Source organism: Ruditapes philippinarum, unplaced genomic scaffold, assembly GCF_026571515.1.
Source record: "Ruditapes philippinarum isolate M1 unplaced genomic scaffold, ASM2657151v2 ctg5965_1_1_1_1, whole genome shotgun sequence".
Taxonomy (NCBI): Eukaryota; Metazoa; Mollusca; class Bivalvia; order Venerida; family Veneridae; genus Ruditapes; species Ruditapes philippinarum.
The window spans coordinates 1-104,052 of NW_026863834.1; the positions used below are offsets into that span (position 1 = coordinate 1).

The window sequence follows — 104,052 nt, forward strand, 5'->3', positions numbered from 1 at the left end:
ACAATACAGGATGTCACGTGATCAAGGTTAAGGGCAACTTGTTACTAAAATATGTTCCCATGGGCGTAACGACAAAATTGTAAACTTGAGTTTTACTCCCACCATGTTCTTTACCAGATATTTCGCCAATATATTATTCTTTTTAAATTGATAAATATTCAAGGTAAAGAAGAGAATCAAAGTTAGGCATAATAGAAACATTTTATTTCTTTGTAAGTTGTTGTGTAAACATCAAATGACACGCGTTTATGCTTCACATCATGAATTCCCATTTTCAGGAAGTTGGAAATCACCTATTTAGTGCCCAGTCTGAGTGAGAGACTGAGACATAGCACCTCGCTTAATATAGATTGGACAGCGGAATAAACTCTGCCTTTTTGAATACGTTTATTCTTGGGAAGTCTGGTGTCATCTTAATACATACGCACCTTTTATAATACATGTTTGTGAGTTCATGCTTAGTATAATGATTCATATTGTAGAAACCATAAGCCTGATTATAATACTTTGGGGGTATCCGTGATTTTCCGCTGCGTGACAAACAATATTTTTATCTCTAGAAGCCTGACGCCGTCTTTATTCATACCAAACTATAAATGTTAACGTAATTTTTCATATTGTAAAGACCATAAGTCTCGCAATAGTAATATGGGGGTACCTGTGTAATTCTGCTACGTGGCCGACGAGGTTTTTACGTCATTTTACATACGGCAATCATTTAATGTATTAAACTGGGCTAATGGGGATAGAAAAATGTCTATTATTATCACAAAGTTAAAAAGATATAGCTTATAGCAGTATGCTTATAGTTATGTACTGAGTCAGCTTTTAGTTTTAACTTCGGTTTGGGCTAATACTGCAACCTGATGAAAATAAGATGTCATCGTATAACATACCTGTCAATTATGCGCATCCGGGTCATAATGAACATGTATTTGAAAAAGCGAAGTTTTGAACAAAATATTAAGCAACGTATATCTTGGTTTATAAGTTAATTGTGCTTGTACAGTCTAATTACAATAAAATCTTAGTTCCTTAAGTGTTAAATGAATATGTACCTATCTTATATTTTGAAATGCGTAATGCGTACTTCGTTGTTTTTTACTCAAGTTTGTACTGTTTATTGTTTGGGTTTGAGTTTCCTTGATTACAAGTCATTAAGCGTTATTCTTAGGAACGTCGGTCAAACAATTATACGTGTATATTGGATCATCGGACATTTTAACGGGTTGTTATGTTTCACGGTTAAGATTTTATTTTTATTTTATTATTTTATGAATGTAAGAACAGCGGTTCATACATGTATTTCATCAGCAATTTTCGCGGAGGGTCAATTATATGGCATCTTTTTGTCTAAAGACGTAACATTTAATTTGAAGATGGATAACCCGTATCACTGTGCGGAACTGCATGTTGTTTGCAAGGAAAACGCGTGCTCATATGTTTCCGGCTGATTACAATATTAGAGTTTTTATCGCCCGCGAATGAATGACCTTATTATAGTCTAAAGACATCATTTCCCTGAATAGACAAGATGCACTCTAAACAACCTGAATAGAGAGAAAGTGTCCACTCATTTCAAAATGCTTAACTTTGGCTTCTTAAAGAAATATAAATCTAATTTCTTGTTGAAATATCAGTATTTCTTCTTACTAATAGTTTGATATATATAAGAAACTCTTTGATAGAAAATATGTTTAACTATCAGTGACACATTTAATGTTTGTTTCAGTTGTTATTTATCTCACAGCGACCTGATTTGTATACTGAGTAAATTATAACATCTTAAAAAATAGAATTTCAGAGTTCCTTAAAATTTAATCCAGACATATATGCATGAATACATATACTCTGCAATAAGATAAAGGCTAATTATGCATCAGAAATGCTACCAATTTTATTGCCCTAAAACTGTTAGTTTTCGGTACACGTGATACACATAACAGCTCGTGATGACCAAGTCATAAATTCATCCTATTGTTACAGTTTTCATAGTAATATACATGTGCTATCTGCAACTATAGTTTTGTTGGCAATCGGTATAATCAGATTGAACTGGAATATAAAAGCCAGCAGATGGTGCTAGGGCAGGTTTCTTATTAATTTTATGCATGCTTCACTTCAGGGACCCTTTTTCAAAGATTTAAGATTAATTACCAAATGCATTAAAACAACACTTGGCATGTTTATAGGCATAGATATTTTTGATAAAGATTGACCAAAATTATTCAAAATATAACTTTGTATTTCTGGAAAAAAATACTGGCTGTCAAATTTGAAGTTTGAATTTCCCTGGGAGGAGCCATGTGATAATTACAGGTCATGAACCTTCATTAGTAAACAGAAGCACGTGGCAGTGTTTATTTCAGGGAGAGAGATTTGTAGCAGACGATGTATATTTCAGGGAGGCAGACGACACATTGGAATGCTGAATAAAACAATACTTTTTACTGACTTGCTTTATCAAATCCAACAAGTTTACAATAATCCATTAATTTATGATTTTTTTTTTAATTTCAAAGTACTGATTTAACTTGTATTTGAATGGTTTAAACTTCATGAAAAGTAAAAGTAACTTCCAGGTATATTTCGTTTACACTATAATTTGTTATAAATATCTTGTAGTCAAAATTACATTTCACAAATGTTAATCACACTAAATGTTGCATATGCATAAATATTTTATACATTAACAGTTTAAAAATATTTTAAATTCCTGTCAAGAACAATTTTAGCAGGTTGTTCAAAAGAAATGCCCCATGAAGGCACATCTTTTGGATTTTGATATAACTGTCTGACTTGATGAAGGACACATACAGCATTCCAGTGAAAAAAAGAAGAAAAACAACTGACTTCAAAAATAATATCTGGACAACATGACTTGATAATGTCTTTGTTATATAAAACATCCATTAGGTGCCGTCTACACCTATCCAAGTCTTGAATGCAAGTATCATATTCTCTTGTATTGGATAGTGTAGACACCCTACTTGAATGAGTTTTAAAGAGAATTTATGTGACATCCAAGAAGATAATTTCTTGCAAGAAAGTTAGAACACGTTCTATTTTTCTACAAGTTTTTGGCTGTCAAGACACTGATAACACCGGTTTGACACAAAACATGTGCCCGAAGGTTTGATAGTGCTGTTATTTTTATTATTTTCTGACTTTTTGTTGTTGATTCAGTGTACATGCCCTTTGAATTTCAGTAAATGATTACAATGTCTTGGTCAAAGGAACAAATCAATACGTTGATACACAAGAGCAAAAAAAAAATTAATAAATACATTGTAAAAAAATAAAAAAGAGCGCTTTTTTTAAGTAGAGTCAAAATGGATTTAAAATGATCTTGTTCACTTAGTGAATAACTTTCATCAAATAAAGAATTTGCATAAAAATAAATTTTTGTCACATTTTTTCAATGAACTCCATTCTGTTGTAGCTAATTGCATCATTTTCCCGCTTTTTTTCCCACATATTTTACAGAAACATGATAGTCTTGCAAAGACAAAGGTATAAATCCTGGGCTATCTTAATGAGACATTTCAGTAAAAATTGTGCCTGAAAAAATGTTGAAAGGGCCATTTATATAGCTTATCTAAATGTGACATGTAAGAAACTTGAATAGGTGTAGACACGGCCTAAAACCTCTCCTGTGTAAAATCAGCTGTTTTTGTTTACATTCTCTCTGCAGGTTATAACTGCATGCTATTTATAGTTCAGGGTTTATAACAGACAGTTTTACATCACTGATTAGTCACACCCACAAATACTCGCTGCCGCGGCAGCGAATGTTGCCCCTTTTATGACATAATCGCGGTAATCGTCTATGTCTGCAATTAACACTAAAGTGTTACATCTTATTTGCTACCGGAACATTCTGACGCGTAATTTAATATCTGGAACGAATTAAGCGGACACTTTAGCTATCTAATCGTAATGGAAAACATGATGTGCAGAAGTACCATGTATACAACATTTATTAGGATGTGGTAGCGTTTTATTGTTTTATACTCAAATGGACTACACTTAAATAGAGCGAAAGATTATGCGATCATCAAATGCAAATCGAAGGTATAAATTCAGTTTTTCTGTTCATGCGATAAGATATTTATCATTATCATGATTTAATAAGTTGACTTTTTATGCAATATATGTTCATTGTACATCATTATATGTCGATTATCGATTATATTAAGACCCAAAAGACGAAAAAGGTTACTTTCTTTTGAATGAGGAAATAAAAACTGAGAAGAAATCTCTGTTGTTTCTTTAAAAAAATATAAATGATTAAGTAACATTTTCTTTATCTTTGCACATTTAAGAATATTGATATAATATCTTTAGATACAAAAAAAAAGATAAAAACATAATAATGAAGCGATTAAATAAAAACGATATTATTAAAACATTTAGAATAAAATTATTTTAAATGCGTATTTTCTTGTATCTATTATAGGCCATGTGAAGAAAATAACAAATAAGTTCGCAGAAAGTCGTATCTTCATTAGCCATGTTGGAAATTGTTACAAATTGCAGACACTTGTAAACAATTTACACGAGGTCATGAACTTCGACTAGCCGATAAATTATTAATGAATTTTCAGTTGTGGTTACATCAGCTGTAATGGAACTTACTGGTTTATTAGCTAGAACGATTCAAGCGTTTGATTAAAAAATAGGCGGAGTTATTCCCTTACTGTTTTATATTTATGACACCTTTATACTATCCAAATGCAGCAAGTTGCAAGAATTTTCACTTATTGTTTTATTTTATTGTAGAATATTAAAATAATACTTTAAGCAAATGTCAGTGTACAGGCAAAGTGTAAGGAAGATATGTTTTATACAATCCTTGTATAATTATATGAATGAAATACATATGCTATGAAATCATCGTATGGGAGTTATTTTCTTATTTATCTTATTTACGTTAAAAATTTAAGCTTTTTATAAATTAATAAATACATATTCATATATATATATATATATATATATATATATATATATATATATATATAATCTGGTTTTACATTTTATAAATCCATACAAAAATGAAGTTACTTTATTCTTTTATTTCATTTAAATGTTTGTGATCAATAAAACAAATGATGAAGTTAAACTAGGTTGTTTTATACAACGATTAACCGTTGTTTCAATATTTGTTTTCAGATAAAGGATCTTTGATGTGAAGAAACTGATGTAATAGAAAAATACAACAAGATATCACACCACACCATACCTAGATTTCACCAAGTGCTGCTTCTCTATTTTAGTTGTTTTATTTTTCAGCAATTAACAAACATATCTTGGACTATGAATTACACATGTATCGTACTAAAAATAAAACAATAAATAAGTGACGACGAAATCATTTTCATTTGTTTTTTAATACGCTACCTATAGAAGATAAAAGATGATTCAATTTTAATAGGTGATGGTTAAGTTTCTTTCTATAAATACAGGAATTCTAGTATGAAAATAGATATTTCACGACGAGTGAAATATCAAAACTTTCATGCTACAATGTGAAAATTAATCATGTATTTAGAGAGAAAAAAATCATTTTATTATATACAATTTCTCATGTTCGACTTTTTAAAATTTGAAAGACAATGCTTTAATTTTGTGATGTGGCTGACTTCAGAAAAATGTTGTCTGGCAAGACACTAGTGAAAATACGGGAATAAGTTTCTCTGCTGTAAAAAATAAATTCTGAAAGTTTAAAAACAGGAAAAATAATTATCTACGCATTTTATGTATGCAATATTAAGGATATTTAAGAATATAATGAAAAGAGGATATTAAGGTGTTTTTTCCCTACTATTAACTTGATTGAGAGGTATGAAAATAAATATTTCACCAGTCGTTGAAGACACGGATAAGATATGATAAATTGATGATCATAATAACAATAAAATTGAGCCGTGTCACGACAAAACCAACATAATGGATTTGCGATCAGCATGGATCCAGACCAGCCTGCCCATCCTGCCTATCAGTTTCCGTACTTGTTATATATTTTGTAAGCGAACAGCATGGATCCTGATCAGACTGCGCGGATGCACAGGCTAGTCTGGATCCATGCTGGTCGCAAATCCATTATGCTGGTTTTGTCGTGACGCGGCTCAAATACCGTAATTATAGAAAATAGTAAATTTTCAGTCAATTATATTCTTCCCTCTGTTTTAAAATGAGTGCAGCTATTACAGCCCTCTTTTTTATTTATTTGTAATATGCATATTGACGAAAAATAGGCTATACTGCAGTAAAAGAAAGCTTATACAGACAAAATACGGAAAATGATAAAAACGCATTACATTTTGTCAATATTTCTGAATGATTTATTCATACGTGTAAAATAAATAAAAATATGTTTTACATTACATGTTTAATATAGTATAAACAATAGCATCAAGATAAACACGCTTATATTTTAAGTAAACGTGAAGTGTTATTTGTTTCACATATTTATGTCCTTAACAATTTGATGACATATTTAAATAGACTCCACTGAGGTTTTTTGACATGACGGGACTGTAAATAATATTTTGAGACTAAAATAAAGATCGGGTCTACGAAAATAAGATTTATTTTTGAATTTTATGTATTAAATTCGCATTTTTGTTGTTAAAAACTGATTTGTTTAAATGAAAAAGAAAAATAAGATATATATACGAAAATGACATGAGTTAAAAAATATATATACACCTGTATGAAAATACTATATAGACGTTTAAAAGATCCTATTGAAAATGTGATTTATACGAAAATAAGATCTTTATGGAAATATATGGTATATATATACGTTTAAAAGATCCTATTGAAAATGTGATTTATACGAAAATGAGATCTTTATGGAAATAATGGAAATAATATCTGTATGAATTCATATATCAGCATGAAAATAAGATCTGCTCGTATACGAAAATAAGATATCTGCGAAAATAAGATCTGTATGAAAATATTGTCTGTTTCGACTAAGAATTTTACAAAATATAAGATCTGTGAAAATTAAAGTTGCGTGAAAATAATATCCTTACGAAAACATGATATATATGAAAATAATACGAATGTATTTGTATGAAAATAATATCTGTTTCAAAATGATAAATTTCAAATTAAGATCATTAACGGAAATAAGATTTGTATAAAAATACGGTATCACAACTTACCGAAATACCGAAACAGTACTGAAATACCGGAATACCCGATAATATATATAAGAAATCCGAAATACCCATTAATGATAGATTAAAGGAGCAGAAATACTCCTGAAACTTTTTTCGGGCCGGAATACTGCAGGTTTTCACCAAAACATCATCTAATTACTGCTTTGAAATCGAAAATAAAAGCATATCTGTATCACAATAAAATCCATAAAAAATAAGATAACTATATGAAAATAAAATATCTAAATGGAAATGATGCATACCGAAATAAAAGAAAAATGAAAGTAAGTGTAATATGAAATTTAGTAAAAGATAAGGATATAACTTTATTGCTTTAAGTGCTTAAATTAGATAATGTATGGACAAGATTTTTTCTATTTGAGCTGAACAGAACAGAACATAAGTTTATTAATAAATCGTATGCGAACAGCATATTGATTAAACAATAATATTTTACATGCATGCATAAAAGTATGTAATGAGAGCATATACAATAATGAATCAATGTATCGAAGATAAATACAAAGCCTACATATTTTCGATAGATTTGAGATATTCGGCTTTGCTATTTCTGACTATTAATATACATTTATGATAACGAAAATGTCAAACTTGGTAATTGTTATTTCATATGACACAGTATTTAAGTTAAGTATTTTAATTAACTATTTGTATTTAAGAGAGTCTTTCTTTCTTCAAATGCTTTGATTAGATATTTTGCCAGTCTGTATAAAATTTGCACATCACTGGATGATAATAAATCAATGAATTTTATCATAATTGGCCTTGTTCTGTACCAATGTGGTATATATTGTCTTGTAATGTTATTATACACCGGACATTCTAATATGAAGTGGAATTCATCTTCTATTGTTCGTTGAAGACATAATTTACACAGACGCTCGTTCCTAGGAATGTTCCTATGCCTACCTTGTTCAATTTTAAGGCAATGAGAGGACAACCGTATTTTTGTTATTACATTTCTATATTTCTTATTTTCCATCAATGTTAAATAATCTGCCATTCCAAAGTTTTGTTTAATACTATTAAATAGCATGATACTTGGGCTACTTCGCGTACACACTCTCCATTCACTAACATATAATGTCATAATATCTTCGTTTGAATATTGGTATAAACGCGTTAATGTCTACCGAACGCGGATATAGCCATACTTCCCCAAAGCCACATACATCAAGTAGTTTCTTCACTTTGGAGGCCCAGTTTTGCAGTCCATTTTCAGCTGTTTTTAACATAGATTCGTACACATTCCATATTTTACAGTGCCGTTGTCCTTTGTGTAAAAGTTTCAACCAAAATTTAACAATTCGAACTTTTCTGTTAAGAACTAGTGGATATCTACCCGTTTCACCGTATATGCCATGGCTACTTGTCGATAGTTTCACATTTAGGACTCGCTGAATGAATTTTCGGTGTACACGTTCTATTACTTCTGCGGATGAAAAACCCCATATTTCAGCAATATAACAAAAAAATAGAAGTAACATATGCGACGAATAGGTTGAATTTTATCTCAACTGGCATTTATATGTCTTTTGTTATAGATAGTAAATTGTTCATGGATTTTATAGCCTTTGATGCAAGGGCATCAATGCCCCGTTTCGCCGAACCATTACTGCTTAGTACGTAGACCAGATAGTTGAAAGATTCGACGATATCTATCCCGTTGCCGTTATATGTCCATGTTTCGTTATCTCTCACACGCCCGTTACCTTTTTTGAATACTATATTTTTTGTTTTCGTTACATTGACGGTTAATCTCAATTTTACACAATAGTTATATAGCAAATCGAGATGTGATTGCATTCCTTCCGGGGTTTCGTTCAATAGTATGCAGCCATCCGCATAGAGCAGAAGGTAAAAGCTTAATTGGTCAAGAGTTAATCCAGACTGTGTATTTTCTTGTATGGTCATTTCAATATCATTTAGGAAGAGCGAGAATAATATGCTTGACGTTATTTCTCCTTGAAATACGCCTGAAGAAGTCGGATACTTTGTGTATTTGTTTCACATAAGATTTTACATTTGCGTACATTGATCGTAGTATATTAAAAGTTTGCCGTCGATTCCATGTTTTATTAGCTTATACCATAATGCACTTCTAGAAACAGAGTCAAAGGCCTTTTGATAGTCGATGAAAGCAGCGTATAGACGTTTCCCTTGACTTAAGTATCTGTCAATTAATGATTGTAATACAAATATCGCATCTGTAGTCTAAATCCAAATTGTGCGTCAGTTATTGTTTCGTGAATATCTGTCCAATTTTTAAGACGCGTATTTAACACTGAAGTGGATAATTTTGCCAAGCGACTAATGAGTGTGGTCCCGCGATAATTGTTGGGGTCATCACCAGGTTGTTTCTTTAAAAGAGGTATAATAATACCTTTTAACCAAGTTGTAGGAAAATGGCCCGATTCAAATATAATGTTAAATAACGTAGTTAATGGCTGTATTAATAGATCACAGGTTTCAATCAAATATTCATCTATAATTGAATCATCTTCAGGTGAGTTATTTCTGTTTAATGTTTTACATGCTTTTAACACTTCATCTGACGTAATAGGGAGATCGAGTTCATCATATGTACTGTTTCCGTCATGTTCATCAAAATCACGTAAAAATTCTTCGATATCATCATCCGGGGTATTATGGTCCTGCGCTAATGTTTTAAAATGCTCACACAATTGTTCGTTTGAAATCTCATTGACATAATTATTTTTTATTAGTTTTAAACATTCTCCAGAATTCGCGGGGGCTTTTCCTACTCATTGTGTTCATGTCACGACACCAATCACGATTGAATGTTTTCTTTGCTTTACAAAGTTCAATCAATAAATCACCAAATCGATTACTATTTAAATCCATTGAATGTCGTATTGGCGGTACATCGTTTAAGGTAATGTTCATGTCTAAATCCGTTAAGCGCTCATCCTTGATAAAATCACACTTTACCCCCACACGACTTTTCATGTCGCCTAATAGTAACGTCCGTCCGTACTGTTGAAAAATTGTAATATCTTGTTGTTAAATACTAAATATGTCACTTTAATAAAAGTCATGTTCGGGGAAATTTTCCGGGGCAACATATGTGCAACAAATATACCAGTCTGTATCTGTTTGAAAGAATATTTTATCAAGTTTTAACCATATCACACCGTCAATATCGTTTTTCACTAATTTGACACCTTTCTTTATAAAATCTTTAATATACACTCTAATCCCACCGCTTGCTCTTTTTGCACGTCTTTTCTGGAAACGTCTGTATGCGTGAAAGTTACTATATCCTTTTAAGCTTATCTTAGATGATTTAGAATGAATAGTTTATCATACCGCAGTACAACTTTCTTTTTGTCATTTTTTGCTTTCCTTAGTATCGGTCCGAGCGCTTTCCGTTTATCTGCATTTATCTTTGGGGAAATGTTGACTTACCCCAACAGGAATTGTACTTTGTGAGATTTTTGCACGATTTTCTCACAGTTTCACGCTCCTCAAAACTACTATATCGTACAACAATAGGGCGTATCTTATCCGATTTATATCTTCCCATTCTTTCTGTTTTGGTCATCATGATATTTTCTGCGTGTTTTATTTTTTTGTCTTCTTTCATTATTGTCAACATCTTTTCTTTACACTGTTCATTTGTTTCAGATTCTTCATCATTAACCCGGAAAAATAGAAGATTATTTTTGAGGTCAGCACATTTCATCTCATTAACGAGATCCTCACATTCAATACGCTGAGTTTCTATTTGGGACACTTTGGTTTTTAAGGAAACGATCTCGTCATGCTTTCTTTTGATTTCATCTTCGGTATTGCTTTCAAACTGTTGGCTACTGTCGAGGTCACTGATCCGTTTTTCAATGGTGTCGACCTTTTGACCTATATCATACATGGATACCGTTAATCCATTAACGGTAGTCTGATTTTTTTCAAGTTGTCCTAGTTTCATATCCATATTATCCAATCTGTTTAAGATCAATGTAAATGGATCAATGCTATTGGGTGAATTCGAATTCAAAGGTGTGCTGGTATTATATTGCGGTATATTATACGTTGCTACTGGCGTTGTAGGTACAATACCTTGACCATTGCTCAATGTTTGAAATGTTTGTGTATTGTTTACCGTATTTGGTGATGAATTTCCCGCATATGCATAACCGCCATTAACGTTAGTTCCCTGCATAACAAATGTTTGACTTGCCTGGCCAAAGCTGCCGTTCATACATCCTTGTCCCTGACCTGTCGTCTGTACTGATGAGTTGTTCATATCTGTCACTTTCCGGCGTGAAGTCTCCTGGTTCACTTGCTGGGGTGATCTATTACTGTTTTTACGTTTTTCCCCTGAGCTTGGATCCCTTTCCCACCTTTTCCACCCATTTACTTAACCACTCGAATGTTTACTTTAGTGCTCTGCTTTACGGTTAGATGTCACCTTGTTCTATTTAATATAATCCAGTTTCCGGAATAAAAATCAACTTTAGTCACTACTGTACGAGGTTACAAATATTTCTGTACTCAGAGGCGTCAAGTGTTATCTTTTTTTCTGGTGCTTATCACGTATATTTTATTGAAAAATCATTTTTTTATTTGCCACTTAAATTTGAACGTCCATACTTTCACGCATACGCACATCGTTAGAAAAACATGACATAACGTTTGACACGTGCACATGATTATTGGCAGCAATCAATGCGCTAATACGATGATTGGATTATTGGATTTTCGCACTTACCGTAATTGACAACCAATTCATTCATTTATTCATTCATTCATTCATTCATTTTTAAAATTTATTTTTAAGATTTAAAGCTTCAAACTACAAAAAGGTTATATAAAAAAGAAATATAGAAATTAATGTTTCTTTGAGATTCAAACCTTTAACCTTAAATGTGTAAGTGAAAATCTTAAATCCTTGTTACTGAGGCTAGTTAGGCGTATGTTGTGTTAGTAACTTTAAGTAAAAATTAACAGTAGATGTAATTACTTATAATGGGTTATATTTTAGAAGACTAATAAAATCAGTATAATGCAGACGCTTGAATCTGCCTCCTAACTGATTAAGAGTAATCTACTAAAAGCGTCTTCATAACCCCGAGTAAATATTGTTTTATGTCGGCATGCAGTCACTATTTTAACCGAAATAGTTTTATGACAGGAAACCAATGTATCCGGGACCCTTATTAACACACAAGGATTTAGTGACCTACAATTATTGTACTATTTGCCGGTCTCCTCCTTAATACAGAAAATACTAGCACGGATTTATATTACAGGGATCGGACACTTTTATTTTCAAAAGTGAAGTTTGAGCCGAAAATACCATCGTACGCGAATAGCTCAAATCGCCGTGTAAAGCGAAAACAAAGATCGGGTCTACGAAAATAAGATTTATTTCTGAATTTTATGTATTAAATTCGCATTTTTGTTGTTAAAAACTGATTTGTTTAAATGAAAAAGAAAAATAAGATATATATACGAAAATGACATAAGTTAAATATATATATATATATATATATATATAGGTTTGTGAAAAATATTTGCATCTACAGAGCAAAAGAACTGTCTGAACATCTTAGGAAGCGAGGATACAAGGAAGAAGACATTGCAAACGCGATCTTTAATGCAGACAACAAGCACAGGAAAGACTTACTAGAGTACAAACATCAATCTAGTGGTTCTACACAAAATAAAATTCCATTTGTGCTCACATATCACCCAGACTTACCTAACACTAGAGCCATCATTGACAAACATTGGCCAATTATTGAGTCTTCACAGAAACTTAACAAGATGTTCCCAACTAAACCAACCATTGCATATTGGAGACCTAAAAGCCTCAGGGACATACTTGTTCGAGCCCAACTGAGACCAATAATGACAGATAAAGAAGGTCAGTCCGGACCATGTGGCACACCAAGATGCCAAACCTGCGCTGTCATGCTCCTTACAAAAACATTCTCTTCAAAAAAAGGGGCCAAAACATCTCTCAAAGACATAATGAATTGTAAAACGGCTAACGTTATTTATCTTATTTCTTGCAAAGTGTGTAACAAACAATATGTCGGTGAAACCAAACTTCCATTAAATAAACGAATGAACTTACACCGCTCTGACTGGAAAACGCGAAAATTTAACAGATCTCCAGTTGCTGAACATTTTCACCTTGAGGGACACAGTTTTAAAGACGTGTCCCTCTGTTGTATTGAACATAACACAAAGTGGTCAGATATAACACGGAAATCACGCGAGACATACTGGATTCGCCGACTGAATACGCTAGAGCCATCAGGAATCAATAAAGGAGACTAATTGACACACTTATTCTCGCCCATTCTTGACAAACTTTAAAACCTAACTTTAGTCATCAGGCGGTGTCGGGGTGGGCTATTTTTCCCTTTCCTGAGCGCTTCGTTTTTACTTTCACCTTATCGTAAATTTCCACTTCATATAACATCATACTGTTTGTAACTTGCATTTTCTTACATCATACTTATAGTAATAAAAACACAAAACGCCCTTATATGTGAAGTTTTATTTTTTTAGTTTATATATATTTTTTTCTTTTAAACACAGTTTTATAGATATATTTAACCGAGTTTATGCCATATTGACCGCAGGCTATATTCTCTTTTGTAAAGTACTACACAATGACCATTCAATAACGGTCTATTCATAATCGATGTAATTTTATCACCTTTCTAGCGACTGTGTTTCAGTTCAATTTTTGATACTATACAGTACACACGTATTGAGATTTTGTGCTCGATTGTGTGCACATTATACATGTAATACACCCCTGATGAAGGCATAATACGCCGAAAGTACTTGGGTATTTATACTTTAGCACTGTATGAACGTTTATTTTCTCCAAATTTATATATATATATATATATATATATATATATATATATATATATATATATATATATATATATATATATATATATATATATATATATATATATATATATACCTGTATGAAAATACTATATATACGTTTAAAAGATCCTATTGAAAATGTGATTTATACGAAAATAAGATCTTTATGGAAATAATGGAAATAATATCTGTATGAATTCATATATCTGCATGAAAATAAGATCTGCTCGTATACGAAAATAAGATATCTGCGAAAATAAGATCTGTATGAAAATAATGTCTGTTTTCGACTAAGATTTTTACAAAATATAAGATCTGTGAAAATTAAAGTTGCATGAAAATAATATCCTTACGAAAACATGATCTTTATGAAAATAATACAAATGTATTTGTATGAAAATAATATCTGTTTCAGAATGATAAATTATAAAATAAGATCATTAACGGAAATAAGATTTGTATAAAAATACGGTATCACGACTTACCGAAATACCGAAACACTACTGAAATACCGGAATACCCGATAATAGATATAAGAAAGCCGAAATACCCATTAATGATAGATTAAAGGAGCCGAAATACTCCCGATACTTTTTTCGGGCCGGAATACTGCAGGTTTTCACCAAAATATCATCTAATTACTGCTTTGAAATCGAAAATAAAACTATATCTGTATCACAATAAAATCTATAAAAAATAAGATATCTATATGAAAATAAGATATCTATATGGAAATGATTCATACCGAAATAAAAGATAAATGAAAGTAAGTGTAATATGAAATTTAGTAAAAGATAAGGATATAACTTTATTGCTTTAAGTGCTTTAATTAGATAATGTATGGACAAGATCTTTCTATTTGAGAGAAGAAAAAAATGACATAACGTTTGACACGTGCACATGATTATCGGCAGCAATCAATGCGCTAATACGATGATTGGATTATTGGATTTTCGCACTTACCGTAATTGACAACCACTTATTAAAGCGTTTATTGGCGATTTATCACAGTCACCAATCATATATATATATTTTTCATATACTTATATCTTATCTTTTATGGATTTCGTTATGATACAGATCAGATTAATTTTTGCACAGATTTTATTTTCGTTATAGATCTTATTTTATAAAGACATTATATTCATATAGAGTTTTTTTTTTATATCATTCTGATACAGATTTTATTAACATACAAATAGTATTTTCAAATAAATTATTCTTATAAAGACATTATTTTCGTACAGGACTTATGTTCGTATAAATCTTATTTTTGTAAGGATGTATTGTTTCTGACCAGTGTCCATTTTCGCAGATCTTATTTTCGTAAACATATTAGACGAAAACAGGCTTCATTTTCATACAGTTCTTATTTTCGCACAGATCTTATATTTGTGTAGATATCAATATCATAAAAATCTTTGAAACATTTTACTTTCTTTTTTCAATTGCCGCTCATATTATGTAAAGACATCCTGAACATTAGAATATGTCGCAAATTAAAAATTTATGTTTTATATTTTATTAATTTGAAAATTGTATACACGATGAAACTGAATGGTTTTAGAATTATACATTATATATATTTGAAAATTAATTTTTATCGACATAAATTTAAGGACTCATGTTCAGTTAGTTTTAGAATTATAATCGTTGAAAAGAGTGGTACTTAAATTATAGATCATATTAATATTACTTTATGATATAAAATTAGAAGTAAACGTAATGATTTACATAAAGTTCAGTTAAAATTACACATATGATATACAAAATACGAAGGCTATTCTTAAACAAATAAAAAATGAATGATTAAAAAGATAACTAACTTAACAATAATATAGATAAGATAAGACAAGTTTATTTTTCAATTTCTTACGCTGAAAGTTCACGAGGACAATCAAAGCATTATATCATGACATACAATGATATGTAACCAAATACACTAAAACAAGGCATTTATGCATATATAAGTGAATGAGGAAGGTCGCATGAAATAATTATTAGTAAATGCATTGCATAGAAACAATCAACAATATTCTTATACATTAAATGATATTATCCACATGTATATCAACAGAAGTAATATTCTACAACGTCAAACATGCAAGAAATACACATATGACACCTACTTTGAAAAAAGTAAATTCGAATTTAGTTGCCCCATACGACTTACCTTTCACTTTATTAATAAATAATATCTATATAAAAAAACCGGCAAAATGCTCATTATGGTAATCTAATCAGTGTCATTTTTAACTAAGTGCGAACAGACATTTGAAGATAGTTCATACTAATAGCGATTACAGGACAGAACATATACTTTATTTCTTACTTGGGCTCAACACCCATCATCATAACATGCATATACATGTATAATTATTACAATGCATGCATCAAGAATCATATCATAATAAATTCAATCAGATATATTCAAATATTTATGACATAGTTAAACATGTTGATTGAGAATGCCAAAAATAAATTTCTACATTAATAATATCATATTCATACATCCATGTGAAACTATATCATAAATTCTCGCGCAATTTACTTCTATATTAGGTGGATAATGTTGACACGCGAGTGCCAACTTGACGAATTCCTCACTATAACACTAGAACATGCGAGGGATGGGCAGTTCACCCCACTTAGAGTTATGTATTTACTGTTTAAAGATGTCTTTAAATATAATCAGTAGTTTTATTTGTTTAAAATATTGCATTATAAATATGTGATTGAAAGAAACTGAATGTCATTCAATATAGGTAACACACGGGATTGACACAATTGTGTAGAGCTAATTATACAAATGTATATTGTATGAGTACAATGTATACTTTAATGACATAAGAAATTAAACAATCATATTGTTACGGCGTTTTACCTTCAATTTATGTATGTGCACACACGTATGAGTCGTCGTTATTGTTTATATGTTTGTTTGCTTGTTGCTTTTCCCCATTCCTGTTGCATAAGATTGTTCTATATTGTAAACTAACTCATAGCAATATGTATGTATACGTACTTAAGTTAATCATAATATTGTAAGCCAAACCTTTATATAAATAAATTATACTTCATATCACTACAATGAACAAAGATATTTCTGATCTTGTATTTCGAGTTTGTATGTTTTCGGCAAGATGAGTTTTGATATCAATACAATTAAATATTTAACTGTCTGAATAGTATTATACAACAATACAGAGCTGTCATTGTGATACGTCTCTATCTTTTATTCACTCAATCAATAATTATTTATGTGTCTGTTATTATAGCTTATATATTTATCTATTTACCTTAAATATGAGTATGCTTTTAGAAATATTGATTTCTGAATTGCTGTTTTCTGTAAATTGATATTGCTTTATGTTTACAGCTTTATATTTGACTACATGTTATTATTGTGTCTAGCTGTTAAACTGTTTTGTTAATTTTTGTATATATGTTCAGCTCTTCATGTACATTGAAGGAAATAAAGTATCTATCCACTAGAAAATACAATTCCTAAATAATTGAAGTTTTGAACAATTTCTATATCAATTAAAGGTTGTTCATCCCTAGAAGTTTAAGCAAAATCTGCCAGGAGTTGCGTTCACAAAATTTCTACATAATATATAGTGAAAAAATCAACAAAGGGTAATATTTCTGTTAAATTTGGTCGCAGTGAAAATTCCTTCCTTTAATACCATCTACACATTAAAGTTCATCCTTGGAAGTTTACGTAGAATCTGCCATCCGGTTTAAGAGGAGTTGCGTTCACAAGATTTTGGGACGTACGGACAGACGGAGGGACAAGTGCAACGCTATATGCTCCCAATTTATGGGGGGGGGGGCATAACAAATATTTGTAATATATTAAAGGAATATTAGTAATTTTCAAAAACATCAATTTTTTTCACCTTAAACGGTAAAATAATGATAGAAAAATAGAAATGTCATGTAACTGTGTTATGTACTTCAAAAGCTGTAACTCCCCACAGCTAAATCCGTAACGTACCGGAAAACGGTGTTTAGCTAGGTTTTCAAAAAGGTCAATTGAAAAAAGTTCACATGTATGCATACACAGGACCTTGAAATTATATCAATAATCGCCGTTCTTATAACTTATCACTGCTTACTTTATTATAAATCCAGACTTACATTAAAAGAAATGGTCTCTTATCAGTCCTATGCGCCTGCTGAATCTCAGTAAGGACTTATCAGTTAGTAAAACACTATTAATTGTATGTCTCCCATTAACACGTCCACCGAGTTGAGAGTTTTGTCATTATTAATTGGCTCTCTGTATCCTTATCTAATGGCCCCCAATGTTGAAGGATTAAATTTCTGTAGAAGATACACTCACTTTATTCATCAATGTTTTGTTTCTCCTTTCTTTAGCAAATGTAAATAAGTATATATCTTTATAACACACGATTAATTTTAAAATTCATAATAAATAATTAAGTTCAATAGGCCTAGTTAAGTGTCACTGTTACTCATGTTACTAACTGACCCCCCCCCCTCCCCCGCTGAAAAATACAAAACCAAAAAACTGTTCATAGATGTAACTTTACCTGCAAAGGACACTTAACTCTTATTTTTAGCTTGACTATAATAAGAATATGGTGAGTTGTCCAACTCACCTCGATTTGCAAGATGACGTCAGCGTCCATACTTTAGATAAATGTTTATGTGCCTATAACTATTTTATTATACCAAACAACAAACTGTGGGGGGGGGGGCTATAATGGATTCGCTTTGTCGTGTCCGTCCGTCTCCATTATCGTGTCCACTCTATAAATCCTATACCAATTTAAGGATTTTCTTTCAAACTTGGCTTAAATGTTCCCTTCAAGAAGGGGATGTGCAGAACTCATGTTCCCCATGTGTCAGCTCAAGGTGTGCCCCTTTTAGGCTTAGAAAATGTTCTGAACTAGTTCATTAATACATAAAAGAGTCTGAAACTAGAACAGATATTCACTTGAAACTATATAATATATGAAGGGTCACAAGTAAGCTCAGTATGCAAAAGTCTTCCACTCTTAATTACATTTTGACACAATTATGATTTTTTTCTTAACTTCACTGCGTTTGTTCGTTTTAGAACATTTGGACAATGAAAGGTTATTTGTAATTTTTTCGAACGTGATTTGACAATATATATTTATATTTATATTTTTACCTGTACAATTCGACTTTTTCACCAGAGATAATTTCTTTTTATGTATATGTATCTGTGCCACTAAAGTAATTCCCTTAACAACATTTCCAAGTAGTCGTCTGTCAAGGACATTGTCGGGGGTATGAATTGCATTCAGCGATAGTTCTAATTTCTTAATTAAATAAAAAAAATTTACCTCAATACATTGAGGTATGTGTTGTTAAATTGCTAGTGAAAATCTGATAAAGTTAAAATAAACATCACACAACATTTTAATTTTTTTAAGTATATCTTAATTGAAAGATGCGTCATTGTTCTGTTTTCTTAGTTTACCTTTTAAGGATTATATTTGCGCATTTAGCAGTTGTTAAGAAATCGATTTATTGTTCACTTCTTTACTGTTCAACATTTTATGCGGGTTTTTTTTCATAAATTCTACAGGATGTGTATAATCAGTTTTAAAATTTATATCGGGCATAGTAAAATAATAAAAAAAAATATTAGCCCTTGTACGAGTTCATAGCTTCTTATTGTCAGTATGTGTTTTAATAAGTAAAACGATATTATGTCAATCATGAAGTGAGTGGGTGAAAAGTATTTTGACTTTTTTTTACATGATGCGAACTATATACCTTAAACGGATCTTAGTTTTCTTTTTTGGTCATATTAATTGGAAAGAAAAGAATCAGCAACATTCTACTACACGAACTAAAAAAAAACTTAGTCAATTTTTTGATATTATAAGAAAAAAGAAACTGAATAATAAATAATTATGAATGAGTGTACGGGATTCATTGATTAAAACTTCTTTAATTCCTAAAGTAAACTAAGTAATACGTCCTGTCTTAGAGTCATCGTTAAAAAAACTAAAAGTGGAAAATTGAATGCCACCCTAAGTTGTATTTGCACTGTATCATCATAAATCGTGTTTTATATGTTTCGCCATTGTGTAGGTTTTATTAGTTTTAAAATTCGAAAAAATTTGATAAATCAGCTTGAAATGTAAACATTCGTATCCACATAAGTAATAATCAGTTACGAAAATGTAAAAAGCGAAAAATAATTTTCCACCTAAACTTATTTATACCTATTACTTATTTATTTTAGACTGTTAAAAATCTACACCTTCATTTATTATGTTAAAAATAAATTCTTAAAACTTTGTCTAAATAATGGGTTCGTAGTTTGTTTGTTGTGAGGTTTGTTCCAGATATAGTTGTTGTTGTTGTGTTAGCCTTATGTTTCCTTATACAAAACATGGATAGCGATATGTTCAATAGCCCTAAGAAATATTAGTACTATTTTTATCATTCCTTAGTAATAACTTATAAAATTAACATTAAGTGTTTTTTGCATACCTGTTAAGGTAATATTCGCCTTGTTCGGGATTTTTTATTTGCATACATTCGTTTTGATAAGTAAAGGAAAAAATAATAATCTATAGGCTTCATCAAGTAGGTGAAAAGTATTATACATGTAGCTCAAATTAAAAATATACAAAACATATACCATAGAACGGAAACAAGTTATATTTTTGGTCATTTTAATTGGAAAGAAAAGCATCAACAACATTATACTACACAGTCGTTGGTAATGAACTTTAAAATGTTTGAGCCAATATCTTGATGTTTTAAGAAAAGGAACCTGAATAATAACTCATTTTGAATGAGTGTAAAGGATTCATTATTTGAAATCTGTGTTATTCCTAAATTAAACTAAATAATATATCTGTCTTAAACATACTCGTATTTATGACTGACTGAGTAGTATAGGCGCCTCTTTGGGGGCACGACTGCGCATGCGCGGCGCCATATTGGATTCTTTTTTTAGAATTACATTATCGTTCTATTTTTAGAATGACATCATCTGTCTATTTTTAGAATGACATCATCGTTCTATTTTTAATCTCTCGGAAGTATACGGAGCTGACTTTGTATACCCGATTTTAGGGCGTGAATCGCGGGCATTGAGGGTCAAGTCCTCGGCCCAAGACGGGGAGATAAAATTAGTATCCAAGCATTTTAAAATTGAATGGTAAAAATAATGATTCCCTTTGTTTTTATATTTCCCACACTGCGTACAGTGTACTTGACAACTGATTTAATTATTACTTTTAATCAATGTTCTCTATAATACACGTTTAATTTAACTCAAATAACTAACATTTTAAATGTATTTCTTCATATTTTAAATATCACCCTTAATACATAATTTATCTTATACATTTTCAAATAAGGTTATTAACATATTTATTTTAAGTATTTCTTTATAAACATTTAATAAAAATATTACCTCTTTACTCCTTAAGCTTGTCTTTTTTAATTTTGCACATTCGTGGTGATCAGTTTTAAAATCATGTTGGCATTTCTTTTCCAAAATGAGTTTAAAATTATGCCCCAGTGGTAAACTGACACTTCAATAGCTTATTGCTAACCCGCTTTTACTTTAGACGGATAAACTTTTGAATGGAGCATTGTCCGCATATCCGTTCCTAAATAAACATACGCCAGACCAAGTGGCAACTTTAAAGAGATTCATTTTAACACTTAAATGGACCTTTGTTAACTCTTTCGAACTTAAATCAACACATGCCAAATAATGTAAACAAGCTAGCCTTGGCACATGAATAGACCATTATTAAAGTATTCTTCCCTAAATAAACAAGACGCCAAACATTGCGGCGACTTTAAAGGAATTAATTTTGACAGTTAAATGAACCATTGTTAAAGTATTCGTCCCTAAATAAACAAGACGCCAAACATCGCGGCGACTTTAAAGGGATTCATTTTGACAGTTGCATGGACCATTGTCCGCACATCTGCTCTAAAATAAACAGGACGCCAAACCTCGTGGTAACTTCAATGGGATTAATTTTGACAGTTGAATGGGCCTTTGTCCGCACATCTGCTCTTAAATCAACACACGCCAAATAATGTAAACAAGCTAGCCTTGGCACTTGAATAGACCATTGTTAATGTATCCGTCCCTAAATAAACACACGCCAGACAGTGCGGCGACTTTAAAAGGATCAAATTTGACATGTTTACTTTGAATTGTCCGCCCAGTCGGCCTTAAATAAATAGACGCGCAACATGTTGGAGCTTGTTTCATTGCATTGGTGACGTCATCAGATCCAAGCATGCGCATTAAGGGATAGTACTTTTAATATTGGAGTCATTTCGTTGCTGGAGCTTAAGGAGTAAAGAGGTAATATTTTTATTAAATGTTTATAAAGAAATACTTAAAATAAATATGTTAATAACCTTATTTGAAAATGTATAAGATAAATTATGTATTAAGGGTGATATTTAAAATATGAAGAAATACATTTAAAATGTTAGTTATTTGAGTTAAATTAAACGTGTATTATAGAGAACATTGATTAAAAGTAATAATTAAATCAGTTGTCAAGTACACTGTACGCAGTGTGGGAAATATAAAAACAAAGGGAATCATTATTTTTGCCATTCAATTTTAAAATGCTTGGATACTAATTTTATCTCCCCGTCTTGGGCCGAGGACCTGACCCTCAATGTCCGCGATTCACGCCCTAGATCGGGTATACAAGTCAGCTCCGTATACTTCCGGGAGATTAAAAATAGAACGATGATGTCATTCTAAAAATAGACAGATGATGTCATTCTAAAAATAGAACGATAATGTCATTCTAAAAATAGAATCCAATATGGCGCCGCGCATGCGCAGTCGTGCCCCCAAACCGGCGCCTATACTACTTGACTGGGTAAAATCATCAGCTTCATTTATTATGATAAAAATAAACTCTTGAAAATTCTTCTTAAATAATATAAGTTGTTTTTTTTTCTGTGAGGTTTTCTTCTTTTTATTGTTGTTGCGGCTGTGTTAGCCTTATGTTTCCTTATACAAAGCATGCATAGCAATATTTTCAATAGCTGGCTTTCATTCCATTTTCTTTCAGTTCCGCCAATTATTTTTTGGTCAGGGCACACGCATTTTATTACTTGGGGACCTTACGCCGCTGTTCTTAGAATGGCACTTATGTGTCACATTTTAGTTTCCATGATCACTGCCGTTTGAACACATCTGCGGATATTTCTAAATTCAAATTTCACCATAATCTTGGTTAAATGTTGAATTCTGCTTAAGTCGGTGCGAGGGGGCGTGAACGGTAACTTGCATTTTCCATTACCGTCCATGAACAACTCAATCAAACCGAGCCTGCAACATTTTCAATTTTGCCGTTTTGGGCTTTTTTTCAGGGATTCCATATTTTCTCTAATTACAATATTTCTATTATTCATTACTGATAACGTTAAGAAAGTCACAATATCGTACTATATTTTACGTGTTTTAAGTATAATATTTAGAAATGATGCTTCTTTGTGCTGTTTTTTCAGGTGGCGTTTTAAAGATTATATAAGCGCATTTATTTAAAAGTAAAGTAAATAATACGTCCTGTGTGAGAGTCATAATTAGAAAAAAAGTTGAAAATTAAATTTGCCCTTGTACTGTATAATTTACATGTTTTAAGATAAAAATTCACCATTGTGCACGTTCTTATTAGTTTTAGAATTCAATAAATTTGATAAATCGAACTAAAATATAAATATCTTTTTTATATCCACATAAGTAATTATCAGTAACGAATAAGAAAAAAAAAACAAAAGATCATTTCCACTTAAACTTGGAAAAGAATATACATCTTCTTTTCTTATGTTAAATGTAAATTCTTGAAAATTCCTCTTAATAATGGATTCTTAGTTTTATTTCTGTTTTTATTTTTATAGTTATTTTTACCTTGTTTTTTCTTCTTTAAAATGTGTAGCCATATTGCTAAATAATTATTTGTAATGATTTTATCAAAGTTATAAAATAAACACCATATAACACCATATAACATTCATGTTTTAAGCATATCTTTAAGGAACGATGTGTCATTGTTCTGTTTTCTTGGTTTGATTTTTAAAGATGATAGTTTCGCATTTATTTAACAGTTGTTTAAAAGTTGATTTATTGTTCACTCCTAAACATAAATAGTAAGTAATACTTAAGATAGAAAGAAAAGAACAAATAATTTTGTAAACATGAGTTACTTCCCCTTAAAATAGAGAAAACCTGAAACCCAAAAGAACACCATAAACTACAAAATTAAGAAATGTTGCAGGCTCAGTTTTATTATGCCATGCAAATTAATGGTAAAGTACTCATAAAAAATAGATGGTCATGTGACAGCAGTAATTGCAGAAAATCGGATAGCTGTTAACATCCGGATACTGGTACACTTTGTAAAAGCAACCATTTTGTGCAACAGATAAACGTAATATGGATAAAATCAATAGGGTAATCGTTTACAACAGTCCATTACCTATCCTTATACTAATTCGCAGGTGAACTTCCTTCTTGTAGGAAAATTTTGAAAATATATAAATGAATGAACGAATTGATACGGCATCAATGTAGACCACAACGATATTCGAACTCCGGGTTTTAGTATAGTCAATAAAACTAAGGGACAAGCTGTTAAACTGAGCCTGCAATGTCGTGAAAATAATATCACAATGCACATGCTTTTATAGAAAGTTATTAAATACAAATATAACAACATATTTGTTTACTTGATTTTTACGAATCAAAATAAATCTAATTAACACAACATGAAACTAACTGCTAATAATAGCAGCTCCTTCCATAGGCCAAAATAAAAAGCATTCCATAAGAGACGACGCCGCTCACCGGCGCCGCCAATAACTGTTATTCAATAAAATAATCAAAGATATATGTGTTTATTTATTTTTTTGATTATATCACCAGAATGATCATACTTTTCCAAAGGAAACACATATCTGGATCCTGATCACAGTATTCTTCTTCCACATCATGTTTCTTAACTTATTTACCTTTATTTAATTTGAATCACTTTGTCATCTTTGAAAATCAGACTCTAGCCCATGTTTTATTTTCATATGTATCTTCAGATACTGTAATTTAAGGAAAACCTTACTACATCTTGTTCATGTTCTTCTCTTTTCATATCTCTTTCTACATTCAGTTATATGTCCTTCGAAGTTAACAGTCTTCGGAATGCTCGTCTTACATACAGGGCAGAGTGGTCGCATAATCTGGTTTTCATTTTTCACACTGCCTCCTTTTCTTTCGCTTGTCTTTGTCCCCGCCATTGAAGTACTTAAAATAGAACTGTCATAATGCTTAGGCCTATCTCGATGTTTACGTTGTTTTCTTTTTGTTTCTACTTGATCATTATCTTTCTGCTTTACTTCTGGTCCTGTTTCTCTACATTTGACCATCGTCTTAGATTCAGAAGATTTATTGCCTTGATCAGACAGATCAATGCCAAAACCCCCTATTTTACCGGTACAATATAAATTAACAATATGTCCTTTCAATTTCATTGTATTTCTTATAACATTAATACATACACCATGCTGTTGCATGAAGTCAAGGCCTAAAACAACATCATTTCCGATTTCAGCCAGTACAACCTTGGTCTTATAAATGTGTCTTTTAAACCTCAGGTCTATCTCTGTTTGTCCCTTGATTTTTAATAGATAACCACTTGTTGATGATACAGAAAGTTCAAAAGGTGTAATTTTGTTATTTCTCTTAAGTTTTATCCAAAGATTTTCTGAGATAACAGTAACGGTAGCTCCAGTATCTACTAAGCAATTTACTGACACATTACCAACCTTTGCATAAGCATATAAACCAGCCATTAAATGTCCTGACGAATTGATATTTTATTTGTCATTTACGCTTTTTGTTGTTTTGTCAGTTGCGTGAGTACTTCTGTTTTGTAGATTTTGTTTATGTTCTTCATTACAATTTTGCCCTGTACGATTTCCTCTTTTATAACCACTATCAGATCGCTTATAAACAGAAGTATTAATGTAAGGTTTTCTTTGTCTATCTTCATTGTAATAACGATGTTGAAAGTTCTTTTGTGGAAAATGGTGTACACATCTTTGATCATAACTATTCTGTGTCTTAACATATTTGTTATCGCCAAGTTTGCAAGACGACGAACATCTTGACCAAGTTCAGCCATTGATTCAGTGGCTTTTTGATGTCTATCTCTCAACTGAACTCTGTATAATTCAGTCTGATCTCTTGGTGAAAATCTTCGAGTGCTCTCACAAGTTCCTCATAATTGTGTGTCTTTGTTGTCAAATTTCCGAACACTCCTTGAGCTTGGCCTCGTAAGAATACAGATAAGTATAAACCTTTTTCATTTTCATTCCAACCATTCAAAGTTGCACAAGCGTCAAAGTGTGCTTTATAGTTTGTCCATTCCGTCATAAGTTGCAGGTTTCATGAAAGTAGACCTTGAATCTTTTACTTTGTAATCAAAACTTTTGTCTGAAGTTTGATTGTTATCCAATTTATGTTGTTCTTTTGGAGTTTCAGGGGGTAGCAAGTCAACAATCCTCCGTCTTTGGGTGATCATTCTGTCTTTCACATCCCTCTCATGTTTTTCACTTTGAACAGGCAAAAGACGTCTAGGCTTTGAGGTAGTATTTCTACTTGGTGTAAAACCTTCATAAGTATTCTCTGTTTTTACCATAGCAGATGTTGATGTAGCCAGCTTAATACTTGTCTGGTCAATTTGTCTTTGAAGACTATCAATCTCTCTCTGGAGTTTCAGCCTACGATTCTCATTCCTAAGATTTTCCATTTCATCGTACATATAACAAAAGTCTTCATCGGACCATCTACCTCTATACTCAGTCATGTTTTTAAAAGTCTATGGTAAGTTAGCCTATCTAAACTATAGGTGTTCCCCGTTTTTTTTTAAGTCTAGGGTAAGTTAGCCTATCTAAACTAGAAGTGTCCCATGTTGGGCGCCAATTTTGTAACGTGCACGGGCTAGCTGTTATATATGATTTTTCTTATGACTACTTTGCCAGTTGATTTGCTACAAATGATTATACAATAATTTGTTTAAACTTTGGAATCAAGTTTAATTAACTAATGTTATAACAGTACTTGGATATCGGGTTTTCAATACTTTAGTAATAACAATTACACCTAACGCAATGTTAAATTGATGCAATTGAAATACTTCGTAAATAGTGCAAGAACCCAAGTTATTAAACTAAAATATGAATTAATTATTTTTGTGGTGTTGACACTTCGGCAGCTGGACAGAGACTGATCGTCCACAGCTTTGAGCTCTATTTATACCCAATAATGTAGTTATACTTAATGATCGTTTACTGAAGTTGAAGAAATCAAGCATCCAAGAGATATTGATAATGGGTCGAATATTGGTACGAATGGCATTGAGTTCGAATGACTAAGTATAGTTTTAGAAATCATAAAAATATGCCCGTTATATCAAATAATTGCTACGAATAAGTTGTTAAATCTAATCATTTAATTTTTATGTATTTTTTTTTACTTATTCATAAAATATTAAACTATATATTTAAACACAAGATTACTGTTTAAATTTGACTTATAAGCAATTTAGGTATACAACCACTAAATATCATTATAGAATCTAGGCAGAATAGAACAATCGTCACACTACTCGTAACACGTCTTAATATTGGGAAATATACTGAAAAAACTTAAGTACCCAGTGTTAAGGCGAATTTTATCTTTTAAAACATAGAAAATGAAGCTGCTGACATTTGTTAATCCATCATAAATAAGTTTTTACAGAAAAATGTTTAAAATATTAAAAATAGAAACTTACGTATGATTGACTGAAAAAATCTATATTTTAGTTTCCTTTAATAACACATGCATAGTTATGATAAAATGTACTATTAGTGTTTGCTTAAAGAATATCTATAAATCTTTTATCATGTCTTTATGACAAAGTTATGAAGTAAACAACGCCATAGCACATTAAAGTATATCTTGAAGAAAAGATGCGGCTTTGCACTGCTTTTTAAATATTTTATTTAAAAGTGTTTGGGAGTTTATTGATTGTGCACTTTGTTAAAGTGAAAATAGACAATTTGATGAACGGTTTGAATTGAAACTGCTCTTATGCAAATAGGTAATAATCAGTTATGAAAATGTCAAAATGTAAAACATTTTGAGTTTTAAACTGATTTATTCTGGACGATTCGCCTTAATACTGGGTTCTTACTTTATTTTCTGTGATTCTGGACGCTTCGCCTTAATAGTGGGTTCTTACTTTATTATCTGTGATTTCCGTAGGTGTCCTGTTTCTTTCTAATAAACATGCATGGCATATTTCCATTTGATGTGCTGGAGGAAATATCGATCATGTTTTTATAAAGTTATAAAATAAAAAAAAAGCATCACACCACATTTTTAGATGTTTTTCTTAATAAGTGACTCGACCTTGTACTGTTTTTCTACGTTTGTTTTTGAAGGTTTTATTCATACAATGATTTTAAAGGTATTTACAGCAGTTTATACATTTTGCACTTCTGAACTGTCAGAAAATAAAACATTTATGTGAATATTTTTATAGATTCTACAGCATACTTATCATTAGTTTAAACATTATCAGTGCGTATTATCTCAAAGTTAATATTCGCCCTAATACTGGATTCCTAGTCTGAAAATATTAATATAAGTGGATAGGAACTCGCATTTCATCTATTAACATCTTGTGTGTCGCAGGGTCATATTGATGTATTAATGTTAGATATAATTTGTAAATGTATGTCCCGTATTGTACACCGTAGATTATGTGAAGTCCTATATTTGTGTCCTTATCCTATATTCCATACATTCATCCTTTTATTCATTTACTCATTCATTCATTTCTTCATTCATTCATTTATTAACAAGTATGTACTAACCATTGGTACGGGCCTCAATCTTAAATATTCTATTTCCGCACTAAGTACCTTCACGCATGCGCACTCCTACTGAAGATTTTCATGGCGCGAGCCAGACTTCGTATTCATCGATAATAAATATTTTCTGAGAGCGTATTTCTGTATTTTTATAGGTAAATATGAATGTCTGTATTGATCCCATACTTGTTATTCTACATTTTGCCATTCATGATTTTGTGTCATTTGTCATTATTTTGTCTTTGCACTCCTACTGAAGATTTTCATGGCGCGAGCCAGACTTCGTATTCATCGATAATAAATATTTTCTGAGAGCGTATTTCTGTATTTTTATAGCAACCCTCAAGCCCAGAACCTCTAAGCAGCACCTTTCCCATATCGTAAGAGTGGACTGCGACATGTGGATAGGTAAAAAGTAGTTTAACTCGCATTTCATGATTCAATATATAATTAAATAAATGTACATATATTTTCTTTCATGTAAGTGTGTTTTCTCTCACTTCACAGAGAAATTGAAATTGTAGAATTTCTAGTTTGCAATTGTAGATATCACTAAATAGAAATAATAAAGTCTTGTATAAATCAATGGAATCAAACCAAAGTGAATGCTAATTATTGTTCTGAAGATGGACTGAACAAATCTGCAGCTTCAAATTAACTGTTTAAACATGAATTTCTGAATGAAACCCTTGGTGTATTCTCCGCTTGAACATAGTCGAATTAACGAAATAGTAAAAAACAAAATCATTTTTTTTCTACTTAAACTTATTTATGATTGACTGAAAAAATCTATATTTTTGTTTCCTTTAAAAACACATGCATAGTTATGATAAAATGTACTATTAGGTTTCGCTTAAAGAATATCTGTAAAATTTGTATTATTCCTTTATGATAAAGTTATTAAGTGAACAACATCATAGCACATTAAAATACATCTCTTACAAAAGTTGCGCATTTGCACTGCTTTTTAAAGATTTTATTTTGATGTTTTAGGAGCTAATTGATTGTGCACTTCTGTACTAGTAGTGTTATAATTTCAACTTCTACAGCATTTTTGTCGTTTTTTATTATGATTGTTTTTTTTTATTAAACTTCTTCCGATCACTTTTATTATTTAAGCACAATAAATTCGATAAAAGGACTGAAAACGAAACTATCCTAATCGAAATAAGGGATAATGTGTATTACAGGATACCGGTATTTTATTGCACAAAAATAGACTTAAAGTCGAAATATCAATTTGTTAAGATTGATATATTAAAGACTCGTAAAAAGAAATGGACATTAAGTCGACTTTTAAAATATATGGAATGATCAGTTTTACTTCTGTCAATATAAGATAAAGATAGGAGCATATTACTTGTAAATTCTATGACATTTTCTAAAAAACATATGTGCAAGTATTTAGCATTTGCCAACATTTTGTTGTCATTTTCTATAGGTCAAAGTGTGCATTGTCAGTAAATGAATAAGTTGCATTTAAATAAACGTACATGTATATAAACTAACAAAGTTAAATTGATTTTCATTTACGAAGTGACTTTTTTTTCAAATTATGTTACTAAAATAACAGAAGGGATAAATAAAAATTAGTAAAGGAGACAGATGTAAACTGTCTAACCGACTATTCTACGTCATATCAGTGAATTTAGTTTGCCAAGAAAATTCACTTTGTTCTGGTACATAATCATGTTCTTCGCCTTAATACATTTAACCGTTCTGATAACTATATCTGTTTACAATAGACAAAAAAGACATATATACGATATTAATAGGTTAAATCACTAAATGCTACTTAAACATGCGATGAAAACGAAAACATATCATTTGTCCATGAAATATGAATACATAATTACAACGTTTATGAACATATGTGTGCTGGTTTTCAAAGTAAAGATTTTGCTTTATATGTTAAATAGATGCAAAAATAGAGAGAAATAAGAATCCCTAAAGAAAGACCAACACAACAAAACTGAAAATGTTGCAGGCTCGGTTCGATTGAGCCTGCAAAGTCGATTTTTATATGTCTTTGGCGGTTTCTATAATTAATTATATTTAATTGTCTATGAAATTGCCCATAATCAAACCGAGTCTGCGACATTTTTTACTTTTTTCCGTTTTGAGCTTTCTTAAGGGTATCCTTTTTTGACAATTAAGGTCGATGTATTTACATGTGCATATATAATTATTAAAAGGGAAATTATATAGGGTACTGTAAAAATGCAAAAAGTTTATAAAATTCCTTAACATCTCGTATGATACATTGATTTCGTGTGTTTTGAATAATGTATCTACAATATATTCAAATTAACATCAATATTGAGTTGTTAAAGGTGATGCCTTAAGATTTTCCAATCCTTTTTAAAAAATGGTTTGGTTGATTTCCAAAGCTTACCATTTGTCTTTTTATCATTTATTTTATATGTCTTTGTCAGTTTCAATGACATCCAATATTAAAGATGTACTAGGCTCATCTTTGAGTGAAATATTTTTCTTGCTGAAATTTATTGAAATCCATAAAATTCATACTGAATATGTCTAATATGAATAATAGAAGACTCAAAAAGTGTATTGAAAGTTGCATTCTGTATAACGGGTCAAGTAAAGTTGATCGTTTCTAAAAAAAACATTGCCAGTCTTTTTAACCACGCTATGTATTCATACTGTATTTACCTATAGCGTGTAGAGTTCAAAACATAACATATGTAGTCTGTATGTACTAAAAACATGTTTATTTTACATTTACAAAGAGACTGTGTAGCTATTATCACTAATTTCAAATATCAAATATTAGCCTAGTTTATCTTTAAATGATTTATAAAATTGCCCTGTCCGTGCTTTGACAAGGTGCCCACGTCTAGTTTGTTTTTGGAAGGCGTTCATTGATCGTGAAAGAATTATTCAGTTATTTAAACTATTTTAAAATGTCAATTAATGTAAAGGTCTCTCAATCATTCATTTGATTATTTTTAAACTACAATCTACATTTTCAATATTGTGTAAGAAATGAATCATTTTTATTATAGAATTGCTTTTCAGTGTTTAGATTTATAGTATTGCATGTTTGCAATATAATTTATTTTTTAGTTACCATCATAAAATAAGAAACATTTAGGAATTTATGAGAATACTCCCCGGAAAATATTTGCCATGTAAATAACTATAAATCCAATTAGTAATTGCACAAATAATACTATCATTTAAGTTATGTTATACATAACAATTAAAAAAGAAGTTTTATTTGTTAACTAATATTTAGTATTAATTATTAAATATTAAGTTTCTTTCTTATAGATTTTTATATTAATTACTAAAACATAATAATAAGAAAACTTTATAAGTATGCTAAAATAAAGATGAAAAAAAGTAATTTTAAAATTCATTCATAAAAAAGTTTTTTTTTTTTCATCTTATTTTATTCATTTATTGGTGAGATCGGTCTATCATTCAGACTTTTTCAGCTTCAAGGTGTTAAAAACTTAATTATGCAAAAATCAATGTAAATACAAATTTCCCGCCCATATTCATTCTTACCTTTAAGTCGATTCATAACATTTTCTAATTTTAACTAGCATCAACTGCGGTATCAATGTTGTTACAGCGGTGTTCAACTTCCGTTCTTATTATCGTTTTAGAAAGTTTTAAACAGACCCGAAATATATATGTAAATATCTTTCTTAATTAAGAAAAAAAATGCAGAAAAATACACATGCTTATACATAAAATCAATATCTTTTCTGTAAATAGGTTTTTGTCAACATATATATTTAGTAAATACAAATAAATCGATCATATATGAAAAGTCGTCCTAATGGGTAGTTTTGAACCATACATATCAGGTCCATTTCTAAAAAAAACATAAAAAATAGATAATATGGTCTGATCTTAATTTTTTTTTAGTTAGACAGGTTTATGTATAAACAATAATTTCCTGTAATAAAAATAAAAATGATTTGATTAATTAAGAAATTATTATAAGGTGCCGTGCTTCTTAATGGCGTGTTTCTCCCTAATGGGTAAAAATGCACTAAACTCCTGTATATATCCTGTACTTTAAGTCGACAATATATACATTTTTTCATGCATTAGGGCGACCACTGGACTAGGGTGACAAATTTTTGGTTCCCCTAATATTTTGGGATACCAGTTGTACATCATTTGCTGTATTTCAACCGAAAAGTCAACATGATAGCTTGAATAATAGTCCAACAATAAATCAGTGTTGTCAGGGGGCAATTAAAGACCACGCTACTGAAATAAGAATGTTTCATTGAAAGTCTTTATATATTATTTTCGAACTATTCAACATGCGCTAAGGAGACCAGAAAAAAATATCAAATTACTTTTCAAACCTGCTATATAAGATTAATCGTGAAATGGATTGTGTCTATTTGATTGTAAATTCATTCATATACAAAATAGAATATGTTTGGTAATAAATATCTGGTTGAAATTGGTTGAATGTTTGTCTGGTCAAGATTATATTAGTTGATGCTTTGTTTTTGAGGATGTATGTAAATATGAGATGCTTTAGTTTGCTTTTCTGATGCTGATTAGAGTTTGTGAAGTTCATATTGTTGGTTGAATGTTTATGGTGAATAGTGTATTTTAGAGTTGTAAAAATAGTAATTTCTGTGTTCTTCATTTTGTGGTTATTTTATTGTTTTGTTTGATCTTAGATGTTTAGAGTTTGGGCTCGCCAGTTGTCTAGTATTGTTTCGTATAAAAGACGTATACGTGAAAGATATTTCGTATAAGTGGTTGATAAATAATGTGTGTTTGTTTTTGGTGTAAATAATAATCAAAATTCTTTATTTTGGGTGCAAATAATAATCAGGGTTTGTTGTTTAAATGTATAGATTGACTTGAGATGGAAACAGATATAAATACATTAAAAATAGTGTTATCTAAACAATTACATGTTAGTTTACTAACTGAGAATATTTCAATCTTAAGTCAGGCGGTGCTGCCTAGCCTCCATATCTTGGAAATTGATTCTAGTATTTATGGCTAATTTTGTTTTTAGATTAAATAACACAAGGCAGTCATTTTTCCTGACAGAGGTAAAGTGGCATTATTGGCGTTGGAAGCATTTAGCTTACAAAGCATATTAAAATATGTAAGGCCATATTATTCTACGAAGAAATATTGTTGATTGTATTAAATTATGGCACATGATGTTGTTTAACTCTTTTAGTGTGCACTGCAGATTCATCTATTATCATAGATTTTTTTTCTCCTCGCAGACGAAAATCATTGTCTGCAAAGCTGCCTCCTTTTTCAACCAGCATACATTGTTGGAGGAATGCAAAAGGCCAAACACCTAAGGAAATCGAATATTGAATCTATTTATATATTGTCTTAAAACAACAATGATTATATTTCTTCTATTTGCATAAAACCTCGGATGAAACAAACCAACGCGTTTCTGTCTATTTGTCATTAATTTCATATTACAAGGATAGTGGTCAGAGACCTCCTTTGCATTTTAAATTCTAGAAAATGTATCATTCGTTACATGAATTGATAAGACTGAGGCTATCAATCATAGTGTTAAACGACAAATAAAATAACAGTTTTTAGTATGCGCTACACACAGTTTATCCTAACAGTTACTAATATATTTTGATTGATATAATGTTTATTTCCAGTCAATTATACGTTTTACATGCAATTGCCAAATATAACTGACACATATGCTGGAAATATGTTACATTAGGGAGTTCGACAATTAAGACAACAGTTTATGTGTTTGAAAAAATTGTTTACGTTTCCTTTGAAGCTAAAATGCTTTTACCAACATTTCCTTCACGAAAATAGCATTAAGTATTGGTTTAAGTTTATAAGTACGTGTTTACACAATTAATTTGGACGGCGCGCCGCGGCCGCGCGACCAATTTATTTTTTTTAATACGCACTTATAAATTTCAACCAGCTTAGTGTTTTATTTTGTTTATGTAAATAAATAAACTGGACTGATTGACAGTTTGTCGATTTACGAAAAGAAATGTGTTGCGATTCATTAAAATACTATAATCCTATTGAACAATTATACTTACAAACACTAAATACAATGAATCACAATTAATGACAGGATTATATATGATCGATAACTTGGCTACACGTTTACATTTTCATTTAAGGCCAAATATTAACCCTTTGTTTTATGTCAGTAAGATAGGTGAGCCAGTTTCATAAGTGCAATTGTAAGGCACCGGTTGAACAAAAATATATAATATCCAAATCTAGGAGGGAGGTCCAGAACACGTCCGGTTTTGAGATTGGAGAGATATTAGATGATTAATTTAACAGAACATCGTTACTTGTAGTAATGCTGTAGCATTTACGCATACATTCTGTTCTCCATTTTAATACTGTGTGGGAAATAATGGTATTTAAATACCATAATATATATCTAGGAATTATAGTAAGCATACCGATTATTGTGTTGCATACACGTTTCACTTTATTCAAAATTACTAGATGCAGATTAAAATTGTCGTAACTAGAGATCGTTTTGCGAGAACAGTAACTATATCAGTCAGGTACAATTTAATATCTGTCAACCCTTCTAAAGCATGAATGATATAAACCAATTTTGGATTTACTTAAAAGCTATGGCATGTTTAAATTACCTGTATGTATAATAAAAAAAAAGCAAATACATACTGTCAAATTAGCATTTACAATTTACCTATTATATGTTTTACATATTCAATTTGCTGTTTTGACATTTTCTTATTTGACGAGACACGTTATTTTTTCTTACTTAAAGATATCCTATGCTCAAATTTTATTTTTAAAAATATTAATAATTGCTAAACAGTCTCTTTGTATGTATAAAATAAACATGTTTGGAATTCATTCAAGGTAGATATGATATGTTTTGAACTCTACATGTAGTCACCATATGAATATATAGTGTCATTGAAAAAACTGGCATTTTTAAAGCAAATACCAATTTTACTTGACCCGTAATAGGGAATGTAGCTTCTAATACATAGTTTATTCATTATTTTATTCAAAGTTAACATATTCAGTAAGAATTTCATGGATTTCAATGCATTTCTAAGATAAAAATAGTTTACCAAAAGATGAGCATAGTATATTTTTTATGAAATATGAAAACTGGTGAGTCGCTTAGTAATTGCATATCCGATCATAACGCTTTTAAAATACTGTTTATTTCTCATTACTGAGTTTCAGTTATTTCAAATCTCAAAATAATATTGATCCATGATCTACGTTAATGGTCATTGGTCCACTTTTTAACTGTAGTATTGACTGTCGAGTAGTGGAATATATATACATGTCGGACTGTTTTGGCGAGGAGATCTTTGCTAAATTATTTATACAGATGTTAAACAACAGGTTTCGAAAATAATAAGGATTGCAAACCCGAAATGCAATGGAAATTCTAAATTTAGTATTACTTGATTTTATTTAGGCGTTCTTCGTATAACTTCTCCGTTGTACAGGGATAACGCGCTCGTTCAGTGTGTCAAAGGTCTGGGGTTCAAATCCCATTCGATGAAACTATTTGTTTTTATTAAGTTCCTTTGTTAAGGAAATAGCCACGATATGCAAGAATAAAGTGTGGCTGTCATAAATGATTTTCGGAGCAAATCTAGTTGTGCAAATTTCCGTATGTATCAAACTTTGGTAGCGCAAGATGAATAACAGTGCATAGAATAAACTTTACAGGGAACTACATACAGATATACAGTACTATTTAGATTGCAAAGATCAGAAAATACTACAGAGCTTGCAGCCCTTTGATTATTAAATGGCTATATTTGACTCCTGCGTCGCGATCTATGTGATAGATATAATAAACATATAGCGTTTTATGACAAAACACGTTACTTTCATTGATATGACTTAAACATTTCCATAACTTAATTTGTACAAGCATAATCTAGCATCTGATCTATCATATAATTCACAATATCGTCTGGAGGATGGTTCCATTTCTCATGCCTCGCTATGGTAGTGTCTTTGTTATTTAGTAAAACAATCCGGTCAAGTAAACCATCAAATACTTCATAAATGATTTTGCTATACACGAAACCAAAATAATCACTAAGTCTTACATTTCCAGCTGGTGTATTTGTAAATGTATGTGGACCTTTAATCATTACAATAGCTTTTTTATTCTTTAAAAAAAGTCTTTCTATACTAGGACGTATTATTTCCATTCTTTGCTTAAACACACTATGATGAAATGCTACAAAATGCATAAATAGTTGAATAACAATTATTGCACGTTCATTTGGTGGTATATTGTCTATACGCCGAGACGTTGAATATAATGTGTACCGAACTACATCCCAATCATTGCCAACAAAAAATGGTTGCGCATGCGGGTACCAGCCTGCTCTAAAACTAAGCTTCTTATTTAAACACTCCGCCATCTTGCGCCATTTTTCATTCTGCCATTTTTCTGTTGTTGGGAGACATTTAAAACGTTTGATAATACTTGTATACCATGCCCTTAAAGTCGAATCACCAATCAAGTATAAACGACTGTCCTTTAAGCAGTTGGCGTCGTTGGTTTGCTGGAAACCTGTTAAATAAAAGAAGCAAATTTGTTATTACTTTAACCCTGCTGTGTGATAAAAATTTCCTTATGAAGTTTCTTAATATTATTCAATGAGAATAAGTTTTACAATTATTCATGTTTCCATATCCACATTTTGTGGGAAGAGAAACAAACAATATCTGTTGAGGCATACGATATGAATGATAATGAAAGTGATACCTTTATTTATTATCACGTGAAACCAACACAAATAACATAACCTCTTATAAATAATGGCATAGTTGAAAGATGTAATGACATTTCTAAATAAATAACGAACGGCAAAAAAGTAATAACAGAGTTGAGTTGAAGAATCATGTTCATCACATTCCTTTCAAACCCATTAGTGAGAGCTTATTTTTTTAACATGTGTCATTGTAACTATTTGATGTACATACTAAGTGCAGACCTTCCCATGATGCTTTAGTTATAAAGTTAACTGCGCATGCTTAGTAAATATACGCACTCTGCTCTATGTATTAGCTCTGTATGAATGAGTTGTGACTAGCTTGATAAAATATATAAACGCACGTTTGTGTTCTTACCTGTACCAAGAAACATGGTATCAGAAGACTGCTTATATGTAAAAATGACTAAAGGGGACACTTTTCTTATAGCATAGTTCGTGTAGTGGTAGATTTATTAATCTTTTAATTTGCGTGCAAAAGTTTAATATTTGGACATATCAGCACAATTATGAGTGCCGATGAACGGACCAAACTGCCATCACCCGCTGCACACCAATCGAATGTTGTGCCGTCGTTGATTCCATTCAACAAACTGGAAGAAATTCAGACGTGGCTGGATTAATTACGAGAAGGCGTCTGGACTTAATTTCAAATCAAAGGATCTAAGAGCAGCAACATTTTTTACATGCATAGGGCCTGACACAATAGATATATTTGACGGGTTTGACTTTGAAGATGAAACAGACAAAGACGATATCGACATTTTCATTGAGTAATTTCGATACGTTCTGTGTTGGCAAAACCAACGTGACATTCGAACGTTACGTCTTCCACACGTGCGTGCAAGGTGAGACAGAAACATTCGACACTTATATTAGTAAAGTAGGGAATTTGCAAGAACATGCAGCTATGGTGACTTAGAGAATGAATTAATAACTAATAGGCTAGTTCTGGCATTCGATATAATGGGTTTCGAAAACGATTACTACAGGATGATAAATTGACCCTAGATAAATGTATTGCCATTTGCAGAGCAGCAGAAGCATCATCCTCAAAAGTCAAGTCGTTGTCTAAGCATGCATCTCCATGCGAAGATGTGCAAGTCGTAAAGCCAAATCGCAAAATGTGCTAAAGGAAAGTGTCTGGCTTTTGGACAAAAGTGCAGGTCTTGTGGCAAAGTTAATCATTTTGCTTCGGATTGCATAAAGCGTAAACATCACAAAGTGCAATCAGAAAGACCACTTGTGAGACATTTAAATTTGATCTCTTCATCAGAAAGTGACGAGGACGTTTTGTTGTTTAATCAAAATCAAAAGGTGCAGTCGAAAATGTTCGCTAACATGTTATTATTTAATCAAAACAAAACTGTGAGATTTCAATTAGATTAAGAATTTAGAATTAGATTTTCAATGGCGGAGCTACGGCAAATATTTTGCCAAGGTTGTACGTGCCAGAAGAGATAAAGGAGAAAACTAACATTACGTTATCAATGTATAACAAATCAAAAATGAAACCATGTGGTACGTGCAATTAGTTTTGAAAAATCCCAGGACAAGAAAACGATATGAGGTGCGGTTTATCGTCATTGAAAATGATACGGCTGTTTCGTTATTAGGATCTGAGGCAATTCAGAGAATTAATTTGTCCCGTCTGTGTTGATAAGAACTCTAAATCAATTATTGAAGAAATTGAAACGAGTTATTCGTCGGCATTTGAGGGCGAAGGACGATTTCGGGGAAACCTACACTTGGAATTTGATGATACAGTGAAACATGTGAAAATGCCACTCAGAAGGGTTCCTATTGCAATGAAAGGGTAATATAACAAAAGTTAACACTCCAACAGACTGGATATCAAGTTTAGTAATTGTGAAGAAAATATCAAATGCGCTTACAATATGTATAGATCCAAAATTGTTGAAAGTTGCTTTGAAAAAAGTCTGCTGCCAGTGGTTGCAGATGTGTTGTCTGAACATAATTCTGCAAAAATATTTTCAAAATGCGATGTAAAAAATGTTTTTCATCATGTGGAGCTAGATGAACAGTCAAGCTATTTGACAACATTACTTGAAACGTCATTCGGACGATATTGCTGGCTTATTATGCCACTTTCAACAATACCTGGAATGGAATTTGGAAGGACTACTGGGTATAAAAGCGATCGCAGACGAAATAATCATTTATGGAAAGGGTAAAACTTACGAAGAAACATTGCGCGATCTTGACAACAACTTGAAAGATGCCAAGAGATAAATATCAAGCTAAATAAAGAGCAATTTCAGTTGCACAAAACCGATATGTCGTTTGTTGCACATTTGCTGACAGACACAGGGGTGACACCTGACCCGTCTAAAGTAGATGCAATTATTAACATGCCAAGACCCACAAACAAGAAAGCTTTACAACGTTTTTTAGGCCTCGTTAACTACCTTACGAAGTTCTAAGATAAACTAAGTGAACTATGTGAGGCGTTAAGACAGTTGACGCATAAAGATGCAGTATTTCAGTGGATAGAAGTCCATGATGAAGCGTTTGACACGCTAAAACAGGCAGGCTGCGATGTTCCTGTACTACGATATTTTGACCCAGAGTAGGAAGTTACTCTTCAAACGGATTCCTCAGAAGCCGGCGTTGGACGTGTATTGTTACAAAAAGGACAGCCTGTAGCATATGCAAGCCGTACCTTAACAAAAGAAGAAAGGAATTATGCATTGATAGAAAAGAAACTATTAGGTATCCTGTACGGAATTACCAAATTCCATCAATTTACATATGGAAGAAATTATTTTGTTGAAAATGACCGTAAAGCATTCGAAATTATTAGTAAGAAAAGTTTGTACAAGGCACCAAAACGATTACAAAAAATGTTTCTAAAATTAGGAGCATATGACTGTGAAATTTGTTAAAATAATGGCAAACCTATGTATATTGCGTATACACTATTTAGATCATATCTGACCAAGGACAAAGCTACATGACTCGAAGACGTATTACTTTCAGATTACGAGAAAGAAATCGAATCCACTGATATGTCAGATTATCTAACGTTGTGATATGTCAGATTATCTACCGGTGTCTCCTCAAATACAAGCACGTATTAAACAAGAAACTTCTGAGGATCCGACTTTTAAGAAATTAATCGGATGCATAAATCATGGTTGGGACGGTGTCCATCCTAACGAGCTTTCTCCATACTTTGCAGTTAGAGATGAATTATCAGAGGGTAATGGTATCATATTTCGCCGCGAAGATAGATGTGTCATACCTAGAAGTATGCGGTCAGAAATTCTAGGTTAAATTCATTCAAGATCATGTGTGCACTGGCCAAATATGAGATCGCAAATGAAGGATTACATCACTAAGTGTGACACTTGCCAATCTTTAGAAAGAAAATAAACAAAAGAACCATTGATCAATCATGATATACCGGATAGGCCATTGGTTAAAGTTGGAACGGATGTCTTTATGTTTGATGGAAAAAGATTATTTTGTCACTGTTGAATATATTACTAATTTCTTTGAAATTTACAGGCTATACGAATCAAACTAGAAAGAAATCAATGGCAAACTGAAACAACAATTTGCTAGACATGGAATTCAAGAACGTCTTGTCTCCGATCAAGCAAGTGTATTTAAATCTGAGAAATTAAAATCGTTTGAAAGAAAATGGGACTTCAAACATATATTTTCATCAGCTAGATATCCGCAGTCTAACTGAAAGGCGGAAAGCGCAGTAAAAACGGCAAAACGTATCATGAAAAAGGCTAAGCATTCTCACACGGATCCAATAGTAACGATATTGAACTTCCAGAACACACCCCAACAACCGACAAAATACAGTCCAACTCAGCAACTCATGAACAGGAAAACTAGAACATCCGGAATGATATTTGAATTTTAAACCGAGCATACCATTAAATATTAAAGAGAATCTTGACAGAAGTAAAAAAAAAGGCAAAAGCGTTATTACGACAGAAATGCAAAGTCGTTAGGTCGTTTAAGAACCTGTAAAATTATGAGAATACAACCCCAGGAACGAAAAAAAAAAAAAAAACAGCGGGAAGAGGGCATTGTTGGTAGAAAGCCAAAGACACGTTCATATGATATAAGAAAGGAGAATGGTACGCTAATAAATCGAAAACGTGGTCAGCTTCGCAAAACTAACGATCACTTCAATGAGAAGGAAAGGGAAGAAATTCGATTTACCTACGAATGTTAGCAGTAATGAGTTATGTCCCGTTGAACCCCCCGCTTAATCAACTGGTGAACAATCAGAAATTAAAAACAGATCAGGTCGAGTTATTCGTCTGCAAGTGAAATACAAGTACTATGTTACATAATATACAAACGGTAGAAATTGTAAGACTGTGCATAAATGTATGTTATTAACAGTAACATCTTTTTTTCCCGACAGTTGTGAGTTTGAGATCATGATTTGTTTTTTTTTAGTATATTTTAGTCATCATTTTTTTTAAAAATTGAGTATGCTGAACTGAACAAGACTGTAAATATCTTCTTGCTTTTGTAAAAGAGAAAATATGTAATAGTATTTGATTTACATACTAAGTACACACCTTCCCATGATGCTTTAGTTATAATGTTAACTTCGCATGCTAAGTTAATCTACGCACTCTGATCTATGTACTATTCTACTTTTTTAAATTAATTTGGTTGCATTCATATATAACATTAATATTATATAAATTATATTAATATTTTTCTAATGTCGTTACTAATAATAACACAATACTAACAAATTAGGAACCTTGGCCCGACAAGATTCCGTTATTCCAAATATGAAATATTTAAGTATTTCATCATAGCATTCAAAAGGAGACTATTGCTCTTCAGATGGGGTTTTAAGAGACAATGTTCAGAATAAAGCAATGATGTATTTCCTTGGCGTTCACCGTTTCACACCTATTCTGGCGATGGCCTGAGATACTGGATGGTTATCTAGCGTTTACAGGCGGGGGGTAATATATTACAAATTTTGAATAGACTGATAATGATGAATGATAGGCGCATCACGATGACAGTGTTCAATGCTGACTATTTGAAATTCAATAATAACTGGTCATATGATATCAAACACATTTTCTCTACTTTAGGACAAAGTTGTAATTTTCATTTTAACCATTAAAACATATAATCAATATTCATAAATTTTACCTAAACAATTTCTGAAGTTCCATTTCCCCTTATAGAAAAACCCTGTTGCATTTCTCGATTGCCAAAGTTTTGTGATGTTGTATTGTGAACAAGGTATTGATGGTTTTTCAATAGTAAGTCTTGTCTTGTCTTCGTTTCTTACCAAAACATTTAATCTGTGTTCCAGTGTCCGTTGGCCTCTATAATGCAAACAGAATATAAGCAATTACAATATTTATGTTAAATCTCGCCAGGACTAAGTGTCTATAACAACAAGAAACACACATATTTGTTAAAAAGATTTTATTTTTTCTGATATATTTTAACAAAAAATTGTACTTAGTAAATTGTTTCTGTTTATTTGTAATATTTCCTGCCGTAGGTTTCACTTAAATGTTGTTTTAAAGTTGCGGACATTGACTCACTTTACTGTTAAAAAATTACACAGAAATATTGGCTGTTCAAGTAGACTTTGCTAGTAATTAATACATCTTAATAACCCAACGACACTAAAGTGTGCAATCAACCTTTACAAATTTACGAGGTGGCACTTTTGTAATAATTATTTCAATAATATATTTTATTTCCTTATTAAAAACAAAAAGCCCAGCAGGGTACTGCACAATACAATCAAGATAAAGTAATTCCACAACCAGCAATCTGTGATGCAGAATAGTTTAGTATAGTTGACCAAAACACTTTCATTTCAAATAAATTACAATGACGTAGTATTACCTTTTTAATAATCTGTCCTCACAATCACTTAATTGAAGTTCAGGATAAGGTGTATGTGTCCGTACTTTCTCCCAGTCTTGGCACAGCAAATGTCCATTCTTTGGTTTTCCACAATAAAACGGCATACCGGAGTTCATATAAGTCAAGTTACAAAGTTCTGTATAATTTGTATTCTTAATCAGGTGGGTATGGTTTGGATGACAAGGCATGTCCTCTTGGTAAGTTCGACTTTTGAATAACCCATAAATGTTTCTCGTAGCTAAAACCTGGATTTAAAATAATTATCATTCTTATATTTTTAATAAAAAGTACCAAAATACTAATTATGTTAACATTACAATAAAGGATGATAATCAGACTGTCTTTGTTTGGATTCTCTGGATGTCGATTTTAACACATTGTCTTTGGCCATATTTCGACGTTCCCTCCATATAATCGGCTTTCTTTGTTAATGAATCAATACATACCTTTTTGTTGCAAGTGACATTGGTAAGAGAAACACATTACCATAAGACTTAATATCCGAAGACCGAAGACCCTTCGATCGAACCCGATACTCTCCCTATTCGTCTTAGCAGGTAGAAACTGTAATCCCTATTCTTTTAACATAATAACATAGGGATTAGGATGAATATTTGAGTACATCGGACTCATTTCAAAATGGCTTTTGATATCATTGATGAATCTTTAAGGTCGTAAGTATTGACATGGTTTAATTGGTCAATTAATTAAGGGATCAATAAGATGTAAAATTGGCCATTCATTGAAAAAGCTTTAAATATGGTTCCTTTTGATTAAAATAAGATGTTGAATGATGCATTGATAAAAAGTCATATATTACCCTTCATAGGTCAAACAATGTAGGACCTTTACCATCTGAATTTAAATAAAAATGATGTAAAATATATCTTACTTCAAAAATAGATAAATAGATAAATAAATCATATAGCAGACGAAATGTTAAAAGAGATCAAGTTTTTTAAAAATCAGAAGGACTTGAACCCACAACCCACGCACACTGTATGTATCCTTATAAAATGAATTGTCTTACAAAAGGGTTGTCCATCAGGTATTTAATATATTAAAACCAAAACCCCCTATAATTCAATCAAAGCTTGTGAAATAACTCATTCTATATACAACTTTTAATGATCTTTTTTCAGGAACGTCCGGACTGTAATTTAATCACAATGTTGTGTTGTTGTTTTTATTTTTTTATCTATACACGAATAATAAATGTATACATGATGTTCTAGCCAACTGTTCTTGAGTATAGAACATACGGAACACTGTACACATCACACTTTTACACTTTGCTGCGATTTTTGCTTTGGCTGTTGATACTGTCAAATGTTTATATTTTAATTACATATTGTTATGATTAGAAATAATAATTATCAGTAAGTATAGAAAAGTCTAAGATGTTGGTATATGGAAATGTTGTTATTTATCCCGCCATGGAAACGAGACGTAAAATAGCCAACTACAATCTGTTATCGGACAATCATCTTTTAAAAGATGATTAGGAACAATGCTAATAAAGCCAAATGTTACCATCATTGAAACGTATGATACTAAGATTGCTCAGTATGGCACATAAATTTTTGGCCTTGAATATTTGTGCTATATTTGAGAAAAATATCAGTTCTATGCATGCAATATATATATATATATATATATAATATATATATATATATATATATATATATATATATATATGATTGGACCCGTACGGTTTTGTAATGCTGTTGCCATTGGTGAATGTGGAATATATTCAATGAATACTTAGCAAGCATACTCTTTATATAATTTTGACTGCGAATTATTTAAATTCCAGACTAATGACATGTTTTTACTCAGGGGTATCATGATTGGGGCAGGATCTGACCCCCAAGCATCTGTGGTTTATCAAATTAGAACATCCCTTTCTACAAAACCTTCTTTCTATTCACATGAGTGACTCTATACACAGGTTTAATTGTAAAATTAAATATTGTCAAATGTTTAAAAAAAAGTAAACAACAACAACAAACAGTAGGGATCTCAGTGAGGTCAAAATTTCACGTGGCAGACTGTTTCACAAATAGGTAACAAAATACCTGTTTTAACGAAGCACACCGAAAATTGTTTTCATCTTCACTTCTTTGTTATGAAATACGGGTTTTTGTTACAAATTGTCTCAATTGTCTTGTGCATGGCGGTCATTTTGTCATACTTTCGGTTCAGTTCTATTTATAATCTCAACTCCAGGTCAGATTTATACAGTTGTTTTCTGAGGCAAAGTTGTTGAATGGACTAATTGATATGCATTATTTATTGATTTGAATTGTATGTTTGTTCTAAGAATGAAATATTATGACATATTTATTTTGTTTTGTAACCTCAAACCACCTAATTTGCATACTAAACAATTTTGGTGTCATTTGCATACGCAAGCTAAAATCAGCGTTCGTATCCAAAAACATCACTTTGTCTCTGTCCTAATTGTATAATAGATGAACAATTTTCTCTCATCGAAATTTTTCATGAATTTCAATGAAAAGTAATAAAATGTACAAACATATGAAATAACTATACTGAAACAAAAATGAAACTTTCGCTAAGTTTTAATGTAGATATGTTAGCACAGTTTTTCAATCCTTTTGGCTGAAAGCTTACATTTTTGTAAAATAATGCATTGTGGTTCTTTTAAAATCGTCATTTTGGAGGAAAGGATCAGATTGATTGTTGAATTTTAAATTAAAATAAGGTAAGGGTCGTTTCTAAAGTTAACAATCAGTAGCGTGTGTGACCGCGGTGTTCGATGCTGACTGCCTGAATGCGACGTCGCATTGAGAGCACAAGTTTGTTAATGTCAGCCTGTGAAATATTATTCCATTCTTGAAGCAATGCTGCTCGAATGTCGTTGATGTTGTTTCGAGGGTTCGGACGTCGACGTACGCGTCTATCCAGACTATCCCAAAGATGTTCAATTGGGTTCAAATCCGGACATTTTGAGGGCCAGTCGTCGATGAAAGTTACGTTATGATTTTGTAAATACTGTATATTGACACGACCAACATGGAATGTGGCATAATCTTGTTGTAACGTCGTTATTACGTTATGGGTCTGATGCAGAGGGACAACATAAGGACGTTAAATGTCTTCCCTGTATTTTTGGACATTTAGAATGCCGTCAATAACGACGAGCGGAGTTCGATACCCGTAGGCAATACCGCCCAACACCATAACTGAGCCCCCACCCCCAAAACGATCCCGTTGCAGTACGCAGCAGTCGGCATAACGTTCATTCCTGCGTCGGTATAATCGTACACGGCCATCAGCTCGAGACAATGCAAACCTTGACTCATCAGTAAAAAGAATTGTCCGCCAACACTGTCTTGTCCAGTATGTGTCCTAGGGCCCATTGAAGTTGTGCACCCAGCTTCAAGCATGCCCAAGGCCCTCTCACGTAAATTTTCGGGAATTCTTGGCATTGAAATTTCAATACAAAACTTCAATTAAAAAGGTTTGTCGTTTTTTTACTACAGCTTTACGACTATTGCAATATCTTGGTAAAGACAAATATGCACCACGTGGAGCGTATATGCCCATCCCTTACGCGCACGTGAAACTCGATTTTTACGTTGAATAAACATATCGGGCTTTTATACGGGGATTAGCTGACCGATTTTGCAAATAAAATAAGTTTTACAAGCTACTACATGTATATATGTGTGTACATCTAAGTGGTACACTTAAACAACTGGCACATACTTTGCGAAAGTTTCTTGTTTGGTTCAGTATACATTGCGAGGGACCAACGTGAAACTAGTCTATCAGACTCTGAGATTCTGAGAGGTCTTGATAGTACCCACATAATGTGTTAAAATTGTCCCTTTCCAACACATGTTTAACACATGGATGCACATAGACTAGTTACGCATTGATACAAAATCTAACTATAATTGTTAAGTAGACTATGTTCATATTTTTTAAACAATTCTTCACAATTATGTCAAAGCAACGTAAATACAATATTTACCTGAGAGACAAATAAAATCATAGAAAATAAAAAAAAAATCACGAGTAGTTTTGCATTGTACATATTTATTTAATTTAATTTAAAATTTCTGTTGTTTTTTTCTCCCCAATTCTTTTTAGAGTTTTGGTATGATTTTTATGAACAAATTAAACTGCTAACATAACTATTCATGTTTATTTAGAAATAATACTAAATTGCATAGTTTATTAAGATAAAGATTTCAATGCAAAACTAATCTATGTGAAATAAGAAATTGTTTTTAAATTTATTAATGTACAAGAGTCATGATGATGTCATATCATATCTTATGATGTCATCTCTTGAGATAATCTTCACCCAGGGGCAGATCAGTGGGGGTGCACTAAAAGTGTTTTATTTTAATTTGCCTTAGATTAAAATGAAATAAAGATATCAAGAATTGAATGAGAATGGGGAAAAATATTATAGTTTTATTACAATACATACAAATGAGAAAAATAGTTTGGATTGGCCTGATATAGATTCTTCTTGAATTGATTATCAATGTCCACCCCTGATTCCTAGAACTGACCAGTAGTTCCGTTTACAAAACTGACAAAAAACATAGATGTTCCTGACAGAGATGTTCCTATTTATACAAGAAAAGAGTTAGCAGTATTTTAAGGTAAGAGATTATATAACATTTTATCATTTTCTAGATAAAATATGTTATGTTTAATACCGAAACAGTGTTTATTATATACAAATAAATACTCTAGATGAAATATTGAGAGATATTTATTAATAGCATGTGTATTTTCATTTATCTTTATTTACAATGTAAAAAACTTTTTTCACTGCAGTGAAACATATTTATCACATTTTAACTGGTGTCTTGATACTATTACAAAGAAATTTATCAACAAACACAAAAATGTAGTTTTTCAAGTTAAAACGTCAGAAAAAAAAGAAAATGTCCCTACCAGTAAATAGTAACCAGAAAATTCTTGTGATTCTTGTGTGTCATATCATGTGATATGAAAATTTACATATTTCATTTGTGGCTAGCGCCACACATTGAATATTTACTTTCATACCCCACCATGAAAATAAATCAAATATATATACAAGGGGGCCATGATGGCCTTATATCGCTCACTTTAAGGAATAGATCTTAAAAGTAATTTTCTTTTTAAAAGCAAGCACCAGGTTTATAAAATTATTTAATGTCATTTAAAGGTAAGTGTCAAATGTAAAGTATTTTGGCCAACAGCAACAGAAATGCAAACAAGTGTAAAGAAATACCTTTTATTTTTTTTAAGTACAGTTTGCTTAAAAAAGCACACCCTGTAGCGTGTTTACATTATAAAAATTTTAACAATGACATCATAATTAACAAAACAAAGTACAAATTTTGATAATACTTCAATAAAAATGGATCAAAGACAAAAATGGCCGGGTTGCATTTGTATACCAAATAACATAAGGCTGTGATGTTACAAAAATGTTCTACCATTGCCCAATAGTGTCGAACATTTAACTTAGTCGGTAAACAGGAAGTGGATATTAAAGCGATAGACCTGAACTTGGGACCACGTGTAAATGCAGTAACAATACCAAATATCAAGAGCCTGTGATATGTAGTTGCTGAGAAAACTGTTACGGAAATTTCCTTCCATTTACAATTAAAGCCGAAAATTTAATTAAGTCAGCAAATTTAACTAAGTCAGCAAACGGGAAGTGGATGAGTCACATACCTGAAATCATATCCCATGATATGTGACTACTTGTAAATCCTCCAAATATCAGGAGACTGTGATAAGTAGTCTGCATGCCCACTCAATTTCAAATATAGGGGTACATGTACCCCTGTCATTAAAAATCGGGGGTACATTTCAAAATCCGGGGATAAACATAAGTTTAAACATTTTTTTGTTTGTAAATACATTTTAGTCAACATGATATTAATGAACAGCTGTTTCACTTAGTATTACTACCCACTGACACAAACACGAACTCATCACTTGAAGTAGCAATATAACAGCCAATCAATGGTATTTTGTGTAGTCCATACAATTATAACCCGTAACTAAAATCTTGTATATCCGAAATTATTTAGATTTATTTCAAAATCTCAATTGTTTATATTCTCATTTCATATGACTTACGCGAAGCTTACAATTGAAGGTAATGTTAAAAAATCAAGTGACTAACTTTTTGCTGATCATTGGAGAACTCAAAATACTTTTTTGCAATTTAAAATATCCAAAACTTTTTTTCTTAAGACAGTACATGAGACGTCAAGACATGACATAAATATTTACGAATCAGACTGAAATGACTTTGAAAGCAATTGTGACCGGGTTTAGACTTTTCCTAACAATTGGTAGATGGCAACGACATTAAGTTGATATGCATATTAGGCTATCCCAAACATTCATTCTCACAATTTTACTTTACGTGCATGTACCTTCTGCTTATATTTTTTATGCGTGCATTTAGAATTTTGTGTGTGAATCACGCACTGTAGTGTGTGAATCATGCACTGTAGTGCGTGAATGGGGATGCTGGTAGTTGCTGAGAAAGTTGTTACGAAAAATTTCTACTATTTACCATTATTATGAATTTAACTAAGTCAGTAAACATGAAGTTGATGAGTGACAAACCTGAAATCGAATGCCATGGAATGGGACAACGTGTTAATGCTGTATACTAAATATCATGAGGCTCTGATAAGTAGTAGCTGAGAAAACTGTTACGAAAAATGGCCCAACCAATTTGCCTGCCTGCCCAGAATCAAGTCTCAATACATGATGGTAAACATAAATATATATTTTTTTTTTCATCAATGTATTTTTTTTTTTTTTTTTTTTTTTGGAAAACCAGTATTATATTTGCAACAGATATCCCATAAGTGTTTAAATATTAAAATATTTTTGATAGTGTTTTCTCAGGGGTATCATGTTTGGGACAGGATCTAACTCCCAAGCATCAGTGGTTTATCATATTAGAACACCCCATTTCTACAAAAAACTTCTTTCGTCACATTAGTGGATCTAATCACAGGTTTAATTGTAAAATTAAATCTTGTAAAATGTTATAAAAAAACAACAACAAACAGCAGGGATCCCATGAAGGTCAGAATTTCACGTGGCAGACTGTTTGGTCAACATTTTCATGAGTCAAATCATTTTTTTTTTGTGTGTTATTTTTCTACATGAATCATTTTCATGTTTCAAAAATTACTGTTTGGACAGTCATTTTGAGAAGACGTTCAAGTTTAAATTGATAATATTGTTAGGTAAGGTAATTTTTAAATTACGTAAGCTTCTTGCTTAGTTAACAATATGATAAAGATAATTAAGTATTACTAGCACCATTGAGAATTACTATAATTATTGTTCCATTTTCACTTACATTTATTGAGGTCAATAACACATGTGTACATGATTTTTACATAAATACTGAATGTCATGTCTTAATACTTCACAAATAGTTAACAAAATACCTGTTTCAACGAAGTACACTGATAATTGTATTCATCTTCACTTCTTTGTTATGAAATACATGTTTATGTTACAAAATTTATCAATTTTATTGTCCATGGCGGCGATTTTGTCATACTTCCGGTTTAGTTCTATATATAATCTCAACTCGAGGTCAGATTGATACAGATTTTTTCTGAGGCAAAGTTGTTGAATTGGACTGATCGATATTAAATTATTTAATGATTTGAACTGTATGTTTGTTCTCAAAATGAAATATTATGATATAATGCGTTCATCACTAAGACCGGTATACACAATGTTGAAATATATGATTTGTCCTGCAAACCGGAAAGATGTGATTAAAGTAATATCCGTAATGTAAATTAAACTTTTATCTTAATCGGCAATTTTTTTTTTAAAAAAAAAAAAAACATGTTTCGTTCACTTTTGTTTCTTTGTGCAATATCTTACACAATAAAATGTGCAAGTCATTGTCAAGAACCGAAATATTTTACATAGTACATTGTATTTCGGAAATGACACAGTCTCCTTTCTGATGGTGTTACGAAATTAATGGAAGAATCCATTATTGAATGGGGAAATCAAATTCACTGTAGCTCTCAAATTTGTGCTATTCTGTTTGACTCTGTTTTGAATAAACATTCACATTCATAACCTTTTCATCTTTTTAATTGCTTTAACAGAAAAAATCTGCATAACAATGTCTGATGAGACAAAAAATACAATATACACTATCTCAAATTATCCCTACAAAGAAAGTCTATATAACCTTGCAATAAAAAACCTATAACCCCCAAAATAGAGACCATTTTTAAACTCTAGACTATAATCAGAATATACTTTGTAGAAACCAACTAGCTAATGCCTTGTGAGAAATACCCAAGCTCTAGCCCTTTCCAATTTTAAGTATAAGCACTTTTAAGTTTTTTTTTTATTTTTGTTGCTATAGAAACCAGAGTTTAGCATAGAATAGCATTATTTGAACAATCTTGATAGAGCTTCCTACAAAGAGTATTCCTGCCACGTTTCATTAATATTCGCCAAGTGGTATTATAGAAGATGTCGTTTGAATAAAATGTAGACGGACGCCGGACGACGAACGCATTTAATTGGCCAAATAATAACGATTGATGTAAACATACAAAAAGTGCTATTCTTGCATAAAATTCAAGGTCAGGTTAGTAATTCGTTTTTATGTCCCCACTTTAAAATAGGGTAGGAGGCATAAAGTGTTACCCTTGTTCTTGTGTGGGTTTGTTTGAGTTTCAAAAAGTATATACTTTATTTAGTGTCTAAGCCATAACTTTTCCATATATCATAGGATTCCAAAATAAAATTGGCACAATAATTCCATCATAAGAAGAGACAATGTGTTAAATGCAAAATCCAGCTATAAGGTCAAAGTCACAACAAGGGATTGGACTTAGTGTAATCATCATATAGTTCAAGTATCCATAAAGTTTGTGTCCAATCTATAACTTCTGCATACATAATGCCATTTCAGTTTAAACTGATCAACTTGATATCATAAAGGGACCACATTTCTCAAAGGAAGTCATCTAATATGTCAGTACAGAATACCTAAGTACTGTATAGTATAACACTTAGATCAATCCAACGTTATTTTCCCTCATGTGACTTTGCCCGATTATGGGAAACACATGTTAAATTATGCACCTCTTGTCAAAAATGTAACAAACTAAATTACTGTTTAACATGAACACTGTAACTTCTTGATTTGATGATGTTACATAGATTAGTGAAAATTGTTTAATACCACTAAAAGCCATCAATTCAATGTGGTTTCACAGTAATGAACACCAGCATTTATATTAATATTCAACTGGTTTCAGTCTGTGAAACATACTGCAATCTTTCATGCAAAACAAACAGTTTTATAATACTCTATAATTATGTTCTGTATAATAATATAAAAATCAGAAACTTCAAAGGGTGATATTTTGAGGTTATTATATATTGTTGATTGCAAAACAGCTGTCAAAAACTGTATTGGTCGAAACATTTGTAGAATGTGATATAGGTTCTGCAACTTATAATCATTATTGTTCTCAGCAATATATAACAACCTCCTAATATATATTTTTAAGTAATTGTGTACTTTTGCATATTCCTCAGTAAACGTTTTTTTATGGGTTAATATTATGTACCATCACCCTAAGGTGTGATAATCATATGTTGTTCCAATTGACGTACCTCAACCTGCATCTTGTTACTAGTATTCATGCACTTCCATTATTCACATTATAATGTGTGTAAGCCACTCAATATTTGATAAATTCGTTTGCTTTATTATAATCAGTTTTTAGCTATATTGTAGCAATACGTTCTTTTCATTGTAGGATGCTAAATGTAAAAGGAAGTTTCCATCAAGGCCACCTTAAGTTCTATGGGGCTTGGAAGCAGGTTACTGCTATAAGTTTGTTTGAATGATGTATGCAACGACGAAAAGGCAGTTGGACAGGAGGAGACATGGACATGATATCAACCAAACAATAACAGCAGACAAATATCTTCTGATCAGTTACCTGCCAAACCATTTTAAAATTATTCATTTAGTATCAAACAATCACTCAGTGGAAGAGTAAAATCAAAAGAGCCATTTATGACCTTGGCTGATGCTCTTGAAAGCACTGAACAATATTATTTCATCACAATTGATTGCTACACTATGTGTGTCATGAATTTTGACAATACATACTACATGTTGACTCTCACGGGCGCAATGACTGTGGCATGTCATCACCTGATGGTACCGCTTCAATAGCTTTACATAATACATTAGATGCCTGATTAATAAAATATTTATGCGCAACATTATTTACTGAAATTAAAGACACGTTGTTTGAAGTTTCACATATAGCTATTAAAAGTGCAGAAGACGAATTATATGATTCTGAAGAGTCAGAGTTTCAAGGGTTTTCAGAAGTAACTGATGGTGAGTATGCCTGTACACTTTTCATTGCAAATAAACTTACAAGACAGCTCTTGGAGCTGCTGACTCAGATACTGGTTCTGAATCATTTAAATATACACGTCAAGAAGTAGATTTTGAAACTGAAAATGGGAATGATACAAAAGATTCAAAAGATTCCAAAATCTGGGAAACAGACAATCAAAGTGACCTGATGAGAGAAATTGATTGAGGATTATAATACAGTAAATTCAAGAATGTAGAAATAAAAAAGATAGATAATGATAGCTTGAGAAATGTGTTAGAGAAAGATAAGAATGATGGGCAGAACTTCAAAATTACAGAATGGCAGTATAACTTTGAGGATGAGAAAGTTGAAGATTATGCATGTGATGAGTCTTATTAAAATGAATTCACCCCGATCGATGATGATATAAATGTTAATGAAGTATCAAATATGATATATGATGCTCTAACAAATCTGAATGATTCTGATATATATGTTCAGTCACTTGACATAAACATGCTAAATGAATCAAAATTTACATATCGTCGTGCTAGTATTATAAGGTCCTATCTCCATTTTCATGAAAATTGTGTGTGATATACCACTGGATTCAGAATTAAAAGATCTATCTCCAGGTGGTTTCCATTTATGTATGAGGTTACCCTGCTTGATATAATAGCATGTATATCATTTTCCATTTTCGAAAATAATAGTTGAATTAATTATTATGTTGCCCTATGTCCATGAGCCAATCAGTGATTGTGTGCGAGGTCATGTGACAGATTTTACTCTGTCAAAAAGCATTGACACCATTGCTTAAACTGGCTGCCAGAAGTAAGTTAGTTTTTAGTATCATATTTGATAAATTGCTAGGAAATATTACCAGTAAGTCAAAGCAAAACCTTTAATTCTTTTAAAAGAGATAATGCTATTATATATGGTTACCGCCTTTAAAATATAAATTGTTATAAACACTACTCCTGGAGATAGGGTATTGTAATTCTAAAGAGAAATTTATTTTGTTATAATATTTTCAAAAACATGACAATAAATAGAAGGCAGTGTTGTTTCAGGCTAATGTACTTATTCTGAAACATTTTTAATCATCTATTTGAGTTATCAAAAAAAAAACAACTAATAAGGTATCGTGAAAAAAGTCGTTATAAATTTTATAAAATATAACTTTTGAACTATGGATATATTCGGATGTTTGAATTTCGGTTATAGCTGTTGTTTCTTGTTTTAATATACTGTCGTCTTTATAACCAACTGTTGTTGTAGTATAAGATACTTTATTTGTTTCAGAGATTAGAGTGTGTTTCATTGAATGCAGATGCCATAACATATACTAGTGTTTATTTTGTGATTTCTTCCATTAGAATTTTTACTTGACAGTGTTTCACTAACATTTTAAAGACTCCACAACCACGCATTAAATGTTTGCCTTTTATGAGAAATCTTGAATTTTCTTCTCAATTTAGCTTAAACGATAGAGGTATCCACAATATTTTCCAACATGCTCGTGGGCTTAAACTATTTTTAATTCCATGGATATTCATCTTGTTCAACATTTAAACTTTACCAATGAGTTTAGTTCGCTCAGTAACTGTATATCAACATATTGGTTAGATATTTCAGACAGTCAAATTTTATAATTGTCACATCTAGAATAAAACTTAATATCTCACATTGCAGAAACTTAAACGATTTTGATTTTCCTGCGATTAGATTTTGTCATCAACTACTGTCAATTACTAGTATATATTTTTTCTCATGCAAATGTTATCAGGTGAACAATCAAGTTCCTTTAAAAACTTTGTTTTATTTTCACTCTTATTGGCAAGAAAAGGAGGATCACATATAGTTTAAAGAACTTATTGCAAATGCTTACATTGACTGTTCCTTTCATAGTTTTCAAAATGAGTAAAGTTTTTTTCAGGTGAAAGAAGTTTATCTATAATTATGTTTTTGTAGTATGTGCTGCCTATTAAATTGTGACAGGAGTTGTTGCATTTTTATTGTAAATCTATCGAGGGCATTTTTTAAACATTTTGGTCTTTTTAACAGAGATAGATAAAATCGAGAACTAATTCAAGATAAAGTAGCAGATAGACATGTTAAAATTTTCATTTTATCAGAGAGTTGATTTTATATACAGTTTTTGTCTGTAACTAAGTGAATAAAGTGTTTTTGTTCGTTATCATTGCAGAATTTGTTTAGGCTGGAAAAACTATTGCCTTATAGATTCTAGTTATTGTTATATGATAAATATTTAAAGTGATTGTGCTGAAATCTTTTGTTTCAGTTTTGTAAAAAATCACATTGCCGGTAAAGTACAAGTAGTTTATTGCGATCTATTACAAAACTTGTATGTTACTGATGCAAACAGGTGAAATAATTTATTCAAATTTATTTCTTTGTCACAAGTTATATCAAAATGTGTATCTGAAAGATAAAAATACAATTATTGACAAGAATTTTAAGTTTGTTTATACAAATACCATAATAATCCTATTTGTTTTCATTAGAATTGAACATATTTATTAGTTTTAAAATATCCTATATCCTAGTTCATATTATCCTGGGCAGTTTTAAAACGCTCTATCTCCGGGTGCAACATAATTCTAAGCTTCCGGTAAGTACAAATAAGCAAAAAGCTCTATCTCAAAATGAAAAATCCGGTTTTAGAAAATATCTCTAAAGATATCGTGTAAAATCTTTGTTTGCAAGTTATGATAGATCATATTAATGATTCATTCAAAAAATCTCCATCATGACATGGTCCAGTAACATTTTTCTGTTAACTAAATTTTTAAGCTCGATTTCCCGCAATGTTACATAATGGCACTTAGGACCTTATTATACTAGCACGACGATATGACAAACTTCAATCTGATAGTGACAATGAAGGGAAAATGATAGTGATGCTACTATAGATTACATAGTTAACCTACCTGCCCATAGAGTACATTTTAATAATCTTAAGGATAAAAGTAGAAATGAGGATAGTAATGAAAATATACCATTAAGTTTCTTAGAAAAGTAGAAAGTTGAAGAACGTCAAAGAAAAAGAAATGATGTTGTTCAAAGAAACATAGGAATTTTGAGAAGCTCTGAAGAATTGGCTGCTAATGAAACCGTGACAGTAAATGATAATATAAAGAAATAACTGAAGGCAGTGTAAATAAAATAAGCAAAAAAGGGGGAAGAAAAAAAAACAAGAAATGAAAAGAATGAAAATGACTGAAAAAGGAGCATTGCTAAAAGGTATAGAAATAAAGGAAAAAGTTGTATTTTAAGGAATGGAACAATTGTAAAAGCAAAAGTTATCAAAAATGCATGTGGTGTAAATTGCATGTTTAAATGATGCAGTAAGCTTTCAGAAAGTCAAAGGGAACGTCTGTTTCATTCTTTTTAGAAACTAGGAAAAAGTAAGAAAGCAAAGACAATTTCTAAATAAGTTTTGAGTCAAGTCATGTAAAAAAGGATATGCCAACACGAGAAAGCAGTTTTCATAAAGATACAGTTTGCCTATTCCTGACTCCAATAGTAGTGTTAAACTTTTCTTCCTCAATACACTGAATGTGTCTGCCCAAATGGTAAAATTAGGACATGATAAAATTGACATACCAGGAATTATCATCGAAGAAGATAGGGGTCAGTCAGATGCAAGTAGGTCAAATAAAACTTCTGAAGCACTTTTAGATGATGTTCGAAATCAAACTGATTCTTTTCCTACAATTGACAGTCATTATTGTCGAAAAAATACAAAAAGTAAATATCTCCAGTCAGGCCTCAGTGTAAAGAAAATGTATGATTTGTACTGTACTTATTGTGATATAAAAAATTTAACCAAAGTAAGTATTTCAATATACAGAAAAGTGTTTGATACTGAATTCAACCTCGGGTTTTTTCGTCATAGAAAAGACCAATGTGATTTATGTGCCAGCTTATGTAATGCAAACAGCTGTGAAAAAATGAAGAATGAGTTAGAGTCTCATATTGCAAATAAAAATATTGTACGTTTGCATAAAACTAATGACAAAGCATCAGTTTCTGAAGATGGCGATTGCATGTTTTGACTTATAAGAGGTATTGCTCACACCTAAAAGTTTTGAATCCTCTTTATACTATAAGCGGCGATTAAACACTTTCAACTTCATTGTGTATGATGTAGGACAAAATATACATTTTGTTATATCTGGAATGAAACTACTACTGATAGTGGTGCTTCAGAAATAGCTTCTTGTGTTTTTAATTTCATAAAAGGAAAAAGTGCTGAAGGTTAGAAAGAAAGTTATCTTCTTTTCTGATAACTGTAGTTCACGAAATAAACATTGATATCACATTGCCATGCTGTGGTACTGTCTTAATAAATTTAATTTGGAATTTATCAGACACAAATACCTGGAAAAAGGACATACATAAAATGAAAATGAGAGTGTTCATGCTTCAATTGAAACTGCATCCAGAATGTTAGAGTTCATACTACATCATACTACATCCCAGTAGTCTGCCATAATAAGTATAGCAATTGAACAATTGTTGATATATCAATGTCTTTTACTATAATTCTATGACACCAAGCACTTACTATACATCACAAGTCATTTACATGTCTATAACTTACCAACTAAAAGTAGTTTGGTACAAGCAGAAATAAAACTGTCATAAATACCTGTTAAGTGAACCCAAATAAATGCATGTGATGGGAAAGTGTTGAAAACACTTTGATAACGTAATTTTATTTTCATTACAAGTACAGAAGCAGAAGAAAAACAAATATCATTAAAAACAGTGAATACCTATTTCCTTTGTCATTTAGACTAGTTTCGTGATTATTTTATAATGTTTTTATCGTAAAATTTCAGAGCGAAACAATCCTTTTTAAATTTTTCAACTGCTTATTTATGTCAAAAAAAGTTGTGATGTATATTTAAGCATTAAAATGGAACATTTCTTTTCATCATATAGCATAGTTTCGGAATAATTTTTAATCTCATATTTGACCATTTTCTGGCGCGAAACTATTGCATGTGACTTCTTTTGCTAAAAAAGTGTTTTTTATTAGATGAATTGTAAAACTTAAACTAACTTTGATTTTATCTTTCCTAAATACCAACTTTATCTTTTTGATATTAAAAAGTATTAAAAAATACAAGAATGAGGAAAGTTTTTTCCTCTTCCTGAACATTTTTGAAAATTAGACATAGACTAGTTTCGCATCGATTGCCAGTAATACAAAAAGCATGGGCACAAACGTTGTTTTGTTCTTTTTTTCAAACACGACCGCACGCGCTCGCACGCAGCCACTTACACGCCCCACCCCACAAACAAATACACACACGCACGCACACGCGCACACGCACACACACATAACAAATTCCTAAATATGTACGAACAAGACTGAACATAACGCACACACAAAAACATGGGTACCATCATTAATACGATACTAGTATTATAGTAATCTTATACATGTATTAAAATGTATTAAAAATTTAAAAAAAGCAAGGAAATTGAAAAATAAGAAAAATACTACAGAAGATACATCTAAAGATTTTGACTTTTTGTTAACTTAATTGTTTTTTATTCATGTCAGTAACATATTTTCATATGTATTTCATTTTTTTAAATGAATTTCAAGTTTATCGTGATTAAACCCAATACATTTTTCAAAAGACAGTTCCGAAAATAATCAAAAATAATTTAAAATGCGGTATGCGTTTTTTCCTATTTTGCAACTATATATGTAATATTTTGCTACCAAAATAAAAAAAGTTGTTCTGCCTCTTTGTGTGTATGAGATATGATTTTAATTTAATTTAAATACTTAAATTCTTTTCTTTACAATATTCTATTAAATCCCTCCAGATAAGCTGCGTGTATGAACATTGCCAAAAGAGGTGTTCAATAGATTTAATATCCACTGCACAAAAATCCCAAAGACTCAATGATTAGGGTTTTGAAGTAGGAGACTTTTGTTTGAAGCAATTATTCTTTGTAGATATTTATATTGAAAATTTCTGCGCTTAGTGTCAGTCGTTATTGTTAGAATGTTCTGGTATGTTCTGTTCCAACATATATTTTCGTTTTTTCTAGGATATCTTACCACTTAATGTTTGCAGTAGTTTTGATAATGTTTACTTGTTTAAACTGATGATCATACTGAAATTCATCTGTCTCATTTGTTTTGATAGATGACGACATTGTCTATATTGATACATATTTCTTATTTACGTCTGATATTTAAGGTAATCTGCATCTGGGATTTCAAGTCTGTCAACATGTAAATGGCATAAAACGACAACATTTTTAGTTTTCTATATTAGTTTGCTTTACCATTAATTTTGATGCGTTCTCATATTAACGTATTTTGGTAGGTACAAAGTTTCAAGCTTGATGAAAAAAACTGTTACAGTAATAATGTATTATCTGTGTGCAAAACAATCATTATTGTTCACCCTTTTTTTGATGTATCTTTTAATATTCAACGCCCTCCGGCCTGTTCACATATAGGCTCAAAAATGATGCCTTTATTTAAGATATTTTCGTATGTAACAAGTAACACGAGCAAGCATGTCTAGATTTTCTAGTGAGATTTGCATGACAGTTTCTCCTATAAGAATGGTACATAAGAGTGTGGTTTAAGAAGTTTTTATCGGGCACTTAATGCCTGGACGTATTTACAGAGGATAAGAATACAAACTTTGAAAATGATGCATGTGTTTAAAGAAATATACGCATGTTACCTAGTCTAGTCTTTCCTTAAGAATGAGATTGAGAAAGATTCTATTTTCATCACTTTTTCTCCTATTACAAAGCTACATAAGAGTTGTAAAACATATTAAGTATTATAAATTGAATGCTAAACAATAATACAACAATAATCCTTAGTTTTAAACCATTTGTTCCTGACAGTGGCATTAAAACCTATGCAAACTAATTTAAAATTGATCGCCAGAAATGTGGAAACTGGTTACGATTTAATTATAACAAGCACATTTTCTGGTAAGTGTTTCCACCTTTCGTTAATAATAATGTGGTCTATTTGGTTTATGTCTCTGCTATTTGGTTATACTAATGTCTTTATGTGTATTTCTTTCAAAAAATATGTTCCACCATTGTAAAAGTTGTTTAATTCACATATATCTACTTATCTTTCTGAATTTTTAATAATGGTGCCACATTAATACTTTCCCAAAAATCTGTCTTTTCTTTCACTTAAGCAACCAACTTTGGCATTTAAATATATAATAATCAAACAGTATGTCATGTACTGGCACTTTATTAATGACTGTTTGAAGCTGTTGGTAGAAATTGTCTTTTTGTTCTTCCTCTGCGTCATATGTAAGAGCATAACAGACAATGATTGATGTCTTTTCATGTCTACCATTAAATGTGGCTGTTAGACATAGACATTAAAACCACATTAAATACGTTTCATAAAAAAAAATAATTAAATGTGTTCTTATTTTGATGTCAAGACAACCAAATTAAGTTTTATAAGCCTTTGTTACTGCAACCTCATTGTGGCAAAATCCAGAGTATAATTTCTATTTCATGAGAAACTACTTGTGTCGATCGTACATAATAGAAAATCAACAAACATTTTTAAGTAGCAGTCCGATTTTAACGGGATATTTCCGCATTATGTTACGGATGTTTTCATATAAAGCCGATCTTTTTATGAGGTGACTACTTTTTTGTTAACCACAGGGCTAATGCATTATGAAAGTAAAATTATATTTTATTGGTACAAGTATGTCTCATATTTGCTGTGATCCACATGTTACCACTGTGATGTAGCGCATACGAGTTGATTATACCAGTTTAAAATTCGTATGTTACCGTGGGGTTTTCGTTTTTAAAACCATAACTTATGAACAATGTTTGATGAGATTTACAATAATACTGTAACATGTTTACAAAACTGTTTGAAGCTTTATAATAAATACAACTGTTACAATAATTATTTTATTTTTTATCTGTGTACAAAACTATAACTTTTGTCCGTCCTTTATATACATTCTGTTTAAACAAAGTTATGATGTATCGTTTAAAATTTAAAGCCCACCGGCCTGTTCACTTACGGACTCTTAAAGGATATAGCATTATTTCATGGCTTCGGTGATAAGTAGTTCATGTCTTGCAGCTGACTTTTATGTATATATCATACTTATATAACTTTATATAAACATTTTTTTTCATGCACATATCAATATGTTAAACTGATTAGTACATTTTTTTGAGGTTTCTCCAAAAGTTCTTCGATATACTATGCCAATATTAATCAAATATCACTGTCACTTTTTCTGTTCTCTGTGAAATCAAAAGAGAATTTCGGTTTTCTTGCCACATTTGTTGTGATAAGGAATTTTGAGGAAATCGATGCAACACCTGTTATACATAACTTAATAAAGTAATACCGAGGTCTTCAATCTGTATCTTGTTATGTCAGTATGCCACTGTAAACGCGTGTGTCTAATTTTTTTTAAATTTCAATAATCATAAATCTTCAACGATAGCGCAAAAAGCAAAACAATTATTTACGCTCAACTTTTGATTAAACTACAATCAATATGTGAATGTTGTATTGTAATTGTAATTTTATTGTATTGTGTTACCGTCTGCTGTCATTGTCTATCTAACAATGTACCTTCATTCGTTTTTAACGTAATACCGCCCTTACAGGCACTATAAGGAACTGAAAAATTTATACCATAGGTCAGATATATATATCTTAAAGTGCACCTGTATGCAACATTTAAACAAACTTTACCGTGAGGAAATCGAGTTATGGCCACTTTTATGAACTGAAGCCAGGGTGTATGTGGACCTTTTTTTAGAAATGAGTAACCTTTAAATAATCTGCAATAACATTCTAATGAAACACATTTTCCAATAAATTTTTGATAAGAAACAAATAGTACTATTCAGCTAACACATCAACAACACTATAGTTTCTGCTCAAAATTTATAAAATATGTATAAAAATGTTACCCTACGCCACCCATTTTAACACGTGTTTGACCATTTTCCATATTTCGGGAACCTTATTTAAAAAATCCTAAAAAATTACACGAATGAGTGCCTATTTTCAAAGTTTCCCTAAACTTTTATAAACGTATACTGGTTGATCTTGTAAAATATTAAATACTTTTACTGTCTAGTTTTTATTTTATTACACTTTGAAAATATCAGGAACCATATATATTACTAGATTTACCATTATTTATCCAATAAATACCTATATAAATTAAATAATAAAACAAAAACACATTTTTTTCTACCCAAAATGGATGGAGAGATACATAGATAATGTTAAAAGAAAAAAAAAAGAAAACAAAGTTGACCCATCCGAGATTTGAACCCATGGCCCTCAGTTTTAATGTAGTTAATAGTAGTTCTAGCCTATTTGAATACTGTTCAAAGCGGAGGTTAGGCATAAGAATGGCAATACCTTAACTGTACATTTTGTGTCAGTTAGCCACTGTAAACGGGTATGTCTGATTGTTTAAACTACAATTCATGAACAGCATCAACGATAACTCACTAAGCTTAAGATTTTAAGATCGTTGTGTATTAGATTGCTTTTAATACAATCTGTTTTGTCTTTTTGTCTGGGGCGTATGTATTAGACTGCTAAAACTACAATTAGTATGTGAGTATCGAATTATATTGTAAGTGTATTGTTTTGTACTGCATTGTGATACTGTTTATTGTCAATGTCTTTCTAACAATGTACCTCTACTCTCTTTAACATGTATCACTTTGTGTCAGTATGACTGTCTGATTATTTAAACTACATCAACATTGTTTGATTCCGAGTATTGTGTATTTATTGTATTACTTATAAATGTAAACGCTTTTGTTTGATTAAATATACATACTCTGTAAATGATGCTTTTATGTCACATGTGCAAGCGTTTAACTAGTAAGAATTGCATGACTGTTTCTCCTATAAGAATGCTCAAAAGAAAGTGAGGCATAAAAACACTAAAATGTATTTATCGAGACACTTTATACTTGAACGTTTTAACAGAAAATACAAACTCTGAAAATGATGAATTTATTTAAAGAAATATATGCCTGTGCACACAGTCTAGTCTTTCCTTAAAAATAAGATGGAGAAAGATTATAGTTTCATCACTTTTTCTTTTATTACAATGCTACATAAGAGTTGTAAAAATATTGCGATTATAAATTGAATGCAAACGTCAAAGGGTAATAAGAAATTAACCCATTTTAAAACCGTTTTTTCGAAAACAATGGCTTTAAACCCTACAAAGATCTTCCCCTTTTGGGGGAAAAAATCAGCCAAAAGGAGTGGGTTTTTTCATAGATCCCTGACCGTCACCTAAATTCCCCAATTTAGTGGAAAAAATTTTAACCCAAATTTTGTTATAAAGACACTTTCATGTTTGCCCTTTTAAAAATTTTGTGTTTTTTAAATAAAAGGCAAGGGGGATTCCCAATCGAAAAGTTCACCCAGGAATTTTTTTGTACTTTTACGCCCTCCGACCAGTGTTTAAAAATAAGAAATATTGTTTTTTCTTTTTGGGGATATAAGTTTGTTTAAAATTCACATTCCCTTTCCCAAAAGTTTACACCCAAATCTGCATATTTTAAAAACTAGGTTTAAAATTTTGTAATAAACGCATTTTGTTTTTTGGCTTTCAATTTATAATTGCAATTTCATTTTACTAAAATTAACTTTGTTATTTTCCCCCTTTTAAACCCGGGGCTATTTGTTTTACTATGCGTTTCCATGAATCCGTTTTTTTTCCTTTAACCCCTTTTTGATTTACACAAAAAATTTAAATTCAAATAAAATTTCCCCTTCCCGTTTTTTTTATGTAAATTTAATTGTTTTCCCTTTTTGTTTCAAAACAACCTTTATTAATAAAATAAACCCGGGCCCAAATCCCTAGGAAGAAAAGAAAAAAACATAAAAAAACCCCAAAAAATGGGAAATTTTTATATTTTAACATCGACTTCTACGGGATTTTAAACTTATTCTTGATTTTCCCAGGGTTTAAATTTTTTAATTTTATTGCTGTACATTTTTCGAAAGCTATAAAAAAGATCTTAAAATTGTTAAAACCTTTGGGAAAGGGGCCCCAAAAATTTATTTATGGGGAAAGTAGTTTGGGTCAAAAACCCAAAACGGTTTTTTCGTTGGGCCCCGATGGAAAAAAATTAAAGATTTAAGGAAAATTTTTGCGGGAAATAAATGAAAACATATTCTGAATAAATTTCACTTTTTAAAAAAGGGTTAAAAGAAAAAAAAAAAAGAAAGCCTTTTTTAGGGAATTTTTATACCGTTTTAAAAATTTGTCTTCCCCTTTTTTCCGGAAAATTTAAATAGCTTTTTTTTACCTCGTTTGAAAATTTTCCGACATTTTTTCCCCCTTAATTTTTAAATCGACCCGATTGCCCAATTTTGTTAAAAAGAAAAAATTTTCCCTTTTTTGTTAAGGGCCCAATTTGGTTGATGGGGTTATGGAAATTTTGGATTTGCCAAATTTACTTTCACATTTACGACGGGAAAACCTTTTTTTTGGGAAAATTTTAGGGTTTATTATGGGGAATGAAAACACACAGGTTTTGAAGCAATTCAACAAAAAGAGTTTAATTTCCCCTCTACTCCCCTCCCGCATTTTTTCGAAAAATTTCATAACGCCCCATTTGTTTTCCCCTCTGCAAAAAGTATCCCCAGCCCGGATTTTTTCTTTTTTTAAAGAAAAGGGAAAAATCCAAAATTTTTAACTTTTTAAAGCCAATCAGCGAAAACCCAAAACCGACCCCAGAACATACAGTTTTGCAAGTCAAAAAATGTAAACAAACATTTAAATTAAAGGCTTTAACGAAAATGTTCCCCATTTTTAATTTTAAAATTTAAAAATTTTTTTTTTTGTTTTTTTTATATCCCAAATTTAAATTAGTAAAATACATGTAACCAAAAAAATTTGAAAAAATGAAAAAAATTTTACTTTTACTTTCTTCAAATTTCGGATTGGGTGCTTTTAAACCCCAAATTTTTTTTGGAAATCAAAAATTCCCGCCATGAAGGTCCCCGCTAAATGTACAATTTGATGGCCCATTTTACCCCATTTTTATTAAAACAATATATCGAAACCCCCAATTTACTGAGGTCATTAAAAAACGATTAAATTAATTAAGGAGATCGGAACACCTAGCATTGAAAATTCTCTTCCCTCCCCCTTTGAAATTATGGCTCACCCGAAAGAAAATTTTGTAAACCAATTTTGAAACATCGCAGTTGGCTTGAAAAATTTTAAAAATTTGCAAAAAAAAAGCGGGAGAAGTTTTCCTGCCAAAACGGAGGCGACTTAAATACACCCTGCCTCCCATTAAATTTTTTAACAAAGGGGTTTAAAGGGATTTTACCTGACTTTAAACCTGATGCAGGAAAATTTTTACCTTTGGCCTCCAAAAATTGTTTAATAAAATTTAACAATATAAGAAGTTAAAGCAAATACCTTAAACTATTAAAAAATGAATACGAGTTAGAAAAGGGACATTATTTCTACAATTTTAATACTTAAGAATAAAAAGCCAAAAGTGTACTCTTAACGCCGCAAGAACCTAATCTGTCAGCAAAATACACAGGCAAGAGAAAATAAAACGCCCTTATTATTGCTGCACAGCCCATCTAAAAAATACCCGTTTTTATAACAAAACAAGGAGAAACATTGCAAGGCTCCAATAGTATCCAAAAGGAGGTTCAAATGAAACACATCTAAAATTCCCTGTACCACTTACAACTGCACATCATTATTATAATACAAGTAGGCCAAAAAAATAATTGCCTAAAAATACCCAAAAAACCTGTCATTTTAAATTCAAATCCCTGAACTTGAATAATGCCCAGCCTTTATTTTTATTTAGAGTTACTTATTTCTTAAGATTATTATATATTTAGTCAACCCATTATTATTTCCCTTTGGTTAATGACTGTACAATTACAACGGAGAAGCACTGCTAGAACACTAGTTAAGCTTTTGTTTAAAAAAGCGTTTATTTTTTTAAAGTAAATAAGACATCAACCAGGACAGGAAACCCGCCCATCCCTATTCTATGGATCTAAGTTCAAAAGGGGGCCATACTACGTCAAAAAAAAAACAGTTATTGTCCTTGAATTCGTGACCCTTTAAATTATGACATTATTTATTCTGTACTTTTGAGATTTCACAAAAGCAAAACCATTGGAGTGAAGCCAATGCTGGCAATGTGTGAGTACAATAGCTCTCAATAGGTACCTTACTACTTATTTGACAAAACTGATACTTTTCATCTGTCATTTTACTTTTCACCTTAAAGAATTATAAAACAACTGATTTTTTTAATATTAAAAAGAAAAAACAATAAGCAGTGATAAGTGTCTATCAATTATTTTATGCCTAAATGTCAAGACATAAATGTACCAATTTAGTCCACGCAAATGAACTTACAATGTATTTATCACAGATATCACATTTGATTTTAAAAATCTATAGCATAAATAATTTCTTAATCTTCAAAATAACAAAACAAAAAGGGAAAAGAGGTAACCAGTTAAAACATGTGCAAAAACCCCCCCATATTTTTTCCCCCCCCCAACTGACCCAAAAAAAATCCCCCCTTTACAAATTGCTGGTGCATTAAACATAAGCAGTTAAAACATGTATTCTTAGTTAAAAACTTCAAATCCCCAAAAATAATGTTCCCCCAATTAATTATTGTTAATAATCTCCAAAAATTTTGACAGATTACCCCCAAATTATTCTTTTGGTTTCACCACAAGCAGAAAAAACTTGGCATTAATTTAAGGGGCAATAACTCTGCCAAAACATCCCAATAATGGTTGCATTAAAAAAACCCTATTTTGTGAGTTTTCTTTGGCTGCATGTCACTTCAAAGATACATTTCTGAAATGTTTTTTTTTTGTTCCTTAAGAAAGCAACAACCTGCTCCATTTTCCAAACCCTGACCCTTGATAAACCCAACTACCACCCATAACCTACATGGATAAAATGAAGCTTAAAAACTTGTCCAAAATTGATAACTTTCCTACACAAAAGACATTTCAATATTTTATCTTTCAATTTTATTCATAAACCAAAAAATCCAGTGAACCAAAACAATTGTTTTTGCAGTCAAACCATTGTAAATGTTTGATGACCTATTTGAATCAGGGTTGTTATAACTCATAGGAACCCGACCCGTTATGCTGGTAAATATAATGCCCTTGACAGTAAAATTTGGTACCCATAATATGTAAAACTTTCAGGTGAACAAAAAAGCCCTGCAAACTAAAATCAGTAGAGGACGAAAACATTACTAAACCAATATATGAGCCGCTTCACCAACCCAAAACCAACAATAATGGGTTTGCGACCCCAGCATGGATCCCCAGACCACCTGCGCCATCCGCGCCCCAGTCTCTGATCAGGATCCATGCTGTTCCTATCATTTCCCTCTACTGTTATTAGGTTTGTAAGCGACCAGCATGGATCCTGACTCAAGACTGCCCCGCGGACATGCGCAGTGCTGGTCTGGGATCCCCATGCTCGTCGCCCAAACCCCATTTTGGTTTTTTGTCGTACCCCGGCCTCAATACAAATTCCCAATCGTTCCCTAAATCATTTCTCATTATAAAATTCTAAAACCATCTAAAGTTACCAAAATCCCAAGGGTTCTCCCAAATGTAAAAAAATGGCAGAATTTCTATCAATATGAAAATAGTTAACTGATCAAATATAAGTTTAAAAAACGTTTTTTTAATTTAGGGAGAAAAATTGGCCTAGGAAGAAAATACGCCTTACAAACCTGTGATACATCTAACAGAATTTATGTCAATGATATTTTAATGTTGAAAATCAGTATAATCTTTAAAGAAATCAGTAAAAACAATATATTCAAAACAAAACCTTGGACCGGGTGATGTCCTCCGAATAGATTTGAACACAGGTAAATAACCCCTTCTATGTCAGAGTTATGTCACTGACAAAGTTCAAAGTTTCAAAAATGAACAAAGCCCAAATAACTCAAAAAATGAGTAAAGCAAAGTTAAGGTTATTTTGCACTGCACTGTGTTTAAATGAGATCATTCTTCCACAAATTTTATGATTGATATCTCTTACGCTCCTGGACAAAGTCCAAAGTGTAAAAATGAAACAAAACGGCAATAAATAAGTCAGGACAGAGTTCTGGTTCTTTTGCACTGCACTTCTACTCAATGAATCTATCTACCTACAAAGTTTTATGTTGATTTCAAAGTTATGTCCCTTACAAAAGATAGAGGGCGGACGCCGTACTTTTACGAAATGGTACTTCTGTGACTTTTCATTTGATCTTTTTTAGCCATTTAAGTCACACAAGGCTTTAAAAAAAACACAAGTAAAAACGGAATGAATAGGATCAAATAGAATTTACTGTTACCTATTTCTCCAAGTCACACAAGTACCTATGCGTTTGTATGGATGACAGACAGACGGATGGACAAAGCGGCGACTATATGCTCACCCTTTTGGGGAGCATAAAAATGAAAGTATAATGTAAAGTGTACATCAACAACAATTATTTCTAATTTAATAATTTTCTTAAGCACATCTTACGTACATATGCAACTTTAAAGGGGTGTTAAACATACATTATGAAGGTATAGCTATAAATTGTGTACACTTGGGCCACATACAAATTTTAATCTCTCTTAAATACAATTACCAAAAATGGTGTATTCAAAAGCTGGTTTTAAGTCGAAGTAACAATGTTAATTTCTGAATTTGTAAAAAAAACAGATACATGTTGTGTCATGCGCACTCAATACTTCCTGGTTACTTTAACCAGTAAGTATTGAGTGCGCATGACACAACATGCATCTGTTTTAGTGAAAGCTTTTTTCACTAAAAATAAGGGAATATATAATATTTTTTCTTACTTTTATGCAGATATTAAGTGGATATTTTATTTATTTATTGTTATTAAAATATGGATTTTTTTTCACTCATTTCTATAAAATGCCACATATTTTCATGAGCCGGGACGGTGAAAAAAATATGAAATATATTTAACTGAAATAGCACCGTACTTTCAAATGGGTTAAAAATTACATAAAAGACAGTCTTCCATGAAAAACTAAGCTTTCTTAAACATTTTTTAGGTCATATACAATTTTCCAAAGTCAAAGAAAAGAAGGTCCTAGACAAAAACCAAACATATTTAAAAATAGCAAATCAATGATAGAAGAAAGACCAAAACATTTAGCATCTGCTGTACTACATGATGATGGATTGAGGTAAATATTATGTATGCATAATTATATGTACCAGATACTATACAAGTATTGTGCAAATAAACAAATGTTCAACAAAATGTTTTGCCTAGTATTGTGCAATCATACAAATCTTGAAAAAAATGTTTTGTTTTCGGCTGCTGCACAGAACTATGGACTTTCTATTTGTAAAGCAAGGTTAAAATAGAACATTATGCATTCATTTTAAAAAAAGGTTAGCATTTTGCATTTTTTTTTTTTTGCCTTTTTACAGAAATCTTACTTTAAAGCATCACGCCTCCAGATTCATGCTAATTTTCATGAAAATTTATTTAAACAGTATTATATTGTGAATTTACCAAAAGAATGCAATTTACACATTATCAATGGCACTTACAACCCATGTGAATTTCCATGAATAGGTCAAAATATGCAAAAATATCCCTTACTGCGTTAGTAACGCAGTAGAAATATAGTTATAAATACTGAAAAATCGGTCATAAATCGCACATAACATGTAAATTATTACTAGAATTTTGAATCTTTTTACTTTTCCTAAACTTAGTACATTTTTCTCAGATTTGATTTTATCGAAATAGTTTTACTCATCTGGAGGCGTGCAGCTTTAAAGCAAATCAGCGCAGAATGATGATCTATTTTAAGTTTTTCTTCTTTGGCATATCATAGCAATTTAAAAGTTTCTGTGACTTGTCTTCGATTCAAAAACTAGTTTTTTTCTTATTTAAAGAAAAAAATAATAATAATAAATAAATAAAAACTGCAAAATACCTTTATACATTGTTTTAAGGTTTACAATAACATTTATAGTCCAGGCATAATTCACCTTAATAAAAGAGGCTAACATAAGGCTCGTTATCCATTCAAAACCAACCCTTTCCCAAACCTGAAATGCAAATGAATAGAAAAAAAGCTAGTTATACTCAATTCCAGAAATATGTTTTTTTTTTTTTTTTTTCATTTATCAAACCCCAATTACCTTTCAGTATTTCTTAATGAAAGAAAATGATGTTAAACTGTACTGAACATTTGTTTTTACACAGAATAATATACGCATACACACTTTACAGTGACATTATACATGATACATTTTCACCAGTTCTTCAATTTCTTTTACAGGGAAGAAATATATGACATGATATCTTCTTCTATCTACAAAGAATGCACAAAACTTTGTGAAATAAGTGGTGATTCTGTCCTTCAAAATGTAGAAGCTTCACAATTACTGAATTTTGAATTATCAAATGTAATAGAGGAATGGAAAACAAAGGCTCCAGTTTTTCTGAAAATACTGACCTCGGCAGTTTCTACAAAAAGTAATTTAGATCCTAAGCACATAATAAGCATTGCCTTTGCAGGCTCTTTATTGTTAAGAAGTAGGAACCAAAAAATGTCTGCAATTGCCCATATTGTTGGTCTATTACTTGATTATGGAGGCACAAATGATGAAACAATTGGCAGATTATGTAGACTAGGAGCAAGTGTAAGCACAGAATCAGTCTACTTAAAAAAACAGGAAATATCAAAATTACATGATAAACAAGTGATGGCGAAATTAACAGTTTACAACAAATGTGTCACTGAAATTGAAACATGTAAGAGAACTATTTAGTGTATAAAAATCTAACTAATAATGTGATTGTTAAATAGTCCACTATAATTGAGTCTGTTGAGACAAATGCTAATATGCCTGAATCTGAAGTTCTTCCACATGTACATGGTGTTTTTCCTCCAAGTATTCCTGTGCTAAATTCTTCCAGCGTAATTTTCAACAATGCCTTTATGCATTTTATGACACCATCACCACCATTAACAACCAGTGTATCTGATATCACGATGATCTGTAAAAACACAGAAGAAATAAAGGTTAACATACCTGAAAATAGTGATATGCAGTTGAATTATCATACAGAATCAAGAACATTAATGGATATCAATTCAGAAAGCATAGGAGTACAAGTCGCTGACACAAAGAAAAATAATTAATTTCTGAAAATCTTCTACAAAGGTGTAACGCTGAGATGACCATCAAAGTAAATGTAGAAATATATGGTGATAATTGTGACTTAAGAGTAAATAGATCACACCAGAGTAAAGATAAAAAACAAAGATTTCCACTGGTTTTTGACATTAGCTGCTGAATTACGTGTGAAGGGGATAAATCTATCCACAGAAAGACCACAAAAACCAATTAACAAAGTGAAAAGTTCTGAATTTCTGCCAACTGCTGAAGATAACTATGAGCTGCAAGAATGTTTTGCAGATCATGTCCAAAAAGTTCTGGTTCAAAACTTTAAATGCCTTGAAAAATTTTCAACTGTTGTTCCTGAGATGATTGAACACCCACATATTGACAACTACAAGCAGAGATCTGAATATTTCTTAATTGACCTGTATGATAAGAATGAAAGTAAAAATGAAGATATGATAGATATTCTTTCAGATCTGCACAAAAGATGTATTCCATCTATTGAATGTGCTGATGAAAAAAATGTTATTGAGAGGAAAGTGTTTGGGGGTGATGTCCTTACAAATGAAAGAGCGTATCAGGCACAGCTGGACATGATAAATGGAGAAAGTGAAAGTGATAAACTTTTAGGGTTTATACATAGACCTGAAGGATTACACCGACTTATGAATTTACTAAAATACATATTTGATTGTTTCTATTTAACATCAAGTGTAAATGAGCAGGGGACATTGTATCAACTGAAATGTCTTTTAGATAGAAGGGATGTGAAATTAGACATCATATTCATATAGACAGTGCAAAAATTTCATAGATGATATTTAGTTGGTCACATCATTGCAGCAACATGTCACTATTTTGGAATGAAAGATTCAAATTCTTTTCCAACAACAAAATACCACCATTTATTGAACAGACATCTACAGAAAAACAGCTAGAGTGGATAAATGGTGTGGCAAAAAATATATTAGAAATCTATACAATGGAGGGCTCTGGAAAAGTACCAGCTATTTTAGAAGACATAAAAGTTACAATACATGCAAACACAAATGGATAGCCTTACAAATTTAGATTTAACAGGCAGATATAAATATCCACATGAAAACTGTGAAAAAAATATAAACAATTCCACTGGCTAAAAAGACATCTGAAAGAAAAGCATGATACTAGTATTAACACTAATCCTCCACAACATACTTCCAGCAATAGTTCATCTTATGATGGAGTGTTTAATGTAGCATCAGCTTTCATGAAAGTGTGTCTTCTTTTCAGGGATACAGAGGATGCATATAAAATGGGAGATGGAAACAGACTGATCAGAAATGCTAAGTATGAAATGCTTCATTTTCATCAAGGCATCATATTAAATACAGGTTATGGATGTGGAGGGTTCTTGCATACTACATATCTATCTTGTCTGAAAAGGAAGCCTATGAATACAAAAGGAACATGTCTTTTAACATGGGTCGAGGTGTTGGTCACCTTATACCGAATGACAATTTGGTTGAAATTAACGTTCATTTGTTGAAAGACCAAAGTAGGAAAATGGGAGCAAACATAACATTTGAAGGATGTAGAAGATGGGTTAAATGCTTAGAATATTTACGTGATCTGTGTGAAGTTTATGACAAGGCCACAAGTAAACATGGGAAGAGTGGTAAGCATGCCAAAGCAAAGAGAGAGTCTGATATAGCTTTTGTTGTTGATGCGGCAAACATCTTTAATTTCACAGTTGGACGTGAACATGCATCTTTTGTCAATTTCAGCAGTGACTTGCTAACATCACTTAATTCTGTTGAATTAAATGACTGGATGGATAAAAAAACAAACAACGAGCACAGAAAGAAATGTAACATCGAGCACTGAACAAAAATGTAACTATGTGCAAAGTTATCAATGATTTTAAGCATACAAGATGTAATACAGAATTCGATATAAATATCTGTTGACTTTTATAAAGATGATCCTGAATGAAACTGTATTGTAAAAGAATATTATTTACTTGACAAATGTTTTACAATGGCAATTGTGTTTTAATACAATCATGTACATGGTACATATACTATATTACAGTCTGTCTTAATATAGAATGCAACTAAGAAAATGACAAAGTGATCAAGAACACTAAAAATACATACTTGAAGTGATGCTGTAGCAATTGTTTTGAAATACATAACTGATGTGTAAAAATGCATGTATTTGTACTAAAACAGTAACTGAGTAGTCAATACAAAGTATACTCAACAAACAAAAAATGATACAATCTAAATATTATAATTAATAATTTATAGCATTAAAGATATATAAAATTTTATAAGAATAGACCAAATTAATTTGATGAGTAATAGAGACAGCTGCCCAAACATAGATTATACATTAACTTAATCAGGTATTACATATTCAGAGAGAATATCCTAGATTTCAATAAATTTATGCACTAAATATTTTTTACCCAAAGATGAGCAAAGTACAACTTTAAAGTGTGGTATACAACCACAATTACAATGTACCGGACCTTTATGTTAAAGATATTTTTGTTGGAATAAGAAATAGGATATTTTTGTTGAAAAAAGAATTATGAACAATATAATACATAATAAAAGAAGATGTAAAACAGCATAACTTTCATATTGAAATCAACAACAGACATGCAAACGTTTAAAAAATTTGTTGTTGTATTTATGTGTACCATATTGTTTTCATTAAATTCCCTCGGGGGCTTGCTTTTTATAAAGCGGGCCCTTAATTAAAATTATAAAAATATGTCTTATTATGTTTCTTAGAGAAACAAGTCAATTATCAAGCATTTTTCATTATTATAAATATATCTTATATATAAAAATACAGGATGTATAATGATTTTACATTGCTTGAGTGTCATTGTTATTTTCAAATAAAAATATATTGATTGGCTTGCTCTTTCATTATGTAAGGTAAAAATAAGGTATTCTACAAAATGTCATGTCATTGGGAAGGGGGGGGGATTTATTAATTTAAAGGGAAACAATATGTGTAATACTTGAACAATACTTGAAGTATTGAACATATATGATTTGTATTGTTATTATATTCATTTCGTGTATGATTTAATTCAAAATATCAAAATTAACCAATGTTTAAACTTACCTATGAATAATTCTCTACACTCATTGCAAGTTGTCATCTTCAAACTCAAAGTCTTCATCAGTATCACCAAACACAGCTGAATATACACTTAAGATCTTTTGTGCCAGATCTTTGTGAAAAATTCCAAAACTGTCAAGTATGGTATCAACATCAAAAATGTAAGCTGCTTTTTCAACCAATAATTTAATACAACTGTTAGTTAGTCCATGGCTTCCAATTGTACTGTACCTAGATCCTTCCCTGTCAAGTTCATTCTTCAATGACAACAAATTTATCTCTACCCGGTGACTATCTTCATCTGAAACATAGCGTTCTTATCCCGATTCTGCTTCTGCTCCCTCAATATTAAGTTTAAATGGATTTGCACATTCCATACAGTTTCCAGTCTTGTTTACAAACATCACAACATCTGCAACCTTCAACAGTTTTTTGTCACCATACAGCTGACGTAGAATTTTTCTTCTGCAATTGTCTCCTTTAACAAAACTCAACATTTCTGGCGAAACCTTTCTCAATTGCTGTGAGTGATACAATAGCATTGCATGAGACACTGATCCGTCACGGCCAACTCTACCAATCTGCTGAAGGTATGCATCATATTCGGATGGTGGTCCATAATGTATGACATGGTTTGATTGAAAGTTTAACCCCATTCCAACAGCTTTTGTAGCTATGATGATCCGTAGAGTGCTGCTTGGCTCTTTAATTGTGGAAAGAATTTGAATTTTACCTTATCAGTAGTTCTTGAATGATACATGTCAAACAATTCTCTATCCTTGACTTCATCTGTAAAGTACATGTACAATTTTGAACAATCTTGAATTATCTTACAGTAAAAAATAACTTTCATACAATTTTTTTTGATCTCTGTTCATCAAATCAACAATCCACTTGAATGCTGCTTCTAGTTGCACTGGTACTTTAATCACTGATATTATAATGTTTTCTCTGTATTGGGATTCAACTATCTCAAGTGGTGTTTTCATAGCAAGCAAACGTTGTATTTTCGCTCGAACCGGTGGATTTGTTGTGGCAGTCAGTGCCAGCATAGGAATATTTGATATCATAGATCGGAGTTCTCCAACCCTTGCAAACTCTGGGCGAAATGCCTCTTCATCTGTTTTGTCTAAGCCCCTGTAAAATGAAACAGTACTGTATAAAATGTTACAATTGGTTACTAAATTCAAACATATTTTCTAATCCAGTCAAATTAATTATTTCAGTAGAAGTACATGGTGGCACGACCACTTCCCAACAGTGCCATTTAAAGTAGGAGCTACCATCGATAAAAATAAAATAATGTTGTTTTTTTAATTTTCATTGTCAATTTATTATCAAAAATTTTTTTTTTTACAAATCAATAAAATGTTAACATATAATTTCATTTAAATAGAAAAATTAACTGAAGCAAGCCTTGTAAAAAGAACATGTTTAAAACTATTCCGTCATTGCTGAATGGACTTTTTGTCAATTTACAAGTTTCATAGAAGTGATGACAAAACATAGTAAAAAAATGTGAAAGCATACATGTATATTCACAATGTTTTCGTGCCAAAAAATTCTAACATCAGCCAATATTGTAGCAAATTGGCTACATGTATTTAGTGAATGTTATTTTTATTCCAAAATCTTGGGTATTACATTATTCAAAATTGCTCATTCTTTATTGCTTTGTATTTAATGCTGCTTATAAATGGTTAAAATTATTTAATAACGAAGAGCGTGAAATATAACGTTCAGGAATAGACTTATTTCTTAAATTTATTGGCCAATGTTTTGTGTAAGACACACCATCCCATCATGGTGAACATTTGTATCAAATTATTTTTGTAATCTTTCAAAGAATGAGCAAGATACAGACCAGAATTTTTTTTATATTTATATTTGACCTTTGACTTCATGTGACCTTTACCTTCATTTTGCACGAGACAACTCTACTTAACAAGGATAACATTTGTACTAAGCTATATTAAAATCCATCCATGTATACATACATGTACATGTATATATATTAAGTTATACTAGTAAATTAATGTGTTTCTTTCTTGTTATTTGAACTTTGACCCCTAGTGTGACCTTGACATTTGCAGCAGACACTCCACCATTCTATTGAAAATATTTTTCCCAACTTATATTAAAATCCCCCCACTCTTGTAGAAGTTACGCTCCAGACACAGGTTTTGCGCTGACCCGCAGGTGTGAATTTTTTTTTATGATATTGTATTATAGCTTTATCCAGTTATCCATGCTAAAATAACACTGCAATGCTGCAATGAAATTTTGAAGTTCATATCAATATTGGTTCCGGTGACATTCAAGAATTGGAAATTTTCTGTTTTAAAAAGGGGCAAAATTATGTCAAGCTGCATTTTCCTATTGTTGTTAATATAAAACTGTTTAAACATGACATATATAAAATAAATATCTTTATTATATACTTACAAATGAAATATTGAGAAATATTGATGAAATAAAATGTGTATTTTCATTTTCCGTATTTTCACTGTAAAAATTTATTTTTCACTGCAGTGAAACATATTTTCCGTATTTTCACTGGTGTCTTGCCGGACTACTTTCTTTTAAATTCTGCCTGTACACAAAATTTAAGGGAAAGTCTTTCAAATTTTAATGTCAAAAAAGAGTAATATGTATATAATAAACAGAAAATTCAAGTTTTTTCTATAAATACATGATTTATTTTCATCTTGTGGCATGAAAATTACCATATTTCACTCGTGGCTACCGCCACTCATGAAATATTTATTTTCATACCACTCGATGAAAATAAATCATGTATTTATAGAAAAAACTTGAATATCCTCTATGTAATGATCTCTGAAATTAGACCAGACCAGACAGATTACAATACCACCCCCCCCCCCCAAAAAAAAAAATACATATATATATGATGGGGCATAATAATACTCAATATATTGTTGATACAGTTATAATTGTTGACATGTGTCAGACTGGACTGAATCAATGACAAATTTATCTGATTTAAAGATGTTTAAAAAATACCATACATTTGTAATAGTGACAGTGACAAGATCTCATAAATAACATACATTAAATCATTCAATCAAAAATGTGTACTAAAGTCATGAAGTAATAATAAATAAGTAATTTAAAGTCTCTGAAACTACAGTATGGCCCCATACTTCAGACATCCAGATGTTTCAATAATGTATCTCCATACAGAATGCATACAACATATATATAATTTATGAGCCGCAGTCTGGTCTGGATCCATGCTGGTCTCAAACCCATTATGTTGGTTTTGTCGTGACACGGCTCATATACATATTTGACCTATGGATTTTATGACAATACAGTTTTTGTAGGTGTTACTCCTTTACTCCTATATGTATAACCTTCCAGCTATTGACTTGTTTAACACATGCGATGCACTATTATGCAGAAATAAATTTGCCAGGCAAAACAAAAAAATAATGTAACTTTTTTAAAGTTATTGTTTAAATATGGCCCATGACACACAACACAGCTGTATCCTAATCCATCAAAAAAGTAGGATACCCATTATCAGTTCACTTTTACAAATTGTTATTAGTTATCCTCTAAGAAAGACATTGCCTTGAGATATGGAAATGGTTATATACAAACTCACCATTTCATTCATGTTTGTATATACAAACGGTTCTGTATCAGAAGCCTGAGGTGATACATAGGCTCTGAATGTATATTTTTCTTTGATTTTATCAGTTAAGGTATGACCATCTTATTCCTAATGCCAAAGTTTAAAAACATTAATGGAAATGCAGAGGTAAAAAGGTTAGCCATTTAAAACTTGCAAACCATTGTTTAAAACTACCAGCACATTCAATTTGAAATGCATATCTTCCAATTTATGACATATTCATAGTATAAGTAATTAGAAAGAAGTTTTCCCATTCACTCCTAGACAAATTACATTATGACAATATTATATACACATGTACATCATAAGATTATTTTATACTGATCAGTGATTTTCCCCAATATTTAAATAAAGGTTATTTCCCAAAGTCCAAAATAGGTTACTGGTATATTTTGATATATATTATCCCATAAAAATGCTATTTCCCCAGAAATGCACTGTGTACAGCCTTCTCCATAACAGCAGCTGACTTATAACAGAAAGTCATACATGTACATCTTACTGAAAGCTGTCCCTATATATAACTTGTAAGATAGTCTCGGCTATGTGCCATGCATGTTAAATTGAAATGAAAATTTTATAAAATTAGTGTGTAAATTAATTATCTTGATCTCAGATGTAAGACTTTGATTTCAGGATTTCCCTTTTATCCTGCTATATTTTTCTCTTCAGGAAGCCACAGACAAAAAACACTCTATACAAACATTTATATGTCCTGTACTAATATTAACTTACAGTCAAACCTGTCTGTAGTGACCAGTAAGGGAATTGAGCTAAACAAAATTATGAACAGGTGACCACAACATCCAGGTTGACATCACATGAATAAGTGTAATATGTATATTTATGTATAAAAATGTATCTTTTAAAGCTTGCTTTAATATGTTTTATTTTGCAAAATGATCAGCAGTTTGTACTTATTCATTATATTCTATATATCACATATATATTTATTTATTCATATTAAGATAATATTTAGTTTTAAAGGCACATTATGCCTCAGAAATCCTTTTTTAAAAATTTTTTAGAAATGTAAAACATATGTTTAATAATGTTTAAGTAATGGATTTAGAACATTACGATATTTAACAGCTGAAGAAAGTAGTGCTGATTGTAATGTGTCGTCAAGGTAGCAAAATGTAAACAAATAATATTTTGACTTCCATACAAAATACTAATTCATTATAATTATATCAATTGCCAGCAAAGCAAAAGATGCAAAGATAGTTCATTTATATGGCAAATAAGTATTTTTTGAGGAACTTGTAAGAAGACACCAAATATTTAAAATTTTGAGAAATAAAAATGATAGCATTTCTGACGCATAATGTGCCTTTAAAGCAAGTAAATAAATGTCAAAGTTCAGAAATGTTCACTGTTCAGGAGAGAAAATGTGTGAGCAGATGGACAGGACTATTGGTAGGGCGCTGGCAACATGTTTCAAAGGTCCCTGGTTCGAGTCCCGGCCATCTATTTTTTCTCAACCTGTGACTTTTGGTGCATTGAATGCTTATATCCCAGAATTTAATTCACATTGCTCTGTAACATGAGAAAAACTTCAAAAACTGAGGAGTACAATCATGTATATCATGTTTCAGAACTGTTTCCAGCTGCACTGAGAAAATGTGAACGCAGCAGGATATTTCAGTTGGTAGAGGGTCCAGGGTCAGACTGCATTTTTCTCACCCTATGACATGTACAGATGATGTAGCACTTGTAACAATTAACAGATATTGTTAGACATGGTCACCTTTTTTGGGTGAATTTTCCTAATTTCTTGACATTTAATTATTATGTCAAAATCATAATTTTTTAATGTGTCGATACAGTATCCATAATTGATAGACAGAAATTTGGAGAAAAATATCAACAATATATCAGTATTGTTTCTATAAATGAAATAAATGTTGAGATAAAAATGATACAAATTAACATGATAATACTGGGCTGAGTTGACACCTGCCTAGTTGATGCAAAAGCTTTTTAACAATATAAAGCTTTCAACAAATAGAAAATAAGATATAAAGTGGCTAGCCGTACGGCTAGATAAAAGTTATAGCCGTATGTTGTTATGTATGACTAGCACACTGTATTGTCTAGCCGTATGGCTAGCCACTTCCGAAAAGATATTGCCTCTGAAAATACAGTTGCCTGGTCGGGCTTGTTACTTTGAAAAGTTGGTAGCCCCAGGAAAAATTGGGAAAAATTGAGAAGTTAGGGGCTAAGTACTGCTAATTTCGAACACCGATTCACACCCTTTGACCAAAATTTGACATCAAATTATGGTAGAATTTAATGAAAAGCATGTTTCTTACTTGTCAAAAGAACAATGAATAAAGAAAACATACCATGACACAGCAGTGCGTACTTCGTCAAACACAATACAGACTAGATTTTTTCTGTAAATGGAATTCCTCAGCATATCTCTCCACACACCCGATGTTACATATTCTGGGTTAGAGTAGACATACGAATATTTTCCTCTACGAATATCACCATTTTCGCTGGAATCCTTCCCAATGTATGTGGCAGAAATCTGTCTATCTAATAATTCCTGGACTTGTGTCTCCATCAGTGAAATTAACGGCGAAGTTACCAAAACAATTGGGTTTTCCTTCACACAAAGTTCGCTACATAAATATGCTAACCCTTGAAAACACAGGGACTTTCCCGATCCTGTCTTTGCACATACAAATGTGTTATTGTTCTGCTCAATGATTGATTATATCACTGCCTTTTGAAAGGGTTTAATAAATCCATAATTGAACCGTTTTGAAAGCTTATCGAAAGTTGAGTTGTTAACAGTCGCCATTTTGTTTATAAAATTATTGGAAAATACCCGTCTATTTATAATGTTGCACACACGTCATCTGTTTCAACCAATGAAAATGCGTATAGGTTTTAGGGCGATTTGGAATTTGGAAAACTTTCATTGGTCGTTCAAAGTTCACTGTAAAGGTCAATATCACGAATCGACGGGTATTACAGCAGCGGTCTGAAGTAACGGGAGTGTATTCAGTAAGCTGCGAAGGGAGCGTAAATCTCCTCCCAATAAAATTATTAACAATAGCTCTTTATTTATTACCAATGTCAAGTAGCTTTTATTTCTTTGACTCGCACGAACATAATATTACTGAATTTCCTCATACCTATCTAAAACTCAGGTAACAGTCTTCCATTATATTGATAAATAATGTTTCACGATATAACGTGTATAACAAACAAAAAATCCTGAATTTGGTATTTTTGAAATTCATCCTATTTGTTCATTCCAGTGTGTGTTCTACTTTCAGTATTTTAAATAATTTAAACTTTTCGAATCTAACAATCTTTTTTAACTACGTCACGTCACGTCAGGTTTATGACGCTCCAAGGGGGTATCCTCTATGACGTCAGAGCACGCTAGGGAAACAGTCGAAACTATTGACCGGTCAAAAGTTCGCGAACGTAGACGTTTTAGGAATTTCAGAAAACAGTAAAAAATACCAAAATAAATTGATATAAGGTATCAGGTAATAAGGTATTTTGTCCTCCCAATTATCTACGATATAAAATTCTGGTAAAATCCAATTAACCATTGAAAACTTTATAAGAATATCTAGATATCAGATGTCTACTTGTTCATCCTCATTTCCTGCATTTCTTGCTTAGACTCCTTTTGATGCTTTGCGTCAATGCTTTTCTTGTTATATCATGATATATCATTTGCCACGATATATGTAAGGACATATTGAAACAAAAGTTGATTAAAGTTTTTGTTTTGGTTTATTTATATAAGGATTTTTATATTTCTTGCATATCAGACTGTCGTTTTCTTGAGTTTTACCTTTGCCGGAAATTTCATCTGGCATGGGGGTGCCAGATGAGTCGCGTGCGATACAACAACGTCATTTTAGCCCCTTTAATGAATAATAATGGATGACGTCATTTCGACGTTGTTATTAATTTTGTAAATTCATACGCTATTGTAAGAAAACAGTTATGGATGAAATTTCATTAATTTCCATAAAACAAATATCTTATTTAGGTAAACCATTTTAGATATGAAATAATATTGCAGAATATGCAAGACAAATATCTGACATATGATTGCGGTTCGGATCAGAATATTCGTCTCTCGGGAATCCGCCCATGTCAGGGTCCCCTCGGGACGGACATTCCGGTCCGAACCGCAGCATATGACAGATATTATTACTCTTACAATGATTTGTTGTTGATATTTATAGAAAATGAGTACCATTATAGGGGAAAATGAAATGTACATGCTTTGATATTTGTTATCATCTATTATTATTGACTACAGTAGTAACACTAACAGAACAATGTTGCACTACTGTCATGTCACATTACATTTACAAGTCTTGTAAGTCTTGTTTGTATTGGAATTACTTTCCTTACCAGGCATACATCAGTGAAAGCATTTTTTTAATTTGATACCTGGCCCCTCTCAAACAATAAGTATAATTATGCAAAAAGAAAAGATTTACACAACATCCACAATAATGTACAATGGTACTTAGTCTGAATATAACATGGCCTGTGCGTAGGAATAATTTGGTAAGGTATGTATAATGAGCGCATTTTTTTGCGCGAAGCTTCCCAATTGCTGCATTGCAGCAACATTTGTACTTGTAGCAGAAAAGTGATGAAAATTGAATCTTTCTCCGTCTTATTTTTAAGACATTTTGCACAGGTTACATGCATATATTTCTTTAAATTAATACTTTATTTTCAGGGTTTGTATTTTATTTGTCTATTAATACGTTCAAGCATAAAGTGCCTCGATAAATACTTCTTAAAGTGTTTTTACGCCTCACTCACTTATGAGCATTTTGTTGGAAAAACATGTAAATCTTACTAGGAAAAACTAGACATGCTTGCACATGTTGCTTGTTACAAACATGTACGCGAATATCTTTAATAGAGGCATCATTTACGGAGGATGTATATATAAAGTATTATGCATTGAAACAATTGTAATAAAATCAGTCCAATACACAGCGGAGCTTAAAATCTTAAGCTTAGTGCACTTTCGTTGATGATTTTCAGGAATTGTAGTTGAAACATTTTAAATTTTACAAAGACAGAGCTGAAGTTAGTGTAAAGGACATGACCTCTAGAAAGAGAAATGGTTGCTTTTAAGAAAATTTTATGAAATAATTAGATGTCATGACATCTAGCAAGAGAGATTTTAACTTTGCAAGGGTAATAATGAAATATTTTGAGCATAATGATTCAAACCATGTATTTAATGATGATTTTGAATTGTATTTTTTATTATTATTATTATTTTGGAGAAATATGTAATGCTTTATTGAAAAAATAATTATGTGTATTTCGAAGATTAATACAGTTATATATGCAATACAGTAAATACCTAAATTTTTGCCAAGTAGGAATACTTTTACTTTGAATCAATTTTTGCAATAATTATGGCCTTTGTAACTGAACATTAGACACATCTGCATATTGTCTTTCATTTGACAGGCTGAAATATGACCATGACCACCAAAGTCACTAGATTCAACTACATTATGGCAAAGTTCAATTGTATAGAAACAAAAAAAAAATATATATATATTCTGTCCTAACACTACCATTTAGTGTTGTTTTAATGCGGTGGCATAGCAGTTTTCACGAATGCAATCTTGCTTTTCAAAAAAATCGTGCGATAGTATACTATTTTAAAAAATAATTCAAAGAAATAAAAAGTATATTGCGACTGGCAGTCCTGTTACTCTGCTCTCTCGTCAATACTTAAGCCGCCCCGCCACTTCAACCCCCGACTCCCGAGAAACTTCCTTCAGCAAAAGAAAAATATATTATCCAAATATCAAGTGGATTAATTACGTCATTAGAGAGTTTGTACAAAATATCATGTACAGATTTTGCACTGTCAGAAGTCCATTGGAAATTTCGATTTCGGCAGTGTTTAGTTTTGGAGTGACTTAGAGATCCTTCTTTTAAGATGTGATATTTCTTTTAGTTTAATTTTGTTTCGAAAGATTCTTTTGACCCATCAGTTAGAAAGGTTGCATCATCCGCATATTTTTATTCTCAATTCCATTCATGTTTATGCCTTGTTGTGTGTAATATATATTTGCCAATTTGATTTTATGCTTACTGATTACATTGTATATTATTTTTCTTCTATGCAACTGACAACCTGTTTTGCTATTTTCATTTGCCTGCGAATGAATGTACATGTATCATATTTTCATGATTGATGATAAGCTGTATATGCTTAAGTCAAAAGAAATATTCTGTTCTGTTCTGTTCTTGTTTTATGTTTACATATACAGTCGAAGAAATATAATAACATTTTACATAGAAATGTGTAAAATTTCAAAATACGAACATGAATTCCATAATTTTGTAACATCACCTATGAAACTGAAATTAAAAAATGATCAACACACTGTGTTTATTCTTGTTTTATGACATATGATTAGAAAGTTATAATCCGTGCATATATAAATAATGCAAAATAAAAAGGACATTAACTAAAAAACTATGAACGGTAGAATTATTATATTTGCTTGTGAATTGCACCTATTCTTAATAAAATATATTTGCCATTGTAGTTTTAAGTTGATATCTTAAATACTTTTTGAGTAATGCATCTGACAATTATATTTTTTTTTTAATCAAATGGTTAATCACTGAAGATTTCCGAAGAAAAAAGATATTATTCTTATACACTGCACTCTCCCTTAATGATATTTATTCACCCATGAAGTTTTCAGTTTTTATATCTTATGCTTTTCGAGTATCACACCGGACATAAATGCGGGATTGAAAAACGGGCGCTGACTATTACCATTCTCCTACTTCAAAAATATCATATTGCTACTATTAGACACCTACCTGAGTCCTTATACGGTAATTTGTCGCAATTATTTCTCTTGGATAAGCAAGAACTACGATTATTGAAGACATTCCTGACCAAAATGCCTCACATATTACAGAATGAGTACCATTCATATTGTCGGTGACCATACAGGGGGCGGATGCTTGCAATTCTTTGTTCTCAATCGTTGCTCTCAAATGATCTCCTCCAAAAATTATTCGTTTACCATATCCATCCTTCATTGTAACAAGAATGGTGATTCCATCACCAATATTGTATGGTTGGTCTTTATATTCTACAAAGTTGTTAAATACATGTACAATTTAGATTTTTATAGACGTCCAATTCAACTTTATTCCCAGTTTATTCTTATTTAAAATTTAAAGTAATATTTTAACGTATAAAGACGGTTTGACTTCAAGTGTACTTTCATATCTTATTAATATTTCAATAAATAAATACAGAGAAATTTGCATGACAATTTTGAAATAATCTAATATTCAAGAAGTCTGATCGACCATACCAAAGACCTGCCATCCTTAGGATCAGTTTAAGAAAACAAGTTCATACGATGATTATTAAATGATTCTCAACCAAACGACACAGCAACAACGAAGTGATTTAAATCACCATTCCATTTTGGTCGTTATTATTTATATTCAATAAAAGGTGTATAATATACTGATCATATAGCTCGGACTGTCTTTACCTTTTGCAAATTAAAATCGTAAATTGATGATTTATTCGAAATAGTACGCACCTATAAAAGACAGAGACGTATGCTTTACCGATGCCGACAGATTTTCATCCGTGCATGGTTTTATTTTGAGAGCTTCTTCCTCCAGTATAATGTTATAAAACCTTGCATCGCGTGGGTCACTCACGTCATAAGAGAAACGCTTTAAACTACAAACAAGAACAACTTCTCATAATGTCATTGAGATAAAAGAACAAATTTGGGATAACATTTGATAAGTAGTATCTAAAACTCATAGACGCGACGTCATATAATGTGCCACGGAAATATACTCTTTTTTGTTTGGGGTCCACTTAAGGGGGTAGCGCATATTTATATTTGCCCTTGTCTGTCAGTCTCGCTTTTACACTGACAAGCTGTCATTTCCTTTTTATAATGTAAAATTTGACAGATCTTAATAAATGAGCTCTAGTATTTATCAACCAGCAACGCTCGCTAAAGATATTAGAACAGGGAAACAGGTGTTTAAGCATTAAGTGTCTTTGCTTTATAGGTGAAGCGGCGTAAAATAATATCATCATTGCATGTATGAATTATAACTTTAAATGACATTTTCTCGTAAGATTCTAATGTCTTACTTCAATTCTGGTTTCCATTTTACCGCTACTGCCGGAAGTAATCGAATATGGAAGTTGTATTTTAAAGTATCTGTGAACATATATGCCATCAGCAGTGTGGCTAATATTGCAATACCAATCACGTATTTCCACTCATTTCTGAAAGTAAAGTAAAACAGGTGTTAACTAAGGTAAACACATCAAAACAATGAAAATATTAACTATGTAATCTACATAAGCAGCGTCCGTGGCTGAGTGGTTATTTTCCTGTTTTCGTAATAAAAATGTAATTTATGGTGTTTGTGTATGCCCATTTTGATTATCTTACATATTTTATTTACTTTTATTATACTTAAATATATCCTTCACTTTAAAACACTCAATATGTGTTCTGGTTGAATATCATCCTCTAAGGATATATTCCCCGGGAAATAGTTCTTATATCAACTCCATATTGAATTTCAGGACTTTTTAACAATATGTTTTAAATGTATTTAATTTTGTTCTCTTGCACTATTTTTTCTCTTTTAGTCAATATTAAGCGTTGATGATCATGATCGTAGCAAAAGACAATTTGCCACAATATTATTTCCATATGTTCAATAATGAAAATAATGTAGAATTAGTTTCTCTCCATTATTTGTAACACATTATACATTATATTGAAAAACAAACACAAAGCATCATAAAACAATAACAACTTTTCCCTTAAGATGTTAACCTATAACTTTCTTTTTTGGACAAACGCTCCTTTAAGATATTAAATATCATATATAAAAAATTTATTTGCAAATTGATTAAGTATTATATCATTAGACATAATGACAGAGTCATGAAGATATTTATTTGATCTGCAAGATATGTTTTTATACTTATTTCTAAAAGATGTCAGATAATAAGAATAATGTATATTAGATGGTATTCTATAGCTTTTTTCACTATTGTACAAAAGGTCTCTTGATAAGAAATACAATAAATCAATTGAAACGACGCATTTCTGTGTTGATCGATATCTAGTCATGACGCCATCAACATTATTCTTCATAAAAGTTATATTTTTATCCGTGTTATTTCTACTGATGAAATCAGGCTGGGGCATATGTATGTGTATGAGTTAAATAAGTAAACGGAGTTTGCGGGTTCGAATCCTGGTCAAATCATAAAGCACAAATTACCCCAAAACATAATTTACGCAAATGAACAATGAACATACATGTTTCCTTGGAATTTCTTATTCTCTAGTCACATCGAATTAAAAATACAAGTTGTAAGTTGTCGCTTATATCAACCATTAATCTTGTGGTTAAAGAAATGATTTTGAAAGTGGGTTAGCTTTGTGAAACCTCCTGTCAGACCCGTTAACATTTCACTAAAATACTGAGGTTATAAAAATTATCGTCTTTGTATATAACGGGAAGTAAGCTTAAGATCTTGACCTACTTTACATATTTAACTTTAAGATGCAACATTTCATTATTTTTTACAACTCAATAAAGCATCTATTAATATTAATAACAAGAAAATCAACACAGTGCGCCTTCAATCAAAATCTTATTGCAATTAAAATCTTCTATGGAAAATGAATGCTAAATTTAAAAGGAAAATAAAATAGAAAGATAATAACTTACAGTGCGAGCTTCGTCATTACGCAGTGTAAATGAATCCTATGTCCTATCACTACATGTTTGCGTTAATGCACGGTGTCAACTGTTCACTGTTAACGTAATATAAGCATACTTAAAGATATTTTTGCGACAATCTATCACACACGCTCTCCCTATCTCCCCCTCTCTTGCTCTCTCTTTCTTAAAGTTTGAATGATTATTTGCATTAGCATATATCAACACATAATAAAATGTACTTAGGTGATAACTAAATTATAAGACACACATTTGGATTGTTGATTCATTGATAACCATACTTAAAAAACAAATTGTCCGAAGACGGTCTCATAATATATTATTGTCGACATTTTTTCGTTAGATTAAAAAAAATGTCTTATTTTGCTCTATACAACTTTGGAAAGACAACTAGAATTTTTATTTTATTATTATAGTATTAAAAATGAACAAATAGAAGATGCAGCCTGCAACATAAATACTATGCATTCTGATACTTTTGTTGTTAACGGCTTTTATCGTTGATGTTACATGAAAAAGGCAAACAAGCTTAACTGTCATATATAGGATAATTATATTGGGCGCTACAGTGCCCAATATAGGGATCAATATAGTTCGGTTAGCTTAATATGTAGAGCGTTGGATTGTGCATCGGGCGGCACGGGTTTGATTCCATGACGATCCAGTTCACTTTCGTTGGGATTGGTCATACAATCCTTTCGACGGTTATTCAAACTGTACATTTGCTCTGGCGTGTACTGAAGTTATCACTTACTAGCGAAATAGCCTGCCCAGGAACAATGCGGTGGCTGAACTGAGCTGTGATGAATTCAATGTGACTTTCTGCCTTGATCTAGAGTGAAAACTACCAACACCACCAATATAAGAATATATTGGTCTCGTGTAATAATTTAAAAGCAGCTATTGGATGTGAATAATTGATATAGAATAATAAGCAGAATGGATTGATAACCAGATTTAATCAATTATTTTGCTTCCACGTTGGTCTGTTTATCATGTTAAAATATAAATATGATATAGATGTAAGAATCAATAGAATATCCATTTGCAAATTAATGTTTACTATTGAATATAAGTTTGTCAGAAGAATCGTTATGTAAATTTAATCATACATTTAGACATACACATGTGTATGCAACTTAAAACGTCATCATTAAACACATCAATATTTTTTTTTGCGAATAAAACACTTATACCGAAAATTAATGAGTACACTTTCTCAACAAACAACTAAATATGTACTCAAAATAGTGTGTGTTATTGGTAGGTCCCTTAATTGCTGTTTATGAACTTTTATTATGTTTCTTAGTTGATCATTTGTTTGGCAGATATAAAATTAAATGTATATACAAGGAAGAAATATATAATAATGTAAAATATTGACCATTTAGATATATAGTTCACAAGAAAAAAAGAACAACATAAATATATCGGTAACTTCCGTCATCACTACTGTGTATACTTTTCTATAAGCAAGATTTTTGAAATGCATCCAAATAACTGTTTTTACAGGAATTGCTTGTTTATAGACTTTAAATTAAAAGAAATGAATGTGCACATACAGCTGCTACGACATTATACTTAAACCAGCATTACATTTTTTGCAGGAATTAGTTTACTTCTTTAGATCTTTTGTGAGAAAGACAACCTGATTTCCGTTTTGAAGGTAAGTATTGTGTTTTGTCAAATAGAAATGTACATTAAACTTATTAAAACACTATTTATTTTCATTTTCTATATACCTAAACAAAATGTCAAACTACAAGTTCTAGGAAGCTAGTAAAAATATAGTAGAAATATTTTTGATGAAAAAGTAAAATGTCTCAGCAACCGTATGCTTCCAATTTGGTGTACAATAAAAAATATTGGTACATTTACTTATCGTTTTAGCCACTGAATTGATTTTCATTTTATTTATTTATCTTCTTATTTATTTATTTATTTTTATCTTTTTTAAAGATATTTTAACGTATAATTCACCGTTACGAAACTACATACTTAGGTTATAAAATATTGTCTTGAAACATATTTACATTAATAACAATAATCATACCGAATATAGTGAAACCCCATTGTATCGTGCTATTCATTGTATCGATCTATTTACAAATCTTTAGATTTTTTTGAAAATGAACTAGCTACTGATTGCTAATATTTACAACAGTGTCACGAAAATCTTTCGCATTTGTTTTGTGCCGTAAAAAACGTCAAAAACATATTTCCAGTACCGTCAGACTTTGTAGATGATAAATAGACTTATAAATAGTGTGTTCTTATGAAAAACACATTTACTGTCTGTTGAAAGTCCCTAAATTTATGCTGACATTTTAAAACAGACATCTTTGATTCTAATTGACTGAAAAATCTAGCATAAAGATGGGTCAGACTTCCAAAACTTTGATTAACTGAGCGATTCTCACAATGCATCGATATAATGGCGTGACCTAATTCTTCAACCTGTTTGACATGTCTGTAAATATCCGTATATTCCAAAGCTAAAACTTTATATCAGTGATGTTTGCCATGTAATATTTATGACAAAAGAATCAAAATAAATTATACAAAATAAAGATTCAGGGAAATTTAAATTTTTTAACTGCAGTTGTGATTTATGGGTAAATAGATCGATACAACGGGGTTCCAGGCTACGACATGCAACACGTTGTCATAGTAACGCCACCCGGAGCACTCAGTTTATACATAATATTTTATATTGACACAATGAACCATTTAGTGTATAAATTTTTCTTCTGTTACTTTTAATAGACAGTTAACAGAAAATACAATGTACTGTCATAACGGCTTAAGAAGTATAGTGCCTTAGTAGCAGAGTCCCGAAATGTCCCTGTAAAACTCCCAGTGGTATGTGCCTGGCACAAAAGAAGATTTGACAGTTTAACATGTAAGTAAAACAAATGATTTTCTTTTTCAGTTACCATGTCAGTAATAATTTAGAAACTGTTAGAAAAGTATATGTGTATGTTTTAACCACTGATATTGATTTATAATTGAAAAGTGACTTTTGCAGAAGGTGTTACCCCGGTACGGAATTATACACAGCCTTTGTAGTCTTGTTTGTAGTTCTTTTAAATTTTAAAATGGTCTATTTCAAGTCATCACAATTGATACTGGTCATATTTTAAGTATATCTTTAATAATTGTGAACATGGAGTTTCAGTTCTGAGTACTTTAAAGGTTGTTTAAATGTATTTTGCAGGATTTCATTTCTGGTTGGAGGGTTTCAAGAGGCACTATGCACAAGAATACACATCAGTTACTCTTTGGAATATTCTATAGTGATTAAAGAAATTAAAAGCTGCAGAAAAACTCCAAGTGCTAATGTATTTTTTGTGCTCAATTTACTTGGACTGCATTTGTGTTTAAAGAAATGGCCATGAAGTTCCGGTACCGAGTATGCTTTGTCCAGAATTAAGCCTTAAATTTGATGGATTTAATATATGATATATAGTACGAAAATTCAGTGGGCCGTCTCCATAAAAGTAAGACTGGTTAGTCATTATAGTTCTTTCAAACTGTGGCATTTAGGAAAAACAATTCTTATGGTTATTTGAATTACTCTTGTTTTCACTTTGAGCTCTGACCTGGCTGTCATTTCCACAGTATGCACACTATCTTGTTAGTTTGGTGTGTATGTGTGTTTTTTGTTGTTGTTTTTTTTACAATATATCTTGATTTCTTAATTAAGTTAGATGAACTCATAATATATTTGCTGAATTTTATCATGCAGCCCACACTTTCTTCATGGGAAAAGCAAAGTATGGATCGAAAGTTTTAAAGACAAAAGTAAGCCACCGTACGTGTGGAAAATGTAAATGGGGGAAACGTAATAGATTGGGTCAACAAGTAAGAAAACATAGGTGTGTTCATACACACAGTGGAAGTGTCAAACTCATGAAAAGTGTAAGTGGCGAGCAGGGTGTTAAATAACTCATAGAACAAGGTACACCTGTAGAATACCTCGAAGGTGATGGGGACAACACACTAATAGCTCGTCTTAAATTTAACACTGAAGAAACGTTTTGATAAAAAATCACATCGTGAAAAATGTTGGAAAGCGATTATATCAATTGGCTTCAGAGAAAGGAATTACGTTGAGCAAACAGGTTATTATTCACATTCAGAAATGCCTGAAATATGTATTTTCCAAAAACCTAGGTGATTCAGTTGGAATGGAGGACAATCTAAAGGCAGTTATTCTACATCAGTTTGGGGATCAGTCCAGATTTTGTGGATATAAAAGAAAGCCTGGTTAGAAGTACTCCCACAGAAGCCTGCCATATAAGATCCCTTTGAAAGATGAAAACCTTCGATCAAGACTTGAAGTGTTTTTTCAAACTCTTTTATTAAATGCCGCACAGTATGCTGACCTGGGTTCAAGCCAGCAGTGTGAACATGGTAACAGGGAAATAACACTCCGTGCACCTAAGTCTTTATATTATGGCAATTCAGAATCCCTTGATCATCGTGTACATGCTACATATGCTATCATCAATGAAGGGAGAAAGTATATTGTCAATGTTTCAGGTTTAATTTGAAGCGACTGTTCATTTTCCTCAAATCTTTAAAATGTTATCTATACAAACAAATAACAAGAATATGACACGTCACTTGAAACCAAATATGTTTTTTTTTTTACAATTTGATGAATGTTGTCCATCCTCCATTTTTAAGTCTAGGCGAAACATAACATTTTACAAAATTCTATAATTACATAATTCAAGAACAAATGCAATATTAAAATTTTGTCTATTTCCTGTGTAATTTGATGTTAAATAATTGATACTAAAATGAAGGAAACATAAAAGTTCATGTTTATTGTTCTGTTTATTTGTTATTGTTGAACTTGCAATTTTACTTGTTATAGATGCAGTTCCATTGTTGCAGTTTTCCTGATCACTAGTGTTCGTTTCTCTTAAACAGTTGTTGGTGATCAAGTTTTCTGTTCAGAATTGGATGTCAGTTTTTATTTATCATTTTTTAGGCTTCATCAATATGTTAATTACAATAAATAGTTTTTACTTAGAAATATACTGACAAAAGCGTAACAAGTTGTAGATTTCAGGGAAATGTTTACAACTTTATAACAATAAATATAGTATTTAAAATAAAGTAACTCTCTTAGAGCACAATACTGGAACAATAATTATCAATTTATATATGGCTTGCATTAATCTACCTGTAATGTAACAAAACAACACTTTTGGCAGGCAAGTGAAACAGTTGGGTTGTCACCTGAGGTACACAGTGAAAGTTACTTCACACAATAAAAGAAAAACATGTGTTATTAACAATTTAAACTGCATTTATCAACAAAATCGTCACGGACTATGATAAACGGAGCATATCTTGTCATGACGCCATCAACATTATTCTTCATAAAAGTTACATTTTTATCCGTGTTATTTCTACTGATGAAATCAGGCTGGGGCATATGTATGTGTATGAGTTATATAAGTAAACGGAGTTTGCGGGTTCGAATCATGGTCAAATTATAAAGCACAAATAACCCCAAAACATAATTTACGCCAATGAACAATGAACATACATGTTTCCTTGGAATTTCTTATTCTCTAGTCACATCGAAATAAAAATACAAGTTGTAAGCTATCACTTATATCAACCATTAATCTTGTGGTTAAAGAAATGGTTTTGGAAGTTGGTTAACTTTGTGAAACCTCCTGTCAGACCCGATGACATTTCACTAAATACTGAGGTTATAAAAGAAATCGTCTTTGTATATAACGGGAAGTAAGCTTAAGATCTTGACCTACTTTACATATTTAACTTCAAGATGCAACATTTCATTACTTTTTACAACTCAATAAAGCATCTATTAATATTAATAACATGAAAATCAACACAGTGCGCCTTCAATCAAAATCTTATTGCAATTAAAATCTTCTATGGAAAATGAATGCTAAATTTAAAAGGAAAATAAAATAGAAAGATAATAACTTACAGTGCGAGCTTCGTCATTACGCAGTGTAAATGAATCCTATGTCCTATCACTACATGTTTGCGTTAATACACGGTGTCAACTGTTCACTGTTAACGTAATATAAGCATACTTAAAGATATTTTTGCGACAATCTATCACACACGCTCTCCCTATCTCCCCCTCTCTTGCTCTCTCTTTCTTAAAGTTTGAATGATTATTTGCATTAGCATATATCAACACATAATAAAATGTACTTAGGTGATAACTAAATTATAAGACACACATTTGGATTGTTGATTCATTGATAACCATTGTTAAAAACAAATTGTCCGAAGACGGTCTCATAATATATAATTGTCGACATTTTTTCGTTAGATTAAAAAAAATGTCTTATTTTGCTCTATACAACTTTGGAAAGACAACTAGAATTTTAATTTTATTATTATAGTATTAAAAATAAACAAATAGAAGATGCAGCCTGCAACATAGATACTATGCATTCTGATACTTTTGTTGTTAACGGCTTTTATCGTTGATGTAACATGAAAAAGGCAAACAAGCTTAACTGTCATATATAGGATAATTATATTGGGCGCTACAGTGCCCAATATAGGGATCAATATAGTTCGGTTAGCTTAATATGTAGAGCGTTGGATTGTGCATCGGGCGGCACGGGTTTGATTCCATGACGATCCAGTTCACTTTCGTTGGGATTGGTCATACAATCCTTTCGACGATTATTCAAACTGTACATTTGCTCTGGCGTGTACTGAAGTTATCACTTACTAGCGAAATAGCGAACAATGCGGTGGCTGAACTGAGCTGTGATGAATTCACTTGATCCAGAGTGAAAACTACCAACACCACCAATATAAGAATATATTGGTCTCGTGTAATAATTTTAAAGCAGCTATTGGATGTGAATAATTGATATAGAATAATAAGCAGAATGGATTGATAACCAGATTTAATAAATTATTTTGCTTCCACGTTGGGCTGTTTATCATGTTGAAATATAAATATGATATAGATCTAAGAATCAATAGAATATTCATTTGCGAATTCATGTTTACTATTGAATATAAGTTTGTCAGAAGAATCGTTATGTATACATTTTGACATACACATGTGTATGCAACTTAAAACGTCATCATTAAACACATCAATATTTTTTTTTGCGAATAAAACGCTTATACCGAAAATTAATGAGTACACTTTCTCAACAAACAACTAAATATGTACTCAAAATAGTGTGTGTTATTGGTAGGTCCCTTAATTGCTGTTTATGAACATTTATTATGTTTCTTAGTTTATCATTTGTTTGGCAGGTATAAAATTAAATGTATATACAAGGAAGAAATATATAATAATGTAAAATATTGACCATTTAGATATATACTTCACAAGAAAAAAAACACATAAATATGTCGGTATCTTCCGTCATCACTACTGTGTAGACTTTCTATAAGCAAGATTTTTGAAATGCATCCAAATAACTGTTTTTACAGGAATTGCTTGTTTACAGACTTTAAATTAAAAGAAATGAATGCGCACATACAGCTGCTACGACATTATACTTAAACCAGCATTACATTTTTTTCAGGAATTAGTTTACTTCTTTAGATCATTTGTGAGAAAGACAACCTGATTTCCGTTTTGAAGGTAAGTGTTGTGTTTTGTCAAATAAAAATATACATTAAACTTATTAAAACACTATTTTTTTCATTTTCTATATACCTAAAAAAAATGTCAAACTACAAGTTCTAGGAAGCTAGTAAAAATATAGTAGAAATATTTTTGATGAAAAAGTAAAATGTCTCAGCAACCGTATGCTTCCAATTTGGTGTACAATAAATAATATTGGTACATTAACTTATCGTTTTAGCCACTGAATTGATTATCATTTTGGTTATTCATCTTCTTATTTATTTATTTATTTTTATCTTTTTTAAAGATATTTTAACGTATAATTCACCGTTACGAAACTACATACTTAGGTTATAAAATATTGTCTTGAAACATATTTACATTAATAACAATAATCATACCGAATACGACATGCAACACGTTGTCATAGTCACGCCACCCGGAGCACTCAGTTTATACATAATATTTTATATTGACACAATGAACCATTTAGTGTATAATTTTTTCTTCTGTTACTTTTAATAGACAGTTAACAGAAAATACAATGTACTGTCATAACGGCTTAAGAAATATAGTGCCTTAGTAGCAGAGTCCCGAAATGTCCCTGTAAAACTCCCAGTGGTATGTGCCTGGCACAAAAGAAGATTTGACAGTTTAACATGTAAGTAAAACAAATGATTTTCTTTTTCAGTTACAATGTCAGTAATGATTTAGAAACTGTCAGAAAAGTATATGTGTATGTTTTAACCACTGATATTGATTTATAATTGAAAAAGTGACTTTTGCAGAAGGTGTCACCCGGAATTATACACAGCCTTTGTAGTCTTGTTTGTAGTTCTTTTAAATTTTAAAATGGCCTATTTCAAGTCATCACAATTGATACTGGTCATATTTTAAGTATATCATTAATAATTGTGAACATGGAGTTTCAGTTCTGAGTACTTTAAAGGTTGTTTTAATGTATTTTGCAGGATTTCATTTCTGGTTGGAGGGTTTCAGGAGGTACTATGCACAAGAATACACATCAGTTACTATTTGGAATATTCTATGGTGATTAAAGAAATTAAAAGCTGCAGAAAAACTCCAAGTTCTAATGTATTTTTTGTGCTAAATTTACTTGGACTGCATTTGTGTTTAAAGAAATGGCCATGAAGTTCCGGTACCGAGTATGCTTTGTCCAGAATTAAGCCTTAAATTTGATGGATTTAATATATGATATATAGTACGAAAATTCAGTGGGCCGTCTCCATAAAAGTAAGACTGGTTAGTCATTATAGTTCTTCCAAACTGTGCATTTAGGAAAAACAATTCTTATGGTTACTTGAATTACTCTTGTTTTCACTTTGAGCTATGACCTGGCTGTCATATCCACAGTATGCACAATATCTTGTTAGATTGGTGTGTATGTGTGTTTGTTGTTGTTTTTTTTTTACAATATATCTTGATTTCTTAATTAAGTTAGATGAACTCATATTTATTTTTTTGGCCTAAGACACCGTCCGTGTGGAACATGTAAGTGGGGGAAACATTATAGATTGGGTCAACAAGTAAGAAAACATAGGTGTGTGGATAAACACATTGGAAGTGTCAAACTCATGAAAAGTGTAAGTGGCGAGCAGGGTGTTAAATAACTCATAGAACAAGGTACACCTGTAGAATACCTCGAAGGTGATGGGGACAACACACTAATAGCTCGTCTTAAATTTAACACTGAAGAAACGTTTTGATAAAAATCACATCGTGAAAAATGTTGGAAAGCGATTATATCAATAGGCTTCAGAAAAAGCAATTAAGTTGAGCAAACAGGTTAATATTCACATTCAGCAAAGCCTGAAATATGTATTTTCCAACACCTAGGTGATCCAGTTGGAATGGAGGACACTCTAAAGGCAGTTATTCTACATCAGTTTGGGGATCAGTCCAGATTTTGTGGATATAAAAGAAAGCCTGGTTAGAAGTACTCCCACAGAAGCCTGCCATATAAGACCCCTTTGAAAGATGAAAACCTTCGATCAAGACTTGAAGTGTTTTTTTAAACTCTTTTATTAAATGCCGCACAGTATGCTGACCTGGGTTCAAGCCAGCAGTGTGAACATGGTAACCGGGAAATAACACTCCGTGCACATAAGTCTTTGTATTATGGCAATTCAGAATCCCTTGATCATCGTATACATGCTACATATGCTATCATCAATGAAGGGAGAAAGTATATTGTCAATGTAAGTCAACATAGTTCTCTCAAACTGTGGTATTTAGGAAAAACAATTCTTATGGTTATTTGAATTACCCTGGTTAATTTTGAGCTCTGACCTGGCTGTCATTTTCACAGCATGCATACTATTTTGTTATTTTGGTGTGTGTTTTTTGTTGTTTGTTTTTACAATATATCTTGATTTCTTAATTAAGATAGATAAACTCATAATATATTTGCTGTATTTTTATCATGCAGCCCACACTTTCTTCATGGGAAAAGCAATGTATGGATCGAATGTTTGAAAGACAATAGTAAGGCCTAAAAAAATATTCTGTTTCGGGTAAGGAAAATATTTCTTCTGAAAGAATCACACCAACTTTTCATGAACCTTATCTTATTTTTAAGTTAGTGGAGAAAATCTGGTAACTTTTGCTGAATTTTTCTTATATACGATACAGTTCTTAAACATATTAGAAGTCTAACCTTACCAACATACCAATAGCTTTCATTTAAGGTATTACGACCCTAATGGGCACTATAAGGAACAAAAAAAAATGACATCAGGCTTAAAAAATATATATCTGTTTCGGGTAACCCGACCCTAACTATTTTTTTTCAATTTCTGAGCAAAACAAAATATTCGTTAGCGAATAAAGAGTTTCAAAGGGCGGATAAGTGCGAATTGAACGCTTGAAACGTAAAACGCTCAGACGATTAAGATCGGTCCTTGTTTGTTATACGTGTTTTGATTAGCTCGTGCTGTATTGCGGTCCAATGAATATCACGCTATTGGAAACTGGTAGGTATGACAAGCAACATGGCGGAAAAATGACTCTGTATTGAACATAGACAGAAATGCCGCTCAGCAACGTCGTGTTCATGAAAAATTCTGTCTTGTTAGCTTGCAGCTTGTGTTTTTATATTGAGTCTGACATTAAATTCAAGCTTCGAACAAATAAGCACACTTTATCTTTGACAGTATCTTCATTTTTTGAAAGAAAAATGTTCACCAACCCATCGAGGCATCGTATCTGGCTTTCCAATTTCGAAAAAGTCATTTGTGGGTCTGAGCACGTGAAAACAGCGCATCTCTACCGTATGTTGGCATTTCTGTCTATGAATATCCCTCCAATTAGAGGTAAATTTTATTCAGGCCTGTTCAGTTATCTCGACATGTTAACAGGTTAAGTCATGCAGTTGAAATGCTGCTGATCGTGGTGCTACTAAGGGGTTGTGAACAGCATGCATGTAATACTTCTTTCATTTAATACTGCTTTGATATGTAAAGATGTATTAAAACCGAGCCTGTTATTTTCTATCTTTAATTAATTTAGTTTTCATTGCTTTTTAATATTTTAAAGTTTGAAAAGCTGTTTTGATATGTCCTGTGTCACACTTCAAAATGAATAACAGTTACATAAAAATGAAAATAACACTGACGTTACACATTTCAGCTTGACTGGAAAATTGAAAGTGTTGCAATTTATTTATAATAAACCAGTGTTCAGACAGTAGTTTGAGGCAAATGAGACCGTAGTCCCACTGAAAATCAAGTGCAACTGAGTATAAAGTATAGCCACAGGTCATATGTACAAAGCTATTCTGCAAAGCTTTTCCTGTATAATTTTTCATCCTCTTTTGCATACTGAAACAAATTTCTAGCCAGACTTGGAGCCTGACTCTGTACTATGCATCATTTTGTTTCATACCGTCACAAATGTATCCCATTTTCCATGTGTTATTCAGATCTAGTCTTTGCTTTTTTCAGATGGGCCATGGATACTATTAGAGGACACTTTCAATGACATCTACGAAATGCCAATTCATCAAGAAGCTTGGCTATTGTATTTGATATGTTGACATACATGTATCAGATTGAAAAAAAAACAGTATTTGATTGACAAGGGTGTCTTTTTACAAATAGTTGTGTTGCACTTTTTTATGTGAACCAGTGTATCAAAAGTGCAATTCAAAATTATAGATTTAGTTAAATTGTACCATAGTGTCAAAATATACACTTTGTTATAGTGTAAGAGCTTCAAGATGTCAGCACTACATTTTTTAATCCAACGAAATGTTCTGTATTTAATGCATGAATACCAAATAGTAAAAAACAGAATAAGTCTAGATTTTTTAACGAAACCTTTGAAACCCAGATCACAGCATGTCATTTTAGCACTGTTAATGTGCTTAACTCCTACTATGCTAGCAGAGTATTGATCTGCCCTTTGCAATCAAAGAAGACTCAGATCAGCAGAATTGCAACCATGCAAGCTGATGATAATCTGCACTGTTTGCTGTTCAGGTTAGAGTCAAACTTTAAAGTAGTACCTGTAGAAAACAAACATCAAAATTAACATATGTTTGGGTATATTGTCTTAATTCAATATTGAAATAACATTAAATGGCATTAAAGCTATGCAGATTTTAATCAGAATTAGTGTTTATATGATAAAATATGATGATACAAAGTCAGGCAATGACAGAAGTGTAGGAAAGACTGCCATGTGCAAGAGCACACACTTATGACAGATTTTGAATAAAAAAAATCCCTACCTACCCTACCTAGCAAGTTTGGGAAGGTTACCCTAAACAAACATTTTTTTGGCCTCATTGGTCAGATATATACCTTAAAGTACACAAAGTTTACCGTACGGAAATCAAGTTATGGCCACTTTTATGAACTAAAGCTAGGAAGATATGAGGGCCCATTTTTAGAAATGAGGAACCTTTAAATAATCTGCAATAACATTCTAATGAAAAATGTTTTCCCATTAATGATTGATAATTAAGAAACAAATAGTACCATTCAGCTAACAATCCACATAATTATGGTTTTTATTTTAAATTCAGGAAATCTGTATAAAGATGTTACCCTACCCCACCCATTTTTACCACTTGTCTGACCTAATTTAAAAAATCCTTAAAATTTACTCAAATGAGTGCTTGTTTTCAAAGTTAATTTTTGAAGAAGTATATTGGTTGATCTTGTAAAATATGAAATACTTTTACTGTCTAGTTTTTATTTTATTACACTTTGAAAATAATTCAGGTACAATATTTATCACTAGATTTAGCATAATTTAGCCAATAAATACCTGTATAAATTAAAAAAAATCACAATTAAACATTTTTTTTCTTTCCAAATGGGACATGAGAGATATATAAATAATGTAAACAGAAAAAAAAGAAAGAAAAAAAAGGGCCCTCATTTTCAATGTAGTTAACAGTAGTTCTAGCTTATATGAATTAATACTCTTCAAAGCGGAGATAATGCATTAGGATGGTAATAACTTAAATGACCCAGATATGTAATAACGCTTTTATATCCAATTTCGTAGACATGACACACTTATTAATTGCCTATCTCATGTAAATTTAACCAAATTGCAATTAACACATATGATTATGCATACATTATATTCTGTATAGAGTAATTCATTGATCCCAAATAATAATTTGCAAGCTTTTTGCAAAATCATATCCAAAGAAGGTATAAAAAATGGAATTATTTTATTGGAAAACAAGAGCCAGCGCCGGGCGGGGGCAACGCTCGACTTTTTACTTTTCCTAAAAGCAAACGAAGAAAGGTTTGAACATATCTTAATGTTTCCTTTTCTATAAATTTGGTCGGTGTGTCTTGTCACATTACTTTTGTATATCTATTTTGTATATATATACATGTATATATATATATAAAGCAGCAACATTCTAAATTAAATTACGCAATTAATTTATATTGGGGAACACGTAGTTTTTCTTACAAACCTCGCATATTTGTCAGATATATCTATGTACATATTTATTATTTGGTAATAGCTATTTGATGCAAAAACAAAAGCAAGCATATTTAATATTTAATTCAAAAGGATATGAAAATGTTAAAATGGTAGGCTGTCCGGCGAATATTAGACTTGCGTATATAATAAACTGATTAGAAATACGTCATTACCATATAAAATATTTTGATCTGAGTGTACACTAGTACAACTAGTCATGCACATTTATCCATCTATGATCATATCGGTTATAGAGTCAAAGGTAAAGTGGCATTATTGGCGTTGGAAGTATTTAGCTTGCAAAGCATATTAAATATATGTAAGACCATATTATAAAATATAAACAACAAGATTATATTTCTTCTATTTACATAAAACATCCGATGAAACAAAGCCGCGCGTTTCTGTCTCTTTGTCATTAATTTCATATTACAAGGAAAGTGGTCGGATACCTCCTTTGCATTTTAGATTCTAGGGGTCTTTACATAAGCTTGATAAGCTTGATATACACCGATGTTGAATACAATATATCATTCCTTACTCTAGTTATTGTCCGTCAAACTTTTTTTTCTATTTTAAGTAACAGTAACAGTGACCTTGACCTTGACCGCAGTTTAGATCACAATACCTTATTCCAAACTCTATTTTTTATCCGGAAACCATGATATGGAACGACCGACGGACTGATGCAAATTGTTGTTAACAATTATTTGTTTTTGTTAAGTGCATGTGCGTATAAGGCCAAAATATGATAAACAAGATTATCAAGGAAAGGCGGCGTTCAATGAACGCAGCCCCCACCCGACCCAGTAACAAGAGCCAGTGGCAAGGAGCCCAGGAGGACCCCAAATAAAAACAGAAAAGGGCATAAGGCAGAGTACGGGCAGGCAAACCACTACCTAAGAATAAATAATTAGAAACTGATAAGGAACTAAAGAAAACAAATAAATAATTGAATATTAGGTCCATAAAGTCAAAAGCAAAAGGCACGTTCATTTTGAAAAAAAAAAGTTTAAGTTGTATGTACAGTTCTGTTCGTACTTTAGTAGCATGCACAAGGTAAACAGGATTTTTAAAATAAACATTACTATAAAAAATATTATTATAAGACCGATCCAATAATGTTGTTTTAACTGTGTCAGGATAATTTCCTTCCAAATACTTTTCAAGATTGATCATGTTGTCCACTTATGTAGGAAAAATGAATGACACTTCATCAATGAAATGTGAAAACTTGTGAGTCGCTAAGTAATTGCATATTCGATCATAACGCGTTTAAAGTACTGTTTATTTATGCCATGATCCACGTTAATGGTCATTGATCTACTTTTTAATTGTTCTTTTGCTATAGTTCATAAGATAAATGTTTATCTATCTTTTATAAGTTTACCTATTTATTTAGTATTATTATAAGTTTTATTATTATTATTATTGTTTTAATTATTATTATTATTATTATTATTATTATTTTTATTGTTGTTGTTGTTGTTGTTGTTATTATTAGTCTTGCTATTTTAAAGCCCTATCCAGAAATGCCT

At 31.3% G+C, this 104,052-nt stretch overlaps 3 protein-coding genes across 3 annotated transcripts; 1 reads left to right on the forward strand and 2 right to left on the reverse strand.

The window, feature by feature from the left end:
* Positions 1–33,668: 33,668 nt before the first annotated feature.
* Positions 33,669–89,104, reverse strand: LOC132723445 (NXPE family member 1-like). The gene is made up of 7 exons (XM_060708169.1): positions 88,924–89,104; positions 87,317–87,454; positions 86,742–86,887; positions 85,999–86,276; positions 43,652–43,917; positions 42,938–43,116; positions 33,669–37,563 (listed from the first exon to the last, which is right to left on the reverse strand). Exons 1-7 carry the CDS (start codon positions 88,938–88,940, stop codon positions 36,896–36,898), a joined length of 1,692 nt encoding a protein of 563 aa, XP_060564152.1. The 5' UTR covers positions 88,941–89,104; the 3' UTR covers positions 33,669–36,895.
* On the forward strand, positions 72,458–73,319 carry LOC132723447 (uncharacterized). Its single transcript, XM_060708172.1, has one exon. The coding sequence runs from the start codon at positions 72,710–72,712 to the stop codon at positions 73,139–73,141; it is 432 nt and encodes a 143-aa protein (XP_060564155.1). The 5' UTR covers positions 72,458–72,709; the 3' UTR covers positions 73,142–73,319.
* On the reverse strand, positions 76,023–83,808 carry LOC132723446 (bifunctional 3'-5' exonuclease/ATP-dependent helicase WRN-like). The gene is made up of 2 exons (XM_060708170.1): positions 81,480–83,808; positions 76,023–76,607 (listed from the first exon to the last, which is right to left on the reverse strand). The coding sequence occupies exons 1-2, from the start codon at positions 81,701–81,703 to the stop codon at positions 76,301–76,303; spliced, it is 531 nt and encodes a 176-aa protein (XP_060564153.1). The 5' UTR covers positions 81,704–83,808; the 3' UTR covers positions 76,023–76,300.
* Positions 89,105–104,052: the final 14,948 nt, after the last annotated feature.

Excerpts from the sequence above, each read along its gene's own strand:
- LOC132723446 (XM_060708170.1), bottom strand. The coding sequence starts at position 81,703 with ATGGAGACACAAGTCCAGGAATTATTAGATAGACAGATTTCTGCCACA. Across the intron at positions 76,608-81,479 it reads GTACGCACTGCTGTGTCATG|GGGCTTAGACAAAACAGATG; the intron begins GTATGTTTTCTT and ends TTCATTTTACAG.
- LOC132723447 (XM_060708172.1), top strand. The coding sequence starts at position 72,710 with ATGATTGAACACCCACATATTGACAACTACAAGCAGAGATCTGAATAT.
- LOC132723445 (XM_060708169.1), bottom strand. Across the intron at positions 86,277-86,741 it reads TACGTCTCTGTCTTTTATAG|AATATAAAGACCAACCATAC; the intron begins GTGCGTACTATT and ends ACAACTTTGTAG. Across the intron at positions 43,918-85,998 it reads ATTACCGTATAAGGACTCAG|GTTTTAGCTACGAGAAACAT; the intron begins GTAGGTGTCTAA and ends TTTTAAATCCAG.